We start from the raw sequence: 144,179 nt of genomic DNA on the forward strand, positions 1-144,179 counted from the left end.
TATCACGGCCTAATTATAGCTCTTTTGTAGCTTATTGATGTTTTATAAATAAATGACAGTGTAAATAATTTTTAATAACTTTTTAATTATCTGTAATTATGTTACATTCCCTTCAGAAGAGTAATTCTGTTCTTCTTTTATTTCCTCCGAATTGCAGCCATAATGATGATTTTTATACCCACTTTCATAGCTAGAAATCAGGTCTATGCTAATAATATTTAATTCTTTAAAAAGAACTGAAGGTTTGTGAAAAAGGCAAGATGATTCCTTAAATGAAATGTAAAAATTGCCAAATACAAACATTTTATGAGTGAGGTTGGTCGGCAAGTCAGACACTGATAATTAAATAGATGGAAAATGAAAGTAATTTTCACATTTGTTGTAATGATTCTTTCTTTCCCTCTTAATGATCATTCTAGAAAATTTGACAATCATCAATACTGTATGTTCACAATACTGATGCAGAAGGCAGTCCTCAACAAGCTTGGTGATCTCAACAAATCAGCATGAATAAAGGGCAAAACAAAATAAGGCGCGGTCTACAATAGTGGGAACTTATCAAAACTGGAGCAGACAGAATCTGGAGCAGTTGTGCATGGCAACCAATCATCTTCTATGTTTCTTTTTCAAAGCTTTACAGAACAAGCTAAAGATTGGTTGCCATGCACAATTGCTCCAGATTCTGTCTGCTTTCGTTTTGATAAATGTCCACCGGTGTACCTTACGACATTACATATTTTTTTAGGCTAGTAAGGTCTAGGAGTTTTTGAAAAGTCTTGCCTATATATATATATATATATACACTGCATCCAGTGTAGCATATAGCTACAGTGCATTCGTTGGTGTACTGTTTCTAATACAGTGTAGGCGGTGTACACAGTATCTAATACAGTGTGTACAGTTTCTACTACTTTTCTGGTAGTGTACACAATACAGTGCAGCCATAGTACAGTTTCTACTACTTTTCTGGTGGGGTACACAATACAGTGCAGCTGTAGTACAGTTTCTAATACAGCGCAGGCCTGGTACACAGTATCTAATACAGTGTGTACAGTTTCTACTACATGTCTGGTGGTGTACACAGTAACTAATGCAGTGTGCACTGTTTCTACTACACTTCTGTTGGTGTACACAGTATCTAATACAGTGTGTACAGTTTCTACTACATGTCTGGTGGTGTACACAGTATACAATACAGTGCAGCCCCATTGTACAGTTGCTAATACAGTGCAGGCGGTGTACACAGTATCAAATACAGTGTGTACAGTTTCTACTACACTTCTGGTGGTGTACACAGTACACAATACACAATACAGTGCAGCCATAGTACGGTTTATAATACAGTGAAGGCGATGTACACAGTATCTAATACAGTGTGTACAGTTTATACTGCACTTCTGGTGGTGTACACACACAGTACAGTGCAGCCGTAGTACAGTTTGTAATACAGTGTAGGCGGTTTACACCGTATCTAATACAGTGTAGTGTGGTGTTGCAAAACAAAAATACATCATGTCCGGAAGGCCACCAAGGAGAGGCAGATGCTCACAGGCCACTAAAAGAGGGCAAGCAGCCTCTGTGTCTACAATCAACAGTGGTAGTAGTGGACATGGTGCATCCTCTGGAGGTGACTGTAGGGCATGCTTGTCCTTTTTTTCTGCTGCTGGCCATGTTATTGAGCCAGAACATGCAGAAGAGTTGGTGGAGTGGATAACAAAGCTGTCTCTATCCTCCTCATCCTCTGTCACCCAGGCTCAGAGTAGTTTGCATTCCAACGCAGCTGCCAAATCGGCCTATTCCACAGCTCCTTGTCCATGGTCACTGCTTTCGTAGCCCCACCATCATGCACAGAGGAGTCCCCAGAATTATTTGACCACAGTGTTGGGTACATGCTGCTGGAGGATGTGCAGCAATTTGAAGGCTCTGATATTGGTTCCCAGGTTGAGGAAGGGAGCAGCGTGAGCCTAGAGAGAAGAGATGCCCAAGAAGGACAAGAAACTGGCAGTCATGTTCCCCCAGCTGCAGAATACTGCCAAGTTTGCTCCAGTGATGAGGAAGGAGGGGATGATGAGGTCACCGATTGTACTTGGGTGCCTGAGAGAAGAGAGGAGGAGGAGGCACAACTCCAACAAGGCAGGATGTCCTCTAGGGGGCAGCTTAAGGGCAGCCATCCTATTGCATGACACCACAGAGCTCCGCAGGTGCAGGGCGCTGCTGACTCCCCACTGACTTTAAATGTTCCTTGGTGTGGGCCTTTTTTGACATGTGTGCAGCAGATCCCACTGTCACTAATGCTGTTTGCAACCTATGTCTGAAGCGGATCAAGCATGGCTAGAACAGCAGCTGTTTGGACACCACATGCTTGACCAGACATATGAAGACTTGCCATGCAGTCCGTTGGCAACAGCATTTAAAAAGATCCACATCAAAGAAAAATATGGACTTCTCATTGCTCCTCATCTGAGATTTCTAACCCTACTATACCTCCAGTCCTCTCAAAAACCTGCACTGAGAGGAATGAAGGTATATCAATAGGTGTCCAAAGTACTTGCAGGCAATCTTCTAGCAGTACATCACCATATGATTTTAGCAAGCAAATTTCCATATCCCAGTTGCTGAATTGTAAAGAAATTCGGTCCCAGCCACGCACATGCTCAGCGTCTAAATGCTAGCTTGGTCAAATTTCTCCATCCTGAATTTGGTGGTGCGGTTCTTGAGCAGGTACCCAGGCTTACAGGATCTCCTGAGGCAGACCAGAAAAGTATGTGGCCTTTTCTACCGGTCATACAATGCCAGTGCTTGGCTGGCTGACATTCAAAAGGAATGCAACCTGCCCACCAACCGCCTTATTTGTGACATGCCCATCAGGTGGAACTCAACGTTGGCAATGCTGCAGAGGCTGTACACACAGCAGAGGGCAATCATTGAGTATACCTGTGTGAGTATGGCACCAGAACAGGGTCAGGGGAGCTTGGCTTCTTTTCACCATGCCAGTGGGATGGTGAAGGATCAAGTATGCATGCCCTGTCCTGTCACCATTTGAGGAGGCCACAAGAATGGTGAGCAGCGACAATGTATGCATCAGTGACACTGTCCCTCTAGTCTTCCTGTTGGAGCACATGCTTCATGGAATCATGGACAGGGCACTTGAGGCAGAACAGCAGGAGGAAGAGGAGGACTTCCTTACCTCTCAAGGCCCCCATTATCCAGAAAGCATTCCTGTGGGCCCACCAAACACACAGGAAGAAAAGGAAGAGGAGCATTGTGTCAGCATGGATGTAGAGGATAACACTCAGCAGCAGTCTTAAAGGGATTGTTTTCAGTCGTACCTGGCTGGGAGGAGATAGTTACAGATCATGTGATCCTTAGTGACCCAGAGGACTTACAATCAAATGCCTCTGCAAACTTACACTGCATGGCCTTCCTGATTCTGCAAAGCCTATGAAAGGACCCTAGGATTCGTGGTATCAAGGAGAGGGATCATTACTGGCTGGCAACACTTCTTAATCTACGTTATAAGGGTAAGGTTGCAGAATTCATCCTGCCTTCGCAGAGGGAGCAGAGGATGAAACATCTTCAGGAGGCCTTGAAGAAAGATTTGTGCAATGTATTTCCAAACCCTAGGAGGTTACAATTTCCTGGTGCTGGACAACGTGTTGCTGAGGCTTCGTTCAGTCAGAGGAAGAGTGGTGGAGAAGGTGGCCAGCTGTTAGCCAATGACAGCTGATCACAGGATGCAAACAAAAGCACAGTAATCGTTTTTTTCTTCTCACGCCGATAGCACGAGGAGAAAAAAAAGCCGGTCACCAGCTTATATGCAAGGGACATTGGTCCCGAAGAGGGAGAGGCAATTCTGCCTCATCTGTGCCCACCAGTACGCCCTGCCAGTGCCACCTGCCATTGCCACCTATCAATGCCCATGAGTGCCACCTATCATTGCCCACCAGTGGTGCCAATCAGTGCCACCTAGCAGTGCTGCCTATCAATGTAACCTACTAATGCAGATCAGTGCCCATTATTGCCACTCATCAATGCCCATCACTGCCACCCATCAGTGCCCATCACTGCCACCTATCGGTACCCATGAGAGCAGCCTCATCAGCGTACATCAATGAAGGAAAAAAATTACCTGTTTGCAAAATTTTATAACAAAATATAAAACTTTTTTTTTTTTTATTCTGACTTTTTACATTTTTTTAACAAAAAATAAAAACCGCAGAGATGATCAAATACCACCAAAAGAAAGCTCTATTTGTGAGAAAAAAATTATAAAAATGTAATTTGGGTACAGTGTTGTATGGCAGTGCAATTGTCATTCATAGTCAATCAGCGCTGAAAGCTGAAAATTGGGGTGGACAGGAGGGGGATTTTAAGTGCCCACTAAGCAAGTGGTTAAACAATTTTTCAGTCCTCAGCGCCAAGGTCTGATCGGTTCAAGCAACCCTCGTCAGTGTCTGCATTACATGGTGCAGGAATATCTAGGGGCAAGAGCAGACTTAGAGACCTTTCCAACAGAGCATCCACTGGGTTACTGGGTCTTGAAACTGGACCACTGGCCATAACTTGCTCAATATGCAATTGAGCTACTGGCCTGTCCTGCATCCAGCATGCTTTCTGAACGCATATTCAGTGCTGCTGGAGGGTTCGTAACGGATCAGTCTTGATGATAATAACTTCCAACCATATTTTTGGTTTAGGGCACCAGCACCCAATGCCCAATTTTTCTGCCCCTGTTTAACAGGGGCATGTAATTAAAATTTTTGATCTAATATTTTACAGCAGGGCCCGTGCCTGCGCCCTTCAAGAGTATCTGTGAGGGCTTACAGTGTTGTGGCACCACCACCGCCCATAGCCCAATTTTCTGCCCCTGTTTAACAGGAGCATGTAATTACAATTCTTGATATAATAATAATTTTTGCTATAATAATAATTTTTCACAGGAGGGACCATTCCTGTTCCCAACAAGAGTAACTGTGAGGGCTTACAGTGTTCTGGTACCACCAACACCTAAGGCCCAATTTTCTGCAGATTATATAAGGCAGGCCGTATAATATATATACTGCTGTTCAAAGTATATAGTACCTGGGGGGGCCCACCCACACCATTTTTTAATTATATTGCCGGGATTTGACAATACCTTACAGCTGCAAGCAGTTTTAAATTACATTTTGTTCCTTTAGAAATGTAATTTTGCTGTGGCACTGTTATGAACATGGGAAAGATGCACTAATTTACAGGCATACTAAGGACACCCCCCAGGCACGATATTTAAAGGAATATTTCAAAATTATTGTTTCACTTTAAGCATTATTAAAATCACTGCTCCTGAAAAAACTGGCATTTTTAAAACTTTTTTTTTTGCATTGATACATGTGCCTTGGGGCAGGATCCGGGTCCCCAAACACTTTTTATGGCAAAAACTTGCATCTAAGCCTTTAAAATTAGCACTTTTGATTTTTCATGCTCGTGTCCCATAGATTTTAATGCCTCATACACACGATCGGAGTTTCCGCCAACAAGACCGTGGAACTTTGTCCAAAGGTTGTTGGCTCAAACTTGTCTTGCATACACACGATCACACAAATGTTGGCCAGCAATTATGAATGTAGTGACTTATTAGACGTACTACATAGTTTTCCAGCTCTTTAGTGCCACCCTTTGGGCTCCTTCTGCTAATTCCACGTTAGTAGAAGTTTGGTGAGTGTTGATTTGCACTTTTATTTTAGCGTTTTTTATTTCGTGCTTTTCAGCTAGTTTCTGAACAGCCATTCGTCAACCAGGCATGTTGCGGAATCAGAGGAGATAATGTGCTATTTATTATCGGCCTTGGAGTTATTGCTTTGACATTTTGTTTTTTGGTTGAATAATGATTTGATTTGGTATATTTTCTATATTTTTGGATGCATATGTAGCACCCTCTACCAATAGGTAGGTGCTAGTAATAGTTATTTTTTTTACTAGGTAAACAGTCAAAATTAGGCAAGTTTATGCTGCAAGCTAGGCCTGTCTGTTCTGATCTGGGGGCTGGGAGTGGTCAGAGTAGCAATGGGTGTAGCCACCTCTGCTCTGGTTCTGTGAACCGAACTGCCTCCCCTGCTTCCAGGGAGAATGTTCTGGAAGTGGGGCAGGGCCTAGGACTGGAGTGGCAGGCAGCTTGTGTGAGAGCCTTGACCAATTCCCATCAGGTATTGGCAGCGGCGGGCCTCCTATATAACCTGAGGTAACATGCCACTGAGGCAGAAGTCAGCTGAATGTAGTGAAGAATGGAATACTAGGCAGCAGCAGGAGGGCACCCCTTCTGGGGGGGGAGGGTGCGCCGATCGCAGGACAGAATCTGTGAAGAACTTTGCCTCTACACGGTCATTGGCATTGCCTTTGTCACCACACGGTCGGTGATAAAGAACTCCTGAAGCAGAGGGGGCAGGTGAAGCTGTCAGAATGTATCTTCCGGTCAAGTTCCTCATCAAGGACTCAGGATAGTGAAAGGTAGGTGAGTGTTACCACAGTGGAGGACTGAATGTTCCAGGAATTCTGCTTCTACACAGTCATTAGCAAAGTCTTCTTTATACACACAGTGAATGATGGGGAGTCCTGGATCAGAGGAGAGACTGTGGGGATCTGTGTCAAATCATTGTGGCCTGAGAGCACAGGATTTGCAGTTGGGCTGGCTGGGAACAGTAGTACACCATCCATGAGAAAGCTTTTAAACTACTAGGCCTCTGGGGAGAGGTACTGCAGGCCTCAGGCCCCGTAGCAGTGGGCAACCAGAGCCTGCTTAGGGGCTTATTCAGAGTGGGTCCTTATTGCTCAAAAAAAGAAGATGTGACATTTCTTTACCTCAGTAACCCAGGTTTGTACAGGAGGAAATAAGTTTGTACAGGAGGAAACAAGTTTGTGCAGGAGGAGAAGAAGTTCTGAGACCATCACTTTTACACGGTCAAAGGTGATGTCTTCATCCTTCACACGGTAATGGATGGGGAATTCTTGAAAGGAATAGTCTGCAGGAGTTAAGCAGATGAGGAGCAACAGTCTGCATAGCGATGCAGGAGGAGATTTATACTCAGTAAAAATGCATATAAAATCTTCTGGCTCTATCTATGTGCTTGTATGCTTTATCTTAAAATATGATGGCAATTAAAGGTTCTATGGGCATCCCATGTCCCCTTCCCCCAATCCAAGTTGTTCATTGTCACTGCAAGTGATGTATAAAGTCTGGCAGCGGGGTAAATTGGTGGATTGTTTGTTACTAGCAACTACATCGAATATATACATATATTCACATATATATAAATATATATATATATATATATATATATATATATATATATATATATATATATATATATATATATATATATACATATATATATACACATAGAATAAACTTTTCGGGTAACTACTTCCCACCGGCCAATGTACATAATCGGCCGGGTGGGCACTCTTTCCTTCTGAGTGGACGTTCAGGAACATCCCTCATAAGGAGGGGGATCGTGCTTGTCCCCGCGCAGCGGCGCAATCCCAATGTGCTCGTGTCACCCAGACACGGCGCATCTCCGATCGGCAGGAGGGCTCTGTGATTGGCCCTCCTGATCACATAACGGCCGTGTCCAATCACAGCCATTGTGTGATGTAAACACAGAGCCGGTTGCTAGGCAGCTCTCCTCTCCTCACATTTAAGTTGTCAGTGAGGAGAGAAGAGGGGATCGCTGCAGCCGGCTGGTGATTAGTGAGTGTGAGCTGTTTTTTTACAGCTTTTTACTCACCGATCACCAACCTAGTGTCATCACACAATGTAAACACACACATGTCCCCAAAACACGTCCCCAAAACACATGTCTCCCGCATATGTCCCACTAAAATCACATGTCCCAATGATTGTCGCTGATTTTCGTGATCACCTGTGCACATCTGTACATGATCATTTGCGTACATCTGTCCGTGATCACACAAACCAATTATTATACACTTAACAGAATTTCTTTTACCAAAAATGTAGCAGAATACATTTTGGCCTAAATTTATGACAACATTTTATTTTATTGGATTTCTTTTAAAATAAAAAGAAGAAAATATTGCTTTGTTTTCCAAATGTACGCTCTTTTTTTGCTTATATTCCAAAAAAAAAAAAAAAGTCGTGAATAAATACCACCAAAAGAAGGCTCTATTTGTGCGAACAAAATGCTAAAATTTTAATTTGGGTACAGTGTAGCATGACGCAATTGTCATTGAAAGTGCGAGAGCGCTGAAAGCTGAAAAGTGGTCTGGGAAGAAAGGGGGTGAAAGTGCCCAGTATTTATGTGGTTAAGTTCTATTGGCTGATAGCATGTCTAATTTTTTTTTATTTTTAATGCACAATAAAAAAATTGTGTAGATACTTGGCTATGTGTTTTACTTCAAATGACAGTTTGGGAGGAGGCAGTTACATTTTTTAAAAAATACAATGAAAACTTCACAAGGGACACCAACATAGTTGTATCTTTGATCTTAAAAACTACAGGATAATGGTGTTGTGGTAACTTGCACAAATAAAAAAAACATTTTTATAATATTATTCTTGATATCACTAAAAAAAAAGCCTTTGAAAATGTCTTTGCAATAACTCCATCAGTATAACCAGCAAAGCAGCTTCATTATTATCCCATCAAAGAAGAAGAGAATATGCGCTGCATTTGGAGATTTCATAATTTGCCACGTCACGAATGTTAATTCTCCATTACAAACGCTAGTTTACAAGATCGACTGCTTCTGCTTCCGAGTATGTGTGTTTGTACTTTGAACTTTTTTTCAACTGAGTTGTATACACATGATCGGAAAATCCGACAACACACATTTGTTGGCGGAAAATTTGAAGACATGCCAGCCAAAATTTGTTGGTGGAAAGTCCGACAACAATTGTCTGATGGAGCGTACATTCGGTCGGATTGTCCGCCAACAGCCTGACATCCAACATTTCCTGACGGAAAATCTGATCATGTATACGGGCCTTTACGGGCGTGTGTTGGAACACATTTTTTGCATGTTCTCCTGTGAACCGAACTGGTGTTCAGCTCGTTCCTATTGCTGATATATTTTTAACTACGTTGCCTCATGTTTGGCTCATAGTCTGCTTTTTAGATACTAGGTATCCCGTTATTTCTATCCATATGCATACCACAGTCCTTATTTTGCAGATTAAAAAGAATCTTTTGACTAGGCGAGCTTGTTATTGTCAAATCAAAACTCTAATACATTGTTTGAAGCTAAATTATTTCAATGTGTAGACGTAACAAAAAAAAAAAATACATTTGTTGTAATTTGTTAGGATATTTGTTACCTAGTGAGCTAGGGTCAAATACACTGTTCTCTACATAGGTAAAGGATGATGCTGAATTTGGCTGCCAGGCAACAATGTTTGCTTTAAAAAAAAACATAAATGCCATTAATTGTAGGAATAACAGTGAAGTGTAATGCAATTTAAAGGGATGCTGAAATGTTAAATCATTGCATAAATAAAATCCAACTCCACACATTTTTAAGTTTTTGAAGTTTTTTATTAGATTTGGGAAGTGTTAAAAACTGGGTTTGTGACCCCATTCGAGACAATTTTGCTCACATTCTGTCATTGTGCAGTCCATAAATAACAAGGATGTCAACAAGACAGAAAAGTACAAAGAAATCTAAAAACTATTGTCACAAGCTTTAATCCTTCCACTTTTCAAACACTTCCTGTCTTGACAAGACATAATGACAAATTTCCTCAATAGTGATATGGATGGCAATAAAACAACCGGAGAGAGGCTCTAACCCTTCCTTATTCTATCCATTACAAAATAAAACATATTTGCTGGGGTTGGCCCTCAGTTAACTAGTGGATAGCAGCATTGGTAATATGTCAAAAACTGAGTAGTAGTCTTCTGAGTATAGCTTATAAGTGTGTCACTATAATCCTATGGATCTCAACTAGTGGTACATGTACCCGAAACATCACTTCTGTTCAGTGGATACTTTTACTTTTAGGGCCAAGCTTATATTTCCACTAAGCAGTAACACGTCCACTTTAATCATGTTATGTTGCATGGTAGCCCATTTATTTTCAATAAAATCCCAATACACACCAGCATGGCTAAATGTGCATGGCATCGCTTTGTATCACTACGTGTTGAGCCGTACTGCAGCACAGGTGCATTGCTTTAGCTCATTGGGGTGCCATTCACCACTAGACATGTGCAATTCGGCCAAATTTTAAATCTTTTGGATATTCAGATGCATCCCAATGTCCAAATAAAACAATAATGAATTTCAATTAATACAAAAGGAATTATAATGCAAATAACAAAGGAATACGGCATGATTTGTTAATTCGTTAAAGGTCTAATGAAACAAAAGGTAAACTCGGAGTAAATCTTACAGTCCAATCAGAGACAGAACAGAGATCTGTCAATGTAAGCAGACAGATCTCCGTTCCGTGAGGGGTGAGGAGACTGATCTGTTGTTCATACTAAGTATGAACAATGATCAGGCTCCTCCCCCAGACAGTCCAATCCCCCCACATTTAGAATCACTCCCTAGGACACACATTTACATTTTGATTGCCCCCTAGTGTTAACCCCTTCCCTGTCAATGACATTTATACAGTAATCAGTGGCTATTTTTAGCTCTGATCGCTGTATAAATGTCACTGGTGCCAAAAAACTATCAAAAGTGTCCGATCTGTTCGACGAAATGTCACAGTCCCAATAAAAATTGCATATCGCCACCATTGCTAGTAAAAAAAATAATAACAATAAAAATGCCATAAATATATCCCCTATTTTGTAGATGCTATAACTTTTGCGCAAACCAATCAATATACGCTTATTGTGATTTATTTTTTTACCAAAATAATGCACATGAATATATATCGACATAAACTGAGGAAGATATTTATTATAGCAAAAATAAAAAATATTGGTTTTATTTTTTTTTCAAAATTTCACTCTTTTTTTGTTTATAGCACAAAAAAAACAACGCAGAGATGATAAAATACCACCAAAAGAAAGCGTTATATGTGGGGAAAAAAAGGACGTAAATTTTGATTGAGTACAACATCGTGCAATTGTCAGTTAAAGCGACGCAGTGCCGTGTCACAAAAAATGGCCTGGTCATTAAGTGGGCAAATTATCCAAAAACAAATTCATGTAACATAACAGATATAACAGAACAAAATTATGTATTTTACATATGAAAACGAAACAAAACTAATTTATATTTTCCGTCGTGCACAAATCTATTCACCACACCATTGAAAAGGAAACCAAAGGAGGCCAGTTTCACATATGTGCGAATTGGAATGCGTTTTTCACAGCATCCAATTCGCATTACATGCGAGTGTGACCGGCTCTCAATGGAGCGGTTCACATGTGTCCGAGGTGTTTGCGGTGCAAATTCCAAAACGGTCCTGTAGTTTTTGGGTCTAGTTTAGGTGCAAATTTAGGCAATCATTTGGAAATTAATCACACCTGAACCAGTCAAAAGAAACACACTGGACTCCAGGCTGGAAACAGCCACCGCAAATATGTGAACCTGGTCTTTGAGAACATTTTTCATATCAGATAATAACAAATGAAGCAGACAACAGGTGGTGGGAGTATATTAGTAAAGGATGAACCTGATCTCACCCAATCTTGCCTCCAAAGCCTCCTTTTTGGAACAGATCCTGGAGACTTGAACAGAGCTTCTGTAAACCTCAGGAGCCAATTATAATCCCTTGCATCTTTAAAAACCAACAAAAAGTTATTTTAAGTTGAAGAATAATATGCTTATATTTAACCTTTACTGGTTCCTGCTTTCCATTTTCATTACAAACCTTATTTTAGACTCAGTGACATCAACAATGGGTCTCAGTGCTTCTCTATTCAATGCAAACAGATCATGGCAGGTAGGAGGGCCAGCATGGCATAGTACATAGCGTTCTGAAAACATAACTGCACCCTGCACTTCTCTTAGGAGCCCTAAGGCCGCGTACACACGCGCGGACTGTTTGCCCAACCTTGTTCGTCAAACAGTTTCGGCAAACAGTCCGCTCAAAATTTGCATGAGCGGACTTGCCCACACACGAGCGGACTGTTTGACGAACAAGGTTGGGCAAACAGTTCGCTCAACTTTTGAAATGAACGGACTCGCCCACGTAAGGAGGAGGCAAATCCGCCCATTTCGAGCGCGTGTACAGGTAGGCGGGGCCCGCGAAGGAGACGTCGCGGGCTCCGCCGCCTGGAATGGGCTTAAAGGGGAACCCCAACGCCGAAAAAAATCGGCGTGGGGGTTCCCCCCAAGTCCAGACCAGACCCTTGTCCGAGCACGCTACCCGGCCGGCCAGGAAAGGGGGGCGAGCGAGCGCGCCCCCCCTCCTGAGCCGTACCAGGCCGCGTGCCCTCAACATGGGGGGTGCCTTGGGGAAGGGGGGGCCGCGCGGCCCCCCCACCCCAAAGCACCTTGTCCCCATGTTGATGAGGACAAGGGCCTCTTCCCGACAACCCTGGCCGTTGGTTGTCGGGGTCTGCGGGCGGGGGGCTTATCGGAATCCGGGATTCGGACTCCTCCGCTATGTGTGTGTAGCTCTTTTACTAGCGGAGGAGTCCGGCTTTCTTCCTCCCCGCCGCCGGCCTCTTCTCCCGACTTCGGGGGTCTTGTCCCCCTCTTCGGTTCTTCTGCCGGGCCACCGCGCCTGGTCCGGTGGCCTGGTCTTCTGTCGCCGTCTTCCGTTCTTCTGTCGCCGCCTTCGGTTCTTCTGCCGGGCCACCGCGCCTTCTTGTAGCTCTTTTACAGGCGGTGGCCCGGTCTTCTGTCGCCGCCGCTGTCGTCGTCGTCGCCGCCGCCGCCGCCGCCTTCCGTTCTTGTTCTTCTTCTTGTTCTTCTTCTTCTTCTCCTGGAGATGTTGACTCGACGAGCTCTCCGGCCGGAATGCCAGGGACACGCTCCGCTGCCACTTATATAGTGACAATGGGGCGGTGTCACATGGTATATGTCACATGGGTTGGTCACATGGGTTGATGTCACATAGGGACTATGACATCGTAAGGGGGCGGGGTCACCATGTGACCAACCCATGTGACATATACCATGTGACACCGCCCCATTGTCACTATATAAGTGACCGCACAGCGCGGCTCTGGCATTCCGGCCGGAGAGATCGTCGAGTCAACATCTCCAGGAGAAGAACAAGAAGAAGAACAAGAAGAAGAACAAGAACGGAAGGCGGCGGCGGCGGCGACGACGACAGCGGCGGCGACAGAAGACCGGGCCACCGCCTGTAAAAGAGCTACAAGAAGGCGCGGTGGCCCGGCAGAAGAACCGAAGGCGGCGACAGAAGAACGGAAGACGGCGACAGAAGACCGGGCCACCGGACCAGGCGCGGTGGCCCGGCAGAAGAACCGAAGAGGGGGACAAGACCCCCGAAGTCGGGAGAAGAGGCCGGCGGCGGGGAGGAAGAAAGCCGGACTCCTCCGCTAGTAAAAGAGCTACACACACATAGCGGAGGAGTCCGGCGAGAAGACCCCCGAAGACGGAAGACCCCCGGAGCTGTGCAATAAAATACTTTTTCCATGTGTTGTGTTTTTTTTTGTACTTTATTTCACAGGTGAATGGGTAGGGGTACATTGTACCCCATACTCATTCACATAGGGTGGGGGGCCGGTATCCGGGGGCCCCCTTCTTAAAGGGGGCTCCCGGATTCCGATAAGCCCCCCGCCCGCAGACCCCGACAACCAACGGCCAGGGTTGTCGGGAAGAGGCCCTTGTCCTCATCAACATGGGGACAAGGTGCTTTGGGGTGGAGGGGCCGCGCGGCCCCCCCTTCCCCAAGGCACCCCCCATGTTGAGGGCACGCGGCCTGGTACGGCTCAGGAGGGGGGGCGCGCTCGCTCGCCCCCCTTTCCTGGCCGGCCGGGTAGCGTGCTCGGACAAGGGTCTGGTCTGGACTTGGGGGGAACCCCCACGCCGATTTTTTTCGGCGTTGGGGTTCCCCTTTAAGCCCATTCCAGGCGGCGGAGCCCGCGACGTCTCCTTCGCGGGCCCCGCCTACCTGTACACGCGCTCGAAATGGGCGGACTTTCCGAGCGGGAACAGTCCGCTCATTTCGAAAGTACAGCGGACAAGCCCACACACGGGCGGACTGTTCGCTCAAACACAGTTTCAGCGGACAGTTTTTCGGAATTTCCGAAAGACTTTGTCCGTCCAACTGTCCGCTAAAACTGTCCGCTGAAAGCCCACACACGAGCGGACTGTCCGCCCAAACACTGTTCAGCGGACAAGGTTGGGCGAACAGTCCGCCCGTGTGTGCGCGGCCTTAGCCTTGATGCAAGGATTGGGCTGGCTCTTCAACCTAGGTATGTACATACCAAAATGCTTTTAAAGGGCGGAAGTCCATTTGGAGAAGCATAGGCGAGTCTAAGCAGGCTTCATTTGCATGCAGGAATGAAAGGAACGGGCCAAGGCATTCAGTTTGGGGAGGTGAGCACTAGACGATGCTGGATGTCCTCCAGTCACCAAATGAAGCCGTCTCTGTGTGATTTGCTGTAGCTTCTAATGAACACTGTGTGCAGTGAAATCAGAATAAGCTATTTCAGAATTGGAGAGGAACCTGTTCAACTGTACAAGACAAGAGGTAAGGCTGGAGCTGGTAAGGCTGGTAAGGCTGTAAGCCTCTTAAGAAAAAAATATAAAAAGACACCCTGCAAGGCAAAGACATAATGAGCTAGTATGCATAGCATACTAGCTCATTATGAATTACTTATCTGAGATCGAAGCCCCCGCAGCGGTCCTCGGTCACCACCTCCGTCACCTCCATGATACCTGGAGGGACTTGCCGGTATTGCGGCTCCGGCGCTGTGACTGGCCAGAGCCACGATAACGTCACTCATGCGCATGCGCGCTGGTGCCGCCACTAACAGCATGATCACCGTTAGAAATGGCACACTCAGTGCGCCTGCACCAGATGTCTATGGCGCATGCACCATAGACTTCGGTGACGCTATTCTTGCAAATATCTCCTAAACCTTTTAGGTTTGGAAGATATTTCTTGCATCTACAGGTAAGCCTTAATCTAGGCTTACCTGTAGGTTAAAGTGGTTGTAAGGGATATGCAACCACTTTCAGTTCTCCTTCAGCATTGCCAATGCATTCTGCCAAAATAGCAAAAAAAAATTGAAATCTCCTGACTTTGAGCACATTTTTGGGAAAATAAAACACCTCGCTTTATGCATACCTACTTTGCATCTTCTAATCACTTTAATTTGTGGTTTTCATTGAAGGTAACCTGTGCAGTTCTTCATCCGATGTTCAGTCTGAACTGCCCAGGCTGGTGACAGGGTTTCTTTAAAGGGTTGATGCATTCCAATGCTAATTCTGGCTCCTTACGAGCTTACAGAAAGGATTAAATTGTTAGTTGCAGCTTTAGAGAACATAGCAAAACATTTTGTGTACACTGAGATGCACATCACTTAACTGTTCCCAATTAAAAGTACACATAACCTTTCACAGAACGTTTTCCACAATTATTTTCACCTCTAAACTGTCAGCAATTTCTTTGCTCGCAGAAACCTTCTAAGCAGGCAGCACTTTTTAAAGATGTCTGCTTTCTACTTGGAGTTTCTATGGTGATGACTAGCTATGGTTTTAGGTTTGGATATAATTACAACAATGTGGATAACTTAATAATATTTTTGAAAAGAGCATGCCTCTGTGTACTGTAGCAATAAAAAGTCAACATTTGTAATAAAAATAAATAAATATATATATATATATATATATATATGAGTCCGGGATCGCTGCACTTAAAGTTTATTAAAGAAAAAAAAATTGTATACAAAACATATAAATAGAAAAATGTTCCATTCATGCAGCATTTTGCTTTTTGTACCTTTTTTGTATATAATGTTTTATTTTCATTAAAGGGGAAGTACACTCTGATGCTTCTTTTCATTTAGTCCATTATAATAAGTAATTATCAGACTATAGCCACTGTAATCCAGCCCAAATCGCATATTACTTACTGTTTAAAGAAACTTTAAAAAACTTGTTTCCAGGGGTAAGGCAGAGCCATCTTAAGTATTGTTTTCTGAGTCCACAGTGGAGTGTATTTCCGCTCTTACATTGAGCACCTCCTATACTGTTAACCAAGCCTCCTTCTCAATCCAACGTTTCTATAGCAACCCTCCTTCCCTGTTCATAGCTGACTTGTTTTATTTCATAATATTTACTTGTGCCATTTGTCTAATGTTTGCCTGTGTCAGTCTTATCAATTTCAGCTGATAAGAATGCAGTAATGGCCAGGTTTACACTGCATGTGTTGTCACATGGTCACATGGTGTGTAGGAGGAAGCTCTGGGTGATTCTGCAGCCTCCTGGGATATCAGTGTTGTGCCATAGGAAGTCCTGAGAACAGATAGACAAAGTACATAAAGAGTGTTCCGTAAATGGGGAGATCTGGGCATGCTCAATGATGTCATTCTAAAGAACAAAAAGGATTACAACAATACTAAGCAAGTAAGGAAATATCTACAAGCAGTGTTCATTAGGGTTTTTATGCTGATTTACATGGGACAAAGTTGTGGGGGAGTTAACAACCACTTTAAAAAAACAAATGAACTTCAATGGCATCCCAGTCTTAAGCCTCGTACACACGGTACGATTGTTAACAGTGGATTTGCTGTTGTCCTAAAATCTTACCGTTAGTACGCTTTTGACAATTGTTCTCCAACTTTCTGCCAACAAATGTTGGATGACAAGCTAGCAAAATTTTCAGCGGACAGCGGTTTGAAGTCAGATTTTTATATGGTCAGTACACAAATCCGTCACACAAAAGTCAAAATTAGAAACATGCATGCTCGAAATAAATGCTCACCTAACACAAAATTTAGCAGAAGGGGCCCAAAGGGCTGAAATTCCTTGTAGTACGTCACTACGTTTGTGTTTGTGGCACGACAATTGTGTACCGTTTGTATGCAAGACAAGATCCTGGCACACGCCCTTTTGACAAAAATTAGATGCTCAATTGGCCAATCTTTGTCCCGTTTGTACGAGGCTTTAGTCTGCAGGGTTCAATATTGAGTTGGCCCTCCCTTTGCAGCTATAAGAACTTCAACTCTTCTGGGAAGGCGGTCCACAAGGCTTGGGAATGTTTGACCATTCTTCCATAAGCGCATTTGTGAGGTCAGGCACTGATGTGGGTGAGAAGGCTTGGCTTGCAGTCTCCACTCTAATTCATCCCAAAGGTGTTCTATTGGGTTGAGGTCCTCCACCCCTAAGTCGCTCAACCATGTCTTTATGGGTCTTGCTTTGTGCACTGGTGCTCAGTCATGTTGTCATGACTTAGACACAGAGCCCTGGCACTGCCCCCTCTCTCTCCTGATTGGCTGACCGACTTTGACAGCAGTGGGAGCCAATGGTGCCACTGCTGTGTCAGCCAATAAGGATGAGCATCTCGGATGGCCAAGCCACTCGTGGACATCACTGGAGAGAGATGGTACTCAGGTAAATATTAGTGGGTGCTGAAGTGTGGCTGCTGCACACAGAATATTTTGGAATGCATTAAGAAAAAAAACCTTGGGCCTTAAAGCACTGTTAAAGCCCCATATTCTACATTCTGAATTATTTTCTATAAACACTTTAGGGATGTGGCGCTTGATATATCCACTCATACTATATCTTTGGTACTTGTGTATACCTGTAAGTTCTGTATTCTGTGCTTTCCAAGATCCTCATCTCTGTGCTTCCCTGCACCAGGTAGTGGTATCATCTCCAAGTACACTTCCATCCAGCGTTCAGGCTGCAAAGAGGGTCCAAAATCTCAACCATAAGTCCCAAACCCCTTTTGTGACAGCTTGTTTGTGGAGTGGATACATAGACAATTCCTTATTAGCATCATTCAAAGATTAACCTTGGAAACCTCTTCAAAGTCATTATATTATTGTATTATGGGAAGTGATGTGTGTCGAAGGCTTGACTTTGCTTCAGGTCAAAAATTGTCTATGGGAGGACCTTTAAAGTCCATGGGAGGAGTGTGCAGGTTCTTTGTGGTGCCTGTTACAAGGGATGTTGCAAAATAAGACATTAATACTTTGCAGCACAGTGGTTAAGTGGTTAGCACTTCTGCCTAGCAGCACTAGGGTTGTCTGTCCCAACCACAGCACTACCTGCACAGATTTTGCATGTTCTGTGCCTGTGTGCGTTTACTCCCACGCTCCAAACATGCTGGTAGGTTAACCTTTCTGGCGATAATCCCGAGTGTGGCTTGGGGTGAATTTTCATTACCAAAAGCAATAACCCCGAGCCAAACTTGAGATTGCATCGCAGTATCTTGGCAAATTTACTTACCTTGTCTTCAGGATCTTGCGATGTCTTCCCGCTGTGTCTGTGGGCTGTGCCCTCGGCCCGATGTACTGCGTTTTGGGCTCCATTCCCTGCAAGCAAATTCAAAAAGTGCAAAATCAAAACACATACAGTACGCTGTAAACTTACAGATTACATTACTGTATCAAATCATTTCACATCCCTTTTGTCCAGTGCCCTGCATGCAGTTTTATATTATATATACTGTTCTTTCTGCCTGGAAACTTGAGAAAGTCCATAGCAACCAAAAAGCATCCCTTTACGTCAAAAGTGGTTTTAGACCAGATAGAAAACAGCGATAGTAAATTAGAATCACTTGCAGAATAGAGTGATTTGTGGGGAAATTCATCATCAAACACTGATTTGATTACATTATTGAATAAAATTTATTATTATTATATTATTATTTGTTATAATTATTTATAATTATTTATTATATTATAATTTATGATTTTCTGTTTCAAACTTTATCATCTATTAGAATCTTGTTTGGACAGATTTATTACTAAGAATTACAGGCCTACAATATAAAATGCCAAATTTCCATGCGAATCAATGTACCGCTTTGAGACGCAAAAATCTGACATAATCATACCGCCAGGCAGGTTAAATTGGCCCTAGTATATGAATGTGAATTGGGGACCATTAGATTGTAAGCTCCTTGATGGCAGGGACTGACGTGAATGTACAATATATACATGTAAAGTGCAGTTGAAAATGGATGGCGCTACGTAAGAACCTGTAATAAATAAATACCTTTCCTTTTAGATTCCCTAATTCCTCTCTACAAATCATTTGGTGCTTGCTGTGTGGGGAGACCACTCGGACCCTACGCTTGGGGGCTCTTGGGAATATCTCCTACTTATGGCAAAAGTGAATTCTGCGCTTATATTATCAACAGTTGTATGATATGCTGCTCATCACTGAGCTTCATTACACTGGAGTTCGTGCCTTCATGATGTTGTTGATTTTTTATAACAATTGTTATGCTTTGTTATAGAAATTATAAAAAGTGTGATCTCCTCATAATACCCCTGAAGAAAGGATTGAAGTCTTCCTGAAGCGCGTTGGGAAAGTAGAGAAGAGGATATCACCAATATATGTAGATTGCTTTAATAATTCAGCCATTCATTATTGATGACTTATTTTTAACCATTTGTATTGTTGCTTTTATACCTTTTTATGGATGTAATAAAAACAAACTTTTTAACATAAATGTATTTATTTTCCAAGTTGTCTTTACTGTCCTATAGAGTATTTGGGGGTTACTATTTTTCTTCCATTGAATACAAGGATGTTGGCAACACTCTTATTGGCTCTCTCTGTTGGTTCTTTTGTATAAAATAAATACTTAGGCTGTAGGTTTAAGCTTTGTGTCATCAAGAAATATAGCCTCCAGGAGACTCTATGGCATAGGACACACTTCTGGATGTGTTGGATCTGCCAGATACTGCTAGCCAGGGATGAGGCTGTTCCTTTTTTTTTTGGCCTTGGTTGCCCTGTGCTGAAAACGGGAACATATGTTTCTGAAAATACAATAACTCTAAAGTACTATACAATATTTCACAGAATAACAAACCTATAGCTAAAATCTAACCTATTTCCCTATACTGTGGTAGACTGTCCCTACTTCATAAAGTAATTGTTACCCCCCCCCCCCCCCCCAAAAAAAAATCATGCTCCTGTCTCTTTTACGGTACAAGCTGTAGCATAGTGCTTTTGCCTTTTCAAGTGCCCTTTCTATCTTCTGCAGTACCTGGTTGATCCTGCTTGATCCTGACTTCCTACCTGTGAGCTGACCACGTTTATCATGACTGCTGAGCCATGAAAGAGTGGTCAGTTTACATGCCTCCATCATAACAGCTCTCCCCTGTGTGTCTCTGCACCCCCTCTCCCTGTCAGTTCCGTAGGCAGCAGTGAGAAAACAATCCCTTCAACCCTATTCCATTCCCCGCCCCTCCCCTCTCCTCTTCTCCCCTCCCACCTCTCATTTCTCCTCTGCTCCCCTCTCCTATCCTCCCCTCCTGCCACTATTTCGACTCTGAAAAGTTACTGCCAATTCCTGCCAGCCCCTCTGCATTTAAAATATGTACTAGACAGGGTGTGTTTTATTTTTAACTTCTGCAGCTAAATTCCTTTGTTCACATCACCGATGTGCTGTCACATGAGCGCCTGGTTGATGTAAGAGGGGAAACTACCACTGTTGTCTGTACATTGGGGATGGAGACTGGCGGTGGTCACGTGACCGAAAAAAGGTATTTAGCTGCGGAATTAAAAAAAACAGGCACACACTGTATAGTATATCTTCTTATTGCAGAGGGGCTAGCAGGAATTAATATTGGCCTTAACAACCCCTTTAACGCTCGAAAATTTGTGCCATACATGTCCTGAATGTGGACATCCCTCTCTAATGATGTCAATGCCCGATGATGCCTTGTGTACCATGTGAACTATAAGTGGTGATGGTTTGTTCATCAGCTTGGAGTCCACTAGGGTGACAACACTGCTTCTTTAAATCCAAGGCCTGAAAGTTTGGATACTGGCAGGATCCATAGCACCCAACTTTCCTTGATTTTGAGGTACCGTCCCTGATTAGGAACAAAGTCCCTCTGTCCTTCTTTCCTCTTCATGTGTTCCTCATTTTGGTCTGATCTATATAGTTGTATATAAAATGCACTTTTTATCTTTCAAAACGTGTTTCCCAGTGCTAAACCTTTCCTCCAATTTCCAAATTGCTGCATTTGCAAATTTCAAAGACCGGTAAGAAAGGAATAGTAGTGGTAAAAAATCCCTTGTGGGTTCAACTAATCTTTTTTTTGTAGAATTCTCCTTTAAAAGGGGAGTGACAGGGGCTTTGTCCTATGCCTACACACTTTTCCAATAGGTGTCCCTGTTCCCATCTCAAAAGGTTGGGAGGTATACACGATCATCAGGTAAAAAATAACCATGAAAACTTGAAAAATAAAAAGAACTAACAATCGAGCAATTATGTATGAAAGAAGCTAAAATGTTTTTAAACTCTAATTTTAGGGTTAGTTACACTTTAATTTTGAAGATTTTCTCTGGGTTTTTTGGGCCATTAGTCTATGAATTTTGGTCTATGCCAGAAAAGCGATATATAATAAGTCCTCTCCACCTTACTGGCAGTATCAATGTCATGTGACATTTTTTGAAGCTTAGCATTGTCACATGCTGTACATACCGTAGGAGCCAAGAGTAACAGTGTTTAGCTGTGTTCCTTATGATCGGCTCCATTAAGATAACAGACAGTCCTAGCATAGAGTTACAATGTTTCATGCAATGTTTGACAAGCAGAAGGGCCTGTCCTTAGACAAATATCTATCACATTGATGGATTGTGTGTCGCTTTGCTCTAGCCAGTGCTGCGGACTCCTGTCGTTTAACACATCAGAGTCAGGTCATCGCTTGACAGTATTGCTTGCTGATAACTCATCATCATCTTTTCTGCCAGTGGGAATTGCATTTTGTAACAGGTATAAGTAAGTAGGTGCTGTTGTTTATGCATACTGTGGAGGAGGGGATGATCAAGATGATAGCTGAAGTCATAAATTACTTTAGTTATGCTCCAGATTCCCTGCTTTCCATTGAAGATACGTTTAATTCTGTCTACCGCATCCATCTTTCTTCCTTTCCTAGCACAATTATTTTCTATAAAACTGGAAAGACAAAACATATTAAATACCGGGTTTCGAGCAACCTTGACAGTTTATAAGATGTGACAGTTAGCAGGAGTGTCCACATTTCTTTTTAATAATACAGTTTGCAAGCAGACTCCCTGGGTGCATGTGCTCATGAGAATAAAGATAGTTATCTTAGGCTTCATGTACACAGGATTTTTCTCAAACTCTCCTGAACGCTGGAACATCACAGCTAGTAATCCACATTTTAAAATGTGTGTTTAAAAGCGTTTACAAGCCGCGTTTAGCAGCGTTTAGCCACATTTGTGTTGAGAAGCGTTTGCTAAAGATAGCCTCAGGAGACCCTCCCAAATGATTAGAAAGCACTAAAAACGAGTATTTATTAACTATTTCAGCCATTTTGTGAGAGAACAGTGTGAGTAGCAGCTAAGAAAGCAGTGTGCTTGTAGCTAGCTTTTATTTTTTGGTTGGTTTGTTAATATGGTTCCCATGATGAGCATGTGTGAGGAAATGCTCCTGATGTTGCTTTTGCTGAGGCTCCAAAGATGTAGAAAATTGCATGAGAGGACCAGAGTTTGTCGCTACTAGACACATCCATTGATGGCTCAACGCATGTCCATGGATACTTTCTAATATCTATGTCAGCCGCATAATTACCCAGAGATTCATTTTTTTAAATTTTACATGCATGTCAAGTGCCACCTTTGAAGTTCTCTTGGAAAAGGTTAGACCCCGTCTAGTTCGTGTGGACACCAACACAAGGAAAAGCGTGCCACCAGAGGAACATCTAGTTGTGACTCTTAACTTCAGTGTCAAGTAATGCAAGTTGTGTATTGTACAGCATAATTGGCTGATGAGGGGAATATCACATGGTATATCAAGCTTGCAGGCAGTGATAATTGAGTTTTTGGTGTGTTTTTAGTATTTTTCCGGCTCAAAAGTATTAAATAAAATGTTTCCCTTTAAACACGCTTCTAGATGAAAATACGCCTAAATGTGAGTAGCCACATTTAGCCCCATTTGGAGCTTGAAATGCCTCTAAACAGCTTCTGAACGTGTTTTTTTGGGTTACAAAAAAAGCCTCTAAACTCAACTGCCTAGAAACGACTATAAACAAACCTGTGTACATGTGCTCATAAGAAGACATAGAGGAGCGCTCAGGAGCAGTTGAAAAAAATGCCCAACTGCTCTAAACATCTGTCTACAAGCAGAAGTGTTCATGAGGCCTTAAGGAGACATTGGAGTTTATTTACTAAAGGCAAATCCATTTTGCACTGCAAGTGCACTTGGAAGTGCAGTCACTGTAGATCTGAGGGGGACATGCAAGGAAAATAAAAAGCAGCATTTTAGCTTGCACATGATTGGATGATAGAATCAGCAGAGCTTCCCCTCATTTCAGATCTTCCCCTCTACAGCAACTGCACTTGTAGCGTAAAGTGGATTTGCCTTTAGTAAATCAACCCCATTGTCACTTTACCTATTCAGGGCAAAGTGACAACGTCTGCACCTAGCCCCCCCAGCATGGATACTTATCTGGTCAACCTCTCTCGCTGCCTTCCTGCTGAAGTATTCCCAAACAGTAACAAATGGTGTTCTAGCTTAGACAGGGGGATTAACACGTCACCCTCCTCTGGACAGTGCTTGGGCCTGTTTCCTAGATGCTCATATTGGATCGCTGTCATATACCAGGGAGATAAGGCTAGGAAGCATGGTTGCATGGTAAGTATACATGCCTGGGGTGCAATGTCTATTTGTTAAATGAGAGTGGCAATGAGTGGCAATTTCTCTTTAAAGCAGACATAAAAGCCAGTTGGTGGCCCCACCACAAATATGAGCCAGCGCAGAAAAAGCCTACACTGCGAGGGTAAATATAAAAAATTGTTTCCTAGCACTTTCTGGTAAGCGAGTGCCTAGGCAGCCAACTGCCTTCCCAAATTTTTGTTTAGATTTTGTATAGAGTGGGGAAGACTTTTTGCTGGCTTTTCATCTTGTCTGTGATCCCACTGGGAAATTGTTTCCACAAAAATGAGGGGTACAGCCTTTACCTCGAAAGGGTGGTACAAAATGCAATAAAAGCATTTGCAAAAGTTCTAATGTTTCCCCATCAAAAATGTATTTTTATTTTTGTCTTATTTTGGCTAAATCAGCTGCTAAACCAGAAACCTCAACAGGCTGCTTATTTTCTGCTATACCATATTTTAATGGCCTCTCTCTCATGTCCAGACAAACCTTAGTATAAAAATGTGAACCTCTTTCGAAGGGTCCTCTGAACCTCTGAAACTTTAAAGATTGTTCATATTTACAACTTCATATTGACAATAAGAACCTTAGGATGCTCTATTCACTTATGCCCTCTACAAACAGTCAGAAATTCCGACAGAAAAACTCAGATTGGAAGTTCTGCCGGAAAAAATTTGAGAGCAGGATCTAAAATTTTCAGACAAAAAAATCCAATCTGACTTTTTCCGATCATTTGTAGAGAATTCCGAGAGACAAAGTGCCACGTATGCTCAGATCAAATTACAAGACCAAAGCTATTGGCTACTAGCCTCTACATAGTCCCGTCATACGCAACAAACGTCACCGTGTTCTGAACGATCAGATTTTCCGACAACTTTGTTCGACCGTGTGTATGCAACACCAGTTTCGGACAAAATCCGTTGGAAAAAATCAGACGGATTTTGTGGTCGGAATGTCCGACCGTGTGTACAAGGCATAACAGTCCGAAGATGCATCTGGAAAGCAGAGAGCTTCTAAAGCTAATGGTTCTCAACTATGGAGCTGTAGTTTCCCTTCTGCTGGACAGCTGCAGTGTCCTCAACCTGTTACCAGGGTGGCAGAGGGGCAGCGGGCACCCTGTGCTGGAGCACTGAGTGTTCAGCACCAGACATTGCTCCATTAGGAATTATGAGAAGGCATTTTGGATCAATGTCTCCCTTCATGCAGAGTAGCAACAGACCTGGTATTGGTTTGGGAACCTATCGGAGACTCATGTCACTCATCAAATGACCTGGGAGAGGAAAAAGTTTAACTTTCTAGCAGGCACCTGTACTGATAGCAGGTTTGAAGTACCGTAAGTAGGGAAATGGTGGTGCAGTATCTGCTATATTTAGCCCTAACTGTATTTAATCCCCCTTGTCAACATCCTATAGTGCTCTATAGCCCTGGAGTTGCCCTCCAGTATCCTACAGTGCCCCAAAAAAGCCCTTAGCCCCCTGGAATGACCCCCAGCCCCCTCCAGAGACTCTGTCCCACACAGTTACTCTCAGCTCCCTTTAGGACCTGCATTCCCCACTGGGCCTGTGCTTCTAGCCCCCTCCAGAACCCCCATCTAACCAAAGTAACTTTTAGCCCCATGCAGGGCCTTCCAGAGCCCCTTGCACACTTCAAAGCCCCTATATCTTTCCTTCGAATTAAACATTGAGGCATCTTTTGCTCTTACTGAGCTTATGAAATAGTGTTCTTTCGCCTACTGACCAGTTTAAGTATAAACGTTCTACAATCTGGGCTTGGAAGGTATAGTAAAAAATTACTGGGCTCTGGTCCCACTGCTGTAGGGGTTTAAATGGGTGCATGAAAAGGAACTGTTTGGGAGGCAATCAAACTGGGATACTGATGTAAACACAAGAATACATGGTAAGGTGGAAAATGTGACTAAGTGAAACCTTGTTACTAGTTCACACCAAAACAAGCAACAATACAGTCCCACACCCACTCTTTGGCACAGGTCACTAGTTGTATTGTCAGGGTCAAAGCAATTCATGTGGTACATTAGTAATGTAGACTTTTTGCTCAGGAATTTTATTATGCATCACAGCTAAGATGGTGACACTGTAGGGAGATGAAAGAGAAGTTAGGTAGGATGGATTGACGGAATGAAGGAAGGATGGGAAAGAAGATGGAACTTGGAAGGAGGCAAGTGAAGCGGGAAAAAATGAAAAAAGAAAGGAAAAGGGAGGCGAGGAAAGATTAAAAAAGGGGGAAAAGGGAAGAAAGAAAAAAAAGTATTTTCACCAATATTGACAGTACAAAAAGTGTATTTGAAAATATAATTTTTTCATCTGTGCCTTTTTCATACTTCTTCCACAATGTTTGATATTTTGCGAAATGTTATTCAATCTGTAATTGGCAGATAAGAATTAAAATCTGCCCTCAAAAAAAGCATCTCCTGCCACTTCACAACACAAGAGTAATGTTTTGGCAAGGCACTGATCATTTCTGTAAAATGAATACAGCATGTTTATTTCCAAATGTAGACTTTTATCATTGGCTAAAAAGGAGATAAAAAAGGAGATACCGTATATACTCGAGTATAGGCCGACCCGAATATAAGCCGAGGCCCCCAATTTACCCCCAAAAAACTGGAAAACTTATTGACTCGTGTATAAGCCGAGGGTGAGACATGGCTGTCCATCCCTGTGTGTGTGTCCGTCCATCCCTGTGTGTCCATCCATCCCTGTGTGTGTGTCCGTCCATCCATCCCTGTGTGTGTATCCATCCATCCATCCATCCATCCCTGTGTGTGTGTGTGTGTGTGTGTGTATTCATCCATCCATCCATCCCTGTGTGTGTGTGTGTGTGTGTATCCATCCATCCATCCATCCCTGTGTGTGTGTGTGTGTATCCATCCATCCATCCATCCCTGTGTGTGTGTGTGTGTGTGTGTGTGTGTGTGTGTGTGTGTATCCATCCATCCATCCATCCCTGTGTGTGTGTGTGTGTATCCATCCATCCATCCATCCATCCCTGTGTGTGTGTGTGTGTGTGTGTGTGTGTGTGTGTGTCCGTGCAGCCTTGTGTGTGTGTGTGTGTGTGTGTGTGTGTGTGTGTGTCCGTGCAGCCTTGTGTGTGTGTCCAGCCTACCTGTGTCCCAAGCCTCCGTCCCGAGCCGCCGTCGTCCCGAGCCTCCTCCGACCCGTGCCGTGCCTCCTCCGTCCCGTGCCTCCTCCGTCCCGTGCCGTGCCTCCTCCTTCCCGTGCCTCCTCCGTCCCGTGCCGTGCCTCCTCCGTGCCGTGCCTCCTCCGTCCCGTGCCGTGCCGATGGATCGCCGCTCTTCTCGGCGGCCATTCTACAATTCAAAATTCCGCCTCCGCCTGTGATAGGCGGAACACTCAATTTCCCAGCAGCCTATCACGGACATCCTCTCATACTCGTCCGTAGTATGAGAATGAGCGGATGTCCGTGATAGGTGGAACACTGACTGCTGGGAAATTCAGTGTTCCGCCTATCACAGGCGGAGGCGGAGAAGGAGGCGCGGCTTTTAAATTTTAATGTCCGCCGTCTGTCTGCTCGATACGCTGATCGAGCAGTCAGACAGCGGTGACTCGAGTATAAGCCGAGGGGGCACTTTCAGCCTCAAAAAAGAGGCTGAAAATCTCGGCTTATACTCGAGTATATACGGTAATGGAGGAATGTACTACCTTCGTAAAGGAGCAAAAAAGTTGTATGGTAGTTAAAATTGTAATTGAATATATGTTTTCCTAATCCATATAAACCACATATACCCTTTGCAGCTTTTGAAGATAAAAACACATTTGTCAGTTTTTCTTTGTGTATTCAATCAGGAGACTTGCAGTCTTTATAGTTGTAATTTGCCTGGGGTGTGGTTAGATTTTAAGTTAGCAAAGAAGGGTGAGTTCTTTCTGGTATATCCCCATGGTGGCTCTCCCTCTGTCTCCACAGCATGTACAGGTGTCAGGTAAAGTAGAGTTGCTATTATAATGACCTTCCTGTGCCTAAAGTGGTTGTAAACCCTCACATATACCCATTGAAGTGAATAGCCTCAGGTGTTACCCAGAGATGAAACAAATCCTCCTACATAGGTTTTACTTGTGATAAAACCCTTATGCATCTAAGAGTAGTACCGTGGAGAACTGCAGTTACAGCTCTGAGACACTGTGTGAGAACTGATTGGAGGAAAGGGACAACCCCCCCCCCCCCCCCCACATAGGCAGAGGAACGAAGGAACAAGCAGAGCTGTATTCTGAAAAGATAAACGGTGTGCTTATCTCCCTTTAAGCACCCTCCCTGGCACAAATTTTAGCTCATGCTATCTCATGTGTCGGAAAACGTCCCAGTGACCCAGGCTAATAACAGAGGAACGAAGCACCAGAGAGAAATAAACCTTAGAGCTTTGAAGAAGGACAAGTAAACACTACAAGTATACAGTGCCTTGAAAATGTATTCATACCCTTTAAAATTGTCCATATCTTGTCATGTTACAACCAAAAACGTAAATGTATTTTATTGGGATTTTATTTTTATGTGATATACCAACACTAAGTGGCACATAATTGTGAAATGGAAGGAACATGATAAATGGTTTTCAATTTTTTTTACAAACAAATATCTTAAAAGTGTGGCGTGCCCCCTTTACTCTGATACCCCTAACTAAAATCTAGTAGAACCAATTGCCTTCAGAAGTTGCCTAGTTAGTAAATAGAGTCCACCCGTGTGTAATTTAATCTCAGTATAAATACAGCTTTTCTGTGAAGCCTTCAGAGGTTTGTTAGAGAACCCTAGTGAACAAACAGCATCATGAAGGCCAAGGAACACACAGGACAGGTCAGGGATAGGGTTGTGGAGAAGTTTAAAGCAGGGTTAGGTTATAAAAAAATATCCCAAGCTTTGACCATCCCAAGCTTTGAACATCTCACAATCCATCATCCAAAAATGGAAAGAGTATGGCACAACTGCAAACCTACCAAGACATGGCTGTCCACCTAAACTGACAGGCCGGGCAAGGAGAGCATTATTAAGAGAAGCAGCTAAGAGGCCCATGGTAACGCTGGAGGACCTGCAGAGATCCACAGCTCAGATGGGAGAATCTGTCCTCAGGACAACTATTAGTCGTGCTCTCCACAAATCTAGCCTTTATGGAAGAGTAGCAAGAAGTAAGCCATTCTTGAAAGAAAGCCATAACATTTCCCGTTTGCAGTTTGTGAGAAGCCATGTGGGGGACACAGCAAACATGTGGAAGAAGGTGCTCTGATGAGACCAAAATTGAACTTTTTCGCCTAAAAGCAAAACGCTATGTGTGGTGGAAAACTAACACTGCACATCACCCTGAACACACCATCCCCACTGTGAAACATGGTGGTGGCAGCATCATGTTGAGAAGATGCTTTTTTCTGCAGGGGCAGGAAAGCTGGTCAGAGTTGATGGGAAGGTAGATGGAGTCAAATACTTCTAATACCCTTGTGGAGGCTGCCATTTGTGGATGGACATTTTATAGTTATACAACCTGGTCACATCGTTTAATATGGACTATAAACTGAAGGAGTTATGAATAAATGGTTGTGGGACAAATTATCTGAGTTTCCATTATTTCTTATGGGGAAATTTGCTTTGATATACAAGTGCTTTGGATTATAAGCATGTTTTTGGAATGAATTATGCTTGCAATTCAAGGTTTTACTGTATAATTTTTCGTGCACTGACTCTGAATCCTCTGCGTTACCAGTGGTGGCATTGGATCCCTGAAGAATTGGTGTCTAAAAAGTGTCAGATCTTCAGTAAAAATTCAAACCAGGAGATATAGGTTTTGTTGAGTGATGTTCCTACTTTTGGTACTTAGATATTTGCCACTAATGATAGCTGACAAGCAGAAAGAAGTCATTCAGGCTTAGGAAAGGTCATGGCTGGTGACAGACAACCAGGAAGAACCAATCACGCAATGGTGAGGACAGACAGATAAACAACAGAAACTTGAAGACAGGCAAGGTCAGCACTAGAAATGTTTCATGAGGGTTGGATCAGTGTGAGAACAACTGGAGACACACAACAAACATAGTAAGCCTGATTAACTGTATTACTTGTAAATTACTGTAGATGGCAGTAAACATATCAAGCTCTAGAGGGTTGATTTAAGGTAAACAGTCTATTAACTTTGCAAAGGAAGTTGCACTTTTCTAGGGAAATTTTCTCAGGGCTTAGCGAACGTGGAGAATTTTTACTTTGCAAATAATGCCCAATCTTGTACAAGGAAAACTTCCACTGCAAAGCAGACAGTCTTTTTGCCTTTAGGAAATCAGCCTCAATGTTTCAGAACATCTCCCTTTTTTTTTTTTTTTGCAAATGTAGGCAACTTGCAAACATTAAATATGTTTAACAAGAAAGTGTATTAATGCTGTGGTGCTAGAAGATGTAAAGGGCAAAGAGGGGAATTTATCAAAACTGGAGCAGCCAGAATCTGGATCAGTTGGCATGGCAGCCAGTTAGTTTATATCTTTAACCACTTTCCCACTGGCACTTTTACCCCCTTTCTGCCCAGGCCAATTTTTAGCTTTCAGCGCTTTCACAATTTGAATGATAATTGCATGGTCATGCAACACTGTACCCATGTGAAATTTCTATTATTTTTTTCACACAGATAGAGCTTTCGTTTGGTGGTATTTAATCACAAATGTTTTTTTATTTTTTGTTAAACAAATGAAAAAAGACCGACATTTTTGGAAAAAAAACACAAACATTTTTCATAGTTTGTTATAAAATTTAGCAAACTGGTAATTTTTCTCCTTCACTTATGTGTGCTGATAAGGCTGCAGTGATGGGCACTGATAAGCTGCACTGGTATGCACTGATGAGGCGACACTGGTGGGCACTGATGAAGAGGCACTGATGAGGCTGAACTGATAAGTGACACTGATAGGTGGCACTGATGGGCACTGACAGGTGGTACTTATGGTCACTGATAGGCACTGGTAGGTGGGACTGATGGGCACTGATAGGAAGCACTGATATGTGACACTGATGGGGAGGCACTAATGGGAAGTACTGATGGGCACTGATTGGCAGCAGTGATGAGCATTAATTGGAAGCACTGGTGGGCACTGATTGGCAGCACTGGTGGGCACTGTTGGGACTGCATTTATAATCAGGACACTGATATTCAGTGCACTGATTATCAGAGTAAATGTCCCTTTAACTCAAAGTGATTATTGGCTTTCTTCTCCTCTCATCTCGCTATCAGCGTGATGAAAGGAATGCCCATAACCGGCTTGTGTTTACATTGTGATCAGCTGTCATTGGACACACTGTGATTGGCCCTTCACCCCGATCCATGATCAGATGAGTCTGAAGGGCAGCGCGATCACGGGAGGATGTCATTTGATGGCCTCCTGGCAAAGTAACCCCATGCTGGCTATAGTGCGGACAGGAAGTGGTTAATTTTCAAAACATAACTGATGATAGAAACTGATTATTTGCCATGCAAGCTGCTCCAAGTTTTGATTAATTTCCCTTTTAGCCCTTGTTCACATTGAAGCGATTTGTTATGCAATTTGACAGGTCAAACCTCATGACAAGTCATAGCCTATTCCTGGCAATAACACCGTTACAATTGGTGCAATGTCAACTTTGCGGCACCGCACGGATTTTCAAAAGTAGTTCCCGCACTACATTTGCTGATTTTGGGTGCGGCTTCAATAATTGTCAAAGCAAAAATATGGCAGTTGGTGGGACGCCATGGAGGTGGCGTTTATCCATTTTATTTTTCTGGGACCATCGGAACCGTGATTGAAGATGGACGTACAAAAATGTCTACTGTCATTTTTACTTTTTTGACACTTTTTTTGGTGAATGGGTAGGGGTACAATGTGATATATATCAAATACACTGCCTGTACTGACTACTGAGTAGTCTATATTTTTATATATATATATATATATATATATATATATATATATATATATATATATATATATATATATATATATAATATAGATATCCAGTGTAGAACCTATATTCAAATACACTACTTGCACGCCACTAATAAAGCTCCACAATCTCTCTTCCTTCATTACACTATACGGTCGCCGTGTAAGCAGCAGCCTTATATAGTGTGAGGAGTGGACTTAGTCCCCTGAGCTATGATTGGCCAAAGGCACCCTGCCTTTGGCCAATTATGGCTCTCTCAGCAGAGCACATGCAGGTCAGGTGCATGCTTTGGCCAATCATCATACAGCAATGCACTGCAATCTCACAGTGCATTATGGGGTCAAATTTCCTGCAGACACCCCATACATTTGGTTTGTTTTAGAACCAACTAACACCCGATGTTCGAGTCAAATGTATCGCTAATTGATATTATTTATTTGTTTTTACTCTGTGTTCCAAATGCTGTTTTTTAATTTATTTTGAACATGTGACCAACAGCAAAGAACTAGAAGCTCCTCCTGATATGATTCCCTGCAGGCAGGCTGGAAAAGATCTGGGTCATGTGACTGCTGTATATCGATTAGGAAAAAGGTAGTCAGATTTTTTTCTTTATTAAAATAATTACAGTGCCATCATCCAGATACAGAAATGGAAAGAACAATGTAAATTAGTTTAGTGTTTAGTATTACTTAAAGACCCCTTTCACACTGCCGCGCCCACAGCGTCGGCGGTAAAATGCCGCTATTTTTAGCGGTGTTTTACTGTCGGATTTGCAGCGCAGTTAAAACTGCCCGCAATACACCGCAATGGCAGCGTTTTGCCGGCGGTATTGCAGTGCTGCCCCATTGATTTCAATGGGGAGTAGCGGTGGAGGAGCGTAAACAGATCGCTCCTTCACCGCTCCAAAGAAGCTGCTGGCAGGACTTTTCCTGACGTCCTGCCAGCGCACCGCTCCGGTGTGAAAGCCCCTCGGGCTTTCACACTGGAGACAATGGTGCAGCAGTTTGAGGGCGGTGTGAAAGGGGTCTAAGTGACTTGAACTGTTACATCTTCATTGACATCATAGTATCTAAGGGCTGGATGCACAGTCCCCAGGTTTCTTATTTGTTCAAGGGACTCAACATGGCTACCTTGCCAGACCCATTCTGTGGCTTTGCATGACCCATTCTCTGTCTTTGCCTGTCAGCCTCTTTAAGGGTTTGCATATATCAGACAGAATTTAGCTAGATAGTTCATGAATCCTAAATGTTTCTGAACTGCTTGTACATTGGCTGGCTTTGGCATCTCTATGATTGCTTTTACTTTTTTCTGGGCGCAATAGATGTTTCATGTATTACACTGATGATAGTCTCAGCTTTTTTTTTAATTACTTTTAGGTTTAGCTTTCTTGGGCTTTCTATGAAATTAATTTGTTTCTTGCCATAATCTGCTAAAACGTATTCTGTGGTGTCCCCACACCCATGCACCAAGATGTCATATGCCATAACCTTTACTCCTGACAGGCCTTCTACAACTGCTCCTTGCTGTCTATGCTGGTATTCTTTAGGAGCTTTGGCCAGTTCAAAAGGCATGCATATTTACCAGTGTTGACCAAAAGGAGTCCAGAATTTAGTGAGATAGCTGCTGCTTGTATCCAAATTGACTTATTAGAATCCATCTTTAGCATCTAAGACTGAAAACACTTTTGCTAGACTTGGCAACACTTCCTCTATAGTAGGCATTTGATAATGCGAAAGTTTAAGTGCCCTGTTCAAATCTTTTGGATCAATACATCAGAGCTTGCATGGCTTCTTAACTGCAACTGTGTTACTTATTAGGGCTGTTGGCACTCTTACATTTTGGAATGCTCCAAGTTTATCTATCGATTCAGTTCATTTCTCTATTTTAGTTAAGCCTTGAGAAAAGACTGATCCTGCACTGGTGTCACAGTAGTTGTACCCACCTCCAAATTATATTCTCCTTGTCCAAGGTCATGAAACAAATTTTAGTCATGTATAATCTGCTCATATGATGGGGTGAACTTTTAATTGTTTTAGGATGAGCATGATCTGTTGTTAATACATTGTGCTCACAAGTATCTGCTGAAAGATGTGTCTTGTGGGTGTCTTTGACAATTTGAAATAAATGTCTACAACGTATATTTTATTCTTCTATGTATTCAATTCATTGTACCATTTTAGTTTAACATTACTCTTCTGTACTGTAGATGTTATAATCATTTTGCAATAGTCTCTGTATGTCATAAGTAGCCAAGTAATCCCACAACCTAGCTTGCAGAGTATTTGTTTGCCTGTTTGTCTGCCAGTGCTGAGCTCTAGTAATAAAAACCACTGTAATCCTGTGATACTGACTGATCCTTATTTATGTATAAGGCCTCATGCACACTGGACATTTAGCCCTGGTGCGTGAGGCTCTGGCATTTATGTACGGGTGGAAGATATAGGCACATCATCCAGCCCTGCTGCCAGCAGCCTATAAAACTCCACGAAAGGCTGACAGCTGATGAAGCTGAGACAGGCTGGACAGTGCACTAGGCAAATTTTTTTATTTAGTATGTGCCCAGGGATAAATGCCTGGAACTCAGACTACTTTGCATATGACCCTAAATGTACCACTTGCTGCACCGTCCACAGCAGTTGCCAGCAGCAAGGCTGGATGAAAATGAAAAACAGCATTTTTGCTTGTACATGTGTAGCAATGTAGACTACAATTATAAATTACAGCGATCCTCCAGGATTTCTAAGCATCGCATGTCCTTCTACTGCCCAGTGTTATCAACTGACATCATGTTTGTGAGCCAAGCTAAAGGGATTGTGAGATGAGTAGTTCCTCAGACGGATAATTGCTTTGCATGACTCTGTACTTGGACTACATATCCCAGGGATCTTTGCTACCATCAGAGAGATTGCTGGGAGGAACTATAAAATAAACCACAGCTCCACCCTGCGCGCTCTTTCTCTTGGGCCTGACTTGAGATGGACCTCTCTGTGCATGGAGAGAGAGGTCGCGGCCTACCACTTGGTGTACCACATTCCAACCAGGATAAGAGGGGTCTAGTATTGCTTGCTGCTCATCAGACATCCATCCAACACCACTGCGGTCGTTTTCCAACCTGTGTTCTGACCTTCGCATCGGGAGATTGATAGGGCGGATCCGCTGCACGTGTGCCGCTACAGGAGCTGCTGTCCGGAGGGCACTAAATCGGCCAGGTTGTTAGTGAACATTGTACATAGACACCTTTTAATTTCTACCATTTCAAGAAACCTTATTGCTTGCTATTATACCTTATTGGTCACAATTAATGAGCTCCCACTGCCGGTGAAGACCATCAGATCTGCAACAGGGACATTGCTGTCATTATTGCTTCAAGGGTCCTTATACCATTAACATTAAGTCTGACCTCTCATTAGGGTTAAAGGTTTATAGGCTGGCCGAGGTTTCACCCTTAGAAATTTGTCAGTATAACCATTTAACTTTGTTTATTCTATCAGGTGCAAGCAGTACTCCCCTGTACATGTGTATAAAATAGACTGTTTTACCTGCAAATAATTTGGGTTGTGTTATTTGGAGGAATTCCTTCGCTGAGTTGGTACTGTTGCCTAAAACTCAACAGATCTATTACCTCCTATTTGCGACAATATATTCTTTGAACTGTTCTAGTAAATATTATCAGAACATAAATGCACAGAGTTGTCTGACTTATTGCTTTAAGGTGGTGCAAAGATGTCTAAACCCAGAGTGTCAGGTGGGTTGGAATGTTCATCAGGTCATGGCAGTGCGGATGAGCAGGTAAATCCAAGCAGTCCCTTAAGGGGCTGTGCTACACATGATTGGATGATAGAAATCATCAAAGCTTCCCCTCATTTCAGATCTTCCCCTCAAATCTACAGCGACTGCACTTCCAAGTGCACTTACAATGCACTTGTAGTGCACAGTGGATTTGCCTTTAGTAACTCAACCCCATAGGCTTTTATTGAGGGGATTATAAAATAAAAACAACTGCGTCTAATTAAACTGGTAAGTGTCTCAAAAAACATCCCAGCAGCTACCAAAAAAAGGTTTACCCCTATATTACACTTTTATTTTATTGAGGGACGTGCCAGTGCTTCGACAAAAAAATACCAAAAGTCCAAAAAACGTCAGTTTAGGACCAGCAGTGTACATGAACCCTAAGCCCTTGTACACACGGTCGGACATTCCAACAACCAAATCTGTCGGATTTTGTCCGACGGATTTTGTCGGATGGATTTTGTCCGAAACTGTTGCATACACATAGTAGGACAAAGTTGTCAGAAAATCCGATCGTACTTAACGTGATGGCGTTATTTCGTTAGCATGGGACTACATTCAGGCTAGTAGTCAATAGCTTTGGTCTAGGAATTTGATCTGAGCATGCGTGGCACTTTGTCCGATCGGAATTCTCTACACATGATCGGACAAAGTCCGATCGGATCATGTTGTCGGAAAATTTTATAGCCCAGCTGGAAAACTTGGTCCGTCGGATACTCAGACGGAAACAGTCCGATGGAGCCCACACACTGTCGGATTATCCAACAACACGGTCCTATCGGACATTGTCCATCGGAATGTCCGACCCTGTGTACAAGGGCTAAGAATGAGCACTGATTCATCACAGCTTGTTTTCTCCCACTATAGCCACTTGTGTTATTTCTCCTGTTGTCTGCCTACAGATTTAATTTCTTTCTATTTACTACATTATTCCCATGAGCTGGACAGTGCTCTGTGTTCTTGGTGTGACTGCTTCCCCTTTGTTGACTTGTACTCTCACACTTGGCTTGTGATCCATTATGGGCCGTGTTCTTACAGTATAATGTACAGTCTCCATCTCTGCTTTGCTCTCTTGCATTATTATTTGGAGCTTTGTGAGTTCATGGCTTCTGCACGTGTCTATTGTTTTTGGTAAGTTCAGCTCAGGCACCCTCTTTTTCTTGCATTGCTATTCCTCGATCCAAGCATTATTCTGCCTCCTAATAAATTCATCATGCAATGCTCCGGATTCCCATGTTACAGCTTGCTGCCTTGGCTTTGTGACATACTGGTCTGTAGCCTGACTGACCTTGATCTATAGTAATAAATATGTGTCTGTCATATTTATGTTTCAGGCAGGCACAAATAGCTCTGTAAGACATTTCGAGTTTTTTTGCACATCTTACTCATTTTCTGATAGTGTAGGGTGCTGATACATACACAAGACAGTTTGTTCCCATCTTTGAGTGCAAGAAAATCATCCTTACTTTGGGGCCTTTTTTGTTTAGTTCTGTGGCCACCTCATAATCCTCCCATTGTGATCAAAAGAAGGCCCGGGTCTCCTGCACAGTCCAAAGAAGTAGTTTATTTTTAGCCATTTCCCTCCTTACGTCTGCCTAGATGCGGAGACAGTATGAAAGAAGACTTTTTGGGGTTGATTTACTAAAGGAAATAGTCTGTGCACTTGGCAAAGTGCAGTTGCACTCTACAAGGGCAGTTGAACCAGAGCTTAGTAAATGAGGTAAAGCTTTACTTTTCAAAGAATACCCAATCACGTGCGAGGGAAATAAGAAAGTAAAATATTTTTTGCTTGCATATGATTGGATGATTGAAGTCAGCAGAGCTTCTGCTCATTTACTAAGCTCTGGAGCAACTGTTCTTGCAAAGTGCAACTGCGCTTTGCAAATTGCACGATCTATTTGCCTTTAGTAAATCAATCCCATAATGTCACTTTTAGGCACTTTAGAGGATACGATCCATTCAAATTCTTCCCAGCTTTTGACACCATGGGGGTTATTTACGAAAGGCAAATCCACTTTGCACTATAAGTGCACTGGAAGTGCAGTCGTTGAAAATCTAAGGGGTAGATCTGAAACGAGAGGGGGAAGCTCTGCTGATTTTATCATCCAATCATGTGCAAGCTAAAATGCTGTTTTTTTTTTTCTTCCTTGCATGTCCCCCTTGGATTTACAGTGACTGCACTGCCAAGTGCACTTGTAGTGCAAAGTGGATTTGCCTTTCGTAAATAACCCCCCATATTTCATGAAGCTCAGATTAGTGTAATAGCAACTTTATTGAGACTCTTAACAAACACAGTAAGCCTGATTATCTGCAGTACTTGTAAGTTACTGTAGATGTCAGCAGGCATTTTACTTACCTGATCCCTGGGCTATTTATTGGCAATGGGTCCTGCATTGTACTCATAGCCCTAAAGGTCCCTGATTTAGAGGGACTCAACCCAGTTCCCCTGTCTCTTTTTCCCCCTGATTGGTCCCTCTTTTTTGTCTGATGTTTATACATGTATAAAGAAATGTACTATTTATAATCATTATTATAATCATTGAATTTGTAGTTTGAAAACCCATAAAAAAGTGAGGAAAAAATCACGTGAGGGTTTAACCAATCATTTTTTGGATATTAATTCTTCATGAAGCATGTAACTTGGAGCATCACAAGGATGTGTGCTTGGCATTCATACTTTATACTAAATGGTGTCCCTTTTTCTTATAACAGAAAGTTGGGAGGTATGTGCACTTGTTTTCATAGGGCATCCGACAGCTGGGGCGTAGGGGAAAAGAGGCTGCAATGACCAGTCAACAGCCTGGAGGAAGTGTGTTGGCAAGTGTTAGTTCCCCTTCATTTGTAGCCCCTCCTGTGATGATGTAGAGGGCGGAAGTTAGTGCCTCTTTATATGCTAACGGCGGGTGAGACCCAGTGGAGTTGGCATATGGGAGAATGACATCTCTGATCAGCAGGTTATAGTGCTGTGCTGGAGGAGAGAGAAGGTCCCGCAGGACTGAACTGCCTAAGTGGTCAATGAGGAGATATTGGGGACAGATAGAGAAACCTTGCCACCCCTGTAGGTAATGTGGATTGGTTTGGGAAGGGCTTAGGGCCTAACAAGAGCACCCCATGTGTATGGAGAGAACTCCCAAGTGAGAACCAAGTCTGTAAGGGACTGTAACATCTGGCAAGATGGCTGCAAATGTACAATGTGGCTGTATAGAGTGTTGCGTAAGAGGCTAATGGCAGAAAGTCATGTAATGGAGGTAAGGTGTTCTGCACTTGAGACATCTATTAGAATATATTGGAGAATGTGCCTGAGTTGTGCATTAAAGCATTAAAATGCAACCGGACTGGACATTCCTATATTCTGGGTAATCAGCCCCTGGGCGGGCTTCAGGCCTTCAGGAGAAGTGGGATACATTATGGTGGAGAGCCTCCAAAACAACAGGTAGGCTACCATCCCATTGATGAAGAAGTGGCTCAGGACCTGGACTAGCATGACACAAACCACTGCCCAATATTGGCCCCTTGCAATCGGATAAGAAAGAGAGTGTTTTTGTGTGTGTCACTACTTATATTGGCATGGGGCGGGGTCACTGGAGGCCTGCCCCTTATGATGTCACCACCCAATCATGCCCTGGGTTGTGACGTCATATGGGGTGGGGCCTCGAGATGACATCATCCTGTGACCCTGCCCCATGCCAATATAAGTAGTGGCACACCGTGCACCCAGAATTAGAGCAGGAGAGAGCATTGAGTCAACATCGGAAGAAGAACAGAGGCAGAAGACAGTGGAGAAGACCCTGCAAAAGAGCGAGAAGATAGTGGTGAAGACCCAGCAGAGGCAGAAGACAGCAGACGGAGAAGAACCGAAGAGGGCTAGAAGACATCAGGGGAGAAGAAGCGGCAGAGGCAGAAGGAGGAGACAGAAGAGCTGGAGAGGGGAGAAGTCGGAGCTGCCTTAATAAATTACTTTAACACCCTGTGTTTTATTTTTGACACTTTTTCTCAGGTGAATGGGTAGGGGTACGATGTACCCCATACTCATTCACATAAGGTGGGGGCCAAAATCTGGCAGCCCCCTTGTTAAAGGAGGCTTCCAGATTTCGATAAGTTCCCCACCCACAGACCCCGGCAACTAGGGATGGGCTTTATGTTCGGGTCGAACATGAGTTTGACTCGAACATTGGCTGTTCGCCTGTTCGACGAATAGTGAACAATTTATGGTGTACACAGCAAATTTGAAAGCCGCGGAACACCCTTTAAAAGTCTATGGGAGAAATCAAAAGTGCTAATTTTAAAGGTTAATATGCAAGTTATTGTCATAAAAAGTGTTTGGGGACCTGGGTCCTGCCCCAGGGGACATGTATCAATGCAAAAAAATGTTTTAAAAACATCTGTTTTTTCTGGAGCAGTGATCTTAATAATGCTTAAAGTGAAACAATAAAAGTGTAATATTCCTTTAAATTTCATGTCTGGGGGGGGGGAGGGGGGGTTGTCTAGAGTATGCCTGTAAAGTGGCGCATGTTTCCCATGTTTAGAACAGTCTGACAGCAAAATTACATTTCTAAAGGAAAAACTAAAACTACCCACGGCTATAATGAATTTCACATATGAAATACACATAAAAGTTCATTGATAAAAACAGCATGAGATTCCCCTACAGGGGAACCCCCGAACTAAAATTGAAAAAAAAATGTGTGAGGGTCCTTCAGGTCTGGTATGGATATTAAGGGGGACCCGTGCCAAAAAAAAATGGCGTGGGGTTCCCCCTCAAAATCCATACCAGACCCTTCAGGCCTAGTAGGGATTTTAAGGGGAACCCCACGCCAAAATTTGAAAAAAAAGGGTGTGGGGGTCTCCCAAAAATCGATACCAGACCCTTATCCAAGCATGCAACCTGGCAGGCCACAGGAAAAGAGGAGGGGATGAGAGAGCGCCCCCTCTCCTGAACCGTACCAGGCCACATGCCCTCAACATTGGGAGGGTGCTTTGGAGTAGCCCCCAAAGCACCTTGTCCCCATGTTGATGGGGAGAAGGGCCTCATTCCCACAACCCTTGCCCGGTGGTTGTGGGGGTCTGTGGGCAGGGGGCTTATCAGAATCTGGAAGCCCCCTTTAACAAGGAGACCCCCAGATCCCGGTCCCCCTGTGTGAATTGGTAATGGGGTACAAATGTTTCAAAAATGTTAAAGACAATAGATGGTTTTTGACAATTCCTTTATTAATGTCTTCTTCCTTCCCCGCTTCTTCCATCTTCTTCTGGTCTTCCTTCAGTGTTCTTCTTCCTCCATCTTGTTCTTACCCCGCTTCTTCCTCTATCTTCCTCCGGTCTTCTCGTCCGGCATCTTCCTCCAGCCTCTTCTTCTCCGATTCCTCCTCTGGATGATCCGCCTCAATGGGAGTCTCCTGCTGTGTGATGCTTCTGTTCAGGTAACAGTTCTTATTTAATGGAGGGCAGGGCCACCCGGTGACCCCGCCCCCTCTGACACACGGGGACTTCCCTATGGCTTTTCTCCATGTTGTCAGAGGGGGGCGGAGTCAATCATTTATGTAAATGCTACACTTTTATTGTTTAACTTTAAGCCTTTATAATCATGTTAGTGTCCCATAGACTTTAACGGTGTTCGCATGTTCGAACAAATATTTTGCCTGTACTGTACGTATGTTCTGGTGCGAACCAAACGGGGGGGGGGGGGGTGTTTGGCCCATCCCTACTGGCAACCAATGGCCAGGGTTGTCAGGAAGAGGCCCTTGTCCTCATCAACATGGGGACAAGGTGCTTTGGGGTGGGGGGGTGCAGGGCCCCCCGCCCCCAAAGCACCCACCACCCCATGTTGAGGGCATGCGGCCTGGTACAGTTCATGAGGGGGGGAGGTGCGCTCGCTCATCCCCACCCCGTTTCCTGATCTCCCGTACACACGATCCGAAAATCGGACGACAGATCCTCCAACTTTTTTCGCTTACTAGTCGCAAGTAGAAATTAAATAGGTTACTAAAGTCACGAAAATTTTCGTACGACAGGAAAAAAAATCAGAAGTGATGTCATGTGTTGTAGTGTATTTGTATTTTCGGACGACAACTGTACTGACTAAACAAAAATTGTACGATCTGGTATCGTACAAGGAAAATTTTCATGCATGTCCGATTGAATAATATCTAAGGAACTGTCATGATCAGCTCTCGAAAGCTCTGTACTAACGATCCGATTGTCGTATGATCTCTTCAAAAGCGATATTTTTCGTATGATTTTCGGATTGTGTGTACTGGCCATTAGGCTGATACATTACAGACCCTCTTAAATGCCAGTGATTCAATGCCAACCTTGGGCTCAGCCTTACAAGTCCACACCTTTCACCAACATGACATGTCTCTGAGTTATCTCTATCTACTCATGGCTGCAGTATTTTTTTTCTCATTTTCTTAGAGGTGGGAAAGATTGAAACAATTTATTGTAAATGGTCTAGAGCAATTTCAGGCATGTGTGAGCCGATGACTAATCCCCATTCCTCTTGTAAGTGAGCTCATTTAGTGAAAGTATCTCACACTTTGCTCATACGACGGCAGGATTTTACATGTGAAAGTGAAGACCCGTTCACCCACAGCTGCCAAAATAGACAAAAACCAGGGGGATTTTAATATCCGAGTAACCTCATTTGTGAATAGCCCAGGTGTGGTGGTGTTTATCTTGGAAGCTATGGCTTACACATTCAACTTCATAAATCCTAGAAAAGCTGCAAGTGCAAGCATGGGTTAAGTGACTTGGAGAATATTGAAAGTAAACTTAACCCTCTTACAAAAAAACACACAGGAAAGGAATTTCACTGGCAGGTATTTCAATGTGGTAATCTATAGTAAATAGAAGAAAATGTCCTATTGGGAAAACCAAGGTGATGACTGACCTGCCAAAACAGTATCTAAGGCAACAACAATACAGAAATGGAGGGATCATATGATGTCTGGAATTACCTGTGCTATGCTTCAAAACCCTATAGACGCTCTTAGGAACCTAAGCCGTACATGAAATTTCGAATTTATGACATTTATTTTAGCACTTGATAGCCATGCTTTTTTCTTTGTTATTTAACAGCTGAGCAGGTCTCAACCAGGTAAAAAAACGTAGGATTTAGCTCCCATTCACACCATGCATTAAAGTAGTGTATAGGATATATGAAGCAATGCAATGCAGTGAAATTCAAATTGAATGACAATCCAACGCACCTACACAGTGTATCTCAACGTGCATGTGCTTTAGCAAAATGTGAGCCATGTGTGGTGTTGTGCTATGCGTTAAAAAAGATGCATGTCTAATGGGACTCGTTCACACTGTTTGCAGTGGTCTGCAATAATTGCAGGTGACCGCTAGGGCACATATCAAACAATTGTGTACTAGGTGCCCTGCTCTCACCACAATGCTGGTGTGATGTGTGGTGCAGTGTGGAAAAATGTAACATGTCTGCATCTTTCTGCAGTGGGTGGCTCTGCATGTCACTGTACTGATGCATAACGCACCATGCTGCTGTGCAAAGCCATGATTATTTTATAGCCACACACAGGGACATGGGCTCCTGGACATCTGACCACCTTTTCTGCAAGTTCACTTTAAGCCACTGTAATTATTTCTGAATCTGATATGATGCCGGATAAAACATTTAAAACACAATCTCTGGTGTCTCCAAATGAATCCAGGGACCTTGCCTTGTTTGCCCCCAAGCCCTCCATCCATCCATGGTCTGTCCCACTCCCAGTCCGCAGTGCACACGCAAGGCTCTGCTTTGCTGGTTCGGTCGCCCGTTCGGCTCCTGGGTTTTTGTAGTGGCTGGTGGTGGGAAATGCAACATCCAGAATTGTGCATGCGCAGTTCCGAGCCAACACTGTCACAGCCTTTTTTCACTGGCACGTTTTGGTTGTTACTGGCATTTAAGGGCAGGAGAAAAGTACCCGTTTTTTACTGGCTGCCTGTAAAACAAGGGTGGTTGGCAATACTGCATTAAATTGTGCTTTGCACTGTGTGGGCAGCCCATTTAAAATGCATGGGCTATTTTTTACACTGCATGGTAATACACAATTATATGTACATATTCGTAAGGATATCCGTATGAAAATTCTCAGCTCATTTGATGACTTGATGAATGTTATACAAAAGTACTTAAAAGTATCTTTTGCTTTTAACATTCGATTTTTGGAAAGAATGCACAGTCCCAAACAGAAACCACATACATTATCCTGCTCCTTTGAATTTTCTCATCACTGCAGTTGATAGCATATTTTGATTTGACCCCACTAACGATTAGCAAATTGAATGAACGTTATTAAAATGAAAAATTTCAAATAAGATTTTGCTAGTGTATAGCCAGCTTTAGAGACAGAGGTTTTCCCAGCTATATACCTGTTTGGGTTGTACTGTCACCCAGCATGATGTAGCAATGGGGGAGCAGGGAAACAGATGCATACTTTGTAACAATGCCAGATTATGAATTTGCTCTTCAATTGAAAAATACATGGATTTTAATTTTGCCCATATATGCCCCACTGAATAACTCCTTATCTTGTCACCAAATATAATAATGTAATTGATAACCTGTTTCTGAAAATGCTAGCTGCATTTTGAGTCGCTGACCCAGAACATATGTGCAAGAAAGACAGAACCGTATATCTGCATACTTGTTCCGGGTCAGTGGCTCAACGTATTGAAGGACGAGGCTCAGCCTGGCAGCCTGGCAGTTACTATTTTCAGAAGATGACAATGGCAGCCTATGCAAACGGTACCGCTCAAAGCTGCAAGTTCCAGTCCTAGGTTCTATGTCTGCAGAGGTCTCTCTCTTTTGTTTCTCCACAAAAAGAAAAAGAAAGCTGCACCACCAAAGTCAGTATAGCTGTAGTAATTAGTCAATGAAGCAGGTGGTGTTCCCCACCAGTCTCTGTGCATCTTTAACATTGTTTGTCCAAAAAAAAATGATTTTCAGATAAAACTTTTTCTTGGTTTTGGAAAGAGTGGAGAGGGATTAAAACACCTGTCAGGTTTTTATTTCTGTTTGTGCCCCTGTTAGGGAGAGTTACCCTTGCTATTTTTCCTGGTGACAGAGAACAGGAATAAAGAAAAAATCTTCTAATGGGGGCTCTAGTTCTGGTGACCTTGGTGACAACCAGGGATTTTCCTCACTTTGGAGATATTTCCCCTCACATCACATTATGGCTATGGAACAGGAAGTGAAAGGAAATCTCCCCAATGGGACACAGATGGCAAAAAAAAAAAAAAAAAAACTGGACAGGGGTTATAACCCTCCCTACACTATCCAAAATGCAGAAAAAAAAGCGTTGTCTTTTATTTTAAAGTGTATGTAAACCCATAATTTTTTTTTTTAGTCTGTTTGGCAGCATGCTTTACTGTACAGTATAGGCCTGGAACTGCATACAGAGCATTAGGTGAAGGGACTACATGATTGAGTTTGCTGTGCAGGCTACAGCAAGGCAGTTTAAGATGTAGGGTTGGAAAGAAAAGGGTAAGGTAGACCTTATTGGATGACCAGGGGGGTAGGGTGTGGCTGGGGTGGGGCACCTGGTGGTCTAGCAGAAGGGTGGCGCTGCTAGTGGGTCAGTGGGAGCCAGGTCAGCAAGGAAAACACTTTCCTGCCCTCCCCCTCCTCACCTTTTCTGAATTGTTTGCAAGGGTCATTTTTCTGTTGCGTCACTCAACAAGGGTGCGATGGGTCCTGCAAGGGCTTGTTTTTCAGATTTTTCGGGTTTGTTGCATGGGGTTATTTTGCATTTTGACATAGCAGCAGGCAGGGGATCTTAGGCTTTTGAAGGCGGCGTGGCCAAAAATAGTAGGTCGAGTGTAATGGGCTGGGCCCAACTTGGTATGGGTTTACCTTCCCTACTCACAACTGTGTGACGACAATTGGTCATCAGGCTGCATCAGGTTTTTAATCTGGTAATAATTGTCCCTGAGCCAGTGTAACTGCGGCTGGGAGCCGGGATAGGAACGTGGTGATTGATACAGCCGATGCGATAGAGGAAAACGTGCTTTCATTAACCTAAGACTCCGAAAATGGTCAGTCAGGTACATTATGGTTTTAAATGTTTCTGTTAATGTGGAATGAAAGTTATTTTGTTATTTATGGTTGTTAATAAAAAAAAAGGCTGCTATGGCCATTTAAATTCAAATTATGTGGTCGTGTCATTGGTCATTGTTATGGTAGACGGGTCGTATATGGTTAATGGAGGTAAGGTCATCGCAATTGCCACATCAGCAAAATGTCAGTCAAGAATTTTCTGAAAAGCATTTTTTTATGACTCTGTTGTCACATACCGGTTTGGGGGCCGAAGTGCTAAGAGCGCTCCCCCTGCGGCTAAGTGCAACACACCCCTGGTGGTGCCCAAAGAAGCACGGTTTGCCAGATGCTGCTGTAGACAGGAGAGCCGATCACCAGGAGATGGCTGTAGCAGACTGGAAGCAGGTGTGCTGAGGTACTTGGTAGAGAGGAAACCAGGAGCCATGCTAAAGGTCATATATGGTGTATCAGTCAAGCAGTAGGAACTGGAACAAGCCGGGGTCATACACGGGAGACAAGAGAAGCGGATTCGATGAGCCAAGCCGGGGTCAAACACTGGGAAGCAAGCAGAGCAGGTTTAAATAGGCCAGTTGGTGCCAGCATCTGTCACGCCCTTTGTGCACGCACATATGCCTGTTTGCACCGTTGCGTATCTGCATACGCCAGTTCATGATGCGTGCACCAGTGCGTATATAGGTTCTCTATAGGTGTCCATGCTGGATATGGGCAGCATTGCCAGTCCTTCTGTGGCCATTTCCCTGACAATGTTGCATGCTGACATCGCTAAGCCACGGCCTCCCAATTAGCAGCAGTGTTGGCTGTTGGGCTGACTATCAGACCAACATCCAATTGGAAAAATGCATGCGGCAGGCTGACAACACTGCTGCTTATTGTGAAGCAGTGGCTTAGCATTGTCAGTCTTCAACAGGAAGTGATGTTACTGGCAGGATCTCAAGGCAGGAAATTTTGCAACTGATTCATTATAAAAAATAAAAATTCTGAAAAAAAAAACTCTAAAGTGAAGCATGATGCCAAATATACAAAAAAATTGATTTGGTGGTTGCATACATTTAATGACAGTCTTTCCATGAAAGTCTGGTGGAAATAGAAATAAAACGCACAAACACCAAATGAAGAATATTAAAAGCACTTGCACCTTATTGTAATACACTGATAATATTCATGCCCTAAGTGGTCACTGAAAAATAGAATGTAAGACCATTTGTGCTGGGTATTTATAGAAAATCTATAGGATAAGAATTATACAGATATAAAATAAATGTACATAAAAATAGAACACTGGCAATAATCACAATTTCCTGACAGCTGGTGGATCTAAAATTAGGTTTTGTTCTGTCTTCGATTTCTAGTAGACAAATGTGCATATTAGAAAACCGCAGTGCTACAGATCCCCTGAGAGGCTGGCCCCGCACTCCATGGTCTGCTGTGAAAAGTTTTTAGAAAGCAAAGGCACCGTTCCTGCGGCTCACTGCCTCAGAAATTCTATTCTTTTGGGTATTTTCGTTAATGCTTTGTGAAGCTGCCTTTATAGCCTCAACCTGCCTATTCATACAGTTCCAAAAAAGACTAAAAAGGTTGCTGGTAACTTTGTGGTTCAAATAATGATGCCTTCAGGAGCCAGCGCTGAGTGATTATATTCCAAAGTAGACATTTTTTTTTTTTGTACAATTTACTGGGTGTGAACTATTTATGTAACATGATTTATGTTATATAATTATTCAGATCAGAGAGAAAAATGTGTTCATTTGCTGTTATTTATGTAGATGAAAGCATTACATGCACAATAAAATGAGCTTACTCGGGAACATTACAGCATTTAGAGGAGCATTCGTAGTATGCAAAGTTTTGACGACATTATGTTGTTTCACCAATGGAAAGAGTGGATATAATATATTTCACTAATTGCAACTTCCTAAATTCAACTGGCATCGAGGCTTTCCTTACTAATTCTTAAAAAAAAAAAAAAAAAAAAAAAAAGGCAATTTTTTTTTTGCCACTATAGTATTTATTATACTATGGTGCATTACCTTAGTACATTATTCTTCCATGCTTCGAGACTAAACATAGTAATGTCTCCAAAATCAGATATTATTTTAGTACCCAAACTTTTTGAAGCTTTAAAAGGAATATATATTGGTACTTCGTGCCATCAGATTGCTTGTTATAGCTTCTTCTTTGTCATTTTATTATATTTTATTTTATTTTCTGTTTGCTTATATTATTTTGTAATTTCTTGGAAAAATAATAAAAATGACATTACATTAAAAAAATAAAAAAAACATTGGATGCATTTAAAATATATTTATACCAAATCACTAAGATGTTACATAAGCTTTAATCATTTGCTGACCACCCGATAGCAGTTTTACTGCTACAGGGCGGCAGCTGTGCGCCAGATCACGTGAGTATTCACAGCAGAAGCCGATCTGCGGATGTTGGGTACTCAATGTCTGCCAACACCCACTGTAAACAAGGCAGAGTTCCATTCTTACAAAGCAGGAACTAAAATCCATCTCTTTCCCTAGTAAAGGCAGCACACATAGTACACACAAACACTGGCTAGGCACACACTAAACTCTTTGACTGCTCCTGATGTTAACCCCTTCCCAGCCAGTGTCATTAGTACAGTGATGGTGCATATTTTTAGCACTGATCACTGTAATAGTGTCACTGGTTCCCACAATGTGTCAAAAGTGTCAGTTGATGTCCAATTGACCGCTGCAAGATCACAATCCTGCTATAAGTCGCTACTTGCCACCATTATGCCCCATAAACCCGGTCGGACATTCCGACCACAAAATACGTCAGATTTTTATCAGACGGATTTTGCCCAAAACTTGTCTTGCATACAAACGGTCGCACAAAGTTGTCGGAAAATCAGATCGTTCTGAACGAGGTGACGTACAAAACATACAACGGGACTACGTAGAGGCCAGTAGCCAATAGCGTTCGTCAAAAAAAATTCCGAGCATGCGTGCCACTTTGTGCATCGGAATTCTCTACATAGATCGGAAAACGTCCGATTGGATTTTGTTGTCGGAAAAATTTTAGATCCTGCTCTCAAACTTTTTCTGTCTGAAAATTCAGATGGAAAAAGACCGATAGAGCCCACACACGATTGGATTTTCCGACAACATAATCCGATCTGGCTTTTTTCATCAGAATTTCCGACCGTGTGTACAGGGCATTACTAGTATAGCAAAACAGATAAATCCCATAGTTTGTAGATGCTATAACGTTTGCGTAAACCAATCAATATATGCTTATTGGGATTTTTTTTTTTTTACCAAAAACATGTAGCAGAATATATATTGGACTAAATTTACGAAGAAATCCGTTTTTTTATGTTTTTATCAGATATGTTTTATAGCAGAAAGTTAAAAAAAAATTTTTTTTTCAAAACTGGCAGTTTTTAATTGTTTATAGCACAAAAAATAAAAAACGCAGTGGTGATCAAATATCCCCAAAAGAAAGCTCTATTTGTGGGAAAAAATTACATAAATGTTACTTGTGTACAGAGTTGCATGACTGCGCAATTATCAGTTAAAGTAATACAGTGCTGTATCACAAAAAGTAACCTGGTCATGAAGGGGGGTAAATATTCTGAAGATCAAGTGGTTAAGATGTCAACCCCTGCCAGCCCTCAATCCCTATATTAACTTAACTCAGCTCCTCCTCATAATGTCCGATTGCAAACCTAGTGGCTGCCATGTCAAGTTTTCCAAAGCTGTTGGATATGGCTGAACTTAGGCTGGGCATCAAACTATCAACCACAGTTCACAAAAAGGTTAATATCATTTCAAAAGCTTGAATCTTTTTTTTTTTTATCTTTTTGCAGCTTTGATTATAGTAATACAAAAAATTCCTATAATAAATAAAAAAAATGCCTAAGCAGTTACCATAAAGGTAATTAGCTGTTATGGGGTGGCAACTGTATGCCAATTTATATTCTCTGATGTCTCTGTTTTTTTTTTGCACCCCAGATGGAGACTATAAGTGGCCATGGCAACACATATTATGTATGTATGGCATTATCAGGAAGATGCTGGAGTGAGAGCATGTAGACCTAAAATGGAAGAAAAATTATGGACTGGTCCAACCGCACTGAGATACAAAAAAATAGAAAATGTCTATTAATTGTTGAACAAAAATAGAAAATGCCTATTAATTGGTGAACAAATGAAATGTCATCTATTTACAATTTAGGTGTACATAGACAAAAAATAAAGTTAGTTATCTGTAACTCTTAGCAACACATTGGGATTTATCTTTCATTAGTATTCAGTAAACTAAAATCTGGGAGGTTAATGTGGATTATTACTGTTTCATATCATTATTGCTTTTGGTGATGTAAAGTGAAGTGTAAGACTGGGTTCACCACATCCAATTCACAAGACATGCGAATTGGTGTACTACACCACTTCTTGTGGTGTACACAGTACACAATACAATGCAGTCATAGTACAGGTTCTAATACAGTGCAGGCAGTGTACAGTGTCTACTACACTTCTGGTGGTGTACACAGTACACAATACAGTGCAGCCGTAGTACAGTTTCTACTACTTTTCTGGTGGTGTACACAGTATCTAATACAGTGTGTACAGTTTCTATTACACTTCTGGTGGTGTACACAGTACACAATACAGTGCAGCTGTAGTACAGTTTCTAATAAAGTGCAGGCGGTGTACACAGTATCTAATATAGTCTGTACAGTTTCTACTACACTTCTGGTGGTGTATACAATACAGTGCAGCCGTTGTACAGTTGCTAATACAGTGCAGGTGGTGTACACAGTATCTAATACAGTGTGTACTGTTTCTAATACAGTGCAGGTGGTGTACACAGTATCTAATACAGTGTAGTGTGGTGTCACAAAACAAAAAAATACATTGTTTCCAGAAGGCCAACAAGGAGAGGCAGAAGCTTACAGGTCACTAAAAGAGGGAAAGCAGCCTTTGTGTCTACTGTCAACAGTGGTGGTCGTGGACATGGTGCATCTTTTGTAGGTGGCCGTGGAGCATGATTGTCCTTTTTTTCTGCTGCTGGCTGTGTTATTGAGCCAGAACAGGCAGAAGAGTTGGTGGAGTGGATAACAAAGTTGTCCTCATCCTCCTCATCCTCTTTCACCTAGGTACAGAGTAGTGTGCCTTCCAACGCAGCTGCCAAAGCAGCCTATTCCACTGGCTCCTTGCCCACAGTCACTCTTTCCGTAGCTCCACCCTCATACATGGAGGAGTTCCCAGAATTATTCGACCACAGTGTCGGGTACATGCTGCTGGAGGATGCGCAGCGATTTGTAGGCTCCGATGTTGGTTCCTAGGTAAGGGAAGGGAGTAATGTGAGCCTAGAGAGGGGGTGCCACAGAAGGACAAGAAAATGGCAGTCATGTTCCCCCAGCTGCAACATACTGCCAAACTTGCTCCAGTGATGAGGAGGGAGCGGATGATAAAGTCACTGACTATACTTGGGTGCCTGAGAGAAGAGAGGAGGAGGAGGAGGCACAACTCCAATGAGGCAGGATGTCCTCTAGAGGGCAGCCACCCTATTGCATCCCTCTGCAGAGCTCTGCAGGTGCAGGGCGCTGCTGACTCCCTCTGCCTTTTAAAAGTTCCTTGGTGTGGGCCTTTTTCTACATGTATGCAGCAGATTGCACCATTGCTGTTTGCAACCTATGTCTGAAGCAGATCAAGTGTGGCCAGAACAGCAGCCGCTTGGGCACCACATGCTTGACCAGACATATGACGACCTGCCATACAGTGCGTTGGCAGCAGCACTTGAAAGACCCACATCAAAGAAAAAGGCAGACTTCTCCTTGCTCCTCATCTGGGATCTCCAACCCTACTGTACATCCAGTCCTCTCAAAAATCTGCACAAGAAGGAATGAAATGAAGGTGTAGCAATAGGTGTCCCAAGTAATTGCAGACAATCTGCTAGCAGTACACCGCCATCTTTTAGCAGGCAAATTTCCCTATCCCAGTTGCTGAACCTTAAAAATAAATTCGGTCACAGCCATCCACATGCTCAGCTATCCACATGCTCAGCATCTAAATGCTAGCTTGGCCAAATTACTAGCACTGCAACTGCTGCCTTTTCAGCTGGTAGACTCTGCCCCCTTTCGTGAAATGTGCTGTACCTCAGTGGCAGGTTCCAAATGGAATTTCTTTTCTTGGAAGGCCATTCTGGCTTTCTACTGGCATGTGGAAGGCCATGTTTTGGCTTCATTTGACAGGGCGGTCAGCAGTAAGGTTCATTTTACCACTGACTTATGGTCCAGCAGGCATGAACAGGGACGTTACCTTTCCTTCACGGCACACTGGGTAACTCTGTTGGCAGCTGGGAAGGATGCAGGACAGGGTTCAGTGTTGTTGGAGCTTGTTCCACCACCATGCCTCCAAAATGCTAATGGTGATTCTGCCACAGCTCTCTCCTCCACCCCCTCCTCTTCTTCTTCCTCTATGGCTTCTACTGTCCTCTGAACCAGTGGTGCTCCATAAGAGTTCAAGGAGCTACGCAAGCAGTCAGGCTAAAAGATACCATGCGGTGCTTGAGTTGGTCTGTCTAGGGGACCGGAGCCACACTGGGGCAGAAATTCTGTCAGCTCTGTACTGTCCTGTCACCATTAGAGGAGGAAACAAAGCGATATTGCATGCATCAGTGACACTGTCCCTCCAGTACGCCTGTTGGAGCACATGCATTGTGAAATCATAAACAGGGCACTTTAGGCAGAACAGCGGGAGGAAGAGGAAAACGTCCTTACCTCTCAAGGCCCCCTTTATCCAGATAGCATTCCTGTGGGCCTGTCAAACATACAAGAAGAAGAGGAGGAGAAGGAGGATTGTGTCAGCATGGATGTAGATAACACTCAGCAGCAGTTTTTAAGGGATGGTTTTAAGTCCCCAGAAACCCAAGGAGTTGTATGTGGCTGGGAGGAGGTAGTTATTGATCATGTGATCCTTAGTGACCCAGAGGACTCAGAATCGAATGCCTCTGCAAACTTATGCTGCATGGCCTCCCTGATTCTGCAAAGCCTGCAAAAAGGATCCTAGGATTCGTGGTATCAAGGAGAGGGGTCATTACTGGCCGGGAACCCTTCTTGATCCACTTTACATGGGTAAAGTTGCAGAACTCATCCTGCCTTCGCAGAGGGAGCAGAGGATGAAACATCTTCAGGAGGCCTTGAAGAAAGGTTTGTGCAATGCATTTCCAGACCCTGGGAGGTTACAATTTCCTGGTGCTGGACAACGTGTTTCTGAGCCGTCATTCAGTCAGAGGAAGAGCAGGGAAGAAGGTGATCGGCTGACCGATGCCTTTAAACAATTTTTCAGTCCTCAGTGCCAAGGTCTGATCGGTTCAAGCAACCATCGCCAGTGTCTGCATTACATGGTGTAGGAATATCTAGGCACAAGAGCAGACTTGGAGACCTCTTCAACAGAACATCCACTGGGTTACTGGGTCTTGAGGATGGACCACTGGCCAGAATTTGCTCAATATGCAATTGAGCTACTGGCCTGTCCTATCCAGCGTGCTTTCTGAACACACATTCAGTGCTGCTGGAGGGTTTGTACTGGACCAAAGAGTGTGCCTGTCCACAGACTCTGTTGATAGGCTTACATTCATAAAAATGAATCAGTCTTGGATCAGCAGTTATCAAGCACCTAATGCTGATATAACTGATTTGAATTTGCTATGGATGTGGGATTCCATGAAGATTGCCTATGCTGACTATACTATTCCTCCTCAATCTTGATGATGCTAGCTTCCAACAATATTTAACAGCAGGGCCCGTTCCTGTGCCCAACAAGAGTATCTGTGAGGGGTTACAGTGTTGTGGCACCACCACCCAAGGCCCAATTTTTCTGCCCCTGTTTAACAGGGGCATGTAATTGCAATTTTTGATATAATATTTCAATGCAGGGCCCATTCCTGTGCCCAACAAAAACAACCGTGAGGGCTTACAGTGTTGTGGCACCACCACCCAAGGCTCGATTTTTCTGCCCCCTGTTTTTATAGGGACATGTAATTATAATTTTTGATACAATATTTCACAGCAGGGCCCATTCCTGTGCCTAACAAGAGTATCTGTGAGGGCTTACAGTGTTCTGGGATCACCAACACCTAAGGCCCAGTTTTCTGAAGAGTATATAGGGCAGGCCATATAGTGTCTATATACTGCTGTTCAGAGTATATAGTGCCTGTGGGGCCGAGGGGACCCCCCATGCCATTCTTTAAAAAATGTGGGTGCAGGGTTTCCCTTAATATCCATACCAGACCCAAAGGGCCTGTTATGGATTTTGGGGGTGACATCCATCCAATTCTTTTGTTGGTATTTTTATCTATATTCCCGAAATCCGACAATACATTACAGCCGTGAGCAGTTTTAAATTATATTTTTTTCTTTAGCAATGTCATTTTGCTGTGGCACTGTTATAAACATGGGAAAGTTGCGCTACTTTACTGGCATACTAAGGACAACCCCAGGCATGATATTTAAAGGAATATTTCATTTTTATTGTTTCACTTTAAGCATTATTAAAATCACTGCTACCAAAAAAAGGTCAGTTTTTAAAAACTTTTTTTTGCATTGATACATATCCCCTGGAGCAGGACCCGGGTCCCTACACTTTTTATAACAATAACTTGCATATAAGCCTTTAAAATTAGCACTTTTGATTTTTCACGTTCGTGTCCCATAGACTTTAATGGTGTCCGTGTGTTTGAACTATTTTTTTGCCTGTTCACATGTTGTGCTGCAAACCAAACCGGGGGGGGGGGGGGGGGGGATTGTTCGGCTCATCACTAGCTGCTGCTTTCATTAGATTCTTCAGCATTCAACACTTTACCTCTATATAGATAAAGGTCACTATTCCAGTATATTATATACACTTGTCTTTAGAATCTCACTTTCTGTGTTACCCCAACTGCCACTACATAATATTGCTTATACACATGTAGAGCTGATGAATGCTGCTGTACTTATACAGTCAACTTATTCTTCAATAGGCATATTTAAGAAACGATTGCATGTCATTTGATCCAACTTTTTGTTACCAGATTGGGGAAAGGCTCATGTCTGCTGTATTCTCTGAGCATGAAGGCTACTATCTTGTAAAATACTTTATTAGGCAACTACACTGATTCAAAGGAGGCTGAGAGAGTGACTTCTTCGGTGAGTTAATATTGAGCCAGAGATTATACCTGGCAAGCCAGAAATATGTCATAGTGAAACGCCACCCCATCTATGCATATATGTAATACATTTATATTACGTATAATGAAAATGAAAAAGTCTTCCTATGCTTAAACATGAACAAAATAGGTTAGATAAATGGAAAAAAAGGGCCAACCTCTCATGCCTTGAAACTTTGCCTGCTTAGACATGGTCTATTTAACATTTTTACAAATACGGACCTAGTAACAGTTTGACTGTATGAGTATATTTGGCGTTACCCCTTGTGAGATGGAATAAGAATTAAAAATGAAAATCACATTTAATTAGGAGCATGTCTTGGCAGTGATTACCTTGAGAGTACAAGAATGTAACCACCAGCTGTTTAGTAGTACAAGTGTATGTGTTGGGTATGCTTTCCACAGTGAATTGGGGGTGGGTAACGCAAGAAGTAGAACAGAAGCATGTAAGTCCTCACTTTACTATAAATACCTCATAGTAATTTATTGGTATGTCTCAGAAGGCAGGTATTTTCTCAATTAAAATCTGGAATGCTACTAGAAAATAATCCATTGTAGCTTGTTTATAAATCATCCATCATTTTCAGTTTCTACCTGCATCATCATGGGAACTGAAAGTATAGATAGATATACATAAAAAAAGTTTCGTAGTCTTTTTTTTACAATCAGTGCAAGTAAGGGAAACGAGATGATTATGAAGAGCCCTAGAGGGACCTATAAATGTTATTTATTATTTTTCATAGCTTCAGGAAAAATGGATATCGTGCACCTGGGCAGGCTCCAACTTGGATTTAAACGTTCATTTCGATTCCCAGTAGAAACATGTTTTAGACAACCTTAGCCTATTAACATTGAAATCTCTTTCCCCGCCCCAGATCTGATCTGCTTAGCGTTCTTGCTAATCCTCTGAGACAGTGTGCTTGAACTCTGTGAATGAAAATGAAAAAGAGACCAAGTTTATTTTTTCAAGAGTCATCAGTAAAGTACAACTTTGCTCAGAAATGTACCCCTGATGGGACAGGAAAAAACAGGCAATTGTTTTTTGCATTTTCTCACCAGAGGAGGGAATTTCCATGAACCATCTGTTTTATGGAACCTTGCAGATTAAAATTGCTTATATATGACTTATTAGTGCTAAGATTGGTTTTAGACCTAATCCAATGATAGTAAGTAGTCTCCCTGAATCAATCAAAGGCTACTTAGGCCACTCAATTAGGCAATATGTAAAGGCCACTTGTGAGATGATCGTGCTTGTCCACATTCACTATATGATGACATCAGTTGTTTCTTGGATTGTATAGGCATTTGGCTTTGAAGCCAAATATTTTGATTGGTCAGACATTGTTGTACATACAGCAAGTAAAGTAAGCATTAAATGAACACACCACCATTTCTCTAGGTAAATATATTTCTAAAGGTGCTATTGACATGAAATTTTCACCACATATTGGTAACAACCCATGCAATCCATACATACAAAGATACCAAAAAAATAAGTTTAGAAATTAAGTTATGTGTAATAAAATGCAATGACACAGGGAAAATGTATTGAACCTGCTAACTGAAATGTATGTAATACTTCGTATAAAATCCTTTGTTGGTAATGACAGCTCCAAAATGCCTCCTGTATGGAGAAACTAGTCTCATGTGTTGCTCGGGTGTGATTTTGGGCCATTCTTCCACACAGTCTTTAAATCTTGAAGGTTCCTTGGGTCTCTTCTATGATCTCTGATCTTTATTTTTTTCCATAAAGTTTCTATTGGATTCAAGTCAGATGATTGGCTGGGCCATTCTAGCAACTTTATTTTTTCTTTGAAATCAATTGAGAGTTTCCTTGGCTTTGTGTTTGGGATCATTGTCTTGCTGAAATGTCCTCCCTTGTTTCATCTTTATCATCCTGGTAGATGGCAGCAGACTTTTATCTAGAATGTCTTGCCACATTTTTCTATCGATCCTTCCTTCAATAATATGAAGTTTGCCAGTGCTGTATGCTGAAAAACAGTCCCACGTCATGATGTTCCCTTCACTGTTGGTATGGGGGTGTTTATGGGGTTATGTGCAGTTCCAGTTGACCTCCAAACATGGTGTGTATTGTGGCATCCAAAGAGTTAAATTTTGGTTTCATCTGACCCAACTATATTCTGACGTATTTCACAGGCTTGTCTAAATGTTGTGCAGCAAACTTTAGATGAGCTTCAACATGCTTTTTCTTCAGTAATAAGGACCTGCGTAATGAGTGTGCATACAGGCCATGGCAGTTGAGTGCATTACTTATTGTTTTTTGAAACAATGTACCTGCTAATTCCAAGTTTTTTTTTTGAAGCTCTTCACAAGTGGTCCTTGGCTCTTGGATAACTCTTCTGATAATTCTTTTTACTCCTCTGTCAGATTTCTGGTCATGGTCATGGCCGGTTTATGATGAAATTATGTTTTTTCACTTCCAGATTATGGCCCCAACAGTGCTCACTGAAACATTCAGAAGTTTATAAATTCTTCTGTGACCAATGCTACCAATATGTTTTGCAACGATAAGGTTGCAAAGGTATTGAGAGAGCCCTTTGCGTTTACCCATCATGAGATGTTTCTTGAATGACACCTTGGTAATGAGACACATTTTTATAGGCTGCCAGTTGAGGCTGAACCAGCTGATATTAATTTGCACTGATAAGGGGCAGGTTTGCTTTCTGATTACTGATAGATTTCAGCTGGTGTCTTGGTTTTCCATGCCTTTTTGCACCTCCCTTCTTCATGTGTTCAATACCTTTTGCCTGTGTCATTCCATTTTATTACACATAACTTATTTGTTTTGGTTTCTTTGTAGGTATGGATTGCATGAGTTGTTACTGACATGTGGTGAAAACTTCATGTCAATTGCACCTTTAGAAATATATTTACCTAGAAAAATGGTGACGTGTTCAATACTTATTTTACCCTCTGTATGTGAACAAGTCTTTGACTAATTTGTCAGATCATAACCCACAGTTGGGTTATATGTTATGACTTAGAGAGTGTTTGCAAAATGCAGTAAAGTAGACCTAACCCAGTTATCAAAATCACATACAAGCATTTCTAATGCTGTTTTAATCTTTTTAGATATACAGCTTTTATCAAAATATCCTGACATGAAGGTCCTTCTTACAAAACAATTTCAATTATTGGATGACAACAATTGTTCCCATCATTGTCAACCTGTCACATACACTATTGGTGGTGACTGAAAGAGGCCAAGAAACAATGAGCTGCAAGAAAGGAGAAAATATGTGAAAAACGTTATTTATGGGAAAAAAATGTGTTTATGCTGCAGTGCTTTGGCAAACTAAAAGTTATCCAGTTAGGGTTTAGAAGAGTCTTAAAGCGCATATAGCTTACAACACACAACACATCCACAAAATGCAATAAAAGATGAACTCAATTTTTTATGCATGATACCTGCACATCTTATTTGTAGCTTAATAATCAACAAATCAAATGAAATATTCTGTGTTCAGCCAATACAATGAGTGTATGGAAGGGCTGCACAGCGAGGCCTGTGATATGTGCTGAGTCTGAATTGATTTTGTCATGACACACAGGCCTATTAATTCAAGTTTTAGGTTTGGGAAATTATACAAAAAGGTCTAGAGATAAATATACATACTAGACTGATTTTTCATGCAGCTGAGATTTGTGAATATTTGTCTGCATCATCCTGTATTTGACCCACCAAATTTTTTCCTTGTGACTCTACTTAATTAATGTAAAAGCCACCCTCGCTAAACATAACAGATGATCCCGCAGGACTTGGAGGCTCGAAAGTGTGTCCTCAGTCTAGTATGCTGGTGACATCTCATATACTCTTTTATAGGGATAAGCGATAATTGAGTTTTTTCTTTTCCCTGAATTTAGTTTTTAAATCTTGAGATTTTGCCAAATGATTCCATGATTTTTTTCAGCAAAATACATTAGAGTCAATGTGAAAATTGAAATTGCATTGTTTTTATTGTGTAGAAGGCCTAAGGGTAAATGACTCCCAGAAGTTATGAAAGTTACTTTGAACTATACTGGACCTGTTCTCGTGGCAGAAAACATCCCATTATTAGGTGCTTATATCAGGGGGTTCCATCAGTTTTAGGGGGTCAAGTTTAAACAGTCACCTCTGTCTCAGCTTCCAATGGGAGGGCTATAGTGGGTTGCTGTACTCGGAAGGAGTGTTATAGGGTTTTGGTTTGGGAGGATATAGATTATTGGGAAGATTGTGGTATAGGAGCCTTTTTTCTGTTTTCAATGCTTTTTATCTTCAATAAATATTTTTTCATGAGGAAGTAGCCCTTGGGTAGTCTAACCTATCCCCCCTTTTTTTGTTCTGTTTTTGTAGTACATCCCATTATTCGCCTCATATATTTTTTTTTTTTTTTTTTTAGGTTTTGTCACAGAATCAAAAACAGATCATCAAAAAAGTAAGATTAAAAATTCACAACTACACAAATGTTATCCAAAGAAACACACATACAACCCCCCCCCCCCCAAAAAAAAAACAAAAAAACAAAAAAACACACAGATACAAAAAACAATGCATGAAAGAAATGTAACTAGCCTATTTTTCAAATCTTGCTAAGCGGTACAAGGAGCCTCTGCCTTTGTGAAACTTCTCTAACAGGAAAATGTATCTGCTTATCCCTATCCCATTAAGTGTCTGTTTTTAATTGGGTCCCCCTGTAAAATAAATCCAGCCTTCTGCTAGCAGGCTCTTCTGTGCTTCAAGTTCTCCAGGATGTGAACTAGGAATGGGGGACCTGTTAAAAAATATCTGTAAGATTAGAAGCTGGTTGGCCAGTGTGGGCAAATTGCCAGCACAGCAAATTGTTCATGGCTATCTCATCTCCATAAATTTCATACCACGCTAAAGAGTTGTTTTATCCTGAAACACAGCTTGTTGGTTTCAGTGGATATAAGAACATTTCCAGTCTCCTTGGCCTTCTGTATGCAGATGCATTTAATTTTCAAGAAATCTCTTGAAAATAGACAGGCCAGTGAATAAATGGGTAATAGTGTAACTTTATCTTATCCTATTCATAAGCATTTGATGGCATGTATTATCTCTAAACACTCCTACATACCCTTATTCTCTGGAACTAATCATATATTAATAGGTATTGATGGACAGAACACTGCTGTCCTGTACTGTAATCTATTACCAGTGTCATCATGCACTGATTAAGACCCCTGGTTAAATGTATTAAACAGGAATTTCCCCATTACTGAATTACCATGCCTTGTTCTGTACTGTGTCATTGTGTTGAAGCAACCATCTTGATAGAGTCAGGGCTTTGCTTCCACATGTCAAAACCTCCAGCAAGGAGAACAGTAGTCACATTATCAGAGCAGTGCCTTAGATCTTATACTGCAGATATACAGCTATAAAACTGCAGGCACAGGAGTACCTAGGCATCCTAACATACCAGAAAGTGCATAGCTATTTTTCAGGATACAAGATAATTATTCCAGGCTACTGCTTAGGGACACTTTTCACTTTGTGACAGCAAGTTTAGAGAGAGGAACCTCCACCCAATGTCATAGTGGAAGAGGTGAAGGTGGTGAACAAGGCATGAGCTGAACCACGTTACATGTTACACTCTAAGTACCAGTGTTACATGTTACCAAGGGAGAGTTAACCTTTAATTTCCTCCCCACAGTTGCTATTTCTATGTACTAATATCATATGAAAAAAAGCATTTTTGCTTGAATCGACGGAAAGACAGACCCATCTCTAGCTATCATGTGCAAATGTTGGCTAGCCAAACTGTGGCCCCTTACTTGCCATACACCTTGCAATCTGAATATGCAATTTCTATCTAACCTTCTAGTAGAATTCCTTACTGAACAATCCACTCAGTTTGTATCTAATCAGGTAGGCTTGTTGTTACAAAATTGTTGGTAGCTCTAAGGCCTCATGCACACTGGACATTTTTACAGCTGCTGTTTTTGGCTTCAGGTGTTTTTTTTTCTGCAGCCAGTAAACTCCTCAGCATGTCATCCCATGTTTTTTTGGCAGGGGTATTTTCTGGCTGGAAAAAAACACAGAACTAGTGGGTTTCGAGAGGAGTTTTTCAGCTGTAAAAACACTCTAACTCTATAAAGAGCTGAAAAATGCTGAAAAACGCAGGCCATACGTTGAGCCATAAGATTTTGTGGGAGTATAGTTTTGCTTAAAAAAAAAAAAAAAAGCTAAGAACCGCAAAAGCTAAAAAACACTAAAAACGGCACTGCAAAAATGCTGCAAAACTCATTCTACAGCTACAGCTTTCTTCAGCTAACTCTACTGGCATTTTGATAACATCCTGTGTGCGTGAGGCCTAAAGAAGATCAGTTTGCAAGCTGTATGGCCAGCTTAAGAGGAGGATTTTAGTGAATGGTGGAAGAGTAGTTCAATCACTATTTCAGCGCCTAGGAGTAGAATAATATGTATCGTGAATCTATTTAGCAGGGAAATTTACAGGTCAGAGGTCACTGTTGCGGATTACACTCATTACACAGTATAATAGGATGTCCCGATCCCTGAAATCTATATCTCTAGCCAGTGAAATGTTCTGTCACTGTGTCAGATTTTTTCCCCTAGCTTTGCATTGTGAGAAGAGCAGCAGAGTATGGGAGGCTGGAGCTGAACTGACGGCTATCCAAGTAGGAAATCATTTTCCCTAATTATCAGCTAGCTGCGCAGCTGTCTCCAGGGAGCCAGATCATAAGGCTGCTGGTCTTCAATGAAATCAATTATTTAACCCTACCACTAGCTCCCTCCAAGCACCATCCTCCTCCCCTCCAGTAATAGGCCTTATTATAAAGTACCCCAAGCCTCGGAATTCCCTTGGGCTTCCTGGAATAGCAGCATCTTGTGTTCTAAGTCGAGAGTCTGGGATCAGTCAGCGCTTTAAATAATAACATTTTTCCCCAATAACACCACGTGACAACACAGACATGTTCGGCTAACGACTAATTGCTCTGAGCTCACTGCTAGTGTGTAGGTGTCAGTCACACAGCATCTTCCTAATACGCCGGCAAGTTGTAGGCAGCTGTTACACATGACTCTGCTCATCAACAGCACTGTGTGTTTACCTGAGCTTATGCGACTTCTCCTTGACTGGGAGAGTAAAAATAATAAGCCTTAGATTTTTGTTGAAACAATCGATAGTACACTGGAAACAACTGTTTTATTTAGAATAAGAAGAATATCTGAGGGCTCCTTCACATTCACATAATTTCTGTTGATCAGAGCAGATCAACGCAGGCTCAATGCAAGGGAACGTAGAGGTGGGTTGCCTAAAAATGCAGATATGCTGCTTTTTTTGCACCAGCTCATCTTATCTCAGCCATGGTGCATAGAGATGGATATATCAATTTCTGGCATTTCAATACATTTTAAAGCCTATATTTAGGCATGTTTTTTAAACAGCACAAGGGATGGTACTTTCATTTAATGCAAAGCATCCCTTGTGCTCATTTTGGCTGTCACGTTGAGATCCAAAATTCTCTGCCAACCAACTGCCCATACCCTGCAGATGTAATTAGAGTTGCCACCTCATCCCTTTAAACCCAAACACCTTTGAATTACACATGTTCTGAGGCTAATTAAATGCAGATAAGGCACCAAGTGAGTTTAATTACCACCTTAATCGGACACAGAACCTGTGTAATTAATATGTATTCGGGTTTAAAGGGATGAGGTGGCAACCTTATACCCTGCAGATGTAATCTTCTAGTGCTGCTAGGGTTATACAAATTCCGGACCTGTCAGAGGCATTCGTCAAATGTGCCGATCCTTTCATCCCCCTCCTCCGTTCATAGAAGGTGTACTACAGCTTCTGTGAATGAAAAGTGATTTGAGAATGGGGGATGGATGGATAAATGGTACCAGAATTAAATATAAGTAATATCCATTGTGCTGATTTTTAACAAAAATAAATTTACCTAAGCTTAGGCTTTAAAAATAAAAATTCGGTAACAGTAAGCAGGGGCAGTAAACTAGTCTCCTATTTGGTGGCTCTGTTCCAGAATAGTGTCTGAGGACAGAAAATAGTGTGACCAGGTGCTAGGTTCCTTTTGGCTAGAGCCCACATGTAGTGATGTAATGAGGGAGTCAGTGCCCACATATAAGCCAGGTTGGGAGGGGCCTTAGTGCAATTGTGGCATGGGAGCCAAAGACCCCACCAACAGGTGGATGTAGTTAGCAAGTGGAGGCCCTGGACAGGGCTGCAGAACAGGCTGTAGACATCCTGACTCTTATTGTGGTGGAGGCTAGGGCAGGTTGCAAAAAGCCCTTACGGCCAGGCCAAATGTCCCCTAGAGTGAGGCTATCCCCCTGGAGGCCCTGGGAGAGCTGTACCCAAGCCAGAGATAAATGCAGTGATACTGTCTCAAGAAGACTACCTGTAAATGAGCTGGGCACAGACAGCCTAAGGACCCCCTGAGTGAGTATTATTGACCCCAAGGAGGAAAGGGACTGAGTAGGGAAGATCAGTAAAATGTACTGTGTGCTGCTTTCAAGTGACCATGGATAGTATGTCTACATGATGTGACTGTAATGCCATCTTATAGTAACATCAGTAAAGTGCAGCAATCCTAATTTTTTTGTATGGACATTTCTTCCTTGGGATATAAAGGTTAATGGCCGGGAATGTCGTGAGAAGGCCTCTGGCATGGAGATGGTCACAAGATGGTGGAGAGTTAAAACCTCAAGCAGGAGGGTCATTGTTCTGGTAGAAGAAGAGGTGTGTAGGCAGGTGCAGTCTACTTTCTCCAATGCAGGTGGTGCTCAACCGCAGCGGCATTGCAGAGGAGAGGAAGTCAAGAGGACCATGGTTCCTCTATGGTTTCCAGAGTCACCGGAGAAGATATCTAATTGAATGCTGCCATCCCATGTTACTCTAGCAGCCATCTTGGGTCAAGCAGAACCTATTTAAGACCCTGGCTCCCAGGACTGGAACGCATTTCACGTGTGGGTAGTGTAGGGAAAAGTAATCAATTTGCCAGGGACAGTGGGGCCAGGACAGGTTTCTGATGAGTAGGGAAAGGATAGGGACACGCTATCCTACCTGGAGACCTCCCCATTTGGGTCAGGACCGGCCAGGCTGCATTCCGTCTTTCAAGACAAATGCTTTTTACACATCTGAGACCTGCTCTGCTACACATTGCTGTTACTTGCCTTCCCGCTGGGTCTGTTGTAGGTACTGGATTCTGCATTAATACAAGCTCTATTCTTTGCAACTGGAGTTTGTGTAATTACATAGTTAATCTGGTTAAAAAAAGACACAAGTTCATCTAGTTCAACCAATCAAAGGAAAATAAATATATATCCTCAATAAAATAAAAATCATACTATCCTATACCCACAATTGATCCAGAGGAAGGCAACAAACCCCAGCAAAGCATAAACCAATTTGCTCCAGCACGGGAAAAAATTCCTTCCTGTTCCCCCTGAGAGGCAATTGGATATTCCCTGCCTGCCACCGCACCATCCTCCTTACAAGTGGGGCAGGGACTTGTACTCTTAGCGCCATTAGTGCGTTGTGTTGTAACAATGCAAAGCACCAATTCTCACTGCTGCTACACAACGAACACCAGCCTGTATGATAAAATGGCATGGTGTGAATGAGCCCCAAAGCTGACCAGCCATATAGTAGCATACATATAGGTAAACAAAACTCCTTATTAATTCAAATCTGGTTAAATGTGTTTCATAAGGCTCAATTTAAGTGTCCATAAACCCCTACATATACCCAGTGAAGTCACTGGACTCAGGTGATACACACAGATGAAACAAATCCTCCTAAATAAGTAGTACCTGTTTACCTGCGGCCGTCTGTTCTCTACAGCCATTCACAGTGCAGAATTTATACATTTTGGCTTTCAGAAAACAGGTAATGAGGCGTTGAAGTTACATTCAAGCTGAGAGCTTATTGGTGGCGAGGGACACATCCCCTTGCACACAGGAACTGAGGCTGTCAATAATAGGCTATATGCTGGAGGTCCCTCCCTTGTCACCTTTTTACCCCTTGGTGTCAGGAAAACTTATCAGACATAACTGTAAGCCCTTGTACACACGGTCGGAGATGCCGACGGAATGTGTCCGATTGGACCGTATTGTCGGATAATCTGGCTGTGTGTGGTCTCCATCGGAATATCCGACGGACCAAGTTTTCCAACTTGTCTATAAAATTTTCCGACTACATGCTCCGATCGGACATACTCCGATCATGTGTAGCCTACTCCGACGGCCAAAGTGCCACGCATGCTCAGAACAAATTCCTAGAACAAAGCTATTGGCTACTATCCTGAACGTAGTCCCGTCGTAACGAAATAACGTCATCACGTTATGTACAATCGGATTTTCCGACAACTTTGTCCGACCGTGTGTATGCAACAGTTTCGGACAAAATCCGTCGGGCAAAATCCAATGGATTTGGTTATCAGAATGTCTGACCGTGTGTACAAGGGCTAACTCATGCAAATAGCAGAGGAATGAATCAGCAGTCAGAAATGACACTTAGTGCTCTGGATTGAGACAAGTACACACTATAAAGGGATATGTTTTGTTTATATTTTTTGTCCGAAGTTTACAAACACTTTAGGGCTACATTCACACTATGTGTGGTGAGCTACGCTTTTCTGGAACACTGTTAGGGCATATAGAAAACACTTGTTTTCCATGTGCCTAGTTCACAATACATTAGTGATATGACGCGCAGCGTGAAAAAATGCTGCATTTTTCCATGGCACGCTGGATGGCACCCCATGTCTTCACAGCCCAGGGCATCATGCCGCTCTACAAAGACATGAATGAAATGTCATTATGTGATTAGAATTTATTTAGATTAATATTTTTCTATGGTCATCTTGTTCTTTTAAACAGTAAACAGATTATTACTGAATGTTGTGCATAATTAACCATGCCTGTGTTTTATATTTGTGCCATGCAAATTCATATTTTATCTTATTTTTTTATTTATTTTTTTAGTTTAACATAAAGGTATAGATCAGGGCCATGTCAATTCTGGTTAATAGGAATATTTTAGTTTGATGCAGTGATTATGTGAAGAGGGCCGAACAAGCAGATGTGAGTGTAGAAGGGTAAATATACTCTTATTTCTAAAATACGAATACAAGAGATGACTCACTGGAGTCTGTGAGCGCTGCTTGTAGTAAACAAACTAGGAGTCAACCTTGAATGCTGCTGTGACCTACAATGCTTAATAGAGCTTGTTTTGTACAACCTTTTTTCCTCTTACAACTTACGTAGACAGACGCATTCTAGGGGGAAAAAGCTATTATACACACTTATAGGTCAGGATTTATTATTAACCATTTGTGATCTACAATGATACTGTGGAAACGACCTTAAAGTTTCAAGTTAAAAAAACATCATTGCGTAGTTTAATAATAATAATAATCTTTTTGTTTGCAAATCATATGGCTTAAAAGTCCCATGTAGTTCTCAGATTCCTTGGTTGTTGCACTGGGGAGAAGGCGCTCAGTACCTGTCCAGCTTTTTGAGATGAGAATGAGGGACACCTATCAGCAAAAGTATGCCGGCATAGGACATACCCCTTGCCACGCCCCCTTAAAGGAGAATTGCACAAAAAAACAAGATTGGTTAAACCCACAACCACAAGTGCTTTATTTACCACTACTATTCCTTTATATTGGCGTTTGGAATTTACAAATGCAGCAATTTAGAAATCAGATAAAAGGTTTAGCACTGGAAAACACTTTTTGATAAAAAGTGCATTTTATATACAGCTATATAGATCAGACCAAAATAAGGAGCAATGAGGGACAGAGGGACATTGTTCCAAATCAGGGACAGTCCCTCGAAATCAAGGACAGTTGGGAGCTATGCCTGTCTGTCTGCATAAAGCCAAGAAGAGGTTCCTCAGTAGCTATAATTTCCTGTATTTAACATAAATATTAAAACCGTTTTAAAACCCAAGTACAAAAATACAATATACAGTATTACAGCCTTCCAGTTCTTAGATGTGATGGCTGCATTCAATTTTGTGACTTCCGTGTCCGTTCAGTTTTTGCTGCAGGTTTCCAAACCCACATTGGTTCTATGGGCATCCATTTTAGATTATCTTCTGATCCATCACGTCACGGTCTATAAAAAAAAGGATTTTTTTTTCCGGACCGGGATGGACTTATGCTGGCCATACATTATACAAAAAATCGGCTGAACTCATTTTCGTAAAACAAACATTCGTCCGTGAGAGCAAACGATAGTGCCATCATGTAATGACAATAAATCATTCAGTGGACATAAATTAATACATTTTTTGTTTTTTTAAATATAGCTAGTGCAGACAGTTCGGACAGGAAACACACAAACTTTTCAATTTATCGCTCATTCAGCAGAAAATTTCCAAACTTGTCCTTCGTTTTTCGGCTCAAAAGTGTAAACGAGTATCGATTTTGTGCCCATTAACTGGCCAAAAAACGAACAAACTGTCTAAATGACCGAATTTTGGCCAGTTTTTCGTATGTTGTATGGCCAGCATTAGATGTTCTTTTACATTTACCTGTCTATGGACTTACAAGCTTTTGATCAGGTTCACCTGTACTTGTTCGGAACACCTGTGTTAGGGCAACTTCCTGCGGGTTAGCTGCACTTTCCCATAGAGTTCTATTATGTCCTGTAGTTTTGGTGCACTTTCTAAAAGTGCACCAAAACTGTGGGACAGAAAAATAGAACTTTATGAACAGTAGACCTGTGCACTTAGTTTTAGTCCGAATATAAATTTGGATACATTTTTGGTTATTCAGAGATTCGGATGTATCCAAATCTCAGAAGGAAATATTAATGAATTTAGTTGAAATTCATTTCTTTTATTTGGTTTCTAATAAATTCCAAATTTTTGGAGCGAAAAAATTATTGACAGATTTGAATTCTGTGTGAAAAATAGCTGGTTGTTAAAGGGGTTGTAAAGGTAAAAGTTTTTTCACCTTTAGGCTCCTTTCACACAGACCATCCGTTCGGCTCCGTCTGTCAGTTTTTCAGGCGGACCTCAACGGATGCTCCATAGAGGTCTATGGAGCGTCGGATGTCAGCAGTGACATGTCCGCTGACATCCAACCTGCTCTAATCCGAAAAAGTGTAACGGAGGAAAAAGCTATTTTTCCATCCGTCATCGGATCGGTTCGGGTCACGACGGATACTGCGGTCCATCGCCACCCGATCTCCCATAGGGGAGAGCGTTGCTGTGACAGGTCCGTCTCTGTGCAGTGTGCAGAGATGAAACTGTCCTCTGCCTGCTCAGCGGAGATCGCTCTGGCGATTAGTGATGGCCGAACGGTTCGCCCGGCGGTCGTTTCGCGGCGAATTTCCGACTTTCGCCGTCCGCGGGTTCGAACGCCTTTTTCCGTCGTTCGCCCCGGCGGACTTACGTGTTTAATGTATACAAGAACTTTAACCTTTCGTGACACGTTTATCATGTGTTACAGGACAACCAATTGAGACATGACAGCTCATGGACACTTGGACATTCCCCCTAACCTATAAATACACCCGATCCGGTGGCCATTTTACATTCTTTCTTCTGTCACTGTAGGGAAAGGATCCTGTGTGGAGTAGGGACAGAGAAAACGCTAGCTATTTGGTACACAAAAGTTCTTTTCAGGACTGGTATAGGTGTTAGGTCAGCAGCCTGAGTTTCTTTTGTCAGTTTAGATAAAGGGACAGAGCGCTGTATGCTGCTATTTTAGGGACAGCTCAGCCAGATTAGTCTTTCTTCATCATCATCATCATCATCATCATTAGCTGTTACTATCAGGTCCACAAAAGAGCTGTTCCAGCTAATCGTTCCAGCCTACTCTTTTTTGCCAATTTGTATAGGGACAGGCAGGAAGCAGTGTGTCAGGCAGTGAGGATAATTTTAAAGACTTGCTGTTACTATTAGTTCCACAAAGGTTCTTTTCAGGACTGGTATCAGTGGTACGGTAATAGGCTTGTACACGTATAATATTCTTTCTTCCAAATATAGAAAGAATATTATACTTGACTGCTGCCCTTCTGCTGCAGTCTGCTAATCATTCACAACTCACTTGTTCCACAAAGCTCTTTATCAGGACTGGTAACTTGGTCTGTCTAGGGTGCTACGGTACATAGGCTTGGGTGCGGTACAGTCTGCTGTTCTGTAAGGACCGCTATCGGTCCACAATACATAGGGTTGCCGTGCACTACTGCTGACCGCTGCCCTATACTGCAGCAGTCCTTCATTGGTATAGGGACTGACGTACAGTCTGCTAATCACTAACACACAACCTGCTTGGTCCACAAAAGTTCTTATAAGGACTGGTAACTTGGTATAGGGTGCTACGGTACATAGGCCTGAGTGCGTTACAGTCTGCTGTTCTGTAAGGACCGCTATCGGTCCACAATACATAGGGTTGCCGTGCACTACTGCTGACCGCTGCCCTATACTGCAGCAGTCCTTCAGCGGTATAGGGACTGACGCACAGTCTGCTAAACACTAACACACAACCTGCTTGGTCCACAAAAGTTTTTATAAGGACTGGTAACTTGGTATAGGGTGCTACGGTACATAGGCCTGAGTGCAGTACAGTCTGCTGTTCTGTAAGGACCGCTATCGGTCCACAATACATAGGGTTGCCGTGCACTACTGCTGACCGCTGCCCTATACTGCAGCAGTCCTTCATTGGTATAGGGACTGACGTACAGTCTGCTAATCACTAACACACAACCTGCTTGGTCCACAAAAGTTCTTATAAGGACTGGTAACTTGGTATAGGGTGCTACGGTACATAGGCCTGAGTGCGTTACAGTCTGCTGTTCTGTAAGGACCGCTATCGGTCCACAATACATAGGGTTGACGTGCACCACTGCTGACCGCTGCCCTATACTGCAGCAGTCCTTCAGCGGTATAGGGACTGACGTACAGTCTGCTAAACACTAATACACAACCTGCTTGGTCCACAAAAGTTCTTATAAGGACTGGTAACTTGGTATAGGGTGCTACGGTACATAGGCTTGAGTGCGGTACAGTCTGCTGTTCTGTAAGGACCGCTATCGGTCCACAATAGATAGGGTTGACGTGCACCACTGCTGACCGCTGCCCTATACTGCAGCAGTCCTTCAGCGGTATAGGGACTGACGCACAGTCTGCTAAACACTAACACACAACCTGCTTGGTCCACAAAAGTTTTTATAAGGACTGGTAACTTGGTATAGGGTGCTACGGTACATAGGCCTGAGTGCGTTACAGTCTGCTGTTCTGTAAGGACCGCTATCGGTCCACAATACATAGGGTTGCCGTGCACTACTGCTGACCGCTGCCCTATACTGCAGCAGTCCTTCATTGGTATAGGGACTGACGTACAGTCTGCTAATCACTAACACACAACCTGCTTGGTCCACAAAAGTTCTTATAAGGACTGGTAACTTGGTATAGGGTGCTACGGTACATAGGCCTGAGTGCGTTACAGTCTGCTGTTCTGTAAGGACCGCTATCGGTCCACAATACATAGGGTTGACGTGCACCACTGCTGACCGCTGCCCTATACTGCAGCAGTCCTTCATTGGTATAGGGACTGACGTACAGTCTGCTAATCACTAACACACAACCTGCTTGTTCCACAAAAGTTCTTATAAGGACTGGTAACTTGGTATAGGGTGCTACGGTACATAGGCTTGAGTGCGGTACAGTCTGCTGTTCTGTAAGGACCGCTATCGGTCCACAATAGATAGGGTTGACGTGCACCACTGCTGACCGCTGCCCTATACTGCAGCAGTCCTTCAGCGGTATAGGGACTGACGTACAGTCTGCTAAACACTAATACACAACCTGCTTGGTCCACAAAAGTTCTTATAAGGACTGGTAACTTGGTATAGGGTGCTACGGTACATAGGCTTGAGTGCGGTACAGTCTGCTGTTCTGTAAGGACCGCTATCGGTCCACAATAGATAGGGTTGACGTGCACCACTGCTGACCGCTGCCCTATACTGCAGCAGTCCTTCAGCGGTATAGGGACTGACGTACAGTCTGCTAAACACTAATACACAACCTGCTTGGTCCACAAAAGTTCTTATAAGGACTGGTAACTTGGTATAGGGTGCTACGGTACATAGGCTTGAGTGCGGTACAGTCTGCTGTTCTGTAAGGACCGCTATCGGTCCACAATACATAGGGTTGCCGTGCACTACTGCTGACCGCTGCCCTATACTGCAGCAGTCCTTCATTGGTATAGGGACTGACGTACAGTCTGCTAATCACTAACACACAACCTGCTTGTTCCACAAAAGTTCTTATAAGGACTGGTAACTTGGTATAGGGTGCTACGGTACATAGGCTTGAGTGCGGTACAGTCTGCTGTTCTGTAAGGACCGCTATCGGTCCACAATAGATAGGGTTGACGTGCACCACTGCTGACCGCTGCCCTATACTGCAGCAGTCCTTCATTGGTATAGGGACTGACGTACAGTCTGCTAATCACTAACACACAACCTGCTTGGTCCACAAAAGTTCTTATAAGGACTGGTAACTTGGTATAGGGTGCTACGGTACATAGGCCTGAGTGCGTTACAGTCTGCTGTTCTGTAAGGACCGCTATCGGTCCACAATACATAGGGTTGACGTGCACCACTGCTGACCGCTGCCCTATACTGCAGCAGTCCTTCAGCGGTATAGGGACTGACGTACAGTCTGCTAAACACTAATACACAACCTGCTTGGTCCACAAAAGTTCTTATAAGGACTGGTAACTTGGTATAGGGTGCTACGGTACATAGGCTTGAGTGCGGTACAGTCTGCTGTTCTGTAAGGACCGCTATCGGTCCACAATAGATAGGGTTGACGTGCACCACTGCTGACCGCTGCCCTATACTGCAGCAGTCCTTCAGCGGTATAGGGACTGACGTACAGTCTGCTAAACACTAATACACAACCTGCTTGGTCCACAAAAGTTCTTATAAGGACTGGTAACTTGGTATAGGGTGCTACGGTACATAGGCTTGAGTGCGGTACAGTCTGCTGTTCTGTAAGGACCGCTATCGGTCCACAATACATAGGGTTGCCGTGCACTACTGCTGACCGCTGCCCTATACTGCAGCAGTCCTTCATTGGTATAGGGACTGACGTACAGTCTGCTAATCACTAACACACAACCTGCTTGTTCCACAAAAGTTCTTATAAGGACTGGTAACTTGGTATAGGGTGCTACGGTACATAGGCTTGAGTGCGGTACAGTCTGCTGTTCTGTAAGGACCGCTATCGGTCCACAATAGATAGGGTTGACGTGCACCACTGCTGACCGCTGCCCTATACTGCAGCAGTCCTTCAGCGGTATAGGGACTGACGTACAGTCTGCTAAACACTAATACACAACCTGCTTGGTCCACAAAAGTTCTTATAAGGACTGGTAACTTGGTATAGGGTGCTACGGTACATAGGCTTGAGTGCGGTACAGTCTGCTGTTCTGTAAGGACCGCTATCGGTCCACAATAGATAGGGTTGACGTGCACCACTGCTGACCGCTGCCCTATACTGCAGCAGTCCTTCAGCGGTATAGGGACTGACGTACAGTCTGCTAAACACTAATACACAACCTGCTTGGTCCACAAAAGTTCTTATAAGGACTGGTAACTTGGTATAGGGTGCTACGGTACATAGGCTTGAGTGCGGTACAGTCTGCTGTTCTGTAAGGACCGCTATAGGTCCACAATAGATAGGGTTGACGTGCACCACTGCTGACCGCTCACCTATACTGCAGCAGTCCTTCAGCGGTATAGGGACTAAGAGTTTTGTCACAGGGTCATTTAAAAAATGACATGCAGAGGAAGAGGCAGGCCCTTCCGCAGGGGTGGTAGGGGTAGGGCAGGAGCAACAGGCTTGAGCCAAAGTGGGAAGTTGCAGAAGGTGCGTTCAATTACTTTAAAGGATGCACCAGACTTGGTTGAGTGGCTCGCTCAGCCTTACTCTTCTGCACCCTCCTCATCCTCTCGATCTGCACCCTCTTCTTCACTCTCTGCTATGTGCACCCCCAAAGACACTACCACCAACAACACGACCACCACCACCACCACCACATACCTTCCGCTTGAGTCACTGGAATTATTTTCCGATCCATATCAAGAGGACATTTCTGATGCGCAGCCACTCTTGGTATTGGATCAGGAAGAGGAGGTAGCAACAAGCGCTACTCAGCAGTCTGACGCCAGTACCCAGATCAGCCCAAGGAGGAGGTTGGTCCCCGGTGTTGCTGCCTACTCTACTTATAGCGGTGGGGAAGGTGACGTTGATGATGACGTGTCTAGTGATGTCACGTGGGTGCCCACAAGAGAGGAAGAGGAGGGGAGTTCAGAGGGAGATATGGACCAGCAGATAGGGAGGAGAAGCAGCAATGACTTACATTGCACAGCAGGGACAAAGCAGACTGCAAATGTATCAGGAGCGAGTCATCGACCATGTACGGTCACATCTGGCGCTCCCAGGACACCGGCACATGGCTCCGCAGTGTGGGCTTTTTTTAACGTGTCCGCTGCTGACAATAGCGTTGCCATCTGCAATCTTTGCAGTCAACGCGTTAGTCGCGGTAAGCCCAATACTCACCTAGGGACGACCGCCTTAAGAAGGCACATGAGCAGCCATCACCGAGCCCAGTGGGAGCAACGGAACACACAAAGCCACACTGCAGGCTCTCACCGTCCAGCCTCGTCTTCTACTTCTCCTTCTCCTCTCTCCTCACAATTGTCCTCCACTCCACCTTCCATCACGCCAAGCTCACATTTTTCTGCAAAAAGGCAGGCTTCCGTGGGCCTAATGTTTGAGCGTAAAAAAATGATGACGCCGGATAACCCTCTTGCCCAACGGTTGGCGGCTGGCTTGTCAGAACTCATAGCCCGCCAACTACTGCCATATAAACTGGTGGACTCGGAGGCCTTTCGCAAATTTGTGGCCATTGGAACACCACAATGGAAGGTCCCAGGAAGGAAGTATTTCTCAGAGAAGGGCATCCCAGAGCTATATGGCCATGTTCAGCGGCAAGTGAATGTATCTCTGGCACACAGTGTCGGTGCCAAGATACATCTGACCACAGACACGTGGTCTAGCAAACACGGGCAGGGAAGGTATATCAGTTTTACTGCCCACTGGGTGAACCTTCTGACGGCCGTCAAGCATGTAACCCGTGGCACCCGTGTAGATTTGGTTTTACCGCCACGGATTGCATGCAGGCCTGACTCTTCTTCTCCTCCTCCTACTCCATCCTCCTCCCTCTCCTCCTCAGCTGCCTCCTCCTTTTCCGCTGCTAGCGTCTCTTCCACTGCACCGCCCAAGCTCCCCAGAACCTATTCCACATGCCAGGTGAGACGTTGCCATGCCGTGCTGCGTCTGTTGTGCCTGGAAGCAAAGAGCCACACTGGCCCGGCACTCCTTTCAGCTTTGCGTTCACAGGCAGATGAGTGGCTAACACCGCTCAATTTGACAGTTGGTAAAGTGGTGTGTGACAACGGTGCCAATCTGCTTAGCGCATTGAAACAGGGCAAAATCACGCACGTGCCGTGCATGGCACACGTCTTAAACTTGGTCGTGCAGCGATTCCTTGTCAAATACCCTGGGGTCCAGGACATCTTGCGGCAGGCAAGGAAAATCTCGGCCCATTTCAGAAGATCTTACACGGCCATGGCTCGCCTTGCTGACATTCAGCGGCGACACCATCTGCCGGTCAGACGTCTTATTTGCGATTGCCCGACGCGATGGAACTCAACCTTCTATATGCTTGATAGGCTGCTCCAGCAGAAACGTGCAGTTAACGTCTACCTGTATGAACTCTGCGAAAGAAACGGTTCTGGGGAGCTGGGTTTTTTTTCACCGCGCCAGTGGCTGCTCATGCGCGACACATGCAGACTTCTGCGGCCATTTGAGGAGATCACCAAACTGGTCAGTCGCAGCCATGGCGCCATCAGTGACATGGTACCTTATGCCTTCTTTCTGGAGCGTGCATTGCGTCGTGTCATTGATCAGGCTGTGGAGGAGCAGGAGCGGGAAGATGAGGAAGTCGCAATGCTGGATGAATTCCCAGGGGGGGCTACTCTATCTGAGACAAGTCAACAACAGGAGTCTGATGAGGAGTCAGAGGAGGATGGTGCCGGGGCGGATGAGCAGGAGCAAGAAGAGCATGCTTTAAACCTTTCTGGGATCCCTGTTGTGCGAGGATGGGGAGAGGAGAATGAAGAGGACGACATTATCCTGGATGATGAGCAGGAGCCAGGCCACCACACCGCTTCCACTTTAGTGCAAATGGGGGCCTTCATGCTCCAGTGTTTTAATAGGGACCCCCGTATAAAAAGCATGAGGGTCAAGGACCAGTACTGGGTGGCAACGTACTTAGACCCCCGGTACAAACACAAAATGGCGGAAATGTTACCGCCGTCGCAGAGGGCTGTCAGAATGCAGCACTTCCAGGCCTTGCTTCGAGAAATGCTGCATTCTGCTTTTGCGTGCGCTGGCAGAGGAGCAATTCCCACTCCCAGAGAAGGATTTGCGGGTACCAATCCAACAGCGCCTGCAAGAAGAGGCCGGTTTGAAGATGTGTTGGTGACTTCGGATATGAGGTCATTCTTTCAGCCGACCCATCGACAGGTGTCATCCGGATCCAGCATCAGGGAACGCCTAGACCGTCAGGTGTCCGACTACATTGGGTTAACGGCCGATGTGGACGCTCTGAGGAGTGATGAACCCCTAGACTACTGGGTGGGCAGGCTTGACCTCTGGCCAGAGCTTGCCCAATTTGCAATCGAACTGTTGGCTTGCCCCTCATCCAGTGTCCTGTCCGAAAGGACGTTCAGCGCAGCAGGGGGGATTGTGACCGATAAGCGTACTCGCCTAGCTCACCACAGTGTTAACTACCTCACATTTCTAAAAATGAATGAGGCATGGATCTCGGAGGAATTCAACACATGTGATCAGTAGACCATGTATATGTCTATAAACAATTTTTGGAATCAAGCACACAGACCTTCTTAATTCATTTGGCTCACTTCCCTGACCCAAAAAAGCACACCGTACTATATGCCCCTACCCTCCTCTTTGAAGAGGTTGAGCGGTGTCATATTTCTACTGGGGCTGCTTATTATGAGGGGTTCCCACCATCCCTGTGCTGTGCTGACTTCCTCCTGGGTGTTCTTATTATGAGGGGCTCCCACCATCCCTGTGCTGTGCTGACTTCCTCCTGGGGGTTCTTATTATGAGGGGATCACACCATCCCTGTGCTGTGCTGACTTCCTCCTGGGGCTGCTTACGGTGCTGCTGTCAGCGCTGTATGTCACGGAGCTGCTGTCAGCGCTGTATGTCACGGAGCTGCTGTCAGCGCTGTATGTCACGGAGCTGCTGTCAGCGCTGTATGTCACGGAGCTGCTGTCAGCGCTGTATGTCACGGTGCTGCTGTCAGCGCTGTATGTCACGGAGCTGCTGTCAGCGCTGTATGTCACGGAGCTGCTGTCAGTGCTGTATGTCACGGAGCTGCTGTCAGCGCTGTATGTCACGGAGCTGCTGTCAGCGCTGTATGTCACGGAGCTGCTGTCAGCGCTGTATGTCACGGTGCTGCTGTCAGCGCTGTATGTCACGGAGCTGCTGTCAGCGCTGTATGTCACGGAGCTGCTGTCAGCGCTGTATGTCACGGAGCTGCTGTCAGCGCTGTATGTCACGGAGCTGCTGTCAGCGCTGTATGTCACGGAGCTGCTGTCAGCGCTGTATGTCACGGTGCTGCTGTCAGCGCTGTATGTCACGGAGCTGCTGTCAGCGCTGTATGTCACGGAGCTGCTGTCAGTGCTGTATGTCACGGAGCTGCTGTCAGCGCTGTATGTCACGGAGCTGCTGTCAGCGCTGTATGTCACGGAGCTGCTGTCAGCGCTGTATGTCACGGTGCTGCTGTCAGCGCTGTATGTCACGGAGCTGCTGTCAGCGCTGTATGTCACGGAGCTGCTGTCAGCGCTGTATGTCACGGAGCTGCTGTCAGCGCTGTATGTCACGGAGCTGCTGTCAGCGCTGTATGTCACGGAGCTGCTGTCAGCGCTGTATGTCACGGTGCTGATGTCAGTGCTCTGTATTACGGTGCTGCTGTCAGTGCTCTGTATCTCCTGCACCCTCTTGTTTGCCTACCCTGGTCCCTGACCTTCCCTCTCCTCCATTGCCTTCATTAGCTCCATAGTCCTGAATTGTCAGAACAATTTCCCAAATAAAAAAAAAATGCTTGTAGTTATCGATCCCAAATTCACCTCATACATGTATTATGCTATTGTCCAGGTGGTGGGACTACGTGCTACCCCCTAATAATTACCCCGTGGCCGCAAATTCGACCTAAAGGTTTGCGAAATTCGCCTCCCATTGAAGTCAATGGAGCCCGCGGCGAACGGTCGTTTTCGCGAACGTTTGTGTCCGTTCGCGTTTCGCGTTCGCGAAACGTCCCGTCGGAAGTTCGTCCATCACTACTGGCGATCCCCGCTGTGCAAGCGGATATCCATGGGGCAGATCATCACTGATCCGCCCCGTGTGAAAGGACCCTAATGCATTTTATGCATTAAGGTGAAAAAACATCTGACAGTGCCGGCCCCCCCAGCCCCCCTGTTTTACTTACCTGACCCCTGAAAAGTCCCACGCTCGCCCCCAACGTCCTCTTCGCCGCTCAGCCTGGCTGTTGATTGGCTGGAGTGGATGGATTGAAAGCAGCGCAGCTATTGGCTCGTGCTGCTGTCAATCCCATCCAATGACGCGGCGTGCCGGGGGGCGGGGCCGAGTGATACAGTGAGCGGCTATAGCCGCCGCCTGTATTGCGGGAGCGCACTTGCAAGTGCTTCTCACCATGTGGGAAGAAGCAGAGACAGCCTCCGCGGGACCCCAGAAGAGCAGGTTCGGGACCACTCTGTGCAAAACAAGCTGCACAGTAGAGGTAAGTATAACATGTTTGTTATTTAAAAAAAAAAAATTCTCTTTACAACCCCTTTAAAGAGCAGGCCCTGAAGTCGGCTTCTGTGTCCTTAACAACCGATGTCCCATCAGCTGTCAGCGGGCTTCCCCGCTGAGGGCTGAAATGTAAACAAAAGAATGCCCGGCAATATAAAAGTCAGACTGCGTGTGGCCCCCCCCCCAATCCATACCAAACCCCTTGGGTCTGGTATGGATTCTAAGGGGAACCCTACACCAAAATATGAAAAAAATTATGTGGGATCCCCCCTAAATTCATACTAGACCCTTATCTGAGCATGCAGCCTGGCAGATCAGGAAAAGGGGGGGCCAGCAAGGTCCCTCCTCCTTAACCATACCAGGCCACATGCCCTCAACATGGGGGGGTGCTTTGGGGCAGAGGGGACCCGAAAAAGGAAAACGTCCTTGTTGAAGGCTTTCCGCCAACTCATTGCTCTGCTTTCTGACATTTCCTAAATAGGTAAGGGGCAGAGTCACCTGATGACGTTACCCCCCATGTGGGTCTGGTATGTATTTTAGGGGTGGCTCCATGCTGTTTTTTTATGTCCTTTCTATTGCTGGTCAAAATATCCAATTCATTAAGATCTCCAATTACGTCACTTCTGGTTACTGTAAACCGCCAGTTGGTATTATGAGAGGATATTGTTACTCCGCTACGACACTAACATACAAAATGGCCACCTCCACGGTGGTGAAAACTTTTTCCTCGTTACCTGCTGTTGTGTAAAAACAGCAAAGTCTTGGTGTTTTCCCAGATTGTACATGCTTTCCAGTGTTGTGTGAAAATGGCAGGTCATTGAAATCTACTATTACTGACAGTTTAAAGTAACCAGGAGTGACGTCACTGGAGATCTTAATGAATTGGCTATTTTGACGGAACACCAGCATTCTTTTGTTTACATTTCAGCTCTCAGCGGGGAAACCTGGATGAGTCATCAGTTGTTAAGGACACCGCGGCTGGCTTCCCGACCCACTCCTTAATAACCAGCTATTCTTCAACAGAATAAAAAATATTTTTCCTCCGATCCGAATTTGAATTGTTTAGAAAATGTGGAATTCGTTAGAAAATAATAAATGAAACAAAATTAAACAAAACGAAACAAATCAATGAACCAAAAATACTAACATAACGAGTCTATCCCAAACTAAACGAAATACATTTTTCCATTCTGCACATGTCTACTGCCCTGCAATCGCACTGTGGCCAAAGTGGGGAGGGGGCAGTGTAAAAGCACCCATAATTCATTTTTCAGCAAGAACAGAGGTATATATATATATATATATATATATATATATATATATATATATATATATATATATATAGAACGTGGCATCGGTTATTTATACAGTATCCATAGTGCCACTATGTGCTAATACAGTTATTATGCAACAACAGTGCTGAAGGCCTTTGTTAGTCTTTAGACTAATTTTAATTTATAGGTCCCATTGGAGCCCAACTGCATCCTAGAAAAAGGCTGTATACTAGGTATGGGTGAAATTGAGAGTTTGCACTTTGCCAACATTTTGATGTAAACATTTTGCATTGATATCAATAGTGGTAGCTATGTAAATCATTAAAAAAAAGTGTCTATACTGTTTAAAATCCAGTAATACAATGCACATGGTCAGTTGCTCTCCATTTTTGGCATTGTGATGAAAATCAGAACCATTAGAGGCCGATCTGCTGAGATTTAATGCTGAGCTTCAGCAAAATGTCAGCCTCCTGCAAGAAGAAACAGGAGCAATGCTGGAGGCTAAGTACAGCGTGCACTAATTTTGGTAGGACAATTATTAATGTAGAATGTATGTTCATTGCTAAAGAACATTATTTTTTATGCTTTAAGCCCGACTCCAGTGCTGAGCCTGACGTTGAGCTTGAAGTGTTTTTTTTGGTGGTTGATGTAGGCTTTAAACGGATCATGGTAACTAAGGAAGCTTCTTTCAGTTATTGTGAACCTGTTTCGATTAAGAAAAATATTTCTTTCTATGTGTACAGAAAAAACTATGTCACATACTGAGGTTTCACAGCTGGGAATTTGGCGAATTACCAGCTTATAATTGCAACATTGCTTTAAAGCTCACATGGGAAAATTAGGGGAAAGCAGAGTAAATTGGGATGCAGAGAGAAGAATCTGACAACTTCAGTGTTTTTGCTGTGAACTTTGGGAATTCATTGTTCCACAGTGCCTGCAGCTACAGAGGTCAGTGTGGACTAATTCTAAAGCTCAAAAAATAGTGATGAGCTAAAGTTTGATTCTGAATCTGAAGAAAGCTGACACAGATTGCAGGTCTCGGGCCCAATCAGCTGCAGTCAGGAGTTCCCTGCCACAGGATGGGGATGATGGTGACATCATTGACCTAATATTGTCACGTGGCCATATTTGGTCAATGACATTGTCCAAATATGACAATATTAGGTCAATCATGTTACCAGCGTCCCCACCTTTTTATTCCATGCGTGTTGTAGGGTGGCAACCTGCTATTATGTGACTGTTTCTCATGTGATCAGCCTGGACCCTAGCTCATTACTAGTTAAGAATATGTAAATACCCGAATGACCATAGCTTGGCCACATGTTCAGTTAAAAATAGTGACTTCTAAATATCACAGTGTGTTAACTCTTTGAACGCTCAACGGATCCTTCCTTTAAAAAGATTTGCTGAGTGAAGAGTTAACAGACTGCAGCACTATGCGGACATTCCACTGCAGCAGAATATACTGTGAAGGACAAACTCTTCTACAGGGCTCCTCTGTCTCTAATTAGCAGTTACTATGTTCAGTAGGTGCACTTGGAATCTCCTTCAGCACCATCATCTTTCTATGCCTCCTCTCTATTTCTCCCTCTTCTGTTTTATATTTTTAATGGGAATTGTATTTGAGCATGTCTGTCGCGTCCCAGCTGTCTCAGGCGCAGACTGAGAATAGGTTCCCTCGCCAGCACTCCAGGCCTATGCTTGCCCTGATTTATCTATTTCCCAGCCAGTCAGACAGACTCAGAGACCCATTAACACAAATCCTTGCCAGGAATGAACTTCAATTATAAAAGAGTCTGATAGCGTTCACGGAGCATGGGTCTAGCACATTACAGGCTATCCTTAAAGCTGCTCAAAGACTAATAAATATAATTGAATTAAAAGTATTGCTGCGAGACGATATCTATACTGCATGCTGGGCATAATAAATCTAGTAGGCGATTCTTAGTAATGCATTAATAATGTGCATTTATTTTTTGCGAATCAAAATTTAAAGAGGGAGTTTAGAGGAAAAGAAAAAAAAAACACTTTCTAAAGGAATTCGGTAGCCTTCTTAATGTTATTATTATTTTTTTTTTTTTTTAATAGTTTTCATCAATGTTTTTCAATGCAAGTCAACATCAGTCAAAATATGAAATGACAAATAGTAACTGCCCAACTGAATAATGAAATTTACAATATCATATTGCTTAAAGTGGTTCTAATAGTAATGTTTTTTTTGTTTACCTTAATGCATTAAGATAATAGCAGCCCCCTCCCCCCCCCAAACACTTACCCACGTCTTCTCTCAATCTAGCATTGTCCTATCGGCTCTTCTCTCCTCTTCCTGGTCTCATGCTTTGCTGATAGCAGTGGGAGCCATTGGCTCCTGCTGCTGTCAATCAAATACTCTGAACAGGGAGTGGGGGGGGGGGACTGAGGCAGGGCTGAGCCACTCTGTGTGTGTCTATGGAAGTACACAGCCTGGCTTGGGAGTGTGCCCACACAAATTCCTCCATACTAGATGGCTTTCTATGGGGACACTCAGAAATGAGGAGGAACAGAGATAGCTGGTGGGGGACCCCAGTTAAGTATAAAATGTTTTTTTTTATTTTAGGGAAAAAATGTGATGGGAGTTTGGTTGAGATCAGCCTCATGCGACAGCTCAACGTCATGCCTATCCATGTCTGAGGAATCTGTCCTATTTAATTCCGTAGGTGTCTAATCCATATATTGTTGCTGAGGGGAGGTGGGGGTCTTATGTTACTGGAGGGGGCAATTGTTGCTAGGAGGGATCTACTGTTGAGGGAGGGCTCTATTGCTGCTGGCTGCTGGGAAATCTTTTGTTGCTGGCAGGGGTCTATTGTTGCTGGTGTTGCCTTATGAGTTTATGTGAAATCTTCATTAATATCTGTAAAATATTGTAATTATGAATATATCTCATTTGGCTTGCATCTATGAAAGCCAGGTAAAATAGCTTCCCCAGGCGCTTGTTAAGAGCAGACAATGCGGGGCCGAGACTTGTATATACCAATAATGGAGAGCCAATTCCATTGTTCTACACCTACTCACTTCAAAGGACCCCATGCTGGGGTATGCAATGAAGGGGGCCCAACCCATAATTAATACCTACATTCCTGGGGAAATCCAATTAAATCTTCTGCCCAGAATAGTCACAAGGATTTGCATGAAAGGGGGCCGTCTTATGTAGTAAGCCCTCCAATCATGATCCAAGCTAAGGCAGCCTATGGGGCATCAGCATGAAGGCATATACTCAGAGCAAAGGGGGGGTAATAGTTCTCTTTTTAGTAAACCAGCCATCAGAGTGGAACGTTGGTAGGGATGGGTAATTATGGGAAAGATTTGCCCTGTTACTTGTAAGTAAATATGCTTGTAGATCACTGTCTTGAAGAATATACTCTGTATTCTTTCATGTAAATATTTTATTTCAACCTAGAACTTTCTTCCTGGACGTAAGATCATAGATAGAGATTTGTGTATTAGCTAGACTTTCAACTACTTTTAATAAATGTTATTATATTTAAAGCTTTTCCTCCTGGTCAATTGAATTCTCATTTAACCCATATCATATCTTCTGATTATTAAATCAGAAATATAGATTTTAGAGGTTAACACTGGGGTGGATCTATTATTGTTTGGGGATATATTGTTGCTGGCTGCAGGGGATCTGTTTCACTGCTTTTCTTATTATCATTAACAAAATTAATACAAATGACTTGTGTGAGGAGTCTAATGCCGCATACACACGGTCTAAGAATCCGTCGGAATGCGTCTTATCGGACCGTGTCGTCAGATAATCCGACTGTGTGTGGTATGCATCGGACTGATTCCGTCCGAATCTCCGTCGGACCCAATTTTCCAACATGTTGGAAATATTTCCCAACCAACTGGGCCGGTCGGACGTAATCCATTCATGCAATCATGTGTAGAGAATTTTGATCGGACCAAGTGCCACGCATGCTCAGATCAAATTCCTACATCAAAGCTATTGGCTACTAGCCTGAATCTAGTCCCATCGTAACGAAATTACGTCATCACGTTCTGAAAGATCGGATTTTTCGACAACTTAGTCCGAACGTGTGTATGCAACAGTTTCGGACACAATCCGTCAGACTAAATCAGACGGACAAAATCCGACGGATTTGGTTGTGGAAATCTCCGACCGTGTGTACGTGGGCTTAGGGATATTAGGAATCAGTTTTTTAGTACTTTCTAAAGGGATTTAAGAACATTGAGCTGGGTGGGAGAATTTGTAGAAGTAAAAACTTGACCTGGATTCTCCTTGCTCTGTGACTTCTTACCTGGTAGATAGTTCCTTTGTTACAAAAACATTTTTCAGTTGTTTAGATGTGATATACTGTATATTATATACTGTAAATCTGTTATGCTCTATTTTCAGCTGATAAAATCAAAATGTTATATCTGTTGCATAATTATGTATTACTACTTCCTGTTTTTTAAAGGTTGGCTTTTTAAAGGTTGGCTTTGAAACTTCAGAAGGAGGAAGTGAAGAGAGAGAGAGAGAAAGTCTCAGCCACATGTCCAATCCATGCTGCTAAATCCAGACCAGAAGCAGTGCTCAGACTAGGTCAGCCAGAGCCAAGTTGACCTTTCACCCCTCCTTGGCTGGGCAATCAGAGACATTTTATACAGTAGCCATTGTGTGCCCTCGCCCACCTGGAGCCAATAAGAGTTCCATGATAGTAGGAACAATCACTGACCTCATCAGGAAACTACTCACTCTCCTTGCCTTAAAGCATAACACACCATCTAAAAGAGTACACCTCATGCTACGTCAAGTGTATGAGTGCTTGGTTCAACAACAGAATGCCCCAGCTGAAGGAGTGAGAAAGCTGTGGAGACTGAACAGGGATGAGAAGATACTGAAACCAAGGCAAGTAACATGTCTTCAAGCTTCAGTCAAGCTCAACTGGGATCAACCAGGGCCCTTTGTTGTCCTTGAAGCTGATTCTTGGGTAATCCCTTTAAGTAGTGTCGACTAGGGCTCTACAACAAAGTTAAGGGAAGATTGGGCAAGGAAATGTCCTGGTGATGACAAATCACTTCACCCGGCAAAACCAGCAAGAATTTACTCTGGCTAAAGTTCTGGTAGAGAGGTTCTCCATCAACATATTCACTCTGACCAAGGGAGAGACTTTTTATGAGAGTAAATTCAATAAGAGACCTATTAGGCATTCAGAAGTCCAGAACAACTCCCTACCACCAGCAATGAGACCCAAAGCCAGAGCAATTCAATCACACTCTGTTAGATATGCTCAGGACGCTCCCAGAAGAGAAACAGTAGCATTGTAGCTGGCATATTTCAGCAGTTGTACATGCCTATGACAGTGCAGAGAACAATGCCACAGGCTATTTCCGACTGCCCGACTGCCAGTCAACCTAGCATTCAACACATCCTCAGACCAAATGTTGATGACCTCCCATAGAGGATATGTGGCCCGCTTAAGGAAGAATCAGAAAATGACTTATGAGAAAGCCCAGGCTACAACCTGGTGATAGCGTGCTGCTGAGGAATCTCGGTGTCCCCAGGAAGCATAAGCTAGCTGATGAATGGAAGTCTCAGCCCTATGTCATCTGCAAGCAGTTGCCTGGATTGCCAGTATACCAGATTCCCCCAGAAGGGAGAACAGGCCCATTAAAGGCTTCAGCACCGCAATCACCTCTTGCCAATAGCAGAAGCAGTCCATTTGCCTCAAAAAATAGATTTATGGTACACTAAAACTGCCACTCAAAGGTCATACCCAGTGACCAGGTCTCAGCCTTTGCCACCAGATGCAGATGAAGTAGAAAGCAATGTGGAGGATGATGCTTGGCTAAGAATGGAGAGTGAGAAAAACACTGGCTGCAGGTGCTCTCTGTAGATGCTGTGCTGCAGTGCTGACCTGGTTAAGAGCTATTTTAGCACAGGGAGGGAGATGCTGCAGGAAGAGGGTCAGGGAGGAATCCACTGGGGGAACTGTCCAAAGGAGAGAGGCTCTACTATAATTTGGAGCTTTCAAACTACATATTCCAGAAGGATATTGCCAGGAGGGGAGGGAAGCTGCATTTTCTCAGGCTGTAGAGGACACAACTTCCTCTTGCCATGAGGAAGCCCAGAGAGTGCACATCGCTGTCTTGTGTGTACCACCACTGCTGCATAACAGGGGCCTGAGAATGATCTAGAGTGCTGAGTCCAGATGTGCTGGCAGCCAGAGACACCTGGGTGCAGAGCAAAGAGTGGACTAATTGCTGTTTGTGACTGGTTGGTGCATAACTGCTGCTCTGGGGATTTACTATCTGCTGCTAGGGAGACTGAGCCCTTTAGGAACTGACCATACAGCCATCTAGTGGAGGTGTATACATGCTGTGACTGTGGCAGGAATTAACATGCTGTCAAGCATGGTGGACAGTACCACACGCTGATCCCAACCTATTACCGATCACAGTTGTCTGGTATATAGAGGATTAAAACATGCATCAAGGAGGTGATACAACGCTCTTCACCCCCTGTCTATTGCTCTCTGAAGAGCAAACTGAATGCATATTCCTCTTCAAACAAAGGTGTAAACAAGCCCTTAGGGTGGTATAGCTCTTCTTAGTTCAGATTATCCAGTATAGGATTCAGGAGGAGTTGATTTTTACACCAATTGATTGTTTTTTTATAGAATATTTCTTCCTACTGTCCACTCACTTGCAATATACACTCACGGCCACTTTATTAGGTGCACCTGGCTAGTACCAGCTTGGACCTCCTTTTGCCTTCAGAACTGCTTTAAAGTGATAATAAAGTCTTTTTTTGGTTGTTGTTTAAAAATAACAAACATATTATACTTACCTGCTCTGTGGCAGTGGTTTTGCACAGAGCAGTCCAGATCCTCCTCTTCTCTGGTTCCTTTGCCAGTGTTCCTGGCCCCTACCTCCTGCTCAGTGACCCCACAGCAAGCAGCTTGCTATGGGGGCACCCGAGCCAAGCCACTGTTCTGTGTGTCCATTTAGATAAAAACAATATTCTACCTTTAGAACCATTTTAATTCTTTGTGGCATAGATTCAACAAGGTGTTGGCAAATTCCTCAGAGATTTTGATCAATATTGACATGATAGCATCATGCAGTTGCTGCAGATTTGTCAGTTGCACACCCTTGAAGTGAATCTCCCGTTCCACCACATCCCAAAGGTGCTTTATTGGACTGATATCTGGTGACGGCTTTTTTCCAGTCTCCTTGATGTAAACACGGAAGCGACGTCACAACGTCACTTCCTGTTTATTCAGCTCCCAATGGCACCGGATTTTAAAATATATACAGTATTCAGATACACCGTTTTAGGTGATCTGAATACTTTGAAGTGCAAAGGAGGGATTTGGGGTCTTTTAGACCCCCGATCCCTCCATAAAGAGTACCTGTCACCACCTATTACTGTCACAAGGGATGTTTACATTCCTTGTGACAGCAATAAAAGTGATCAATTTTTATTTTTTTTAAACACAATTTAGTAATATAAAAATAAATTAAATAAATAAGAAAAAAAAATTTCAACCGCCCCCGTCACGGCTAGCTCGTGCAGCAAAGAAAATGCATACGGAATTCACACCCGCATATGTAAACGGTGTTCAAATCACACATGTGAGGTATCGCCACGATCGGCAAAAAAATTCTAGCACTAGACCTCCTCTGTAACTCTAACTTGGTAACCATAAAAAATGTTTGAAGCGTGCTTATGGAGATTTTTAAGTACCAAAGTCTGTCACCAATTCCACAAATGTGTGCAATTATAAAGCGTGACATGTTTGGTATCTATTTACTCGGCGTAACATCATCTTTCACATTATACAAAAAAAATTGGATAATACTGTTTTTTTTTTTATTCTCTATATTCTCTGCTAAAAATATATATATAATGTTTGGGAGTTCTAAGTAATTTTCTAGCACAAAATAGGGATTTTAACTTGTAAACACCAAATGTCATAAATAGGCTTAGTCATTAAAGGGTTAAACGATGCTCAATTGATACTAAGGGGCCCAAATTGTGCCAAGAAAATATCCCCCACACCATTACACCACCACCACCAGCCTGAACCGTTGATACAAGGCAGGATGGATCCATGCTTTCACACTGTTTGCGCCAAATTTTGACCCTACCATCTGAATGCCACAGCTGAAGTTGAGACTCATCAGACCAAGCAATGATGTCCAATTTTGGTGAGCCTGTGCGAACTGTAACCTCAGTTTCCTGTTCTTAGCTGACAGGAGTGGCACCTGGTGTGGTCTTCTGCTGCTGTAGACCATCTGCTTCAAGGGGTGATGTGTTGTGCATTCAGAGATGGTATTCTACATTCCTTGGTTGTAACGAGTGGTTATTTGAACTACTGTTACCTTTCTATCATCTCAAACCAGTCTGCCCATTCTCCTCTGATCTCTGACATCAACAAGGTATTTTGATCCACACAACTGCCACTCACTGGATATATTCTCTTTTGCAGGCCATTCTCTGTAAACATGAGAGAAGGTTGTGCATGAAAATTCCAGTAGATCAACAGTTTTTGAAATACTCAAACCAACCTGTCTGACACCAACAACCGTGCCATGTTCAAAGTCACATAACTCCCCTTTCGCCCCCATTCTGATGCTCAGTTTGAACTTTAGCAAGTTGTCTTCACCACATCTAGATGAATAAATGCATTAAGTTGCTGCCATGTGATTGGCATATTAGTAATTTGTGTTACCAAACAAATGAACAGGTGCAGCTAATAAAGTGGCTGGTGAGTGTGCTGTATATTTCTTGCATAGTTTAAATTTAAATGGTCCAATGTGTCATTGCTGTTGTTTTTGCCATCGGGGAACTGCATATGCATCTGCAATAAATATTCCCCACCCAGCTTGCTGTGTTATGCCCTGTACACACGGTTGGAAATTCAGACGGAAAAGGTCTGATCGGATTATATTGTCGGAAAATCCAATCGTGTGTGTATCTGACTTTTTCTGTCGGACATTCCGCCTGAAAAAATTTGAGAGCAGGATCTAAAATTTTCTGACCAAAAAATCAGATTGGACTTTTTCCAAAAGTTTGTAACGAATTCCGACGGAAAAAGTGCCACGCATGCTCAGATCAAATTGCGAGACCAAAGCTATTGGCTACTAGCCTCTACGTAGTCCCGTCGCATGCAACGAACGTCACCACGTTCCGAACAATCGGATTTTCCGACAACTTTGTCCGACCGTGTGTATGCAACACCAGTTTGGGACAAAATCCGTCTGAAAAAATCTGACGGATTTTGTGGTTGGAATGTCTGACCGTGTGTACAAGGCATTAGAGTGTATGGGGCTGTTTGTAGAGTCGTGGGCACTGAAACAGGGGACCCAATACATCCAATATATGAGTGGGTATTCAAAGCAATCGTAGGTTTACGCATTTATGTTGGAAAGTCAACAGTCTCTACTTTTTTAGTAAATCACCCCCATTTCATTCTCTAAGCACCAGGCTTGACTGTAATAAGGTAAAATCTGGTTGAGTGGCTACATTTATTTATTAGCATAGTATAAAGAAAAAATGTGTCATTTTAGAAAACCCAGTGAATAGTGCAAAAATAAAATAAAAATACATGTCAGAAAAATAAATGCATAAATCTCAGCATGACTCAATAAGAACAAAACCTGCAGAAAAATAGATATTAGCAGAAACTGAGTGCTGTAGCTATTTGGCAGGTTGTAGTTTATTGTGAATTGGGCATAAACTGACGCTGAGCCTCCCCCCCAGTGTCTATATAACTTTCACAATGACTACACGTCATATACTAAATGCAATAAGCACATTTCCCCTACTGTTTTGTCAACAGAGTCTGCAATTTAGCTCTGCTGGCTTCTTTCTACTCTTCTTGCTGGGCAAGTCGATCAAACTCCCAAGCCTTCCAGAATGAAATGGGAAATTATGATCAAAAACAAGAAGACAATCGCACATAAAGGTGAACATGTGCTGCAGGTGACTGCCACATATTTCAAATTTTAGAATCAGAAAATTACTTTTAAGCATGCATGGTCAGGTTTGAAATGTTTGACCAATGGCGTGTCCATTTGTTAATTGGGTAACAACACAGACCAGGGATACTAAAGTGACATTCATAAAGGACCATGCAATGTTGTCTTCTATATAACTCATGGAAGTAGCAATGATCCTTCTTACTCAAGACTGCTAATGGTTTGAATTATGGATCTTCAACAACAATAAAGACAATCCATATACTCAAATGTTCATTAGCCAAGAGTAATAAAAGTGGTAAAAATGCACTCACCTGTTCAGCCATAGCTACAGTAGAACTCAGTGATGGCCCGTCCATTAAGAGCGCCGAAGCCCCACCCCCATGCTCTATCCACGGCAGCTATTTTGACAGGACACCGCTACCTCCTATTCATAATAGGCTTCAAAATAGGGTGGGCTCGTAGCACAGAACATTGCGCCAGGAGCCCATCCAGGTGTTGCAACAGCGTATGAATATTCGTTATTGAAACACTGATCCTCAATCTGGCCAATCAGAAGCAAGTCTGAGACACATTTTCGGATTTGCGGAAAAGAGAAGAGTCCCAATTGGCTGCTGATAAGGAGGGAGGAAACGGAAGCCACCGTGATTCCCGAGGAGAGCAGAAGAAGGGATAGTCACCGCCGAGCAAGGGAAGCTGCCGGTGAAGCCTGAGAGAAACGCTGCCCACCATATATGGGGTAAGTGCAGACCCACCTGACCGACCGGGGGGGTATTACTGTTTGCCCCCCCACCCCCAAAAAAAGGTACCACCGGCCAACACTGGTGGAACTTATCCTAAATAGTAAAACAAAAACATCGCCAGGTAGGATTTTTATGACAGACGACGTCAGCGTTTGTATGCACTGAGTCCGGCATATGTTTCAACTTCCTCTAGCCATTTTGAGTACCAGCCTGTAATACCCTTCATTACTAGGCCAATTTTTCATTGCTGTGATAGTTTGACTGACAATTACTCAGGCATGCAGTGCTGTACCCAGATGAATATTATATTATTTATTTGAGACAGATAGAGCATGGTATTTAATGAGCATTGGATTTTATTTTATAACATATAAAGTTAAAAAAAAAAATTTGTTTGCCTTCTTTTCTGTTATAAAACATATCAGATGAAAATGCCGGGGCAATATGGACACATCTGTAATAATCCCATTTTTGGAAGTATACAACCCAAAGTAGTTTTTACCACAGAAATGAAGATGTAGGCTGGTACTGAGGTGGTTAAAACACAGAGCTTGGTAATGGTGCACTAGATACTGTGCATACAGGTCAGACAGAGGGAGGAAAGGGCACGGTGAAGATACAGGTCATGTATAATGGGGAGTTGTAAATGAAGTGGCTAATGTGCAGATGTGCAGGATAAGGGAGTGAAGGGTAAATATTCAGGTCTTGTACTGAGATGGGGCTGGAGATTAGATGTACAGGAGAGGAAGCAGTGGGGGTGAAAGGGTTACTAAGGATTTATGATATGCTGTTGCTACTGATCTGTGCTCTGATCTGACACTACTAAATGACTCACTCACTGATTAATTACTCTTTCCTCTGTTGTGAAAGGTAGGGGACTGCTTTCCAATCTAAACACTACACTGTTTACATTTATGATTGCTGTAATTGGCCCACATGGTACAGAGTCACTCAGATTGGCTCTGTACACTGTTTGCAATGACAGCTCGGTTCACAGCCATTATTGGGCACACTGAGCGTCTACCACTTTGCTATTTTCAGATGTATGATAGTACATACATAGTTAAAGTGGAACTTCAGTAATTTCTTCAACTTTCCATCTATTAAATCTTCTGCCCTTGTTGTTTTAACTTTAGATACTAAACCATTTTTTTTTCTGCCAGAAAATACCTTATACAGCCCACTTCCATACCTTCCAATTTTCTGAGATGGGGATGAGGGACACCTATTAGCAAAAGAATGTAGGCATAGGACACCCACCCATGCCACGCCCCCTTAAAGGAGAATTGTACAAAAAAAAAAGATTGGTTAAACCCACAAGTGCTTTTTTACCACTACTATTCCTTTATACTGGCCTTTAGAATTTAGAAATGCAGCAATTTATAAATTGGATGAAAGGTTTAGCACTGGGAAACACTTTTTGAAAGATAAAAAGTACAACTATATAGATCAGACCAAAATGAGGGACAAATGAGGAGGAATAAGGGACAGAGGGACAAATCAGGGACAGTCCCTCTAAATCAGGGACAGTTGGGAGCTATGCACTTCCTATTTCTTGTCTGATCATTAGCCTAGGCTAATGCATTATGCACAGCTCTCTCTCTCACTCTCGTGAGAGTTTGCCAGGAGGGGGGGGGGGGGGGGTGAGTCATAAGAGGGCCAATTGGAGCTGCAGAGCTAGAGGTGTGCCTCTGTGTGTCTGTTTAAATCCAGGAAGTGAACAGGCAGCAGCTTCAGCTGCCCACAGTTAAAATGTATGCAGCCAGACTCAGTGGAGGGAGATTTCTGCAGCATATTTGGCAAGTAGAGAATCACAGTATATATAAAATGATATGCAAAGTGGTTGGAGAGAAGCTTCAGAATGTTAAAGTTGTCTTTATTATAAATTATGTAAGCAGGCTGCAGTTCCTCTTTGAATATGGAAGCTGTCACTGCTGGCCTCTTCTTCTGAAAATGCTGCTGATTGGATGTCATGCTGATTCCCTTGCTTGAAAAATATAATCAGTGACCCAAAACAAGTATACAGATAAGAAATTCTGACTTTTGCTATCCTGATCTTCATACATTTCCAGGTTAGTGACTCGGAAATTAAAGATGCTAAGAGGTCCAGGATAACACCCAAGCAACTAGCATTTTCTGCATGAGGTCAGCATTGGCAGCCTTTGTATTTCTTGCAAAGTTGGTCTCCTTTAAGTAAATTCAGTAAGCGGCTGTGCAGATTGGTTGGAGGTTCTTAAGCTATCCCCAGAGATCCCATAACCATGGATTCTGCTGACCCCTCTTCTCTACTGTTTTAACATCTGCACATGTGGGTGGAGAGACAACCCATTCTGGAAGGTTAAGATTGTGGTTTTAGCGTCCTTCCTGATATTCTGTTAATTGGATATCCTGTGTGGTCCTGTGCCTGCTATGAATAGAGAGTTGCTTGTGAGGGATGGTTTATGTTCTCAAAATGAATTCAAATGTTCTGTTTAAATCTTGTCTTGCAATTGTAAATTGTTAAGTCTCTTTGAATTGTTTGCAAAGAAATGTTTCAAAATACTCCAGAGAGGGCGAGGCGTAACATTTTAAAGGGTTTCTGTCAAAACACCTGTGTGAGAAGGCATTCTCCAGCCCACAGGCTGCATACTAGTCCTGGGGGGGGGGGGGGGGGGGGAGTTGTATGCTAGTATCTACTAAGCAGGAAGTAAAGTCTTCCTCTTTAATTGTACCTACAGGTAAGCCTATAATAAGGACCCATCTGTAGGTACTGTAAATATCTCCTAAACTTGCACCGGAGACATTTACTATATACACCGCCAGGGCATGCACACTGAAGGAACGGCTCGTTTGTGCCATTTCTTCAGGGCCTGCGCCATGACTTGTGGCTGCCACGCGCATGTGCGGGAGTGACATCATTGCAACTCCGGCCAATCACAGCGGTATCTCCGGGAAAGATGTCGGTCCTGTCAGCGGTGTGCCGGCGCCGATTCAGGGTATCGTTCTCTGTTTTTTTTTTGAGGGGGGTGGGTTTGTTGAGGTTTATAACCTCTTTAAGGGGAGATGCACATTTACATGCTCCATTGCCCTGCTTTAAAGCATGTGTGTTATATTGTACATTAACCACTGCTGGGCACTTAAATCCCCCTCCTGTCCAGGTTAATTTTCAGCTTTCAGCACTGATGCATTTTGAATGACAATTGCACGGTCATCCAACACAAATTTAATTTTTATCATTTTTTTTCTCACAAATAGAGCTTTCTTTTGGGGGTATTTGATCACCTCTGCGGTTTTTATTTTTTGTTAAAAAAATTTAAAAGGACCGAATTAAAAAATAAAAGTATTTTTTTTTATATCTTGTTATGAAATTTTGCAAACAGATAATTTTTCTCCTTCATTGATGTATGCTGATGAGGCGGCACTGATGGGCACTGATAGGTGGCAGTGATGGGCATTGATGTGTGGCAGTGATGGGCACTGATCGGTGGCAATAATGGACACTGATCAGCACTGGTTGGTTACACTGATAGGCAGCACTGCTAGGTGGCACTGATTGACACGACTGATGGGGATTGATAGGTGGCATTTGTGGGCATTGATAGGTGGCACTGGTGGGTACTGTGGGCACTGGCATGTGGCAATGACAGGTGGCACTGGCAGGGCGTACTGGTTGCACAGATGAGGCAGAATTGCCTCTTCCTCTTTGGGACCGATGCACCTTGCACATAAGGCGGTGATCAGCTTTTTTTCTGCTCACGCTGAAAAAAAGCCTACAGAGCTTTTGTTTACCTCATGAGATCAGCTGTCATTGGCTGACAGCTGATCATGTGGTAAGGGGCCGGGAACGGCCCCTTACTCGGATCTGTGACTCGAGTCTCAGTGACTCAGTGCTCGCAGCACGTGCGCCCTGCGTGGGGTGCATGCAAAGGGGAGGCCATCATATGACGGCCTCCTGGAAATTCAGGTCCGCGCTGTGGCCGTCATTCGGCTATAGCGCAGACACCAAGACGTCACTATATCTGGTCTACCACAGTACACAGAAATTATTATTATTTAAGGTACTTATATAGCTCTGTCAATTTACGCAGTGCTTTACACATACATTGTACATTCACATTGGTCCCTACCCTCAAGGAGCTTACAATCTAAGGTCCCTAACTCACATTCATTTACTAGGGCCAATTTAGACAGAAGCCAATTAACCTACCTTTGGAGTGTGGGAGGAAACCGGAGTACTCGTAGGAAACCCACGCAGGCACAGGGAAAACAAGCAAACTCCAGGCAGGTAATGTCACGGTTGGGACTCGAACCAGGGACACTTTTTACTGCTATGCGAGAGTGCTACCCACTACACAATTGTGCCACGTGTGATAGTTTTAGTAAATATAAACTGATAAATACCTTTTCTCATCAGCAGTATATAGTAGTCTTGTGACTTCTATCAGTGTCCAGCCAAAGTTTTCATTCTTCTCTGACTGGCCTACGAGGCTGCATGACCCCTGACCCTCTGTCTGAACAGTGCTGATTGGTACTGTGCTGATCACATGCATCCTCCCAAAAAAAAAAGACTAGCAATTCACACCAAATTGAGCATGTGCAGAGTGCCCACAAGGTTCTGTACTATTGGGAGATGGATTGTGACCCGTGGAAGAAGGGGAGGATCAGAGAAGACAAGATCAAGCAGCCTTTTTACACAATGCAGAGGATTATCCCCTTAGGTTCCACAGTGAGTATAACAAACATGCTTTACTGAATATCATTATTATTATTATTATAGACAACTTATATAGCGCCAACAGTTTACGCAGCGCTTCACAATGTATTGGGGGGACAACACAACTACAGTATAGTTCAATACAAAAGGTACAGGAGGGCCCTGCTCGTAGAGCGTACATTCTAAAGGGGGGGGGGGGGTGGGGGTGGTACAAAAGGTAACAGCTGCAGAGAATGATTTGATGGGGGTGCATATACAGACGGATTTTACTGTTGTGGGTTTAGTAGCACTTTAAGGTAACATTTTCATTATGAATGAGCTACCAATGAACAGCAACAGACCAAAAAAGGCACATGAATTTTTCGTTACATTGTGGTGCACGACATTGTATATGTGTGTGCGTTATGCATTGGTTGCTACTGGGCAACATGTTGAGGTGGCATTTACAGTCAATGATATGGGAACACAACACAGTTGTCCAGATGCACTGATACGCGTTGTGGTATTGTGTGTTTGTGTGTGTGTGTGTGTGTGTGTGTGTATGTGTGTGTGTGTGTGTGTGTGTGTATGGGCCCTAAGCACAAGCAAATACATTGGTGTCAATTTCCTGGTCATTAACAGCGCCTATTAATGTGCCTGTTTGCCAACAGTGCCATTCTTAGTGAATAGCATCTCGATGCACTGTACAGTAGTGATCAACACACAATGCACCTCAGCACACCACAACTCATGCACTGTGGTGTACTGCATTGTAAAAATTGTACATTGTTTTGTCCGTATCTGACACCCTCATGGTTCATACACACGTAAAAAAACTTACAAAAAATATCGCTTTTGAAGCGATAGTACAATAATCTGATTGTTAGTACACAGCTTTTAAGAGCCAATCACGACAATTCCTGCTAAATTATCCAATAGGACAAGCATGGAAATTTTTATACCAGATCGTACGATTTTCATTTAATCAGTACAGTTGTCTTCTGAAAATGCAACACAATACATTACATCACTTCTGAATTTGTATTCTATCGTATGAGAATTTTTTTTAACTTTAGTAACCTCTTTTATTTTCGATATGAGATAGATTACCATGCAACAAAAAAAAGGGCGATCATTCATCCGATAATCTCATTGGGTGTACCAGGCATTATAGAACCAAAGAAAATTGGACCACTCCAGCCCTCATATGCTAGCTTGGTGCCCATCACTCCTCTACACATAGCTCAGTATTGTCCAAAGGAAAAACAGCACACAGATGATGGAAACTTGATTCAGACTACAAGCTTCAGTACACCCTGCACCCAAGAAATGAGTGGTCTTGGAGGCAGGGCCATGTGTTTTGTGCAGTGGTGGCTGGTGCTCAATTTTTTTGGGGGGCAAAGAAAACTTTCCCCTTCAATACCCCCTGTTGCTCGATCGATCGCCTTGTCGATCGCTCGCTTACTCCATCCAGGTCATATTTTTGATTTTCAAATTTGAATACATTTTTTTAATTCGAATAGTTTTCCAATTTACAAAGAGAATAAAATAGAATAGAAAATAAAGGAATAGAATAGAAAAAAATATAATAGAAAATAAAGGACTAGAATCTAATAAAACCGAACAAAATAGAAACTAAAGGAATAGAATAGAAATGAATAGAATAGAATAAAAAAAAGAATTGGATAAAATAAAAAGAATATAACCATCTCCTGAAATTTGAATTACAAATACAATACATTTGAATTTGAATAGATAAGAAAATAAAAGAATAAAAAAGAATAGAATAGAAAAAAATAGACTATACTATAATAAAAAGAATAGAATTAGAAAAACAATAGAATAGAATAAAAAGAATATAACCATTTCCCAAAATTCAAATAGAATCAACTCGAATTTGAATAAAATAGATTTTTTTTTTATTAGAATAGAAAGTAACATAATAATATAAAAAAAACAACAGCATAGAATAAAAAGAATATAACCATCTCCCGAAATTCGAATTGCGAATAGAATATATTTGAATTTGAATAGAAAAGAATAGAAAAGGATAGAATAGAATAGAAAATAGTAGAATAGAATGAACAAATAGAAAAATAATAGAATAAAAAAAAACAATAGAATAGTATAGAAAGAACATAACTATTCCCCATTTCAAATAGAATCAATTTGTTTTGAATAGAACATAAAATAATAGATTCAAATAGGAAGATGGTTATATTCATTCTATTCTATTCTGTTGTTTTTTCTATACTATTCTGTTATTTTCTATTCTCTTTTTATTTTATTTTTATTGTAAGAATATAAAGTGAAATACAAACCAAAGCCTGTTGGGCATACCCAGGCTTGGAATTAAACACAAAAAAAAAAAGGCAAGGTGGTTGGTAACCAAGGCTTAAGGGGACTGTAATCAAGGTATCTGGAGTGTGCAAAGTGAAAATCAGGTGGTATGCTCCTAGTATACAGAGCCATATCTAAAAAGTAAAAAGCAAAACAGTGCATCCTATGGAGGTGCTGCCAAAGATCCAACAGTCTCCCTGGACTCTGTCCAAATATCCAATACCTTGGAGAATTTTTTTGGACATCCCCTAGATTCATATGTAAATTTATACAATGGAACCAATTTGTTGACAATATTTTTCCAATAATCTAAGGTAAGGGGCTGAGTATATTTCCACTTATTGAGTATAGACTTAAGTGAGTAAAACAGTAAGAGGCCTATCAAAGTTCTCATAGATCTAGAGATAGCCAGTAAATGGAAGAGACCTAAAATGCAAACACCAACAGCTAGTGTGGTGACTGAGCAGATACATTGGGAAACCGCTGCCCAGAACAACTTTATGCCCGGACACTCCCAAAACACATGCAGGAGCGTGGCAGGGTCAGCCGTACAGCGCCAACATTGTGATAAATATTATGTAACCTTTGAGGTGTGAGATAAACTCTATGAAGAATCTTAAATTGGATTAATCTGTCTGGCTGATACCGGGTCTTTTCCTAGGGTAGTCCCAAACATCCTCCCAGTCTTTGGAATCTAACTCTAGGACCTCCTTGTGCCAGCGCAACAATAACTCGTTGAGGTCAACATGAACAGAGGGTTGAAGAGGCTTATATATTGAAGAGAGTGGTTTACCTAGACCAGTGATGGTGAACCTTGGCACCCCAGATGTTTTGGAACTACATTTCCCATGATGCTCAACTACACTGCAGAGTGCATGAGCATCATGGGAAATGTAGTTCCAAAACATCTGGGGTGCCAAGGTTCACCATCACTGACCTAGACTATCCTCCCGTAACATACATTCAATACTGGACAAGGATATGGTTATAGGCTGGTTGCCAAATTGCAACTGAAAGGAAAGGTCGCAACTGAGGGTACCTGAACAGATATGAATTGGGGAGGGCATATTTCACTTTAAGGGTGTCGAATGCCTGGAGTACGCCCCTTCACAAATTTGGCTAAGATATTTTATCCCTTTTGAAGCCCACACAATAGGGACAGGAATCAAAAAAAATTGCTTTTGGGAAGGATTACGCCATAGAGGTGTATGTGGGGAGAAGGTAGTAGAGGGCACTGAGTGTTGAAGTGGCCATGCCTCAATGACAGCAGTCATAGATTGAGTGAGTGGGAGCGAGGATAACCTACCCCTGTATAATATATTACGTAATGCTTCATAAGAGCCGAGCTGCGCAGCCTCAAGCACCACAACTTTAGTCTCATCAGCTACCAACCAGTTGTGGGCCTGAGTAAGCAGAGCTGCAAGGTAATATGTAAATGAATTCAGACATGCACAACCACCCTCAGTCCATGGCATTTGCAAGACTGTCAGCCGAAACCTAGACATTTGAGCTCCCCAAAGAAATGAGGTCACTGCGGACTCAAATTGCCTAAAATATTTCCTAGGGATCCACTCCGGGGTATGGCGAAGGATATACAATGTAAAGGGTAGCAACTTCATTTTGATAAGATTAATCCTACCCACGAGTGGGAAGGGGAGGTGGGACCACGCTAATAAACGTTGCTTCATTAGATTCAATAGCGGTAGTAAATTTAGGGTCACATAGTTGGATGCTTTGGGGGAGATCACTACCCCCAAATATTTGGCAGAAGCGGTCCACTTAAGGGGCAAATCAGGGTCTGCCCTGGCCTCAGCCTCCCCATCTATGGGCAGGATCAGAGATTTATCCCAGTTGACCTTCAACCCTGTTGAATACAGGGAGAATACAAGAAGAGCAACACCAGTGCCCCCTTAAGGGAAGGCCCAGGGTCATTCAAAAAGAGGACCACATTGTCAGCGTAAGGTGCTACTTTTTCGGTGATGGTACCTACCTGAGAATGCCTTCAATGAGGGATAAAATACGCATGGCTTGTGCTATCAGTTCCATCACTAGCTGTTATTTTCTATTCTAACCTATTCTTTTCTATTCTATTTAGATTCAAATTTCTATTCTATTGTTTTTTTAATTAAATTCTCTCCTATTTTATTATTTTCTCTTGAATTTCAGAAGATGGTTATATTCTTTCTATTTTATTCTATTTTTTCTTATTCTATTCTATTGGTTTCTTTTTTATTCTATTTTGTTTTATTTACTATTCTATTTTGTTCTGTTTTACGCTACTATAATCTATTCTTTTATTTTCTGTTATAATATTTTCTATTCTATAAAAAAAATTCTATTTCATTCCTTTATTTTATATTCTATTTTATTCTCTTTGGAAATTGGAAAACTGTTCAAATTCAAAAACTATTCGAACTCGAAAACTTTTGACACCCCAGCGCTATGTCTGCACTCTCAGCTCCCCGTACTAACCTGTATATTCACAGTGGCTCAGTGCCATAGCACACAGGTTACAGCTCTGTACTCTCTGATCCTCTGGTGTAAACATAGCACACAACAGCAGGTCTGCACACTCTCTCGTCCCCTGCACACAATACCTGGAGAAAAACATATCCCTCTATAGTGTGTACTTATCTCTCTCTAGAGCACTACGTGTAATTTCTCTCTGCTGCCTTGTTCCTCTAAAATCTGCAAGAGTCGCTTATGACTTGTTTTCCTGACACTGGGCTCTGCAGAGTGTAACTTCAGCTCTCTGCCACCTGCTTTCTGAATGCTCAGATACGCTGTATAACTTCTGCACTTTAAATAGATGTAGAGAAGAAAGGGCTGAAGATAAACAGGTAAAACTTATGTAGAAGGATTTGTTTCATCTCTGTGTAGCACTACCACTGCAGGGGCTGCAAGTGAAAGGGTTCCCCACTGCTGCACAGCCAGTCACTCAGCATTTCCTTATTTCATCTATACATAGAAATCCGTCTTTGGCTTGTTCTTGTTGTTTTATTACTGGATGATAACTTGGATGGGGTAAGGGATTATGGGATGCCCAGAGTGACAACAGTTTAACTTCTGGGACACTTCCTCCCTATTTACAGACTCCTCTTGCACAAACTTTGTTCCTCTTTGCACAGCTTCTGCTGGTTAACTCCTGAGGGAACTCACAGGCTTCTTGTCAGTTCAGCAACAGCCCATTACAGGCAGGGACTCCCAGTCCCTTTAAAAATAGCACATATGGAGTGAAACAGCCCATATCCTCACCTTTTGCCACTGATCCCAGTTCCACTGCTTTCAGAAAATGCCAGCCCACCTGGCTGCTACCAGCCACACCTGGCTTTCTACCTGTTCCCATTCTCCTGACTGACACACACATGGAGGTTAGATGAAGACTTGGCAAACCACAGTCTTCAAGAGAGCAGCTGGTAGTCTCTCCCCTTGTCTGTCCCAACCATGCTGATCTACTCACTGTCTCTCCTGTGAATTGTGGTAAATCTCTGAACTTGGATTTTTAAGGCAATTTCAAGAAAATACATTTGTATTGTACAGTATGTTTTAAAAAAAAGAGTATCTTTATTTTACATATTAAATAAAAATGAATTCCTTGTTGATGAAATACTATCTCCAATGTTGATGGTATTTTATTAACAATTGAATAAATTTTTTTTTTAATATGTAAAATAAAGATACTCTTTTAACAAAAATATACAATACATATTTCTTTGTTTGAAACTGCCTTAAAAATCCCAGTTCAGAGGTTTACCACAATTCACATTTATCAAGGGATGATGGCAATGACACACATAGTTACATGAGCCTTTATTTGAACTCATTGTCTCTCCTTGCTCTCTCCGCTGCCTCTCCAGCTTGAATCCCTCCAACTGCCTCCTGTGGTGGGATCCTTCCAGGCCAGCCTCTCGAGCTCCAGCCTGAGGTAAACCCCCTCAAGGGCCACCGGCAGCCTCTCCTCAGCACTGCTTCTCCATCTTCCACCCGACTCCCTGCTGGAATGGCCCATGTCTATTTATGGGTTTCCCAGTCCCCTGCCAGGCCCACTCCTGGGGATTGGCCGAGGGCCCATTAATAATCAAGGCAGCCCCTCCTGACCTCTGTCCACTATTTTCTAGAACGTTCCCCAAGAATCTAGAAACTGGGGGGTGGCACCAGAGAGCTGCTGGGATGAGTCATTCTGCCTTGAACTCTAATAACCCTGACCCAGATTCCATTACTCAGGTTTATCCCAGAGCCAGACAAAGGCTTTTACCTGCACTACACTTCTAGTAGCTCACACTAGAGGGTGCTACACCCAGGGCTGGTGCAAGAATTGTTGACACCCTAGGCAAAAACCTAATTTTGCTGCCGCCCCCCCGGCTCCACTCCCTTTTTCCTGTCATGTAAACCCCACCTTTTTAATGAAGAGTCCTTTAAATGTAGCCTCACCAGCACCCATCAAATGCAGCCTTACCAGTGCCCATCACTGCAGCCTCACCAGCGCCCATCAAATGAAACCTCACTACCGTCCATCATATGATCATATGCAGTCTCACCAGCACCCATCATATGCAGTCTCACCAGCGCCCATCATATGCAGCCTCACCAGCGCCCATCAAATGTAGCCTCACTAGCGCCCATCATTGCAGCCTCTCCAGCGCCCATCATATGCAGCCTACCAGTGCCCATCAATGAATGTTTGCTTGTTTCCATTCATTCAGGAGTCAGGACACAGGCACAGTCCTCCACCACCACTGTGCCTCTGACAGGCAGCTGCCTGCTGATGCTGTGACTTAATTGCTTGCTGTAGAGAGAAGAGAGTAGGAACACCAGTGGAAGGCGCCCTAGGCAGCAGGGTGCCCTAGGCGGCTGCCTAGTTTGCCTAGTGGTAGCACCGGCCCTGGCTACACCTGTGTGTCATCTGAGGCTAGTCACTTCACTGGGTATATGTAAGGGTTTACAACCACTTTTTTTTTTTTTTTTTTTTTTATTGTATTTTTATTGAAAATAGAAAGATAACAAGAATACAGTATCTTACACTTGTACAAGTGTTCATAGAAACAGTAAGTTTGACATATGAGACAAATCAAAAACAAGAAGGAAAAGGAGGGGGGGGGGAAGAAGGAGGGTGGGGCATAATAGTTCAGCATATTTATTATGTCTTCAAAAGATTATCAGTTATTTGCAGTACAGATCCGTAAATGCCACTTTCAAATAACCAAGTCTCAGTGAGCCGGGGGCGTGGGAATGCCTTCCTTTCAGAATTATATGACATGGTTTGGTCGATTAATTTGAGCATTTAAACTCATCATAAGAGGGCGTGGAGTAGTAATCTGAATTATGCAGCAGTATTCAGTTTGGAGCGGTTCCACAGATCCCAAATCTTGGAGAACTGGGGCATAGTATCGTGGACTATGGCTGTAAGCTTTTCCATACGGCTGATATGTTCTAAGTTCTGCAAAACCTGGGTGAGAGTTTACAACCACTTTAAGGACTACATGTCCCACGATCCTCTTCCGGGTGACTGCTGATTTGTCCACTGCTGCTGTTAAGGGAAGGGATTGGGGAAGGAGCAGGGGAATGTTACCCTGCAGTGGGGGGAGAAGGAAATAATTGGGGAGAGGGAGAGTACAGTTTGCTCTGTCACTGTAAGCAAAACAAAAAAAAAAAGATTTATGCATCATTAATGATGGGCACTGCCTCCTTTTACAGTGCATACCAGTGGCCTTGTTATAAAGCAGCTACAGATGTGAACATGCCCTAAAACTGATAATTAATTTTGCAGATCTGCCACTTATGAGTTTTGAGTCCAAAATTAGCAAATAGTTTGTCTCTAAATATAACTCTTTGTTTAAAAAGTGAACCTGCCCTTTTAGTATGGAAAAGAAAATGCTTATTTCAACTTTCCTTCTAAAATAAATAGTGCTGGAAGGCCACACATCTGGGATCACGTCTCTTTTTCAATGGTCAAAAAAGCATTACTTATTTATTTTTTTGCAGGTAAATTCCAGGAGCTTCTGTTACATGGACTTCTGTTTTACTGACCATAATCTTAAATTCATAATTTGCTCCTAATAGAAGCATTTGTCTGTGTTTAAAGGGATTCCCGCCCCTGGCTCTTTGCTCAGAGTGTCTGTTATAAACGTTCCATTGATTTTCTCAGTGTTTAACAAGGATCAATCAAAGGCAATCAATAGCTCTATTTGTCCAAATCATGGCCGGGTCAGAGACTACATTACGGAGGAGAAACGTGCAGGAAAAAAAATTGTTGATGGAAAAAAAAGATGACAAGAGGCAAGGATGTAATTAAACAGCATAGTGTTTATATGACAGCCGTAAGAATCACCCTTACATCCCTTAAGACCTTCTGAAGCTAAATAGTGCTCAATAACCGTCTGATGAAAGCTCATTTTATTAAGAATGTCACTGAAGTGGTATTGTTGCTTATAATGTGCTACCGACTTTGTTACTGTTATTATGCATTAATCAAATATTAATTAGAATGTTCACACTGGACAAGCTATCCCAGCAACCTGATGTTTATTAGTAATTTAAATGAATGTTCTTATATAATTAATGCATTTTTTCTTTCCATTTGAATTAACCTGACAAGAGGAGATAAAATCTGGTACAGAGTACACATTGTGCTAAATTGAAAAACATTTAAAATTCAAATCCTAATACTTTTTTTGTGAGCTTGCTTTATATTTTCCTTTTTTTTTAATATATAAAATATATAATTGTGTATGGGTCAGGGGACAGTTTAAAGTGATTGTAAGGGTTCATTTTTTACTTACCACTGTGCAGCTCATTTTGCACACAGTGGCTCCGAACTTGCTCTTCTGGGGTCCCCCGGTGGCTACTCCCCACATCAGATAACCCCCTCGGGGAAGTGTTTCCCCCAAGTGGGTTACCTTGCGGACATGCTCCCGAGTCCAGCATTCAGCGTCCATAGCTGCCAAATGTATGACTCGGCCATGCCCCCCAGCGCCCACATCATTGGATTTGATTGACAGCAGTGGGAGCCAATAGCTGCGCTGCTATCAATCTGTTCAATCAAGAGCCGAGAACCCCAGGCAGAGCGACAGTGCATCCCCAGAGGGTCAAGTTCCAGGGCTCAGATATGTAAAAGGGGAGGCCGGGGGGTGGTCACCGCCAGGTGATTTTTTTCATGCTATGCATTAAGGTGAAAAAACACAAAGGTTTACAACCCCTTTAAAGCTGCGATTGCTGAGGGGTAAAAAATTATAGAAATTGGTTTAAAATCAGATTTGTGGGTAAGTGATTGTGACGGAACCGTCCCATGCTCCGCTTAAGTGCTTCCGTCAGTATACCGCTTCCTCCAGTCTGGATATAGATACCAGATATTATAGCCGCATAGCATACAAGACTAGCCGACAAATAGCTTGTATGAAACTGGAAGCTTTATTTGACAAACTCACACAGAATATATGTAGTGAGTAGGGATGAGCCAAACCCCCCGGTTCGGTTCGCACCAGAACCTTCGAACGGACCTAAAAATCGTACAAACTTTAGAACCCCATTAAAGTCTATGGGACTCGAACTTTTGAAATCAAAAGTGCTCATTTTAAAGGCTAATATGCAAGATATTATCCTATAAAGGATTTGGGGACCCGGCTCCTGCCCCAGGGGACATGGATCAATGCAAACATTTTTTTTTTTAAATGTCGTTTTTTTGGGAGCACTGATTGTAATGACGATTAAAGTGAAAAAAATGTATAAATAAATATTCCTTTAAATATGGTGCCTGGGGGGTGTCTATAGTATGCTGTATTACAGAAACAGAACAACACCAGCAATAAGGGGTATCTTCAGGTGTATACTGTGCAGGAGGCACACAACACCCACTGTAAATGCTGCAGATGCCAGTGTTACAGAAACAGAACAACACCAGCAATAAGGGGTAGCTTCAGGTGTATACTGTGCAAGAGGCACACAACACCCACTTTAACATTGCTAGGTTCCCAAGAAAAAATACACTGTCCCTGCCTATTTTGCTCTTTCCCTGCATGCCAACACACTACACAAGGCCGCTGCGCTGGTGGCCTTATATAGTGTGGGGTGTGTACTAAACCCCCCTGAGCTATAATTGGCCACAGGCATCCTGCCTGTGGCCAATTATGGCTCTCCTCACTGCCAGCTCTGTGATTGGCCAAGCATGCACTGCAATGCACTGCTATAGCGTAGTGCATTGTGGGCCGTTCACGCTACACGAATATGGTGCAAACGGTCCACAAAGTTCTGAATTTGCTGAACAGGCGAACGCCCCGTGTTCGAGTCGAACATGCGTTTGAGTCGAACACCGAGTTCATCCCTAGTAGTGAGGTAATTTGGGGTCATAAACATGTAGTCAAGACCAACCCATGTCAGATCAAAAGATATGTCCTAGAGTGCCAACCCTAATTATATAGTAAAAAAAGAAGAAAATTGTAACGTGGGTGTTAAACGGTCAACTCCAGACATGTGTAAAGAAACAGCTATATATATAAAAATTAGAAATTTTATTATAAACCACAACAGCTATACAAAGGAAAATATATTTCATACATATACATAAAAGGGGAAAAACTAAATCCCCAGAATACAAAACAGTGATACACATACAGTACATATTGCATAAGAACAAATGATGGCCGACATGTTTCGCAGTTGTAATCTATAGCCGCTTCATCAAGGCTTGGTTACTGTATAGTTTGATCAACATCTAAAATAAAAAATAAAAATACAAAGTACATACATATATACATCATATTATAATCCAGACACAAAAAAAGGAGGGCAGGGGGAGTAGAAAAAAATAAAATAAATGAAATAGAAAACTACTGGGGTCATCCCTGAAAGGATAAATCCAGAAAGCCATAAAATAATGACAATACTAATACATATATGTAAATTGCAGGTATCCGGTAATAATAAAATATTCCAACCTTGACAGACATTAATAACCATCAGTTGACTTGTCAGATATTCACACACTCAGGGTGACTGCAGCCACTGGGAATGTGTGTAAAACCCCTGACTATTAGGTCTGTACAACGTACAGACCTGGCAGTAAAAGGGTTAGCACACAAGGCAGTGTGAAAAGGGGCATATACAGTGGTCTTCAAAAGATAGTAATGCCTGAGAGCTCGTGTTTTAATGCATGTGTTACAATTCTCTAAAACATTTGTCCAGATTCACTATAATAAAAATAATGACTGCTCATATATGTGCTCTGCAGTGCAGTATAGTTTAAAAAATACATGTTTGTTTTATATTTACATTTTAGTGCATTAGGAGGCCCATAGAAGTCAATAGCAATCCATCAGAAATGCATATAAAATACGTTTTGATGTGTTGAAATGGGTATTACCAGTGGCAGCCTGCTCATTAGGGGCACAAGGGCAGCACCCGGCTCCCAATCTCCATGCAGGGTGCCAGATGCATGGATTTTAATGTGTTTTTTTTTTTTAAAGCAGGTGATTATAGCCTGAGGCTCTAATTGGCTTCAAAAATGGTGGCTCTGCGCCCCGAGCCCATCCACTTGTGTGACACAATATTAATTCACTAATGTCTTCCTGCTTCTCCACCTGCCCAATCAGATAGCGGGTCCTGAGACCCGATTCGCCAGGGAGTCTTAGGACTTTGGTGCGAGCGTGTGGCACCCCCAACCCCCAAAATTTCAAGCACCAGCCGCCACTGGGTATTACCAAGCCTTGGTCAATGGTTGTTAAATCTATCCACTCAAAATTTTAACTAAAAAAAACCCATTGTAAACATGTACTAACGCACATTAACACACAACGATGACCTGCCTAACATTAAAAAAAAAAAACACAAATCAGTTCACAAACATAGATCTAATTGGGCCCTCAACATATTGGACTTCACTGTCAACAGTTCATATTCAGTGCCATTCAGAGGAGTATATCAGCAGTTATCACTGTATTGGATAATGGCACATCAATGCCTGTATGGACGGTCAAGGCATTTAGTGAGAAAAATTAATCCACTGAATGGGTTTAACCCATTTTTTTTACAACAAAGAAATTCCTTCTCCAGCTAAAGTAAGTGCACTATGTTTCTTTTTTTCTGCATTGCAAGGTCTCCTTCCATTAAATTAATCCATCTGCGGAGAAACGACTCATCCCTGCCCTCCTCTCTATTATTTCAACCGTCGCCTGCGTCTGTTTAACATGTCCTCCTACCTGCTAAATGCCTCTAAAGAGAAAGTAAATATATTCCCAGGCACTCACTTCTACATGGGCTAAGGCCGTCATTTGAATTGGAACTGGGAGTTCTATCAGTGCGAAATTGCTGGTTCGATCTTTTGAGTCTAGTCAGACGGCAGGCAGGATAATTTGTCTCTCAGCTCAGGAAGAAGTGATGGAAGTCAATTTGACAGCTGCAAAGTTCCCTGAGGATTTCAGACCCGTAGTGCACCAAGCAGTGACAGACACGTTGGTTGCTTTGAATACAAATTGAGCTGCCGGCTCAGAATATTGCTGAGACTATACAAATGGCACATATTCCAGGATTTTATTACCGTACATGAAAAGACTAAAATAGCAGTTCCCATAGCAGTGTGGAATATCCATTCCTAGCACATCCAGCCCACTGAGACTGGATATTAGCCAGCCACTGCCGGCCACAATTGGTTATGTAAAACCAATTAACCCCGCAGGGCCTGGAGATCTGGGAGACAGTTCAGGTTAATTGGTAAAACCTTGTCGGATGTCAGAGCGACTGTCACGAAGTGAAAGTTGTACGGAAGGTATTGGAATCCGATTCTCGGTTGCAGTAATGTTTTATGTTGGCTGTTGCTAGGAGATTATTCAGTCTTCAGGATCTGGGATGGAGCTCCGACATCTGTCTCCTTTGAAGGGACTTATTCTGAAATATGAATTAGTCTAACAAGATATGACTCAAATACCTCTATGGAAGGGGCTAATTTTGGCATTTTTTTTAAATTCAGGGTGTGAATTCACTAAGTTGAATGCATTCTTTTGCTCATTATTTTACTCAAATATAATATTTCTCATTAAAATGTTAAATTCACATACCTAACTATCTTGTAAGTGTGCAATGATATTGCTTTGTACTTTGTATCAGAATACTTTATTAAATCCAAAAGGAAATTATTGCGACACAGCCACACTCAACAAAGACAACACAAGATCACAACAACGAACAGAACAAGACACAATGGCACAACAAAAAAAAAGAAAAAGTAAAACTATACTCTTATAAACCATCCATACAAAACATACAAGATAGAATAAATAACACAGATTAAAAAAGAACAGAAAAATCTAACTACCAAAATGCAAATAATACACCACTTTCTCTAGCATTCCTTCAAATAATAATTAAAATAATACCAACACACTATAAAAATTACATACAAATCCTGATCACAAACCAGATTTACTGTAAATCTTCACCTGCAGCACTCGCAGAGAAGAATTATATAACTTGATGGCCACAGGCAAAAATTACTGCCTTTGTCTCTCTGTGGTGCATTGTGGTTGTAACAATCTGTCACTGATGGTACTCTGCAGACTGACTAGCGTATTGTGGAGTGGCTGGGTGGAATTGTCCAAAATTGAACAACATTCTCCTCTCCAACATTGTTGTTAAAGACTCCAACCCAACAACATCACTGGCCTTGTGAATCAGTCTGTTGAGTCTGTTGGTGTCGGCAAACATAATGCCACGTACACACGATTGGAAATTCAGCCAGCAAAAGACTGATGAGAGATTTTGGTCGGAAAATGGGATTGTGTGTATGTTTCATCTGACTTTTTCTGGCCGAATTTCGACCAGCAAAAGATTGAGAGCATGTTCTCAATTTTACAGTCGGAAAAAGTTCCTATCCGAAAATGCATTTGTGTGTAAGCAATTCCGACGCACAAAAACTCACCCATGCTCAGATTCAACTACGAGACAGGAGCTATTGGCTACTGGCTATTGAACATCCTTTTTCTAGTCCCGTCGTACGTGTTGCATGGTGTGACTGTGCGTATGCAACACAGCTTGAGCGAAATCCCGTCGGAATTCCGTCGGGAAAACCATCAGAGCTTTTTCCGACCAAAATTCCGATTGTGTGTACGCGGCATAAGCCTGTTTCTTCAGCGTACCGCTGCATACAGGAGAGCACTGGCCACCACATACTTATAAGCATTGTCTGGCAGATGTTAAAAAACCTCAGTCTCCTCAAAAAATAGAGGTGGCACTTGTCCTTCCTATAGAGCACCTCAGTGTTCTTGCTCCAGTCCAGGTTATTTTCTATGTGCACCCCCAGATACTTGTAACTCTCTACTACATCCATATCCACTCCTCAGATGGAGATGGGGGTCACTGGTGCCTTTCTCCTTCTCCAGCTCCTTTGTCTTTCTCACATTTAGATACAGATAATTATCCTCACACTATGTGACAAATTTTTCCACTGCAGTCCTATACTTAGTCTCTCCCCCATCCCTGATACATCCCACTATCGCAGAGTCATTTGAAAACTTTTAAAGATGTCAAGACTTTGTCTGGTACTGGTAACTATTTAACATGAAACTAAACCCAAGAGCAGAAATGTAATATATTGTCACTGGAGATGAGCTTGGATTCAGTCCAAACCCAATTTCTCTGAACTCTGAGCTAAATGAAAGCATGTTAGCTTTCATTTCTGGTCCAATGAACTGCTGGTGGGTGATATACATGTGTGATTCGTTTCATTACAAAACTAAATTCGGACAAAATTTGTGTGGTTTTGAGATTCGGATGTATCCTAATCTACAAATCACAAAAGCAACAAATTTTAACTAATTTGAAATAAATTATAATGAAAACAATGAATTCATTCGTATCCATTTGGGTGACATGATGGGATAGTTTGAGCCTTTTGTTAATAATTGAAGCATCAAAAATAAAGTAATGACATAACGAATGATCGGAAATGATACTGATCCAGTCATTTTTATTCTAGTGAGCGTAGAGTGATTATTCTAAGATTCATCTTTGAGATTCTTTTTATTTTGAAGTTGAAAGACCATTTGTTTAATTTGTATATGTGCGGCCCAACAAAAGTCAGGAATTAAATAAATAAATAATAATTTAAATGAATAACCTAATACATGAAAACAGGACTTCTGAAAGTAAGAATTGATTCAGAGTGAATATATAGTCTCCTGATATAACAAATCATTCCAAAAACAAATCATGCTAACATAATGATTACGACAAACAAAATAATTTACTTAACAAATGAAACCAAAACAAAAAACATTTCTTCATCATGCATCTCTATGCAACACAGCTATGCAACACAGTATTCACTGACCTGCAGCTGAAGTACACAAAGGACTGGAAATGCTCACAACTTCATTGACCTAATATGGGCACATGGCCATATTAGGTCAAGATAGATGTTATTGACCTAAAATCAGGGCTCAAGTCCTGTGGGAACGCATGGGAACAGAGTTCCTGTAATTTTTCCACAACAGGAACTTGGTTCCCATTAGCAGCCGCGTCCTGCAAGACTTTGAAGTATGCGAGCTGTTTGGCAGGCGCTACACCAGCAGCCGCCAACACAGCTTGCAATAGTAAGTGCCGCACACCTGACCATTCAGGCTTTGCCAGTAGGGGGCCCCATGACAGCTTCCGCTTAGATCTACCTGTCAATTACAGCTATCTGACTGGTAGATCAGGTCCCTGCTGCTAAGAGATTGTATTTAGTCAGACCTCTCATGATGCGCTCCTCCCTGCCTCCCCCTCCTGATTTTCTGTCTCCTCATCTCCCCCCCCCAGTCTCCTGCATACTTGCTCTGTGTGTCCCGCTGAATCCCCCCCTCCTCTATCTTCAGTGCCATATGATGAGAGAACCCAGAGGAAGAGCATAGCTATTCTGCTCACAGGACATGCAGGGAGAGAGGTGAGCTGAGGGAGGAACATCAGTTTGGGGTGGTAAGTTGAGCACAATACCTGGCAAAGTTATAAAAAATACCACTTTTAAAGCATTCGTGCATATGAACGTATCATTTTTATTTATTTTTTTGGTGGGCGAGTGGATCTTTGGTGGGAATTCCCACACTTTTTTCCCCAGGACTTGACCCCTGCATAAAATGTCCATGTATCCATATGAGATCAATGATGTTGTGATCTTTCCTGCTTCTTTGTGTACATGCAGCTGCGGGGCAGGAAATCTCTCACCTGCAGTTCATTGGCTTAGCAATGACAACTAGCTTCTAGATTCTGGCTGAACCCAAACTCTTTCCTAATTGCAAATTACTGGTCTTTAGATGTTAAGGCTTCATTCATTTTCATTTTTTGGGCTTGTTTCCCTTTATTTTCACCTGAAGATCCTGTCAATAACACACTTCTTCTGTCCCAGAGAGACAACACTTACTCACTGCACTGTATGTGTGGAAGAGCATTGTTGTCAGTCTAGGACAGGAAGTCTGTTAGGACTACAAAACACCTCTCTCTCCTCCTCTTCACAACTTATTGGGGGGGGGGGGTATTCTGTGGTCCACATATAGCACTGAAACAATGTAAGTACAATGGAGTGTAGAGGAAGATATCAGCTTAGAACAGAGGCGTAACTAGAACCTTCAGGGCCCTGGTGCAAGAAACCATAAAGGGCCCACCTGACTCCCCTCCCCCTTCCATCTGAGTCCCAGGCTTCCAGTTCTGGGAGGGCGTCCATGGACATCCCCACAGCTGATCACAGATCACAGTAACGAGCCAATCACAACGAATCACATGTAAACAGACTCGCCAATTATTGGCAGTCTTTTTCTTCCATGCTGTGGAAGGCAAGACTATCAGGCAAGACTGTCAGTACATTGTTTACACTGATAATCAGGTCAGTGATAATCAGTGCCCTGATTATCAGTGCAGCCCCATCAGTGCCTATCAGTGCAGCCCCATCAGTGCTGGCTATCAATGCCGCCTATTAATGTCCATCAGTGCCGACTATCAGTGCCCATCAATACCACCTATCAGTGCCCATCGGTGCCACCTATCAGTGCTCATCAGTGCAGCATATCAGTGCTGCCTATCAGTGCTCAACAATGCCGCTTATCAGTGCCGCCTATCAGTGCTCAACAATGCCGCTTATCAGTGCCACCTATCAGTGCTCATCAATACCGCCTAACATTGCTGCCTATCAGTGCCATCTATCAGTTCTCATCAATGCCGCCTATCAGTGCCCATCAGTGCTGCACTGATGGGCTGCCTATTAGTGCCTCCTACCAGTGCTCGTCAATACCGCCTATCAGTGCCCATCAGTGCCACCTATCAGTGCTGCCTATTAGTGCCGCCTATCAGTGCTTCCTATCAGTGCCACCTATCAGTGCCACCTATCAGTGCTCATCAATGACACCTATTGGTGCCCACCAGTGCAGCCTATCGGTGCTGCCTATCAGTGCTTCCTCAGCAGGACTCTGAGCTAAAAACATCTCTCTCACAGAGCCCAGAGCATGCGCTGACAGTCCCCCTTCCCTTCTCCACCTGCTTCTTTTCCTCCCACTCTTCTCCTCCTGTGTGTGCACCGCTGATCAAATTCAGCTGCTTAGCTTCACACTTCCCACGGTGCACACAGGAGGAGAGGGGCTGGAGGAGAAGGAGCAGATTGGCTCTCTTCGCTTCCATCTGTACAAGGGAGGAGGGAGGGGGAACTGTCAGTGCAGGCTCTGGGCTGTATGGGAGAGATGCTCTCAGCTCAGACCTTGTGGCCAGCAACCTCGCAGTGGCGAAACACCAGGGCCCGTTCGCAAGTGTGGCCTTTGTCACCCTGATAGTCCTACCACAAGAATTTCTGGCAAGATCAACTATTTTTTTTTTGCCATTATTGAACGGATAATACAATAACAATGGTATTTTTTTAACAAACCAAAGGGGAGCGGATAAAAAGCTTAATGTTAGGGTTTACATACACTTTAAAGGATAAGTACATCCTTTATAACATGTTGCATGTTACACTCATATTCAGACTGTAACATGTAACATGTTACTGCTGCAGCTTCACCCCTTCCCCCGAGTCCCTGCTGTGAGGGTCATTCATTCACAGGGTCCTTTGAATGGTAAACTACAAGTACTGACATCTGCCTGTAGTTCTCAATGTACTACCAGGGCGCTGTTGACTGCTCTTGGTAGTTAATTGATGCTTTCTGCAGGGTAAAACTGCTTGCCTGTATGAGGTATGAGCAGACAGCTTACACACAGAGTCTGCAAGAGCTCTGCATTGCACCTATGATCTTCTGATAGTGGGTGCAATGCTTTACAGGCTTCCAATAAAAAAATAAATGCACATTGTTTTACCTGCAAAAAGATGTGCATTTACATTTTTTTTTTTTTAAAAGGTGAACTTATCTTTTAACTTTTTCACGTGTCTAATTTTTACTAATCAAAGTTTTTTCACATGAAACATTATGCTAGATAGCAAACCTCAAATGGTTCAATTTTCTCTTCTTCTCATAAACACCTCATAGGACATATTAATGGCAGTCAAAAGCTGGCGATATTACAAAGAAACAATAACGAACAAAAACAGTGCAGTAATTTTGTTGCACAGAATTTTCCTTATATGTGCTGCCAAAACTGATAATATAATGAGAAAGAATAACGCATTGTGGTGAATAAACCAGAGCTGCTAAAGCAATAAAACATCATGAGAATTGAAAATACTCTTTTTAATCAAAAGAGTTCATAAATAACTCAGAGGTGAAATTATTGCATGGGCTATCGTTTGGTGAAATAAAGCTAATATGTCTTATTCAAGAAGGCAATGAATGATACTGTGCAATGATCCATAGCAACCAATCAGAATAAATCACTTATTGGTCTTACCTTAGAGAAATGAAATCTGGTTGCTATCAGTTACTGCACTGTGAGCATCATTATCACTGATCTATTTTTGATTCATTTATATAGTGCCAACTAATTCTGTAGTGCTTTACAAATAACACGATCCATTTACATCAGTCCTTTCTCTAAACGTAGTTTATAGTCTTTAGTTCCTACTTCATTCATGCATAAACATGTTCCCAATGGCCATGTGATCTTTCTATTCATCACAGCCAGGAAAAGGGTTGCAGAGAAGCCTCTGTAGGATGGTCAAGGAGTTCAGTAGTCTTATTACCATGTAAGCAGGTTGAAGTAGTCATTAGGTGCTGTCCCAGCTGGGAGGGTTGTGCTTAATGTTTTGCTTGTGTTCCTGACCATTTTGGTTTCCTGTCTGAGTCCAACCCACTTGCCCTGTGTGATATAAATTGGGACAGTGGTCTGGTTCAACAGCGTTCCTCCGAGGGAGTTCAGGGAGAGGTCATTGGTCCCATAAGAGAACATTTGTGAGTACAGTACAGCCTTGAGTGTGAGACACACAGGGGATGGAGATGGAGAATGTCCCCTGGCATGGCGTGCCACAAAGACTATTAACTAGGGTACGCTTTAAAGACAACAATGCTGGAGTATGCCTCTGAAGGACTTAATGCCTTGTACACATGATTGGAATTTCTGATGGAAAATGTGCGATCGGATCATGTTGTCAGAAAATCCAACCATGTGTGGGCTCCATCGAACTTTTTCCGCCGGAATTTCCGACGCACAAAGTTTGAGAGCTAGGTCTCAAATTTTCCGACAACATGATCCGATCACATCAATTCTGATCGTGTGTAGCCTAGTCCAACACACAAAGTGTCACGCATGCTCAGAGTAAATTATGAGACGTAAGCGCTCGGTCAGGTAAAACTAGCGTTCGTAATGGATATAGCACATTCGTCATGCTGCAATGTTAAAAATTGTTTAATGCAGCGCATTCTCTTTTTCTTTATAATGCTAGAAGAATGAAGTTGTTTTGCTGCTCATATTCACACACACTTCTCCAAAACGTATTTCTTTATTCTTTTTCCTCATTTCATGAATACAGTATTTTTATTCGTCAGATCTCCCGAATCATTTTGGATTTTTATCTTTTTACTTTTTTTTTTAATTTTGTGGTTGCTTTTTTTATCAAGATCTCATTTTTTTTTAATTTTGGTCATCTTTGTAATTTTTTTTTTTTGTGTGTCAACTTACCACAACACCATTATTATCTTTTTATTGTATTGTTTTAATTTTTAATCTCCAGGAGGTTGGTTGGTGTTGGTGCCCCTTGTTAATTTGACTTTGTATTTTTGAAATGTACCTGCCTACTCACAAATAAACTGTCCTTTTTGAAGTAAAACACATAGGCAAGTATTTCTTTAACCAAAAAAAACCTTTATTAGGTGTCATAAGCAAATTAACAGGAAGGCAACGCTGGAGAAACTGGTAAATTTGGCAAAGCCTTTGGCCCCCAGGGCAGACATCAATTATTTAAATGCAAAATTGGTGGCCTGAGGAGTCCACATCTAAGGGAGAACAGTCTGGTCCAGAAGTCCAAGAGATCAGGAACAGCAGATGGCATCCAGGCTGTGGTCATATAACAGCCTGCATCTTCTGTCAGACCAGACTGAACCCAGGCCATCACTCTCTGGTCTTCCTTAGACAATTCCCTGCAGGCTTCCTTCCAGGCTGTGGCTCTGCTGTTGTAGCTGTGGCAGGAGGTGGAGGAGGAGGAGGGCGATGGTCGACATCCCAGCTGTCACTTGACACAGCCTCCTCCCGACTGCCACTTGCCACAGCCTCCTCCCGGCTGAGGTCTTCCTGTGTATGTAAATGGGACATAGTTTTAGTTTTTTGTTCATTAATCACACAATTTTCAGCTCATGACTGTTGCAAATTGAATGTTAATAAATAGAACAGACTATCATTATGACTCCAGCATTTTTCATTCTTGTCCCAATCATTTTTGGTCACTACTGTCTATTGATATGTAAAACACTTTGTTAAATCAGAACTTACTGATCAATAATAACATCTAGTTAACATTATTAAATGTACAACAAGAAATATGTTGACCAATGCTCTACCTGAAGCCTCAGCTGGGGGGGAGGAAGACTTGAAGGAAGACTGTAGAGTGCTGGCTTGGATTCCCTCTGCTCTGCCAGAAAATGCAGCCTTTCATAGTACAACATCCTGGGGATATAAATGTCATCTGCATCTCCTTATCTCATGGAATTCTGGACCTTCTTGCGCTCCCTCAGATATGTACTCCTCAGGCCACCAATTTTTTTCACATAGGTCATGTCTGCCATGGGGACCATCGTCTTCACCAAAGCAAGCAGTTTTTCCAGTGCTGCCTTCCTCTTTCTTAGGTCCTTAAAAAAGGGGTGGTTCACCTGCCACAGGCAGGGCAGCTCCCTGAGCATATCAATGAATATGCCAAGAAAATGTGGTTCCTTGAAGGGATCCATATTCTCTGCAAGACACAACACAAGACAAACCCTAATGTCAGGCTAAACTCTTCTAATCTTGCCCCAATATAAGCCTCAATCTAGAAGCAGTATAGGCCAGTGATGTACCAAGTTAAAATTGTACCTTCGTTCGAACGATCGGAGCGTCCGCTACTCCTTCCTCTGCTCACAGATGGTAGTACGACACACGCGTGTTTTACGTTTTATATACAGTGCATATGTGTGAAACTCTGCCCACCCCTGATGTTCTTTCTAGTCTATTCCCCACCCCTTCTCTTTCAGCGCAGTGGGGAGAGCACCTGGCGGAGAGACAGCAGGTGCATGATAATTCCACTAAAGAGGAGGAGGATGAGGAAAGCCCGGAGCCAGAAACATCCCGATCCCGGAGGAGGTTAAAGGCCTCAAATATGTATTTTGTAGAAATGTTGACGATGGTGGACATATTGAAGAGGAACGACTATGATGGGACGTATAGACCTTACCCAAACCCAAACATCAGAAAGGCCAAGATCATGACTAAAGTTGTGAAGAGTCTTCAGAAGAATTTTGGGGTATGACGATCCAAGGATCAACTAATAAAATGCTGGTCAGACCTGAAACTGAGGGAGCACGATCAGTACAGAAGGATCAAGTGAGTTCTTCAAAAAAGTAAGTAGTTGTCGTGTGTTCATATTATTATTATTGTTTGCATACTATACTGCTCCATATGCTTTTATTTAGTGTTGTGTAGCGGTCAGAGGTATAGGAGACCGCAATGCAGGTTTCAAGTACGGGACAGCAGACAAGGAGGCTGAAACAAAAACCGGCTTTATTAAACAGTAAGATATAATGGCCGGAGGAGGAGGATAACAGTATTAACAATTCACAGTAGTTTACAGTAAGGCTAACTGGAATGTGGTACACAAAATGGCTTTCCCGCCAACACATGCACAGTGATACAGGCTACCCTCTTCTAATATGTCCTGCCTGATTCCCGCTTATCGGGACACGTTTCTACAACGTACTATCTCAGTAGGGACTGTACTATTCCCTATCACAATCCAGCACCGGTGCTCACTCACAGTTTGTTAGACAGCTGGAGGGTCCCTTGTCTTGGCCTCCTTCATGAGGCAGGTGAAGTCCAGTTCCTAGTGCTGCAGCTTGCCCGTCTGGGACGGATGGATGAACACAGATGCGGCCCAAAATCACCACAGCTCTCTCTCTCTGCCCGAGGTGCCCGATCTTTAGCTGGATACTGCGACTCTTTATCCACACAAAGTCTCCCTCTCCTCAGGGCAGACTTGACTTTTCCTCAGCTCCGCACAGGAATTCCTCAGCTGCCCACACACTCCTCACAGTTCTCTCTCACTGCCACTTCCTGTTTCCTCTCCTCTGAAGGGTCGGCAGCAACAGTGACATCTTGTGGCTAAACTGGAAATAGCAGGCTGTATATATTATAGATGGAACACAGTGCAATATAGTTCAGTAATCCTAGGGGCTGACCCCTACATGCCTCCCCGCTTAAAGGTGGCCGTCCTCGGCCTTGCTATATAGTCCATGGGGAAGAAAAGGGTTAAATCAATCTTTAACGGCAGCACAACATTGTTCATAATACATACAGTTAGACCAAATAAACTGATCAGCATTGTACCTGTTTGGTGGAACCCCTGCAGTAGACCTACTAGATCTCCGGAGGTCTTGTCTTTCTGTTAGGACTTGTCCTTCCTCCCTTGGAGCTGGTACTGGTTCTATAACAGGGGCTTCATCACGTGCAGAGTCAGGAACAATCCACCAGTCTTCAATATTATTCCCATCGGAAATGACAAATTCTGAGGAAGGGGCAGGGAGTGGTGTCCTCTGTGCAGGTATCCGATCTTCTGACCGACATGGCCGTAGCATATTCCTATGTAGAACCCTTGAAGCCGACTCCCCATTCTCAACACGAACTTCGTAAACTGGACCATTGGGATACACTCTCTTGATCACTTTGTACGGCTGTACCTCCCAACGCTCACTCAACTTGCCTCTGGGCCGTTTCTCTCGAACCAGCACCCGGTCTCCAGGTTGCAACGGAATCTCTTGGATGGGAGGACGGTCAGTATAAGTCTTTTCTTGCAATCTCTGGCCTACTAACCGGCAGATGGTCTGGAGTCGCTTGCGGTGTTCTTTCACCCATGAGGTGGTTGATCGCTCTATCACATCTTCTGGCTGTTCCAAATTCAATTCGACAATTTCTCGTCCGGCTCTACCGAACAGTAGCATGTATGGGGTATAGCCGGTGGTAGCTATATCAGTGATCTCTTTCTTGGGTTCTGGGGCTTCCTGCTGTGATTGGTCAGTGCCGACATCTTCATCCTCCTGCTTCACAAGAAACTCCACCCCCTCCGATTCACAGTCCGACGAATCACATTCTGAGGATTCGGATGCCTCCTGCTCAGATATGAGGCTGCTTTCACTTTGCTCCACCATCTCCTCTTCATCTGTCCGCACCAGCGAGTAATTCTTCAGAAGATCTTCTATGGACATTTCTCCTTCCTGAGCCAATTGGGAGAGCTCCTCTGTATGGTCCTGCTGGCCCTCCAGGGCTTCCTCCGCTGCAATCGTCTCCTCTTCATCTTCAGCTTCCTCCTCATTAGCCGTGAACTCGTCATCATCTTCCTCCACTACAATGTTGTCTTCTTCCTCTGAGGAGGAGTCCTGTTCAGATTCAGCATCCTCTATGTCAGCCTCTTCTTTTTGCTTCAGTTCCTCATGATGTCTCACCACCATCCTCACCACCTTCCTGGCCACTCCCCTCTTCCACCGCCGCTCCTGTGCAAAGTCTGCAGCCAACCACTGCATCTCCTCACACAGGTAGTCCCAGAGAACTTTTGGACGAGTCGGTTCTGGAAATTTAGAGAGACGTCTCGGAGTCCAGAATCCTTCTTTCCGTAACTCTGCAATCCGATTCTCAATCTCCGCTTCATGTTTGGCCTGCTCAGCAATCTCGGTATGGCTGTCATTTTTCTGTCCCGATGAGGAATCATTCTGGTTTCCATCCAGGCCATCGTCTGTAGGTGACCCCGGGCCGAGGTCCCCAATATCACCCAACAAGTCAAACGGGGACAATTCCCCACTGGAGCCTGGAGACATGGGTGGGATGCCGGCTGTCACTGTGTCCGCTGCCTGAGGCGGTCTCCGGGCAGGGGAGGGGTGCATGGTGACAGCACGCTCTTCTCTCTGGCTGTACTCTGCTGAGCTGCTTGTGGCTTGCTGCAGGGCATGCTGGGATGCTGCCTCATCGTGAGCCACTCCCTCCAGCCTCCAGTCCAGGGCAGAGGACCTCCTCAATGTGCTGGGCGGGAAGATTTCCGTTCCTCTCACAGATTCTCATCCGTCCCTCACACTCGGCTCGCGGCCTCTTCCTGTTTCCTCTCCTCTGAAGGGTCGGCAGCAACAGTGACATCTTGTGGCTAAACTGGAAATAGCAGGCTGTATATATTATAGATGGAACACAGTGCAATATAGTTCAGTAATCCTAGGGGCTGACCCCTACAGTTGTACAGTTTAAAATGGTCACTTTCATGTTCATGGGTTCAATCGTTCGTAGTAAACATCGTTCGTTTGGCCACTTCAAATACGATGTTTTTGAAAGTTTCACTTAACTACATATGTTCATGCCTATTTCTAGTCAAAGGAAGTTTGTTGTCTAGAGGGGTTTGTAATAGAATGAAATGCAAACTTGATTCAGTGTAAAGGAGATGGCACTCAGTAGCTGTTTACACATCTGGACTCAGGAGCACTAATGTGGGACACTAGACATGTGCACACTGAAATATTTTTTTGGGGAATTTCATTTTCGTCTGTAAAATACATTTATTTAGTTACTCCTGAAATTCGTTTTTATTTATTTGGTTTTTCATAAAAAATTGCATTTGTCTGAAAATCCAAATTAATTAAGGTCGAATCTGTCATCGAAGGCTTATGGTGTTTGTCGAACGTTCAAAGAAGATTCGATGGAGCAGTTAAACTGTATGACTCTGTATAGTTTAGCTGCTCCATCGAATCTTCTTAGACCTTTCGACAGACACCATAAGCCAAAGGTTAGGCACATTCAACCACATGTTCAAAAGACACTGATAGTTATTGTCAGCGTCATGTCGAATGTCCTATCTATATCGAACTGTTGTCAGAACAAAAACGAAAAATAAACCATTTGTTTATGTCGGATCTTTCCTTTTTTTGGACTCTGCACTTTCGTTATCGTTTGTTAAAACGATAACGAAAATATCTGAGATTCAGACGAAAATGCATTCGGACGAAAACAAATTCACTTGTCTATGGGACACCAGAACACCCTTTTATTAGGGTGTCTCACACACATGGATACTAAAGGAGTGTCTCCATCTATCAAACTTGCAGAAAACAGGTAAGGAATCCAGCTTTAGAAAGTCTCTAAAATAATGTTTTCAGGTTTGAACTCTGCCAAAAAAGACAATTGCATGACACTTCCAAGCAATGTTTCATAGTCCTATTTCTGCCCTCAAATATCTGTGTGCTAAAAGTATTCCTTTTTTACATTCTCATAGGGGAGAGAAGACTTGGGATGTCTGAGGACACCAGGGACACCACACCTCCCAAAGAAGGGAAAATCCAAAAACCAGAAGCAGAGGAGGAGGAGGAAGGAGAGGTTGCTGAAATTGGTGAAATTGGCACCACAACAGGTGAGTGTCTGAGACCACAGCTTCAGGTAATAGATGTAGCCTGCATTTTTATAATACATGGTGTGTTTTTTGGCTTACTTTTAGGTGATGTGGATGTTGTGGAAGAAGAATGGCATTTTACCAGTGAAAGTGCCCAGATCCTCATCGGGGAGATAATGGGGTGCAAGCGCGATTTAGAAAATCTCAAGAAAAACGTCAATGATGTTCAACAAAAAATGAAGAACATCATTGATGTTTTAGGGGGAATCTGAAAGACCCAAAACTAGCTAGCATCAGTTTTATATTTGAAAAAACATTTTTATATTTTGACAAAAGCCAAATTTGGAAGATGCACACGGTGTGTCAATATGTGCTATCTCCCATCATGGCGAATCAATGTACGCGTTTTGTGGGTGCAACCCCTTCCTTGCTACTAAAGTGGCTGAGATGAAGGGGTTGCACCCCCAAAACACGTACATTGATCCCCCATGATGGGAGACGGCACATGTTGACATTGGGCATGGGATCAGGAGGAAAATGCCCAGTTTGAATCACAATTTGTGGGCATCTTCCAAATTTGGCTTTTACAGGGGTGACACCCCATGTGATGAAGGCAATATCAACACAGTTTGCACATACTCATGTCTGATATTGTTTTCACTTTTCAAATTTGAACTTTGTAAGTTCCTCAGTTCTGTATGTTATGCTTTGATACATGCCTGTTTCCTCAAAAAATGGCAAGTTATATTAATGTTACCAAAAATAAGGTTATATACACCAAACATGTTGGTTTGTTGTAAAACCCTTTTATAAATGCACATGTGAATGTGCTTTGAGTAAAACATTTAATTATCAACAATGTGCGGCTTCCTTTTACAATGCGCAAAAGCAGTATTTGTAGTAAAGTTGTTGTTTTCTGTGACAATGGGTGTTATTTACTAAAGGCAAATCCACTTTGCACTCCAAGTGCAGTTTCAGGTGTACTTTTGCAGTGCACTTGTAGTGCATAGTGGATTTGCCTTTAGTAAATAACACCCACAGTGCCTTAGAATTTTCCCCAATCACGGAATTTTCATGACTCCACACATTTCTGTCATGGTGCTGCAAATGAGGAATATTTTTGTCAGTAATGCACTACATACATTAACCTCAAAAACAAAGTGTGTGTGTAGCAGACCCACAACATAATAATAATATTATCTGAAGAAGAGACTGTCACCTCATCTCACACAGAAATTTGTTTTGCACTGTTGAAGAAAAAGGCCCAAAAAATAAACAAATAAATGCTAGGAGACACCTAAAACAAACCCAAGCAGTAAATGAAAACAAATATTTTTGCAGTTTGAAAGAGAAATTTATTTAAAAAATTCCTCTCAGACATTGTCTGGCATATCAATGGCCCCCCTACCCGCAAAGTACTCCGTGTATCTGTTTCTGACTTCGCAGGTGCTTTGGGAGGGGGGGAGGGGGCAAGCCAGGACGGTCAGCTTCAAGTGCCACCAGGTTGGCAAGTTCGGGAAATTCTGCCTCAGGCCCAACTGAGGCCACATAGTTTGGAGAGTACTTTTTTTTTAAATTGTGCAGAATGCAGCAGGAAAGCACTATATGGTTCAGTTTATATTCTGCCATGTGGATGGGTGGCCATTATCCCGAAAGCTTTCTTCACCGCTCTTCTGACTCTGGCCAGCTGGTAATAAAAAACCCTCTGGTCTGGGGTGAGGGTCCTCATCGGGAATGGCCGCATAAGATGGTCCCCCAGCGCAAACGCTTCATCCATGACGAAGACGAAGGGAAGTCCTTCCACATTCTCCTCTGGAGGTGGCAAGCCCAAACTGCCACTCTGGAGATGCCAGTAGAACTCCATCTGAGTGATCACTCCACCATCTGACATCTGGCCATTTTTCCCCACGTCCACATATAAGAACTCATAGGTAGCTGACACCACCGCCAACATCACGATACTATTATACCCCTTGTAATAATAATAGTAGGACCCCGAGTTTGAGGGTGGGACGATGCGGACGTGTTTCCCATCAATTACACTTCCACAATTGGGAAAGTCCCAACGGGTGGCAAAGTGGGAGGCCACAGTCTGCCGTTCCTGTGGCGTTGAAGGAAACTGTGGAGTCAAACAAGTAAAAAAATTGTCATTTTGCACATCAACATTGCAAGCAGATTAGACACAAACATTTTTGGCCAACATCAGTATAACTTTTTTGGAAATTAGTATTTAAAGCCAAAAGTATAAGGTCCCTTTATCAGATTCCTCACCCCATCTGATGGCCCATTGCAAAAAATTAGGGGGGGGGGGATGTTTTGGACAGGTAACCCTCTCCGCGGTAACCCTCTCCACTTCATTGAGAGCTGAATGCATAAATAATGTGTTATACTTTGGCCAGCCCCTCCTTACTTACACTATTGGCAGCCAATTGACAGGTAAGAAGTGTCATAATCCCAAAAAAAAAGCAATGAACAAATGGAAGCTAATTTTTACATTCTGCTATTACCTATCAAGATAATACTAGGATAAAAAAAAACTTAAAACAGTAGCATTTGAAAGTATTCTGGCAGGCCCTTGCACTACATGCTTTGGTGAATTCATCCATAAATCTGACCACAAAAGAGGTAGGTATAGTGTGTATTGGGTTTGACAAAGTCAGCAGATAGAGGATTGGTATCAGCTGACTTAGCAGTTGGGGGAGGGGGGTTCCTAATGAGTTTGGTCCACCAAAAAAAAAGCCTCTGGCGCTCTGCATGAATTTAAGGACACACATAACATTTGTACACATTGTAGGGGGTGATTAGGGGAAAGCACTACTATGGAGCTGACAAAATACATTGCTAAGTGACTAGGCTATAGGTGTTTATGGGCCCAGAAGAGCATGCTGGGGAGGTTAGCGAAGGCAAATATGCATGAAGGACAAAAAAGAACGTTTAAAAGCTTCCAGCATGCATGAAGACAAAGGGGCACAGCATATTACAGCATATTCCAATCATGGTAAATAGGGAACGATGAAAAAAATACAATACATTAGCAAACATTAAATACATAGAATGTGATGTTCAAGGAGAAATCTTACCTTAATATAGTTCTTCTGCAGGACCTGAATGATGGCAGAACAGGTCTCTGGAATAATGATCCCCAGAGCCCGGGGGGAGATGCCTGTAGAGAACTTGAGGTCCTAAAGGCTTCTCCCTGTCGCCAAGTACCGCAATGTGGCAACTAGCCTCTCCTCCGGAGTGATGGCTTGCCGCATGCAGGTATCCTGCCTGTTGATATAAGGGGTCAGCAAAGCCAACAGATGGTGAAAAACGGGGTCCATCATCCTGAGATAATTCCTGAAATCATCAGGAATATTCTCCCGGATCTCACAAAGCAAAGGCATGTGCGAGAACACCAAGCCCCTGAACAGCATGAACTCTATGACGAGTATGTACACGCAGCATGGCTTAAAAATGGTCGGCTGGTCAGAATGGACTAACAGAAAGCACCGATAAACAGCAATACCTGAAAGAACGAACTGAAAACCAGAAACGAGTGGACAATAAGCACTGAGCATCAAAGCGTACTATATAAATATAGGCCGCAATGACAAACAAATGCGAACTGACTACACCCACTGATAAGCACATATTACCGATAAGCACAAACTGTAGAGAAGTAACGATCTGAAGCACAAGTCTGAAAAGCACAAATCATCTCTAACCAAACTTCTACTAACACGCGATAAACACAAGATCAGCAGTAGGAGCACAAAGGGTGCCACACATGGTGCTGAACTTCCTTTTTATAGTCCCGTCATACGCGGTTTACATCACCGCTTTCTTGACGATTAGATTTTCCGACAACTTTGTCTGACCGTGTGTATGCAACACAGGTTTTGGACAAAATCCATCGGAAAAAATCAGACGGATTTTGTAGTTGGGATGTCCGACCATGTGTACAAGGCATTACACTTGCGTGATATCACCTCTAAAGGACTATGGACACTGGAATGCACTTTCCCAGATGTGCTGGGCAGCACACAAGCCTGTAGCCATAGTTAGGGAGCTAGTATCAGGTTTTGACTGTTGGACTGTGAATGTCTATTTTAGGCACTTTTTCTAAGTACAGTATTGAAATATTGTCACTGCCTGGTCTGAAGTTATTAAAGAGGTGTAGCGTAAGTAACCAGCACACACACACACAGTTAACAAGTGGGTTTTCAACACATTGGGGTATGAAGACACCAATATGGAGTAGAGCAGGGGGTAGGCAACCTTTGAGAGATGGATATCTATTTGAACAACACTGACGATGTCTAAGACAACAGGGCATAGTGTCGCCCCCCCCCCCCCCAAAAAAAAAGACAGTTAGACCAAAAACTAAAAAAATATTTTTACTCAGAACAAAAAAAAGTAATACAAGAGAGTACAGGGTTTAGGAGTGCATTATGCAGAGAATGCAGGGATCACCGGTGAATTACACTCAGAATGCAAGGTTCGGGAATGGGCTGCACTCAGAATGCAGGGATCGGGAGTGCATTTCTCTCAGAGTGTAGGGTTCAGAAGAGAGTTGCGCTCAGAATACTGGGTTCAGGAGAGCGTTGCACTCAGAATGCCGGGTTCAAGAGTGCATTGTGTTTAGAATGTAGGGTTCAGGAGTGCATTATTCACAGAAAGCAGGGTTCAGGAGTGTGTTGTGCTCAGAATGCAGGGTTTAGGAGTGTGTTGCACTCAGAATGCAGGATTCAGGAGTGTGTTTTGCGACAAGGAGCAAGGGGCGGGTTCCCTGGGTGATGTCATCGGATGGCCATGCCCCATGGCTATATAAGAGCCGGCAAAGAGTGGGCGGCAGCAAAACAGATGAAGACATCAACAGAACAAGAGCAGCTTTTAAAATATTTTTTGCGGGTAACCGGCGATGTGGAAGAAGACAGCTGCGGGAAGAGACAGCTTGAGGAGAGGACGGCGGGAAGAGACGACAGGAGGAGAAGACAGCCGAAAAAGACAATGGGAAGAAAAGACAACCGGAAGAGACAGCTCAAGGAGGAGACAGTGGGAAGGAGAAGACAGCAGGACAAGACTACTCGAGGAGACAACGACGGGGAGGAGAAGATGACAGGAAAAGACAGCAAGAGAAGATAGAGCTATTAATAAAGGAATTGTCAAAAACAGGCTCTTGTGTTTTTATTATATTTCTACTACATTTCACAGCTTTTTTGGGGAATGGGTAGGGGTACGATGTACCCGATACCCATTCACATGGGGGGGGGTCTGGGGGGCTTCCAGATTCTGATAAGCCCCCCGCCCACAAACCCCAACAACCACCGGCTAGGGTTTTCGGGAAGAGGCCCGATATATATTTATACAGTATATAGACATAGGTGTAGAGTTACTAAAATCGGAGAGTGCAAAGTATGGTGTAACTCTGCATAGAAACCAATCAGCTTCCAGGTTTTATTGCCAAAGCTTAATTGGACAAGTTAAAGCTAGAAGCTGATTGGCTACCATGCACAGCTGCACCCGATTTTAACCACTATAATTTTTGTAAATCAACCCCATAGCCAGATATAAACATAAATATCTCAATTTCTAGAAGAAAGAAACATAAGCTCACAAAATGTATGAGACCCAGAAATATATAAATATACACACATTATTTCTCAGCATAGGTACAATCTACATTGATTCCATTGATTAAAAACTAGACTTTTTACTAAACTTTTTATTTTTTTGTAGACATTATACCATTTTGGATGTTGAAATCACAGCAATTCCAACTGGTTCTAGCTAATCACATCCCATCTTAAAATCCAAACAAAATCTACGTTCTTTTATTATTTAAAATCATGAGCACTGTGGAAAGAACTATTCTATCTAAAACCAAAGGGGAAAAAATTGAGAAAAAGAAAATCCCTTTTTGGTTTCTTAAGCTTTCAAAGCAAACAGACTGTTTCATCTTTCCACTCAGGCAGCCACGGAACAGACAGGCTGGTCAAAATGCCTAATTAGATCAAACAGGAACTTGGCTCAGGGAGAATGTAAGAACGCAATGGGGAAGGTGGCCCAGATGGTTCTGTGATAAGGTTTGTGTATCATTTTTCTGTTACATAGAGTACTTCAGATTAGAATGGATTTAAAATTCCTGTTAAGTGCCCAAGACATGGAATTTTCTATGGCTGACACCCCTTTGTGCCTGCTGCTCATAATAGCACTGGAGTGAATTAACATTTCTATAGCAGGAAAAAAAAACTACACAACAGACTCTTACATATTAAAGGATAGACAAGGATAAAGGGTAAACATATTACATATTAAAGGGGAAGAATAGAATTATCCTTTTTGATACACTTGTGATAATCAACTTAAAGTTTAACTGAAGGCAAACATTTTTTTTTCTATTTTGGATAGTGCGGAGAGGGATTGCAACCCCTGTCAAGTTTTTATTGCTCTCTGTGCTCCCTGTAAGGGAGAGTCAACCTCTCTATTTGTCTTGTTTGCTCTCACCCCCAAGAGTTAAAGTTGAAGAGAATCCCAAATTTTGTGTTGTCACCAGAACAGGAATAGAGGGGGTTTTACTCTTAGTTCTATAGTGGTATATTTAATATGACTTTTTGAAATAGTTGGTTTGGGCCGTTTTTCACACTAACCAATTAAAGGAGACCTTGTAATCATTGATAAAAGTACAAGGCTTCTCTTGCATGGTGGAGAAGCATTTTGCCCAACTCTATTTAATTTCAGCAGTCGATAGGAAGTCGCTCATACTACTTCCGGAATATGGCTCTACTGAGTCTGTATGTTACAGCGCACACTGGATTTATGGTTTTGAAATGTAAATAGTTTATTTGGGCCAGTTTGGCGCAAAAAAAACGATTTATAGTCAAATCATACATGGTATTCTATTAATAATTATGCAAATTACACTGCCTTTCATAATGATTACCACTAAATGGGCAGACTTATTACAGCTTGTTAGTACAATCACTTTAAGGGGACACAGGCAGCAAAGTAGAGGTGGGTTTAAGCCTTCCCCACTCTATCAAAACAAAGCAAAAAATTGTCCATACATACATTTGAATCTGCTTTCAGACAGAATCTAGAGAGCTCCTCACATGTGGACTGGGAGTTTGTTTCCTGCAATCTGAAACATTCAGCTTTCTGTCTGTATGCTCTATTACCATCCTTAAAATTCTGTGGCATATTGGAATCTATAATAGTGGTAGTGAGCAGCTTCTGACACAGATTTTTCAAAGTTTCTGTGTGTGCAAGGAGTGTGCAGTGCTTTTAGCCTAGGTTCACACTGATGCGGGTTTGAAATCGTGCGAGTTCAGGTGAACTCGCATGATTTCAAACCGGCAATGCAGTCTGACTTCAGGGGCAATTTGACAGACATCAGTGCGGGTTCATGCACAGATGTCTATTCAAATCGCCCCCAAAATCGCCAAAAGTAGTACAGGAACTACTTTTGGAAATCTGTGCAGCGCCACAAACTCGGCGCTGCACAAGTTTGGACGGTGCTATTGCTGACATCAGACCAATGTGAATGTGGGGTTAGGAATATCTCGCCTACATTATGAACAGAAGAATTAAAATTGAACAGGATAGATGGGAAATCACGTGACTCATCAAACTCTCTCTCATTTATAGACCGTGTTACAACAGTGGAATCAATAAAAAAAAGGACCAGAAATTCAGAGATAAGAAGAGAACAAGCATTCCTGCACAGAAGATTTCCCCAATATCCAGCTGCCTGCACAATGTGTACAACATACTTAATTACAGGTAAGTGATGTGACTAGAGACATAGAGATTTTTTTTGTTGAAATTCACAAATAAAAAATACACAAATATAATATTTTAACTCCCTGTTTTCTCTGTAGTTATTTGCCTCCTCTTCTTCTCTGCCACTTTGGAAAAAAGATGCCATTGGTGGTTGGCTCACGCCTTTGCTGCTAGCCCACTAATGATGCCAGTGTTTGGTGGACTAGCTACACTATTGGCAGAATAACTATCAACCATAGTGATGGACCAGTAATGAGGTACAAAAGTTTGGAGAGGGCAGGACCAAAAAGTTTTATATAGGTTAGAAAACATTGGATTCTCCAATATGCAATGACTAAATGTACTGGACATATACTTAGCGAACTAAGGTAGGTATATAGTTACATAGGTAATTATTACTGTTTTAAAAAAGACACACGTCCATCTAGTACAACCAATAAAAGGGGAAACAAAAGAAGACATTTTACAATCCTATATACACAGTTAATCCAGAGGAAGGCAAAAAACGCCAACAAAGCATGATTCAATTTGTTCCAGCAGGGAAAAAAAAATCCTTCCTGATCCCCAAAGAGGCAAATGAATATTCCCTGGATCGACTTTACCTATAAATATTGGTGTCCAGTTATATTATGTACATTTAGGAAAGATTGCAGGCCTTTTTTTTAAAGCAATCTACTGAGCTGGCCAGAACCAACTCTTAAGGGAATCTATTTCACATTTTCACAGCTCTTATGCCCCATACACACGATTAAACTTTCCAACAACAACACCATGGATTTTTGTTCGAAGGGTGTTGGCTCCAACTTGTCTTGCATGCACACAGTCATACAAATGTTGGCCAACAATTACGAATGTAGTGACGTAAAAGATGTATGTGATACAATGTTTTTTTTTTTGGTCAAATGCAAAATAATAATGAATGCACTTTTTTTTGTCTTTTAACAAATGCGCATGTATTCATTTTTTTAAAAGGTGGACTATGCTTTTAAAATCTTTAAATGTGTTTCTCATCATGTCAGGAAGGATGCTTATAAAATATGTATAGCTTAAAGCATCGTAATACTGGCAGAAGCCAAATACGGTAAGTATGATTGTTGTTTGCTGTATGTAACTCATCAATTCACAATTTCTAAAGTCACTCAAGCCACAGTAGACTGTGAATCAGATGTTATTCAGTGTGTTCACAAGTACCTGCAGGAACAGACATTTAAATGGAAAAAAATTCTTCATAACTAACAATACCCTGTACTGTCCCTTTCAGAGGCCACATGATGACTTCCCTGATTTCCCAGTCAGAGCTCCGACTTCCTGTCATATGATATATTTTTCCAGTTTGTGTCCCGTCACCTTGTTGTGCTCGCTATGCTGCTCTAATCTAGAGTCCGAAAAGCATAAATACTTCCCTGTCAAATACAGATTATAGTCTTCCATGTGACGTTATTTTTTCCTCAAGAAACATTTGTGAAAGTGCAGCCAGAAAAATGAAATCTGTATATAAATACATTTTTTCAAAATGTCATTACCTGTATTACCTATATGCATTGCAAAATTGTAAAATGCCATTTTTTCTTTATTCATGGAATATCTTTGTGCAAAGGGCAACCAATCACACTTTAGCTTTCAGCAGTGCAATGTAATAAGTTTAAATTAGTTATATATAATTTCTGATTAGTCAGTTTGGGTTGCTGCTCTTGGCACATTGATGCTTCTTGGAAGACAGTAAAAACAATCATTTATAAAAAAAAAAATACTATAGCTGTAACACATATGCTATCAGGACTGTGTAGACTATTTAATGGAAGTATTTTGGTTCATTACAGTGAGTTTCCATTTTCCCTTTCTTTGAAACTACAAATGTTTTACAAAGTCCCAGGCATAGACAAGATTGGGAAAAGTTCTGTAAGGGCTCATTCTCACCTGCAGCTGTCCTTGAAGCCCCCTCTAAAAAGCAATCCATGGTGGATCGATTTTTTCAGAGATTGGTTGACAGGTATCTGGGAGGCAATATGTCACCTCCCCACCATCTGTTTTACCCTAAAATGACCAAACAATGCCCGCCAAATGAAAAATAACAGCAACCGTCGACACACATCTGATCCTGCCTACTGCCCCTACTGACAGCTTCGGCGAATGACAGCTGATATAAACAGAGGCGTGGGCAGGGGCGTTGCTAGGTCTACAAAAGATCTGGAGATAGAGCCCATATACAAACAAGAAAGACGCAGTTCAATTAGCACGAACGGCAAAAAGAGGTTACTTTTGACACCAAACAAAAATTATTTACCTCCTACGAAAAGGTTAATTAGAAATATATAATTTATTTTAGATTTCAAATACCATATTTAACCATAATTTCATTAGTAAAAAACCCAAAGACCATTCGTAAAAAATGTCCATTCCCAAAGTAAACCCAACATAAATCATATAAAACAAACCACAAACAAGACTTAAATAACACACACCACAAACACAAAAAATGACGCTGGTCCGGACCAATTGCTACCGATTGCCAAAAAATAATTATTATAAACAAACTAAACCTGTAAGAACACTTACAATATCAGTTAATATGTTTATCTGGCAATCTCCATATCGAAAACAATAACGATCGATGTCGGTCCGTGAGTAGTGCACATAGTGTGGATGTTATGAATCATATGCCGGTAGAGCAAAAAATATTGTGCTTGTGAAGTAATTCTTTCCGGACTGAACAATTCGTTGTTCCACAGAGAAACAAACAATGGTATTATATGAGACATAACTTGTGTCTTCTTGGAATTATCTGTTGACATATTGAGAAGTTGCAGCATTCACTGATTAAAAGGAAATGAACAGTTTTTAGCCATCAAGTAAACTGGTTGCCTCGTTTTATATTAGTTTTTTTGTGGCTCTTGTGAACAAACAGCTGTTTTTGAAGGAAAAAAACTCTGTACTATCGAATCGATTCGACAAATATAAACTGATAACATTCTAAATTGGTAACATTGAACACTGTCATTAACGAATGGACTATATATTTATAACCATCGAATGGACACTTAGGCCGCGTACACACGGGCGGACTGTTCGCCCAACTTTGTTCGTCAAACAATCCGACAAACAGTCCGCTCAAAATTTGCATGAACGGACTTGACCACACACGATGAACGAACAGTCCGCTGAAAGCGTGCGCGATGACGTGAACGGCACGTACGACGGGACGAGAAATTCGACGTCCAATACACTGCAATGCAACCTTCGCCGTGTAAATCCTTTCTGAGCATGCGCGAAACTTAGTTTGTCGAACAAGCCTACACACGAGCGGACTGTCCGCTGAAACCAAGTTTCAGCGGACTGTCTTACGGAAATTCCGAAAAACTTTGTTCGTCAGACTGTCCGCTGAAACTGTCCGCTGAAGCCCACACACGAGCGGACTGTCCGCTGAAACACTGTTCAGCGGACAAAGTTGGGCGAACAGTCCGCCCGTGTGTACGCGGCCTCAGTTACAAAGGAATTTAGTGAAATTAGGCTGATAGCAATAGTTTTAATTTAAAACTAGTCTCTTTTTCATTCTTGATGCTGATTGCCAGATAAACATATTAACTGATATTGTAAGTGTTCTTACAGGTTTAGTTTGTTTATAATAATTATTTTTTGGCAATCGGTAGCAATTGGTCCGGACCAGCATAATTTTTTGTGTTTGTGGTGTGTGTTATTTATGTCTTGTTTGTGGTTTGTTTTATATAATTTATGTTGGGTTTACTTTGGGAATGGACATTTTTTACAAATGGTCTTTAGGTTTTTTACTAATGAAATTATGGTTAAATATGGTATTTGAAATCTAAAATAAATTATATATTTCTAATTAACCTTTTCATAGGAGGTAAAGAATTTTTGTTTGGTGTCAAAAGTAACCTCTTTTTGCAGTTCGTGCTAATCGAACTGCGTCTTTCTTGTTTGTATATGCTATTGGGTTATGGCACTAATACCTTAATAAGGACTCAATAAGGGCAGTTTTTGACTTAACCCTTTATTAGTGGACATATCTGCTTTTCCTTACTTTTCTCTTTTTCTTCTCTTTTTTCCTCCTTTTTTCTTTAATTAAAACAGATAGAGCCCATAGCAGCGTCGTAAAGAAAGTCATACACTTGGGCGGGCATACACATGTATATAATATATGTGTGTGTGTGTGTATATATATATCCCCAGAGAGCCTGCCCTTATGTCAGGGTTCCCAGAGAGCCCCCCCCCCCTTAAATCAGGGTCCCCAGAGAGCCTCCCCCTTAAATCGGGATCCCAGAAAGCCCCCCCTTGAATCAGGCTTCCCAGGGAGCCTCAATATACAAGTAAATACGCAGTGAACCATATCACTAATAATTTTTTACACAGCAGGTAGCCTGAGATTATATACACATGCTGTTTAAGCAAACAGAGTCCATATAATATAAAGTAGGGATGAGCTTTGAGTTCGAGTCGAACTCATGTTCGACTCGAACATTGCCCGTTCGCCTGTTCAGCGAACAGTGAACAATTTGGGCTGTTCGTGGCAGGGGGCGGGGTCAGGTGACGGGTGGCCCCGCCCTCCTAATATAAGAAGCGTCAGCGCTGGGATCCCCGCAGTGTCTCCGCAGTGGAGACAGAAGTCGGATGCATGGACAGCGCTGGATTGAGAGATCCCCCATCGCTGGATATGATCATCCATCACTGGACCCTGGAGATCCGTCGCTGGATAGCAAGAGTGGATTAGCACTGCTGGAATCTTTTTTTTATTTTTTTTATTTTTAATAAAGGAATTTTTCAAAAGTGTGTTTGTCTTATTTAACCATTTTTACACGTTCTTTGTGAAATGGTAGGGGTACTTATGTACCCCCTTACCATTTCAAACAGGGGGGGGCCGGGATCTGGGGGTCCCCTTGTTAAAGGGGGCTTCCAGATTCTGGTAAGCCCCCCGCCCGCAGACCCCCACAACCACCGCTCAGGGTTGTGTGGATGAGGCCCTTCTCCACATCAACATGGGGACAAGGTGCTTTGAGGGGTCACAGACCCCCAAAGCATCCTCCCAATGTTGAGGGCATGTGGTCTGGTACGGTTCAGGAGGGGGGGCACTCTCTCGTCCCCCCCTCTTTTCCTGCGGCCTGCCAGGTTGCGTGCTCTGATAAAGGGTCTGGTATGGATTTTTAGGGGGACCCCACGCCAAATTTTTTTTTACATTTGATGCGGGGTTCCCCTTAATATCCATACCAGACCTGAAGGGCCTGGTAATTGAATTTAGGTGAACCCGCACGCTTTTTTTTTTTTAATCAATGAATGAATGAATTGTCGGCTAATACAGAGAACACTCATTGAGTGTTCTCTGTATTACGGGAGCCGACAATATAGCCGCAAGTGATTTTAAAAGACTTTTTTTCCTACAGAAATGACACTTTGTGCAGGGACAGTTCTAAGCACGGGAAACATGCGCCCCTTCACAGGCATACTATAGACACCCCCCAGGTACAACATTTAAAGGAATATTACACTTTTATTGTTTCACTTTAATCATTATTAAAATCACTGCTCCTGAAAAAACTGCAGTTTTTAAAACTTTTTTTGCATTGATCCATGTCCCCTGGGGCAGGATCCAGGTCCCCAAACACTTTTTAGGACAGTAACTTGCATATTAGCCTTTAAAATTAGCACTTTAGATTGTGAACGTTCGAGTCCCATAGACTTTAATAGGGTTCTAAAGTTCACACGAAGTTTAGGTCTGTTCGCAGGTTCTGGTGCAGTGTCCATAAAGGATTTTAGTAAGAGATGAGGATCCGATGGCAGGGAGTTCATACACACAGGGCAGCCCCAAAGGAAACAGAAACCATGTTCCAAACTGTAAAAGATACACAAAAGGAGAGGCGCCTCTGGGTGTAGATTTAAAAACAGTTTTAATCACATAAAAGTTAAAAAACTCACATTTAAAAGGTTAAAAAAGTTTAAAAAAGTGCTCCTCCACCTGCTCTATCCACAGCAGTTTCTTGGATTTGACAGCTTACAGTGTCTCAGGCGGCAGGATGTGCAGACTGATCTGATGACTCCCACTCCCTGGATTGTTTTATCCATCGCACTTTTTTAACCTCGGAAATGTGAGTTTTTTAAAAAATTGTGTGATTAATACTGTTTTTAAATCTACACCCAGAGGCGCCTCTCCTTTTGTGTATCTTTCCCAGGGAGCCTCCCCTCCCCTTGGGGACCCCTGCAGAGACTCGGGTCTATGGGCCCCAGATTTGGGGCTATAGCCCCAAAAGCCACCCCCTAGCGATGCCACTGGGCGTGGGAATTTCTTTAACCAAATATTGATAGGGGGAACCCCCTGCACAAAATCAAGAGAAAAAAGCTTGAGGTCTCCCCCCAAAAATCCATAACAGATCTTTCTTTATCATACATCACGGGACACAGAGCCACAGTAATAATTGTATGGATTATATAGGCCCCTTTGGGTGATGGACACTGGCACACCCTAGACCGGAAGTTTAACTCCCTATATAACCCCTCCACTTACCAGGACTACCTCAATTTTTTTTGCCAGTGTCTAAGGTGTTGGTCTTGAGTAAAGATGTGCTGTGCAGATGTCAGGAAGATCCTTCTCACAGGCGTCCGAGCGGCGTTAGTCGCAGGAGATCTTCTGTGCAGTTTCGGGAGCGTTACCGCGATCAGCGGCGTGCGCGGGCGCGCGGCCGTTTGACGCAATTGGCGCCAATAGCGCTATTTAAACTGGATCCTTGCTTCACTGCCTTGCTGCCTGATCAACAGCGTTCCCATGTTTCCTGGTAACCTGTATCTGAACCTGAACCTGCATCCGTATCCTGATCCGTATTGAACCCGGCCTGCTCCCGACTCTGCTGTTTGCTGCCTGCCACCCGACTTTGGCTTTGTACCCGACTACTCTTCTGGATTCCGTTTCTGTACCTGATCTGCTCGCCTGTGCCTGACCTGGACTGTTACACCATCCGTCGTCTGTAAGTTGCCTGTTCACCGCTGCTGTACTACAGGACACCTCCCAGTCTTCCACCATACCCGGCTGTTACTCCCTCTGCGCTTGTTGCCTTCTACCTCTTGCTGCAGACTACTGGACTCTTCCCACTTCCCGCAGTATCCCGTTTGCACCTGCATCCGCTGTCGGACTACAGAACCCCTCCCGTTGTTCGCTGTACCCTGCGATCACTTGCATCCCGTTGCCGGACTACAGGAATCCCTCTGCTGTCTGCTGGACCTTACCTTTGTCTGCATTCCGCTACTGGACTACAATACACCTCCACCATCAACGGTCTGCTGCTTCTTACATCTACCATCCAGTCAGGCACTTGTGCCCCTCTGTGCTCCCGAGCCCCTGTCATCACTACCAGGGTCTCTCGAGTCAGAGGTCTACGAGAAGCCACTCCCTGCACTCCGGGCTCTGCCTTAAGGTACGTGACAGCAGAGCTCCACTGGAGTAATCCTTGCTGGGGCAAGCCATGCAGCCGGATCCATTCAAAGTGTCTTTTCAGGCCGAATTAAATGGTACCTGGGCCTTGTGTCGGAAGAAACTAGGTTTAGCTTGTAACACTTCTCTTTTTAGAGAGCTGGACCCTGGGATCCAGTGTTTTGTTTTTTTCATCCATATAGTTTCCTGGCGGGGTGCTAAAAGGGTCCAAGGGTGTGGAACCCCTGATAAAAAGGGGCCCCAGTCCTTGAACATTTTCTAATGGAGCCCGCCATGAGGGGTGATGATTGGGTCTGTTTGGTTTACCACAGAACCCTGCAGCAGGATAAGCTAAGTGAAGATTCCTAAGGAATTTTTTAATTCTTATGGGTTTTCTCCTTTACGTAAATGTTGTCGTGCCTAAAGTTGCCAACGGGGGCTGTCAAGAGTACGTACCTGTTCCATGCTTGTCCGTCTTGCTCTGTGTCAGTAGAAACTGCAGGCTTCCTCCAGTCCCAAAGCTCGGATAAATTGTTGGAAGGGGAGTTTTCTTTTTAAACATCCTGCACCTGGACAGACTTTTTCTCTTCTCTCCAAGAGGCAGAGGGAGCACGGAACGCGGCCTGCGGTATGCGGCGCCGATCCCCCTTCCACCACCATAGCACAACGGTTCTCCTTCTATCAGCTCTCCCCTACCCCACCCTCCCCCCACTTACCAGACCGGTCAGATCAGAAGCCTGCTTGTGTGGGAAAACAGTCTCTTTTCAATAAAAGTGGGGGGGGGGGGCGTTGTGGGAAGTTGGATGGAGGGGCTTAGTGTGGCATTAGCTTGCCTAAGCGTCCACAACACGGGGCTGTGTAGGCTATAATTGCACCTTTTGCAGGTGCATTCAGCTGACGGAGGGACATAGAGCAGACAGGGGCATGTGAGTGCTGATGACACAGGCATTCCTAATGAACCTTTATTTAGCATCAGGCTGAGCATTAATAGAGGTGGCAGTTGCTGGACTATTTGCTCAGCAGTGGGTGCATTTTTTTGGCAGTACTTCTGCATTTTTGCTTGCATTATGGTTGGCAGAAGGGGAGGTACAAATACCCCAAAAAACAGGGACTTTAAGGGACCCCCCCTCAGGCTCTGAGGACTCTGGTCTTGCCTCTGCAACACCACTCCCCCCTGAAAGGCCTGGGGAGGCTGGTCAGAGTAAGCTATCGGGGTTCGTAAGGGGTTGCAACTGTTTCCAACATTTCAGCCCCTGTCCATATTACTGAGGAGGTTTTCTCCTCAGTCATGATGGGATTTGAAGAAAGGTTAGCGGCTTTAATTGCATCTTCCCAGAGTGGGAGAAAACGCATTAGGTCCCATTCTACCACCCAGGACCCTCAAACATAGGAACAATGGGAAAAGGAAGATGAATCCCCCTCAGGGGACCATGAAGAGGCTGATGACTTCCGAGGGATCAAGTGGGGAAGGACCTCCTTCAGCTTCACAATCTGAGAAATTGCTGGTGCAATCTCTTACTGAAATGGTCTGCTGCACAGTTAAGCTACTTTTAACTGAGTCAGCTGAAAAGCCCACTTCTTGTTTGGGTTCACTAAAGCCTCCTCAAGCTTTGCGTGCCTTTCCTGTCCATTTATTGCTGGAAAAGCTTATGTATTTTGAGAGGGATCACCCAGATAAGCATTTTTCCCCTCATAAAAAGTTCTCAACGCTTTATCCTATGGAGGAAAAATTTAAAAAGATGTGGGGTATAACAGCAATTGACGCTGCTATACCCTCTGTGAATAAAAGTTTGACTTCTCCGGTTGACAATGCACAAATGCTTAGGGATCCAACCAATAAAAAATTGGAATTCCTGTTAAAAACATTTTCTCTTTGGCATAATACATTTGTTGTTAATCAGGCGCCCCTGATGGTATGGCATGATCGATAAGTATCTGCCTGTATTTGTCAACACTAAAGGACACCGTTGACCCTGACCAGATCCCCAACTCCATATGCAGAAATGCAGCTGTAGCGGATAACATTTTGGACAAAGTGTCATACAGGTGTAAATTAAATTTTTGCCTCATAACAGTAGGGGTTCTGAGGGTTAATTATATAGGTTGACTTTGACATCAGTTTGGCTGGGCTATGTTAGAAGTTCTGCTTGGTCATGTGTGGGGTGAGGTACACATGACAAGCCAGAATCAGGCCTGGTTGGACGTTTTGGGTATCAGCCTTCTCGGAACCAATCAGTGGGTGTGCCGGGCCTCGCTGAGAAGTCTGGGAAGGGGCACTTAAGATGTTGGGGTCATGTATTTAGAGAGAGGAGTTTGTGAGGCCTGTGTGATCTGTTCTGGTTCCAGCCCCGCAAGGGGTCCCGGTCAAGGGGTGTTCGACATCCCGCAACATGTTTCTGTTAGTTACCCTCAATAGATCCGTCTGGTCTGGGGTAGGGATCCATCTGTTCCCGAGTCTCGGAATCGGCTAGTCCGAGGCGCAGTAACTGAGGGAGGATTCAAGGTGTCCGGGTGTGCTCTCGGCTTGGAGGGTACCACAACTCGTGTAAGTGACTGGGGGAGGACTCTTTGGAGGAGGGCCGACAAGTGGCATCCTGAGAAGTGCCTGGTTACTGAGTTGGGAAGGACATTGACGAATCCACGCTTTTTCCAGTACTATTAAGGAGACAGAGAACGTTCCAGGTACTGAAGAAAAAGGTTCCTGTTCACTCTTGGTTACAACTCGTGCATGTTCATAGGATTGTTTCAAGTTTTGAATCAACGTGCTGACTGCCACGATCTCTAGCTAGAGATCTGTTCAGCCTTGAAGTGCCCAGCTGCGAGTGGCTACTCTCTGGGTGGAATTAGAGACTTTGTTATATCTGCAGTTCAAGGTATCTGAGTTCTTCAACCTTGCCCTCTGTTCCTATAAGAGACTGTGTTATTGGATGTTATCACTGCAAAATAAAACCTTTCAAAAGGACTTTATTGGTGTGAGCGTTCAAGTTGTTGGGTATCAACCCTGGGAACCCCTAAATGTGGAAGAACAAGCCAAGCGGAGGTAACCCCATTAAGTCAAGGCCAACCTACAAAGGGTTATGGCCGCTACACAGCCTCAAACTTGCAAGGAACAAACAGGCCAATAGAAGGAGCAGTTAGCTCAGAGCGTGTAGCCTTTCACCACTGCAGCCCTGATTGACAAGATTCCAGCCCTGCCTAGGTCCAATAAGACGCAATCAGTGACATCACTTACTGTTCCACAGTCCATACTAATCAGTGTGGAGCTGCCTGGTTCCTTTACTCCTGCAAGAAACACTGTGATCCATTCCAGCCAGCTGCTCAATCCTTTCCAGCTATCCGGAACAGAAGTGGGACCCAGAGAGCCATGTGGAATGCCAGGACTGCACTTTACTTTGACCAGCATGCATCTTCTATCATCTTGTAAGTGTTTTTAATCTTATCCTATTAAAGTCATCATTTTAATACTACACTCAGCTCGGCGCCTCCCCCTCCCTGTTTTTTTCCTTACATGTCTTGCAGAGTCCTGGACACACTCTGAAAGATGTCTGCCTTCCTTTTTAACCCTTAATATCCCTTTCTATGGATAAATCACCATTCAGCTATTACAGCCACAGACTATAACCCTAAGGATTACTCTATCTGGAGCGCCAGATAAACAACTGACTACTGGAAACTTGCAAGGAACTTCCACCATGCGTCACTGTCTGCAGACACTCATTGTACAACCAGCCTTTCTCAAACAAACTGCCTCCTGCTACAGCCAAATATTTCAAATTTGACTAATCAGTCCAGAGCACCTGCTGCCATTTTTCTTCATCCCAGTACCTATGTTTTCATGCATAGTTGAGCCTTGTTTCCATGTGCTATGCATTATAATATAAGAAGGCAGGAAGCAGTGAAGCATGGTGGAGGTTTCTTGCAAGTTTGGGGTTGCATTTCTGAAAATGGAGTTGAAGATTTGGTCGGGATCAATTGTGTCCTCCATGCTGAGCAATACGGCAGATAATTATCCATCATGCCATACCATCAGGGGGGCATGTGATTGGACCCACATTTATTCTGCAGCAGGATAACAACCACAAACATTAATGTCATTAATTTAGAGTAAAGAAGAACAAGAAGTGATGGTTTGGCCCCCACAGAGCCCTGATCTCAACATCATCCAGTCTGTCTGGGATTACATGAAGAAACAGAAGGATCTGAGGCAGCATACATCCAGAGACAATCTGTGGTTAGTTCCTCTGAGATGTGTGGAACAACCTACCTGCCAGGTTCCTTCAAAAACTGTGAACAAGTGTACCTAGAAGAATTAATGCTGTTTTGAAGGCAAAGGGTTGTCACACCAAATATTAATTTGATTTGGATTTCTTCTCTGTTCCATTTTGTTAACTGCTAAAAATATATTTTTTTAAAAATTTTAACACTTGCATTTTTGCCCAGTACTATATATGTAAAGTATATCTATCTATCTATATATATATATATATATATATATATATATATATATATATATATATATACAGTATCTCACAAAAGTGAGTACACCCCAATATTTTATTATGTTTTCATGTGACAACACTACAGAAATGACACTTTGCTACAATGTAAAGTAGTGAGTGTACAGCTTGTATAACAGTGTAAATTTGCTGTCCCCTCAAAATAACTCAACACACAGCCATTAATGTTTAAACCTCTGGCAACAAAAGTGAGTGCACCCCTAAGTGAAAATGTCCAAATTGGGCCCAATTAGCCACTTTCCCTCTCTGGTGTCATGTGACTTCTTAGTGTTACAAGGTCTCAGGTATGAATAGGTAGCAGGTGTGTTAAATTTGGTGTTATCGCTCTCACGCTCTCATACTGGTCACTGGAAGTTAAACATGGCACCTCATGGCAAATAACTCTCTGAGGATCTGAAAAAAATAATTGTTGCTCTATATAAAGATGGCCTAGGCCAGTGATGGCGAACCTTGACACCCCAGATGTTTTGGAACTACATTTCCCATGATGCTCATGTTCTCTGCAGTGTAGTTGAGCATCATGGGAAATGTAGTTTCAAAACATCTGGGGTGCCAAGGTTCGCCATCACTGGCCTAGGCTATAAGAAGATTGCTGAGACAAACTGAGCTGCAGCACGGTGGACAAGACCATACAGCGGCTTAACAGTACATGTTCCACCTAGAACAGGCCTCGCCATGGTCAACCAAAGAAGTTGAATGCATATGCTCAGCATTATATGAGGTTGTCTTTGGAAAATAGACGTATGAGTGCTGGCAGCATTCCTGCAGAGGTTGAATGGGTGGGGGGTCAGCTTGTCAGTGCACGCCTGTCACCCCAGAAGAAAGTCTCCTCTAAAGATGATGCACAAGAAAGCTGGCAAACAGTTTGCTGAAGACAAGCAGACTAAGGACATGGATTACTAGAACCCTGTCCTGTGGTCTGATGAGACCAAGATACACTTATTTGGTTCAGATGGTGTCAAGCATGTGTGGTGGCAACCAGATGAGGAATATAAAGACAAGTGTTTCTTGCCTACAGTCAAGCATGGTGGTGGGAATGTCATGGTCTGGGGCTGCCTGAGTGCGGCCAGTTATGGGGAACTACAGTTCATTGAGGGAACCATGAATGCCAACATGTACTGTGACATACTGAAGCAGAGCATGATACCTCCCTTCAGAGACTGGGCCACAGGGCAGTATTCCAACATGATAACGACCCCAAACACACCTCCAAGATGACCACTGCCTTGCTAAAGAAGCTGAGAGTAAAGGTGATGGACTGGCCAAGCATGTCTCCAGACTCAAATGGAAGGTGGAGGAGCGCAAGATCTCTAACATCCAGCAGCTTCGTGATGTCCTCCTGGAGGAGTGGAAGAATACTCCAGTGGCAACCTGTGAAGCTCTGATGAACTCCATGCCCATGAAGGTTAAGGCAGTGCTGGAAAATTATGGTGGCCACACAAAATATTGACACTTTGGGCCCAATTTGGACGTTTTCACTTAAGGGGTGTACTCATTTATGTTGCCAGAGGTTTAGACATTAATGGCTGTGTTATTTTGAGGGGACAACAAATTTACAGGCATACCCCACTTTTAAGTACACAATGGGGCTTATTTACTAAAGCTGGAAAGTACAAAATCAGGCTCACTTCTGCATAGAAACCAATGAGCTTCCAGGTTTTATTACCAAAGCTTAACTGAACAAGCTGGGGTTAGAAGCTCATTGGTTTCTGTGCAGAAGTGAGCCTGATTTTGCACTTTCCAGCTTTAGTAAATAAAGCCCATTGTGTATTTAAAATTGGGGTATGCCTGTACATTGTTATACAAGCTGTACACCACCTACTTTACATTGTAGCAAAATGTAATTTCTTCAGTGTTGTCACATGAAAAGATAGAATAAAATATTTACAAAAATTTGAGGGTTTTGTGAGATACTATGTATATATATATATATATATATATATATATATATATATATATATATATATATATATATACAGTATAAATATTTATATATATTTAGAGTATATCACTAAGTTCTTTAAAAACAATACATATAACAATAGACTTGTTTAGTCTTTGGTGATCTGAAGCCATCTGGTTTTCCTACATTTGTTCCAGGCCCAAATGTCATAAAGCTTTTATGGAACAGAGCTTTTCCTCAATTGCAGAAATTGATTCTCTTTATCTGCATTTCTCCTTTTTTTCAGCCAATATTTTCCAAATTCTGGAGACACTGTGCAGTCATTTCTTTCCTTCGTCAGTTTATAATCCTTTCTCCAAATTCTAATTCAAGAACATTTTTTTTTTCATTTTCTGAATACTTTGAACCATCTGCATAACAATTTGTATTTCCTTCTAGCCTTCCCTACAACCCCCCTTGATTTGATATATACGGCGACAGGAAAAACACAGCATCCAAGACTTTTACAGCTGCAATGCTCCCGCTTCGCCTTTTCATCCATCAAGTCTATTTTTGCTTTTTTGCCAATAACAAATCTATTTTACTGACAATATTATCTTGACGGGAGTGGAAAATGCTGCTTGCTCAAGCACGAATTCAACATTGGGAGCATGCGTCTGGGATCATCTCAATGCAATTCTGGTAAAATTTATATATATTCAAAAATATCTTATTGTAGTACAGGCATACCCCATTTTTAAGTACACCTGTATTCTTGCTTTTACAATAATAAAAATGAATGCTGGAATTTTTTCAGGTTGTGGGGAACTCTATTTACATCAACAGAAATACTTAAAAAAAATCATGAATTAAAGTGATATGCATCATTAAAGTGTATTTGTCACCAACTAAGTAACATGCCTGTTGTATAATGTATTTGTAAATCTAAATTCCAGGCAAACAGTTCAAATCAGTTAAAATATGGGAATTGTTTACCTATTATGATTACAGGATTTATCTTTCTGTTCAGCTGATCTTGTGATTTAGACACTCCTCCAACATAGCAGACACCTAAGCTTTAATTCAGCAGCAGTGCAACTTTGTTAAAAATACACTCCAACTTGTTGACTAGACAATGAAGAAAAAGTAGCACACCAATCACACTACTCTCTTCTCTAGAGTTAGGCAAATAGGAGTGTTTTCAACTTGGGGGGCTTTAGAGCGAAAAGGCAATCATTGCCTGTTCTATTGAAGCCCTGGTTCTAGGGCTGGGGCATTCAGTCACAGCCATGAGAGCTTTGTAGTTGCACCACTGGAGGGTGGATGAAGCTTCCACACAAGCCCTTTGTAACATTCTCCATAATGGGAGATTGTTGTTTGGCAAAGCACTGGACAACATGAGTGACAGAGGAAATGTCTAGAATGTGTCGTGGCCACAGTCTAATAAGAGGAAGCAGCTGTCTTTTTGCTCAAATCGGTTGATCTTTAGAAGGGTTCAGGAGGCCAAATCTAATAGGCCGGGCTGAAATTTTCCATATCACAGTGAAGGGGGCTCAAATGTCCTGTTTATATGGAATCCAATTCAGAGCAGGCTTCTAGACATTTGTAAAGTCTTTTGAAGGTGGGACCTTCCAGTGTTTTCCAGTGGGAGCCAAAATAGCCATCTTTTTTGGAGGGTTTGGTCGACAGACATCAAAGACATTTAGCTGGGAGCACGATCACAAAATCCTTTCATTCATGACAAACAGATCTCAAGAAGAAAGAATTACTGCAACGTTACATATAAGAATTATACTTCAACAAGTCCATAGTGCTGGTGGCACAAAAAGAACAAATATGGGGGTTTCTCCCCATTCTTTCTAGTACCCAAGGCATCAAGAGCTTTCCATACTGTCTGGATTTGAAGAAATCAAATGGGTACATACACAACAAAAGGTTCAAGATAGAGTCGTGCAAACAGTCATGGGGATAGTTCAGCACGAGGACTGGTTAGAGTCA

The 144,179-nt window shown here is 42.9% G+C and overlaps 1 protein-coding gene across 1 annotated transcript; it reads right to left on the minus strand.

The window, feature by feature from the left end:
* Positions 1–17,650: 17,650 nt before the first annotated feature.
* LOC143932991 (uncharacterized) lies at positions 17,651–119,321 on the minus strand. Its single transcript, XM_077455912.1, has 3 exons — positions 118,175–119,321; positions 18,331–18,416; positions 17,651–17,782 (listed from the first exon to the last, which is right to left on the minus strand). Exons 1-3 carry the CDS (start codon positions 119,121–119,123, stop codon positions 17,651–17,653), a joined length of 1,167 nt encoding a protein of 388 aa, XP_077312038.1. The 5' UTR covers positions 119,124–119,321.
* Between the last annotated feature and the right edge of the window lie 24,858 nt (positions 119,322–144,179).

Source organism: Lithobates pipiens, unplaced genomic scaffold (assembly GCF_037356315.1).
Source record: "Lithobates pipiens isolate NorthernLeopardFrog02 unplaced genomic scaffold, aLitPip1_a1.2 Scaffold_27, whole genome shotgun sequence".
Lineage (NCBI taxonomy): Eukaryota > Metazoa > Chordata > Amphibia > Anura > Ranidae > Lithobates > Lithobates pipiens.

What these genes read in the sequence shown, in the direction of transcription:
- LOC143932991 (XM_077455912.1), bottom strand. Translation starts at nt 119,123, where the DNA reads ATGCACCCCTCCCCTGCCCGGAGACCGCCTCAGGCAGCGGACACAGTG. An exon ending in CCCATACATGCTACTGTTCG is followed by an intron (nt 18,417 to 118,174) that starts GTAGAGCCGGAC and finishes ATTTGCTTGCAG; the next exon opens with GGAATGGAGCCCAAAACGCA. An exon ending in CGCAAGATCCTGAAGACAAG is followed by an intron (nt 17,783 to 18,330) that starts GTAAGTAAATTT and finishes CCCTCTTTGCAG; the next exon opens with CCTGAACGCTGGATGGAAGT.